We start from the raw sequence: 144,179 nt of genomic DNA, 5'->3' as shown, positions 1-144,179 counted from the left end.
CTAACCTTGCAGAGGTGGCTGAGAGGACTAAACCAGATAACACATGTGTGGGTATTACATTTCCCAGGTTACAACCTTGGGTATCTAAACAGGAAAATTTAATTTTCGTTTTCTGTAATTTAACTCTAAACACTATCTTGAGCTTCCATTTTGCCTCCTGGTTAAACACAAACAAATAACAATAACAACTTTATTGTTATTACCAGTTTTTTATGTGTTCTTTCAAAATTAAATTATGCAGTTACAAGCATATTTATAGGAGCATATAGAAGATGATCATATAGTATATATATATATAATCATTTATCTCTCACTGATCTAAGTATACCTCGTATATACACACGCACACAAATATACATATATCATATATACATATACGCAAATATATATATATACCTCATACATACACACAAAAAAGTCTCATATATATACATACATACAAATATATATATATTTGTATATACACAATGTGTGTGTGTATACACTCTGCTGTCTGAGATAGACTGAAAAGATTTTGTATATACAGGTTAGAAAAGTGCTAGGAACAAGTTGGGAGGAGTAGGTTGAGGCCAGGTTAAGGAGTTTGAAACATATCCTGCAGGCAAGTAGTTGTTAACCTTGACTGTGCCTCTGAACTATCTGTAAGTTTTTAAAAACACATAGCCTGGGTCCAAGGTCAGTTCTACAGAATCAGATTCCATGCGGGTTGGTGATGTGCCTTTGAATGAAAACTGCACGTCATTCAGATGCCTCAGAGGGTTGAAATTCTTGCTGTAGGCAGTGAGCCGGCATGGAAGGAAGAAAGCAACACCACCATGTTAGGAACATTAATTTGGCAATTGTGGGAGGGAGAGGAAGAAGATTGTAGGCAAGGGAACTAGTTTGAGGGCTGTGGAAATGGTCCAGGGAGGAGCGTGCTAAGGCCTGAACCGGCTGGTGAAGTGGAACAGAATGAACCGGGTGGATGTGGAAGACGTTTCAAGGCTTTGTAACATTTGGGTGGGGGGAGGGGCCGGGAGTGAGAGGGAAAAGACTGGAAGTTAATGGTTTCTAGCAAAACCCACTGCAGCAAACCCTTTCCTTTACTCTTTCTCTAGTCATCAGTCCTTTATTCGAGAGAGGGAGTCCTAACAGGAAACATTCAGTGTTTCTGTTATTGACTCTGAGATTCAATGATAGATTCCCAGCTTTTCAAACAGGGCTAGTTAATTTTTAAAGGTACTCAGCAGTGAGCCAACAGGTGAGCAAAAGCCACAGGAGATACATGGCATCTCTCTCTAGAGCAGGGTTCAGCCAACATTTTCTGTAAAAGGCCAGATAGTAAATAGGCTTTGTGGGCTATGTGGTTTCTGTAGCAACCACTCAACTTTGCTGTTGGAACATGAAAGCAGCCTGACAATCTCTAACTGATGAGCGTGGCTGTATTCCAATAAAAATTCATTTACAAAAGCAGGCGTGAAGCTAGTCCGCGGCCCATGGCTTGCTGACTCCTAATCTAGAGCACCGATTTTGCTGGAAAATTTGGGGGAAATGTTATTTTTGCTACCCAGGTGCTTAGACGGTCCCCTATTTCTAGGGTCACCTTCTCTTGAACATCCAGCCAGTGCCATTCTTTAAGTGCAGGCTGTGTAATGCACAAAGGCACCTAAGCAAGGTGACAAGTGGGGTTGGTACCAGCCTTTCTATCATTCATTGCTCAGAGGGGCCCTTGGTTTGTAGTTGGCATGAAGGTACCATACATGCCCATGACAGCCTTGAAACACTCTCACTCCCTTCTAATCTGGCCCCAGGAGCTGTCTTCCTCTCCAGTACTTCTCAAGGTCCTGGGGACAGTTTTTGCTTGCCAGGTGATGTTTAGCTTGTTTGCCAGGTGATGGCTTGCTGTCTCTCCATTGGTCACCACTGGTTGCCTTGGAACTCCTTCTCTGGGATGCTCCCCTGGTCCACAAGGGTGGAGTCAGGCCTCTCTCTTGATGCCAAGGTGCCACTCAGACAAGGCCAGCAGGTGTACTAGACCTGGCTGAGGCTTGAGGCCAACAAGAGAAACACAGCTCAGAAACGGAAAGCTTACATCAGCCATCACTGGTCCCATGTGCCTTGGCTGAAGTCAGCCTTTTCTGTTATTAATCGGTCTCAACATTAGGTCAGAAACACTTGGATTTGGATCACTTGCCTGTTTCTGATCTCCTTTCAGAAGCAGAAGCCTCACACCTGCAGCCCTGAAGAACTGAAAATCCTTAGAGCTTTCCATTAAATGAATCAGGATTTTAATGGAAGCGAATGTACCATTTTAACACATTTCAAACGCATAAAGCTTGGAAGAAAATTTGCCTTTGCCCCAAGTAGCTTTGGGCCATGGTCTCCGGTTCCTGGGTACAAGGCCACTGGCTTCTGTCATTAGAGAAAATATTCTGTCAGAAGAAAACACTGAGAAGCCCTGAATTCAGTTCTTTTTTCTGATTTAGCATGGATGCCCAGACTTCTTAGAAAGTGCATATCTAGTGTCAAACATGGTTGCCTGTGGCCAATTTAAATGAGTTCTCACCCTCTTTTTGAAACCCCATCCTCATTTTTCCCAACTGATGTGAAGCTTGAGGCTTCTCCACTTGGAAAACTCTAGCTTGCTGCCATGTCCACACACGGGTTCTCCTTAAAAGAGTAAGGGCTTATTTTCTCTTGGAAATTCCGGTCCTTATACACCCCAGATCTGCTTTGTTCATTCAGGTCTTAGGTATTCCAGACACAGAGCTCACCATGCACCTACACACTGAAGTTACTGTTCAACCTTTCCCAGGGAGTGAGGCCTCATCAGAGGCTGAAAAGAGGGACATCTAGCCTCACGGCCACCTGTCCCTCTCCCCAACCTCTGAACTTGGAGAGCCTCTCTTGTAACTGATTTGTCTGTTTATGAAATTGTTCCTAGTTGCTTTGAGATTTTGCAACTTAATTGCCTTGTGAATGTAAAGCAAGAGCCATGGAATTTCAGACATAAAAAATCATTCTGAAAGGGAACCCTCCTACACTGTTGGTGGGAATGTAGCTTGGTGCAGCCACTGTGGAAAACAGTATGGCGGCTCCTCAGAAAACTAAAAATAGAATTACCATATGATCCAGCAATCCCACTCCTGGGCATACATCCAAACAAAACTATAATTCAAAAAGATACACGCACCCCTATGTCCGTAGCAGAACTATTCACAATAGCCAAGACATGAAAACAACCTAAATGTTCATCAACAGATGAATGGATAAAGACGATGTGGTACATATATACAATGGAGTATTACTCGGCCATAAAAAAGAATGAAATAAACACTTCGCTGTACAGCAGAAACTGACCCAGCAGTATAAATCAACTACACTCCAATTTTTTAAAAAAGAGGAAGAAGACAGAGGTGTCTCTCCTTCCACATGCACACAAAGAAGAAGTTGTGTAAGCGTACAGTGAGATGGTGGCTGTCTGCAAGCAAGGAAGTAGTCCATCACCAAGAACAGAATCTGTTGCACCTTGATCTTAGAATTCCAATCTCCAGAACTGTGAGAAATAAAGGTTAAGCCATGCCCCCCAAAAAGAACGAAATGATGTCATTTGCAGCAACATGAATGCAACTAGAGATTACCACATCAATACTAAGTGAAGTAAGTCAGGAAGAGAAAGACAAATACCATATGATATCACTTATATGTGGAATCTAAACTATGACACAAATGAACCTATCTATGAAACAGAAACAGACCCACAGACACAGAGAACAGGCTTGGGGTGGCCAAGGGGGAGGGTGTTGGGGGAGGGATGGAGTGGGAGGTTGGGGTTAGCGGATGTGAGCTTTTATATATAGGACGGATAAACAACAAGGTCCTACTGTATAGCACAGGGAACCATATTCAATATCCTGTGATAAACCATAATAGAAAAGAATACAGAAAAAAAGAATGTTTTATATATATAAGTATATATATGTATAACTGAATCACTTTGCTATACAGCAGAAATTAACACAACATTGTAAATAAATCAACTATACTTCAATAAAAAAATTATTTTGGCAAAAAAAAATCATTTTGAAAACAAAATGTAGAACAAAGTTTTGGCAACAGAGGAAGAATTTTTAGGTGGAGAGGGCATCCAGTCCCTCTGAGTTCCACTTTGAGGCCTGTCATTGGGTCCAGGGATATGCTTTTTGGTCCTCTGGGCCCAGGGCAGCCACAGCTTCTTGGCTTCCCAGTTGACATGGCTGGCACTGGCACCCAGCACTAAATACAAAGGCAGTTATTATCCCTAGATCTGGGCGGTCAGGGTGCCTGTCCTATACCTTCTGCTTTTAGGACCATCTGCTCAGGCCTTCCTGTGGCTGGGCCCCTCCCCACGGAGTGAGAATAAGGAGCCAGGCAGAGCCAAGGACAAGGAGGACCTGCCAGGTCAGCTCTGGATACCTAGGCCCTGGAATTCTCTGCTGAAATGACCCCAAGCCCTCTTCTAGGGCCATTAATGAACTCTTCCCCAGACCCATCCTTCCAAAGGTGGGCCCAACAGATGGCCAAGGGGGCTCTGGTGGGGGCATGCCAATGAAACTTGGACAGGGATGTTTGCACCCATGTCCGCAAGGCCCTCTGTCGTGAGGAACAGAACCAGAGGTGTGGAGAGAAGCATTATGAACTGTGGGCCAGGGAGCCCTCATTTAAGTTCTTGCCTTGGTCTCTGCGAATGTTAGTAGTGCGCCTGCCCAAAGAAGAACGGATGGGAAACAACCAGAGAAAGTATAAGAATCATGAAACCAATACATTTACTAGAACTCCTGTTTTGGTGTAGGGAGAAAAGCGTTCCCAAAGTCACTGCACTGATAAACCTGGACTTAAAGCTTAATTTATTTTTCATGTTAAAAGTCGGAAAAGGGACTTTCCTGGTGGCATAGTGGTTAAGAATCCGCCTGCCAGTGCAGGGGACACGGGTTTGAGCCCTGGTCCAGGAAGATCCCACATGCCGTGAGCCACAACTACTGAGACTGCGTGCCACAGCTTCTGAAGCCTGTGCGCCTAGAGCCCGTGCTCCACAATAAGAGAAGCCACCACAATGAGAAGCCCACACACCGCAATGAAGAGTAGCCCCCCGCTCGCCGCAACTAGAGAAAGCCCACGCTTAGCAACGAAGACCCAACGCAGCCAAAAATAAATAAATAAATAGAAGACATTAAAAAAAGTATAAAAAAAGTCAGAAAAAAATAAATTATTCCAATAACTGAGATTCATTTGTTGAAAATAATGGCAAAAATGGGTCCCTGTGTTAGTGTGAGGATAAGATGAGAAGGCAGGCAGTATCTAGTGGCAGGAAGCACTTAGCACATGCTGATATGATTGTTCTGTTTCTATTTTCCTCCAGCTAGTCCCTAAGATAATATTCAAAGCTTTACCTTTTCCTTCATTTGGCTTATACTGTCTGGTCAAATATAGTTAATAAAAAACAGACACTAAGATGTTTTTAAACGTCAAGTTAGCCAAGTTAGTAATTGCTTGCCCACAATATGAGAGCAAACTGTATTCCAGGATCAAAAGCAATTGATTTTCTACTTTTCAGAGCAGCCAGAATTCCTGAGACTTCACTCTACCAGGTGAGTGTGCGGACAACCTTAGAAACTGAATGATCTCATCATCAGAGCTCATGCCAGACACTAGCTGGGGGCATCTCTCCAGCTTGACGAGGGTGTGATTTAACTTGTCTTGTCTGAAAAGAAAGGAAGAGCTGAAACCCATGCTGAGGAGCCACGCAATCTGCTAAAATATCAAACCACGCCACCCGTGGAGAGTCTTCAAAGGCTGGTGAGGTTTAGGGGATGTGACTCATGCCAGAAATCACGGTTATCACGCCTTACACTCTTGTAGCATTTCATGGTTTCCACAGGGTTGCGGTAGACAGGATTTCCCATCATCCTCGTATGGAGACAGAGTGGTGCTCGCCACACGGAGCACCTAGGGATGGAACCCTCGGCATTCCCCAAACTCCCATTGGGAGAGCATTTGGAGACAATGACGCCGGCTACCGGGGCTGGACAGAGGACAGTGCTCGGTAAGTGCCCACCAGATGCTGCTGGGACTCAGCTGTGCCATTCTCTGCAAGACCCCTAAGCAGTGGGGAAGTCATGATGCCTCCGGGGAAACCCTGGAGCCCTGAGTGCAGCCCCTCCCATCAAGGCCTAGGTAACGGGGAAGCTATTGCGCTTGTGCCCATGGATATGGGGTTTTGTCTCTCCTCTGCCTGCCCTGGAGGAACAGACGCTCCTCACACATGTGGGCATCTGGAGACCCACGTTTTGAGCCACAGATGTCTGAAAGGGAGCACGGGGCTGCAGATCTAGAAGGAGGAAATGGTCCCGGACGTGTGGTACCTCTCAGGGCTTGGGGCCAGATGCTCTACAACCTCTGATGCACTCAGAAGAGGTGCAAAGGCAGGCAGCTGGCCAAAGTAATCCAAAAGATCACACTACCATTTATGGAGGGCCTCCACACGCTAATCACTCCATATACATTATCTCATTTCATCCTCGGGAACACCTTGCATTGGTTTCATTATTCCCATTTCACAGATAAGGAATATGAGGCTTAGTGGGGTGAAGAAATCTTCCAAAGGTATGCAGCTGGAAGTGGTGGAGCCAAGAGCTTTCTGTCAAAAAGTCTGCTTACAGAAAGTCAGAAGTGCAGCACTTGGGTCGAGGGTGCTCCCAGGGCGTTGTCTAGGGAAACTTATTTTCCCATCGGAGACTTTCATACTTCCAAGCAATATCACTTAAGATTCCACTGAACTCACTTTGAGGCAACTGTCCTGCAACACAGCCTAACCTGGCGTGGCTTACTTCCAGTCTGGGGCTCCTGGTCCAGGGCCTTCTCCACATCTTCTGGAAGCTTCCCTGTGGTTACCAAGACTGAGCCTGGGGAAGGGCCTGGTGCTGTCAGCTTTTGCCTCTTTCAGCAGCACGTGGGACTCCAGCTGGGAATGTGCCAGGAGAAATATGATTCTTGGCTATCAGCTCTGTGGGGCAGAAACACTCCCCTGGGACTTCGCAGCTCTCGGGAAGCAAGGCCTAGGGGTTTTCCCAAAGGACCACATCCATCTCCTCTATAGTTCTACTGTGGGCTGCCTCGCTTTTTCCTGGTAGAGGAGGAAAGACACTGTGGATGCCTCCCTCCCAGTCCTGTGGTTTTTAACCCTCTGGGTCAACAGAGAGAACACATCCCTGAGCGGGCCAAGGTGGGGAGTGCAGAACTGGGGGTCCAGTGCCCGGGGCTGATGCTGGGTCCTGGGCTGGTTCAGAAGAACAGAGGGCAAATTGGAAGTAGGCTGAGCCGTGCCGACAGCGAGGGTCGGATGGCACCTGAGGAGGGGAGGGGCCCCGGTTGCGGGAGTGTGAAACGGGAGGTGGAGGGGAGGCAGGTGGGCAGGAGCCGTGGGAACCAGCAGGCGCCAGGTGGACAAAAAGCGAGGGGGCAAGACTTAGAGGCAACAGGGGCACGTGGAGCTGGTAGTTCTTGTTGCTGGGCCTGTGGACTCATCACAGGTAAAGGAGAGAGAGAGCCTGTCCCAACTGTTCGCTCCTATGAGGCACATTGTCCAAGTTAAACTAAAAATCCTATAGGACTCAAAACAAGCTTTTGCACACGCTGGCCTCCACTTTCCTTTCTGGCCTCACCTCCACCACTTCTCTTTTTGGTCCACCCTATGCCTCAGTCAAAAAGTCTGTGTTCCTTGGCATGAGGCTCTCTCCTACCTCAACACCTGAGTAAGCCGTTTGCTGCCCTCAAAGTGCCTGCTCACCAGTGCTCTGCCTGTAGAACTCCTGATCATCTCACCTGAACAGGCAAGTCATGTAAGAGTTACAGCCAGGAAGGATAGGGAAACATAGTTAACAGAGAAATGAGAATTAAAATTTATTACAAGGGGCACCCCTGGTGGCGCAGTGGTTGAGAATCTGCCTGCTAATGCAGGGGACACAGGTTCGAGCCCTGGTCTGGGAAGATCCCACATGCCGCGGAGCAACTAAGCCCGTGAGCCACAACTACTAAGCCTGCGCGTCAGGAGCCTGTGCTCCGCAACAAGAGCGGCCGCGATAGTGAGAGGCCCGCGCATCGCGACGAAGAGTGGCCCCCAGTCGCCGCAACTAGAGAAAGCCCTCGCACGGAAACAAAGGCCCAACAGAGCAAAAATGAATAAATAAATTAATAAACTCCTACCCCCAACATCAAAAAAAAAATTTATTACGAGGCATCATGGCATAGCTATAACATTAGCAGATTACAAAAAACAAAAACAAAACAAAACGAGAAATCACCCAACATTGTCACGCTTTTGATGAAACAAGTACATCTACTGCTGGTGACGGTGTAAATGGGTCCAAACTTTTTTGGGGGGGAGAACAATGGAGCAATATATTTCAAAGGAGATAGAAATGTTCATGCCCGTTTACCCCCATCAATCCTACCTTGCAGAGCTAAACTAAAGAAAATGATACCAAAAAAGAAAAAAAGCTACATGCATAATAAAGATTCCCCTTACACCATAACTGTTAACTGTGAAGAAACTGGAGAAATAACACAACTATCCCACACCAGGGGACTGTAAAGGAAATTACATTCACCACCAGATGGAAAGTATGATGAAAACTATTAGCAAAAGGAAATGCTTATCACATAATGCTTATGAGAGCACAAAATGGTACTGTGAAGATACTATAAAAATCACATAAAGGTATGAATAAGGATGTGTAAAGGAACACAGAGAAAGGAAAATCACTACTCATTAGGGTATTATTTTTATTGGAATGTTGTTGATGTAATAAAAATCTCCTATAGAAAATGCTGGGACTTCCCTGGTGGCACAGTGGTTAAGAATCCACCTGCCAATGCAGGGGACACGGGTTCGAGCCCTAGTCCCAGAAGATCCCACATGCTGCAGAGCAACTAAGCCCGTGCACCACAACTACTGAGCCTGCGCTCTAGAGCTCGCAAGCCACAACTACTGAGCCCACGCACCACAACTACTGAAGCCCACACACCTAGAGCCTGTGCTCCACGACAAGAGAGGCCACCGCAATGAGAAGCCTGTGCACCGCAAGGAAGAGTAGCCCTCGCTCGCTACAACTAGAGGAAGCCCTCACGCAGCAAAGAAAACCTAATGCAGTCAAAAAGAAATTTAAAAAAATAAATTTATGGAAAACAAAGAGTGTGATGTTTAAAAAAAAAAAGAGAAAGAAAATGCTACCCTTCCTTCAAAATCCCTGATTCACCTTGTCCCTACCTGGTTTGTGATCCTTACTACATTATACCCTGAATGTAATTATTACAGTGTACTAGTTTTAGCCCCCTTTGGACCATAAACTCTTAAGGGGCAAGGACTATGATTTACTTTTTTGTCTCACCTGAGCACTTGTATTTGCCTGGCATGTACTAAACGTTCAATAAATATTAAGTGAATTCAACCACTGCTAAAGATTATATTTGTTTAAAATTAAAATGCAGCAGATCATTCCTCCACTCTCTTGTCTCCTGGCAAAAAACACTCAGATGAATAGATATCTATATTATTTTTAAAGGCTTCCTGGGAAGGAAAATGCACATTTGAAAAGTTAGCATTTTACATTTGGAGTGAAACATAGATGCAGCAATAGAGGCAACAGTTGAAAATCTACTGAGGCTCTTAAGGCAACAAGATGTTTAAAAATTGAAGCCATACTGAGGTTTGCCACTTGGGGCCAGGTGGATCCTGGCCAGGAGGACAATTCACCACTCCCACTGGGAGCCCCAAAGTTGCTGTGCTTAAATCAGGTCCAGTCTCATATGAGCTTAAATGTTAGGAGTGGCCAGGAGACAGCAAATGGGACAAACTAGCCGGAGCTTATCCCTCCCAAAGAGAATAACAGGAATTTACTGAGGAAGTATTTTTATAAGTACCCAGGCTTTATTGAGTGCCAGGCACGCTGTATGCAATACCTTAGGCTCCCATTTTACAGATAAAAACTTGAAGTTCAGAGACATTATTTGACTCATCCAAGGTCAAATAGCTAGTGAGGGCAAGACCCCAAAGCAGCCACAGGCTCTTAACCTTCCCTACCCAGCATGCCTTGCAACTCACTCTGAACAGCCCCGTTTTTGTGTGTGTCTGTGTGTTTAATTTTTTTTTAACATCTCTATTGGAGTATAATTGCTTTACAATGGTGTGTTACTTTCTGCTTTATAACAAAGTGAATCAGTTATACAAATACATATGTTTTCATATCTCTTGCATCTCCCTCCCTCCCACCCTCCCTATCCCACCCCTCTAGGTGGTCACAGAGCACCGAGCTGATCTCCCTGTGCTATGCGGCCGCTTCCCACTAGCTATCTATTTTACATTTGGTAGTGTATATATGTCCATGCCACTCTCTCGCTTCGTCCCAGCTTCCCCTTCCCCTTCCCTGTGTCCTCAAGTCCATTCTCTACGTCTGTGTCTTTATTCCTGTCCTGCCCCTAGGTTCTTCAGAACCATTTTTTTTTTAGATTCCATATATATGTGTTAGCATATGGTATTTGTTTTTCTCTTTCTTACTTCACTCTGTATGACAGACTCTAGTCCATCCACCTCACTACAAATAACTCAATTTCATTTCTTTTTATGGCTGAGTAATATTCCATTGTATATATGTGCCACATCTTCTTTATCCATTCATCCGATGATGGACACTTAGGTTGCTTCCATGTCCTGGCTATTGTAAATAGAGCTGCAATGAACATTGTGGTACATGACTCCTTTTGAATTATGGTTTTCTCAGGGTATATGCCCAGTAGTGGGATTGCTGGATCATATGGTAATTCTAGTTTTAGTTTTTTAATGAACCTCCATACTGTTCTCCATAGTGGCTGTATCAATTTACATTCCCACCAACAGTGCAAGAGGGTTCCCTTTTCTCCACACCCTCTCCAGCATTTGTTATTTGTAGATTTTTTGATGATGGCCATTCTGACTGGTGTGAGGTGATACCTCATTGTAGTTTTGATTTGCATTTCTCTAACGATTAATGATGTTGAGCATTCTTTCATGTGTTTGTTGGCAGTCTGTATATCTTCTTTGGAGAAATGTCTATTTAGGTCTTCTGCCCATTTTTGGATTGGGTTGTTTGCTTTTTTTGATATTGAGCTGCATGAGCTGCTTGTAAATTTTGGAGATTAATCCTTTGTCAGTTGCTTCATTTGCAAATATTTTCTCCCATTCTGAGGGTTGTCTCTTCATCTTTTTTATGGTTTCCTTTGTGAACAGCCCCATTTTGGCTGTTTGTCCAGGTCAGTGAAGTCTCAGGGTTTTCCTTTTTCTTTTCTTTTTTTTCTCATTTTTAGAAAGCCGGTTTCCAGGATTGTGGTGAGGAGGGAGTGGGTAGATTCTTGCACAGTGGGTAGATATCTTACAGATATCTCCCTTTCTTGCAGCCTGCAAATCAGACTATTTTTACCTCACTTACGTTTTTTCTCGTTTTCATCCTGACTCACTGAGCCCTTGATTTTACTCCATGCTCTCTGAATTGAGGTGGTCATCAGTCATTTTCTCCTTAAGAAAATCACATACTACCTGTTATCAGATGACTTTCCTGATGCCTGAGTGTATAAATCGTTTCTGGGACATGTTTCTTTAGCCGGCTGCAGTCTCACATATTGAGGACAGGGTTTGGGGATTAAAACAGCAGTTGTTCCAGGACAGTTTCTTCCAAAATTATATGAATATTCTTTTTTCTTGGAAGTAAAGCTTTTTCACAAATTGCACTCCTTAGCATTTACTATCCTCCTACTCTGTGTTCCCTTTCCTCTTTTTCTTCCATGCATTTTGTTTGTGGTGCAAAACTGCCATTTTTTTTCAGTCTCTCTTAATGCGAGTAACAGTAACATCTGATGTAATATCCCGCTAACCTCGGGCAGAGGCAGAACCCCCTCCACCTGCTTTCCTGTTAGAACTGCCTCCTGTTTTGCTCACTTCTTTTCTTCTTTGCTTTATTTTGTGCCCTTCAAATTGTCTTCCTAAAACACAAAATTCCACATCAACTAAAAATTAATTGAGAAATAGATGGTACTTAGTAAGTCCCAAACTACAGAATCTCACCCATTCTCGTCGTCTGGGGCTTATACGGTTAAACATTAAGTGGTAACAGATGTTCCCTGCTGGAGACTCAATTTCCAGGACTGTGTTTTATCATTCCCTCTAAAAGACAGTCAGGTTTTCCCCTTTTATTCTTGCATTTAAAAAAGAGCATTATCTAGGTTTAAAAAGAGTGAAAAGTCTGCATTTGGAAGAACAGTTTAGTGATAGATGCTTTTTCTTTCAACCAGTTAAGGGAAATTGTGGAAATTTAGGCTGTGTTTTCTAGGTTTGCTGTATATTATGTATATTTCAATATTAAATGAATATCTTAATATATGTGTGTGGTGGATGCAATCTGACCACAGATTCTTTGCACCTCCTCCCACCAAGAAGCGGAATCTATTTTCCTACCCTTTGAATGTAGGCTGGACTTATGACTTGCTCTGACCAATAACAGCTGGCTGAACTGGCATCCTGTGAGTTCAGGGGCAAGGAACTAAAGAGGACTTGCAGCTTCTGCCTTTGTCACTTGGAATGCTGTCCTGAGACTGTCATATAAAGAAGCCAGTCGACCCTGCTGCAGGGTGAGAAGGAGAACCCAACACCAACTTTGTCTTCCCAACATAGAGCTCCAGAGAGCCTTTCATTAGAAACTGACTCCTGCAGGCCCCACGGAGCTAAAGTGTAAACCTTTGCTCTTTTAGGGGAACCATGATTCCGCCCGAGGTCAGGCTGGCACCATAGAAGTCCACAGTGGGAAAGAACCACAAACCAACTCCCCTGGGTGGCATGGTCCAGGCGGCGCTTTATTTAGATGAATGCACACAGAGATGCTACAGTTCGGTCTAGGCATATGATTATACGGTTTGGATGCCATGTGGTCTTACGGGAAGTCAAGAATGCTGTGAATCCCAGCTCGCACCAATGTGCCCTGCCTCAATTTTCCTTTTTCTCAAATTGGCAGCACAGCTGTCACTTATCTTGTAGGTATGATCGTTCTATCCTTGTCCTCAAATCCCTTTCCAAAGAACCCCGAGTCTCTACTGTAAATGCTACATAAGTCCAAGTTTTGAAGTACCTTTGGGCTGAAACCAATTTTCAAGTCAGGCAAGATCTCAGGCTCCACCCTCTTTTCTTCCTTGAAGATCCCTTGGTGCGAAGGAGGTCGTGCAACCATGATTAGCCCGGGAGAGCCAAGGAAAAGGAAGAGAAAGGGTAACTTTCATTTTGTTCATCAAGACCTTATTGAAGAGAGGTGGGCGAGTGGACCCTGGAAAGGAGACTCAAAGGCTGTTAGCGTCTTCCATCCCTTTGGAGGTGGGCACCAAAGGGACAGGCTCTCAGTGATGGGTGGGAAGGAAAAGGATGGCTCTCTTTCTGATATAAATCTCTATCAACGGTCAGGAGGGGACACTTGTCAGGGCATTCTGATTCTTGGCAAATTATCACTGGACATAAATCTAAATTTAACACGGGGCTCTGCCCCCTGCATTATCTCTTTAAAGAGACACATCACCACCCAAACCCTGCAGGCTCATTCAGAAACTACCTTCTCTAAGATCTCATTTTCCTGGACTATTTTGGTTTGATCCTCTTGGTGTCGTGACATTTTCAGACATTATTTTTAATTTCAAAAGTAATTTAGAATTCAATTTAATAAGTTCTGAACACACACTTACAAATCTTGTAAAAAATCAAATACTATAAAAGGGCATTCAACAAAAAGTAAATGTCCATTCCATCCCAGCCAAACGCCAATCTGTAACTAGATTCCTGTGTATTTCAAAGCCATTTTATACTTAAAATGTATATTTTTTTCAGGCATTAAAAAACTGTACTTTTTACTTTTAAAGCTACTTGAACTCAAGACAAGGCAGAAAGGTAGACACCTGTGGATTAAAAAAGAAGAAAAAAAGGTCTGAGGTATAATTGTTTTAAATACTGTGTTGATGTGTTGAGTTTAAAAATATTTTGATGTGTCCCAATGCATGGAAAACAAGATGCTGTGAATCACTCACTGCCCCAAATAAACTGTCCAATGTGATTATATATTTTTGTGTTTACTTGGCAAGGTCACCTCGACAAGTTTATATAATAATATACAGAAAACAGAAAGTCACCAAATAAAGTGGAGTGAGCAGGAAGGACGGGAGAGGAGAAGAACGCAGACTGTTCTTCTACTTAGAGAAGAGGTGCTGAGAAGGAAAAGAGACGAGAGACTGGAGAGGTAGGTCAGCCAAGCCCTGGGCCAGTGCTTTCCTAGAGGATTTTCTGCAATGCTGGACATGATCATGTTCTGCAATGTCCAATAGGGCAGCCACTGGTGCCTCTGAGCACTTGAAATGTGACTAGCATGACTGGGAGATTGGATTTTTCATTTCATTTAGTTCATTTGAATTTAAATAGCCACATGGGTTAGTGGTCACCAGAGTAGACACTGCAACATCCTTGGGAGGCATCAAATGAACACAGAGAAAAGAGAATGAAAAAGAGGTAGAGAATAAAGGAGGGGAAACTAAAAGCAGATGAGAAAAGAAGGCAGGGAAAGAGAGAGGAGGAGTCTTGCCAGAGGAGAAGGAGAAGGAAAGAGCAAAAAAGAAAAGGACAAGTAGAAGAAGCAGGGGAAGATGGAAAAAAGAGTAAGATGTCATGGAAAGGTAGACAGCTCAGAACAACTGTCTTAAGTGACAATAAGTAACCCTGTACTACTGGAAGGACCCCCCTGCTACCACCACCTCTGGCATTTATTCTGAGGTCTCTGCAACAGCACCACTGGAACGGCCTCTGGAGAGTTAAATTCTGCAGCAACATCCTACCCGCACTGACCTTGGGAGGCCTGGGGGCCTCAACTACCTAATCTGTGAAGGGTGCAGGGGTCCAAGGGCTCCTTCACCCTAACTTGTAAAATAAAATACTTTACTCCAAGGAAAACCCACAGTTTTGATACACCGCTAGGTGTCACCATTAACCAAAATGAGTTTTTATTTTATTTTTTTGCCCTGCAAAATTTGGTGAAAGTTTCTTCTTTGAATCTATATCTGATCTACACAATTTATTTGGCTATTTTCTCACTCTGTCACACCAAAAGCAAAATGGTTTGTGCTCTGGGAGCCCACTAAAGAGGGATACTCATTCTAATTTGTTATATATATACATTTTTTCTTTCCAGCTAAAACTCTGCTAAATGCCACAAACATGATGTGTATGCACACATGCATGCTCAGTTGCTTGCTTGCTCATTCATTCATTCAACATTTACTATGTGCCAAGTAGGGGGTCTCATGTACAGCTGCGTAAGTGGTATACTGCACAACTCTGGTGGGGCGCTGCTCACATAGATGTCAATGTGATTGCCTGAAGAGTTCAGCCCAGAGGCTCTGCAAGATTTTGGTCTGGGTTCGGGGACAAAAGGATGGTCCATGCTGTTCCCTTCCTCTCTGTTTTCTCTCTTAGGAAAGAATGTTAGTCTAAAATCTTCTTTGTAACTAGAAGTATCTGTGCCCCATATACATTTTGAGAGTTAAACATACCACATATAGCTCTTTATCTTCCAGCCTTATAAAAACTAAACTTTCATTCCTTTTCAGAAAAGTTATACCCCTCACAGAGCATATTTTACGACTAAAGAAATGTACTGGGAAAATCAAGGCACGACTTTGCCCTTGAGAAATTCAAGAAGAGGTTTGATCACACCTAAGATACAAAATCATATCCTTAAGATCTGTATATCTCAACCTGACCTTCGACTAGAAGAGGGGTGGCAGCAACTGAACATGAACCTAGATTAGGCAGGCGTTCTAGGGAAATAGGCCTCTTAGGTTTTGCTGTGTCACAAACCACCTGGAACCTAAGTGGCTTAAAATAGCAAACACCTATTATTTCTCATGATTCCATAAGCCATTTGGACAGTTAATCTGATCTACGTTGGTGTGGTAGATCTCTGAGGTCTGTAGGTGGCTTATCTGGAGTTGGCTGGCCTCACTCACATATCAGGAGATTGATAGGCTGGTTGGTCAAGGGGGAGTCAGCTGGGATCACCCAACTCTGCTCTGTATGATTGCTCATCCTCCAGCAGGCTAACCCAGGCTTCGCATGGTGGTCGCACCATGGTGGTCTCAGGGTACCCAAGGGCAGTAAGAGAGGGCAAACTCCAATATGCAAGCACTTAAAATTTTCTGCTTGTGTCATATTTGCTCTTGTTTCATTGGCCAAAGCAAGTTACATGGCCAAGCCTGAGTCAGTGGGAAAGGTGTGACTCAAGAGGGTGGATCCAGGGAGGTATGAACAAATTGAGGGCCAGTGCTGCAAAAATCTACTGAAGAAAATTAATTTAATTTCTCTTTATCTCAGTTTTCACCAAAATGATAATAATACCTCCTTTACCCATTGCCCAGGGATGCAAAATGAATAAACACACAAAAGAAACTGCTATATATCATTCAAAGAAAAGGAACAAAATAAACATTATTAATTTTACTTCAGTTTCTTCATTTACCTTTCTTATGTCTCCTCTATAACATGACTAATCTATCCCACTTATTGGAAATTCCTATTGAAAGTAAAGGTACTATTTTAAAAATAAATTTCCATTTGTGTCATAACCTTCCCCTGTAAATAGGTACATTTCAAGGGCTGTGTGTAAGGATACCTACCTAACAGTGTAAGTAGGAGTATTATTCAGGAACAGAGACCCAGGAATGTCTGTCCTCATGCTAACTTCCACAATTGCCCCTATATGTTAGACTTTGCAGGTACATTTTATTCTAAATAGTTGCTCAGTGCTGCGCAGGTTGAACACCTGTTAGTATAGCACTCAAATGATTTATTAGGTAATAAATAAGTCATTAGAGAATGACTAAGAGTTTACAGTGTCTGTTCTCATTCCTATTTGCATGTTGCTGAGTATTACTGAAGGTAACAACACCTCTGCAAATTCACATTGAATCCTACTGGTGCCAAGACTGGGCAAGAGCATTACTTCACCCTTACAAATGACTTTTTCCTATAATTTGTGGCCTCTATAATTTAATTTGATGAATAAAAATTTATTGAGCATCTACCACGTGTAAAGAACTGCTGCAGAGATAGAGAGGAATAAAACACAGTCCTTGCCCTCCTGGAGGTCACTATCTAATGGGACAGTTAGATAACTAACAACAAACTATAAGGCAAGTCTGACACAGAAGTGCTATGGGGGGCGCTAGGGAAGAAATGATGCACCCTCATGGGATGAACTTGAGAAGACTTCATAAGAATGATGAGCCTTGATCAATGAGTAGGATTTCTCAACGTGGAGAAAGGATAAGAAAACTCTATGTATGGTAAACAGATTAGGTTTAAAGTACACCTGTTCAGGAAAAAGAGATCACCCAGAGTGGTTTGAATGTGGGATAAGTTGTGTAAGTGGAAAAGGAGGTAAGGCCAGCTTGTCAAGACCTTTGAATGCTCTTATTAAAGAGCTTACAGTGAGGGTCTTCAACGGCTTCTGATTAAAGCATTCTCATGATCATAGTTATTTTAGAAGTATCACTCTGGCTTCTGGATCCTGACAAAATGGCAACCCATTTTAGGCTACTGGCTACTTCCTTCAACCCAGCTACGGAGTACCTCAGAAATGGGGCAGTTGTTGGATCTGAGTATCTAATGCAATAACTGTGAGAAGCCTCTAGAAGGACAGCAAATAGTTGGGTTCCAATATGTGTGTCTGTGACAGCAGTTTACAGAGGAAGGGGAAAGATGCCACAGGTGGGGAAGCTTTTATCTTGGGATCTTTTTTTTTCCCTCATATTTTCATGGGCAGATTATTGTCTACCCCAATTCCACTACAAGACAAAACAGAATGATTAGTCCTGTGTGCCAACAGAAGATGAAGCCTGTGGCTACATTAGGGCAGGCTTAACCCATGGGGATAGGGAGGAGATAATAGTGCAGACAGCCCCATGTTCCCTCTAAGAACAGGAGCTGCTACAACTCAACAGAGTACTGGAGGTCTTGGCCAATGTGATAAGACATGAAGAAGAAGCGATATGTGTAAGGATTTGAAAGGAAGTGACAAAACTGTCATTATTTATAGCTTATCTGATTACCTATGTGGAAAACCTCACAGAATTAATAGAAAAACTTTTAGAACTACTACTTATTGTCTGCAAGGATGTCAGGAACAAGATCTCCTTACAAAAATCAGTAGCATTCTTCTACATCAGCAATACTCAACCAGAAAATATAATAGAAAATAAGACACCTTTCACAAGAGCAACAAACCTATAAAGTACCTAAAAATGTACTATATCTGGAGAAAACCATACTTCAAAAAGACACATGTGCCCCTATGTTCATTGCAGCACTCTGTACAAGAGCCAAGACACGGAAGCAACCTAAATGCCCATCAACAGATGAATGGATAAAGAAGATGGGGTACATATATACAATGGAATATTACTCAGCCATAAAAAATAATGAAATAATGCCATTTGCTGCAACATGGATGGACCTAGAGATTATCATACTAAGTGAAGTAAATCAGAGAAAGACAAATATCATATGATATCACTTACATGTGCAATCTAAAAAATGACACAAATGAACTTATTTATAAAACAGAAACAGACACAGACTTAGGAAACAAACTTCTGGTTACCAAAGGGGAAAGGTGGTGGGGGCAGGGATAAATTAGAAGGTTGAGATTAACATATACACACTACTATATGTAAAATAAACAACAGGGACCTACTGTATAGCACAGGGAACTCTACTCAATACTCTGTAATAACCTACATGGGAAAAGAATCTGAAAAAATATGTATAACTGAATCACTTTGCTGTACACCTGAAACTAACACAACACTGTAAATCAACTATACTCCAATATAAAATAAAAATTTAATAAAACTACAAAGTACCTAAAAATTAACTTAAAAGGCTCAAAATAAGTTTTTAGAGAGAAATATAAAACTATTAAAGGACATAATATAAGACTTGAATAAGCAAAGAGGTGGTGCCATGGTGGTGGGCAAGACCCCTTAACATGTAAAGATATCAATTTTCCCAAAGTTAATATAAAAATTCAAGGCAATTTCAATACACTTCCAACAAATATTTTGAGGGAATGAAAAAGCATATTCCAAAATTTATGTGGAAGAATAAAACCAAAGTCCACAATTAGTTGAGTCTATATTGAGAAAAGAGCAAAGAGAAAGGACTTGTCCCACTCTGCTCCAATGCCGCGTAACAAAATGCTATGGTCCTGGTGCAAAAACATGCAAATAGACCAAGGGCCAGAAAGTGCTCAGAAATGTATACGTGTGTGTTTATGCATTTGGCTGAGTGTACCTGATGTATGGAAAAGAACACACCACAAATCAGTGGGGTCAGGATACGTTGCTTAGTAGATAGTGCAGGGAAAACTGGTTCACTAGATGGAGAAGAACTAAGCTGAATCCCTAACACCATAAACAAAGGTGAATTTCAGAGGCATTAAAGATATGAATGTGAAAGGCAACCCTACAAAACAAATAAATAGAAATATATATATATATTTTTTTTTTGCGGTACGCGGGCCTGTCACTGCTGTAGCTTCTCCCGTTGCGGAGCACAGGCTCCGGACGTGCAGGCTCGGCGGCCATGGCTCATGGGCCCAGCTGCTCCGTGGCATGTGGGATCTTCCCGGACCAGGGCATGAACCCGTGTCCCCTGCATCGGCAGGCGGACTCTCAACCACTGCGCCACCAGGGAAGCCCAAATAGAAATATTTATAGGAGAATATATTTATGATCTTTAAAGTGGGGAAGGATTAAAAAAAAAAAGAAAGACCTAAAAAGTACAACCATAGGCCAAAGAAAAAATTGAGGATTTCACTATTTTAAAATTAATGATAGCATATATGTGAAACCTAGAAAACTGGTACAGATGAACCGGTTTGCAGGGCAGAAAGTGAGACACAGATGTAGAGAACAAACCTATGGACACCAAGGGGGGAAAGCAGCGACGGGTGGGGTTGGTGGTGTGATGAATTGGGAGATTGGGATTGACATGTATACACTGATGTGTATAAAATGGATGACTAATAAAAGCCTGCTGTATAAAAAAATAAAATAAAATTCAAAAGAAAAAAACCACCAAACATAGCTTTTTCTCCTTTCACAGATTATCTATAGCTAACATAATTTATTTTTTTATTTAGTATGTTCAGATATACCATAGTATCTTTATTAAATTCTTCCTAATATTTTCTAACTTTTCATGTGAAATAATATTGATATGTGGGATATTATATAGATTACAGTATCTTTGCATATGTATACACATTATTATTTGTAAAAATAAAAGCATGTGTACATGTAAAAAAATTAATGATAATGATAAGGATGGGTATCATTATCAAAATCAACTGACGGGTGAAAAAGTGGGAAAAAAATTGACACTTCTAAAACCAGCAAGGGATTCTTACCTAGAACATATAAGAAAGTTCTACAATCAATCAGAAAAAGACAGAGAACCCAGTAGAAAAATGGGCAAAGGCTATGAATATGTGACTCACACAAGAAAATCCACTAGCTTTGCTCAACCCCACTAGTTATTAGATAAATGCTCAACCCCGCTAGTTGTTAGATAAATGCTCAATCTCACTAGCTAACAGATAAATGAAAATTAAAACAATAGAAAGAGGACTTCCCTGGTGGCGCAGTGGTTAAGAATCCGCATGCCAATGCAGGGAACATGGGTTCGAGCCCTGCTCTGGTAAGATCCCACATGCCGTGGAGCAACTAAGCCCGTGCGCCACAACTACTGAGCCTGCACTCTAGAGCCCACGAGCCACAAGTACTGAGCCCACGCGCCACAACTACTGAAGCCCACACACCTAGAGCCCATGCTACACAACAAGAGAAGCCACCGCAATGAGAAGCCTGCACACCGCAAGGAAGAGTAGCCCCCGCTCGCCACAACTAGAGAAAGCCCGTGTGCAGCAAAAAAGACCCAATGCAGCCAAAAATAAATGAATAAAATAAATTTAAAATAATAATTGGTGTTTTCAGAACAACAAAAAATGTGAGTGCTTATTGCATATTGGATGCTATGCTTAAGATGTTTATACCCATTAGCTCATTCACAACTCTATAAAAGAGACGATTATGCTCCATTTTATTGATTAGGAAACTGAAGCTTAGAGAAGTTAAGTTCTTGCCCAAGGTCACAAAGCTTCTACAAACTCAAATCTTCTGATTCCATAGCCCTACTATGTATTAGATACCATGCCACAGCCTTCATTTTCATATAATTCTCACAAGTTTCCTCCATGAGATAGGCTTATTATCTTCTTACAAATGTAGAAAGTGAGGCTCAGAGCACTTAGATGACAGGTCCAACCTCTCTTAGCTAGTAAGTGGTAGAGTGCGATGCAGACCCAAAGTCTGTGCTCTTTTCACAATACACACCTGCACATCTCTGCTACTGCTCAAATGATTCTTCAGGCTACCAATTCAAATTATACCTATAGATCAAAAGAATCTAAAGAGATGTCTTAACCTACTGCAGTGTATGGACCTTGTTTAGAGCCCATTTCAAACAAATGGATAGTAAAACCACCAGGAAGACAATAAGAAAAATGTGATACTGAGAAACTATTATTGATTTTTGTGAGTGATGGTAACATCATGATTACCTTTTAAAGAAGGGAGTCCTGGGGGAGGGGGGTGGGAACTATGTATGCACACAGAACATGGATAAATCTCAAGAGGATTAGGCTAAGTAAAAGCCACCACACATAAAAGATACATATCGTATGACTCCATAGATAAAATCCTAAAAAAGTTTAAAAATCTATAGTGACAGAAAACAGCTCACTGGTTCTTGGGGTGTTTGGAGTGGGTCGGTACTACAGCCTGAGGGATTAAAAAGGGGCACAAGAAATCTTTGGGGCTATCAGAAATGTTCTTTATCTTGATTGTGATGATGGTTTCATGGATATACACATGTGTCAAAACTCCAAATTAAGACATTTTAAATATGTATTGTTTACCGTATGTCAAGTATATCTCAATAAAGCTGCTGAAAAATTTAAAAATTATTTTAAAAAAAGAAGTCCTTTTTAAAAGCAAAATACGTACAGTTAAAATAATACCATTGTTCTCGAAGTGTGGTCCCTGGATCTGCAGCATCAGTATCACCTGGAAACTTGTTAGAAATACAAATTCTCAACCCCACCCTAGAACTGCTGAATCAGAAACTCTGGGGGTGGGGCTCAGCAATCTGTTTTAACAAGTCCCCCAGGGGACTCTGACGCTCGCTCAAGTTTGACAACCACTTAAATAATGTGATGTCTTGGATTTGTCTCAAAATAACCCGGGGAAGGGGGTGATGGGTTGGTGGGGGTAGAGATGAAACAAAGCGGGTCATGAGTTGATCATTGTTGGAGCTGGGTGATAGCTACATGGGGACTCATTATAACTATACTCTCTACCTTTTGTTTTTTCAACTCTTTTTTAAAAAAAAATTTATTTACTTATTTGGTTGCACTGGGTCTTTAGTTGCGGCTCGAGGGCTCATTAGTTGCGGCATGCATGTGGGATCCAGTTCCCTGACCAGGGATTGAACCCTGGCACCCTGCATGGGGAGTGTGGAGTCTTAACCACTGCACCACCAGGGAAGTCCCTCTCTACTTTTATATATATTTGTAAGTTTGCCATAATAAAAAGTTTTCAAAAATCCAAAGTGTTGGGCTTCCCTGGTGGCGCAGTGGTTGAGAGTCCGCCTGCCGATGCAGGGGACGTGGGTTCGTGCCCCTGTCCGGGAAGATCCCACGTGCCACGGAGTGGCCGGCCCATGAGCCATGGCTGCTGAGCCTGTGCGTCTGGAGCCTGTGCTCCGCAACAGGAGAGGCCACAGCAGTGAGAGGCCCACGTACCGAAAAAAAAAAAAAAATCCAAAGTGTTTTCCACAGTGTCTCTTCACTGCTCTCCCCTTGCTCCTCTTGGTCCCTTCTTTTCCAGCTCTCGTCCATCTGGAACATTCCCTCCGCCTGGTCTCCTTGTTGTCCTCGTAAGCCTCAAGATGTTGTTGATGTTAAAAAAAATTTTAAGACCATGCAGGAATGTGGAAAAATCCTTATGACCTACTGTTAGTTTCCAAAAACGTAGTATACAAAATACAGTATATTTACTTGGTAGTAACTTGGTAAATATTTTTTGTTGACACGGACGAGAACAAAAGGGGAACGTACAAGAATGAAGTTATTGTCAGGTCGGATGGAGTAGTGGGCAATTCTTTTCCTTTACGAATTCCCCCTAAATAGCTTTGTATATAAAAATCACTTGGCTGAGATGTTTCCAGGTTCTAGTTCAATGTTTAAAGTTCCGTTTCCAGGAACTTTAAAGTGAAGGGAGGAGGGGCAAGACAGGGGTAGGGAATTAAGAGGCACAAACGTAGTAATGCATAAAATAAATAAGCTACAAGGATATATTGTACAGCACAGGGAATACTGCCAGTATTTTATAACAAATTTAAATGGAGTACTGAATTACTCTGTTATACACCTGAAACTAATATAATATTGTAACTCAATACTTCAATTAAAAAAAAAATGTTCCATTTCCAGTCTTGCCTGGCATGCTTTGTGCAGCATCAGACTCTGTATTGAGTCTCCACAAGACCACCCTGTTGCTCAGCCCCCGGTGGAAGCCCATGCACCTTCTTTCACTTCCCTGCATCTCCCCTTTTGTCTGGACAATGGCTACGAGTTAGAACTCTTCCTTCTATAAATTTCTCTGCTCTCTTCCCCACTTCTTACCACTTCTCTTCTGCTGACAGCTAGTTACGTGAGCCCTATTATGATGGGATTTCTCTTATTCACCATCTCTGAATTGATTTCTTTCCTATGAGGTGGGCCTGTGTCAACTTGTTTGTTCTCTCAGAGGGTAGAATAAGCCCAGGGATCCTTCTTATAACAGACACATCTGTTGCCTGCACTAAAAACAAACAGCCAACTCAACAGTTACAGGCAAAGTACACTTTATAATCTTGGAGTTTAGTGTTCTTCTCAAACATCTCAAAAGAATTTTACAGATTCTCATTGGAATTAAGTACCACTTCATTTTATCATCAAGCCTCTGTGATAAAAATGGAATGACTGAGGTATTGGAGGGATTTTCCCTTCCCATGCCCCCCAGAGGAAACCGAATTTGAAGAGTGAGCCCAAGTTTGTGAGTTTTCATTTTCTGATTCTTTGAACACCCTTTAAGGACTCTCTCTGTATCTTGTCATCATTTCTAACCGCCACAAAACCCTGTCGAGACGAGAAAACAGGTATGTAATATCAAAGAGAAGTTTTGCGTATCTGTGTTAAAAAACTAGGATGCAGACAGAAGTAACCTAGTTATAATTTATTCCACTGCAAAGTGAGCCCCAAACTCTTATTTCAAGGATAAGAGACCAGGGGAGACCAATGCAAACTGAAACGCAAGCATCTGGGGGTTGTTTGCTAGTTGGGTTTGAAAGGAACTGAAAGGAGGGATAAGCTCATGCATTCCTGCAATTGCACGGAAATAGAGCATCCAAGCAAGCGGAAATTGGCAGCTTATTCCAATAGTACGTGGCATCTCTGAGCTCAGGAATACCTCCCAGCCCCAAGAGTCCAGTGATTGGGCATTTCCTGTGGCAGAGTGGTTCTGAGTCTACTGATTTAGAAAGCATCACTGCTTCAGTAGGGAGGTTGGCTTGTTATGACAAAAACTACATTCTTTGAGAGGCCAATGTGTAGAATTGCGGGGGACAGTATTACTTGGAAATCACTTATTCTTTTCTTAGGGTTCACGGAATTTGGTGTGATTGCTCAAACCAGGGGGGCTGGTGGGGTTGCCCAAACTAGGAGCTATGGGGTGAAATAGTCCCCCTTCAGCCAATCAAGACCTTTCTACAGCAGAGAACTACATTTACATAGTGCTTATTATGAGCCACTGCGCTAAGTTCTTCACATGCCTAGCTCATTACATTTATTCCTCCCCTCTCCTCTTTGCAGTATACTTCCTCTATGGCTTTCATATCTTTAAAAAGTAGGAAACTGAGACTCAGAGAGGTTAAGTGACTTGCTCAAGGTCACATAGGAAGTGAGTGGTGGAGCTGAGTTGCGAAGTCCAGTTTCATATGATGCCAAAGCTCTTTCCCCTCTACTCTTTGGCCTCCCTAACCATTGGTGGAAGTTGTCAGAATCGATATGAAGAATATTTGCTTTAGGTTGGCACCTGTGAGCTTGCTGCAATGTGGTCTGTGACCCCACTATGGTTTAAAACACAGGGTTGAGAGAGGACAGTGCTTCAGACTGAGAACAAGGAGAACAGGATCTGGACCAAACCTCTGAGGTTAGAGGAGAGTGGATCCAACCAGCAGGTGTGAAAGGATAGATGGATATGAGAAACCTTAAGCTATTATAGTCTAATGATATCTCCTAAGCAGTCTTGGTGTCAGCTAACCATGGTTTTCAGAATAATTTACCTGGAAAGAGGTAACACATATGGCACCAAGGTTTATTTTCACTTAAAATGCTAACTTTCCCCGTGCATAGGATTTTGATTTATTGTCATTTTTAATCAATCATGAAGAGGGCTTTATAAAAGTCCCGGTGACAAGCCATCATTCCCTACTCGACAGAAGAAGCAGTTGGAGTCTGTGGACAAGTAATTAGACCAGAGTCACAAGTTACCATGGAAACTGGTAGCAGGGGCTGGGTAAGAACTTACAGTCCCTGGTTGGAATCCAGATTTCATTTTCTTAAGTTAGTAAACCAAGACTGAGATCAAGACATCGTTCTTTTGTTTCAAGCCCACTCTCAGGAACATCTTGTGTATGTCAAGTGCTTTTGTTTTCCAAAGTACTTTCCCATATATGGTCTCATCCTACACTCACAACCCCCGGTGGGGTTAGACATTCTTATTTCAACGTACAGATCAGAACACTGAGGCATACACTGGGCCAGGGACTTGCTAAGGACCCAGAGCTGGTTCCTGGCAGAGCCACAAGTCTGGCCTTCTTTCCTGTGGGTCACATTGCCCTCCACCTGATCCTGTCTGAAATTGAGCACGGTAGCTAGGGTTCACACAGAGGTTATGACTCTGAGCCACAGCTGCAGAAGTGAAGAAGCAGATGTGAAGAAAGAGACAAAAGTGACTGTATTTTTTCAAAGACCTAGACTTTCACACGGGGATCAAGGGGTCCATGCACGTCTTGGCCTAGGGGTTCCCTCAGTCACCGCCCAGGCAAAGGAAACCCCTTGGTCTTTTCCTTCCTTCTTCCTTCCCTCTCCCCCACCTTCCCTCCATACGCCACCCTCCACCCCACACCGGTCAAAGCAGAGCTCATGAATATAACAAAGAACTCCGTGGTTGGGCTCATATTCTCCTTTGCTGGAGAACATATCAAATCAAAGCTCTGTGGTGTCAGGTTCTTCGTATCCCATTTGGGCAGATGCTCTGCGCAGTGAGCGGAGTGCAGGGGCCCTCAGCACCCCCTCCCCGTGGCATTCTGGGAGAAGGACACAGCCATGTCCCATGTGGAGCATTATGTGATTGCCAGAAGTGGTACACTGTGCCCCGGATCAACAAAAACAATCACAGCATCTGGAAAACTGGAGAATCCACATCTCAGAGGGCTCCGGAAACACAACGTCCCCGTTTGACGCATTTGTTAGGGCGGCCATGGAAAGAGCTTGCCTGGGCCTTGGAGACAGAGAATTATCTAGTTGACAATTCAGTCTCTGCTACTCAAGCCTCGTGAACCTGTGCAAGGAAGGTATTTCTCTTTTCCAAGCCTCAGGTGCCTCATCCGTAAAGTGGCAAATGTAACACTCATCCCCACAGATTGTTGTAAGAATAAAGTGCCAAGTTCAGTGTCTGGCAAATAGCAGGCACTCAATACATGTTAGTTCTCTTCCCGCCAGCCCTTTCCTTTGCCCCATCAAAAGCTGCATTCCCGGGCTTCCCTGGCGGTGTAGTGGTTGGGAGTCCCCCTGCCGATGCAGGGGACACGGGTTCGTGCTCCGGTCTGGGAAGATCCCACATGCCGCGGAGCGGCTGGGCCCGTGAGCCATGGCCGCTGAGCCCGCGCGTCCGGAGCCTGCGCTCCGCAACGGGAGAGGCCACAACAGCGAGAGGCCCGCGTACCGCAAAAAAAAAAAAGCTGCATTTCCAATTGAGTGATACTATCTGAAGAGTTAATTCTTACCTTAAGAAATAAAAATCTCTATACTCTAACCCTTATGCCTGAAAGGCCAATGATTAGCTTGTGTAAAGGGCAAATACTGCCAGACGGCACCAGCTTTGAGAAAGGAGAGCCTGGTATTAGGTGTGCATTTCAAAGGTTTTAGGAAGTCATAAAATCTAATCCTTACACTGATGATGTCTTCCCTCAAAGCCCCAGGACAGAGTGCGCCCCTTCTGGTTATACATCAACCTTCCATCAAGCTTATAACAATCATAATTACATGGTTATTTATGAGATTATTTGTTTTATGTTTACACACTCTCCAAGAGCAAGCACTATGCCTAGCACAGTTCCTAGGACATAGAGGGTGAATGAATGAATGAAAAGTTTCCACCCACCTTATCTCGTTCCAGCCATATATCAATTCTCTCAATGCCCCAGCGGCCGGGACGACAATCTACATTTTAGAGACGACGAGGATACCGAAGTTCAGAGAGGTTGCATCACTGTCAAGGCCATCCAGTAAGTGGTGGGGCAGGCACTTCAGTCTAGACCTCCTGACACCAAATCCGGTGTTCCTTTCCTCTGCCCTTTGACTCATCAGCCTCACCCCCCAGTTGATCCAGATGGCAACATTTTAGAGAAGCTCTCCTCCCTGGGGCCTTCCATCTGGGCGTGTCATTTGTTGGCCTGGTGCCATCTTTTGAGCGCTGAAGGTCCACTTTCTACCTTAATCCATTGAGTAATGAGCTATTTATTAGCTGACAACAGCCCCACCTGCTGATGGCAAGGCAAATCCAAACATGTTCAGTTACACAGGCCTCAGGAAGCCTCTGGCAGGGAGGGTTCTCAGAGTCGGGGGTCTTAAGCTGGTGAGGTCTGTGCTGCTTGCTGGGGAGTGGGACGGGGAGGCTTGATATTCAGCTTCAATGTTTTAGAAGTTTGGTCATTCCATTCATTTCTGTGGGATTTTCCCCCCCCTGACACCCTAGGATTAAAAAAAAAATCACTCTTGTAGGTCAATTATACTTCAAACAGACAAACTCACAGAAAAAGAGATCAGATTTCTGCTTATCAGAGGTGGGGGCAGTGGGGGAATTGGATGCAGGCAGTCAAAAGGTACAAACTTCCAGTTATAAGACAAATAAATACTAGGGATGTAACGTACAACGTGATAAATACGATTAACACCGCTGGAAATTATACAGGAAAGTTGCTGTAGCAAATCTTAAGAGTTCTCATCACAAGGGAAAACCAATTTCTTCTTTTTCTTTTATTTTGTATGTATACCAGATAATGGGTGTTCACTGAACTTACTGTGGAAATCATTTCATGAGGTGTGTAAGTCAAATCATTATGCTGTACACCTTAAACTTATACGGTGCTATGTTATCAATCATATCTCAATAAAACTAGAAGAAAACAACTTAAAGCACTTAGGACAATTGGGTCTCCATTTACATTCTCAATTCTCTTTTAATTGCTATCCATTCTTTACTAATTAACCGGGTCTTTGATCTAGTTATGCAGTAAAAAACCCAACCCTCTCCTTTCTCTCCATCAAACCCAGTTCACAAAATTCTATTAAATCCATCCCCTTTTTAGACTTCTCTGTCTCTGGGGAATCGTTGGGGAACGCTTAGAGGTTCATGCTCGAGGAGAAATTGGACTTACTGTTTAGCCAGACAGAACAGAGTGGGAGTAACAAAATGTGTGCCCAGCCCAGTTTCCCTTGAACCGGTGGTGAAATGTGGGGTGAGTGATTTCACCTCCATGGTGTACATTTCTGAACCTGCAGTGGCTCCTCCCCAACCTCTGTGTTCCTCTAGTGCATTTCATCTTCTAAAGACCTTGATGACCAATCAGAGACGTGGATGTTTCAAGAACCACAGTGAAATGCTCACTCACCACCCCGAGGTGTGGCTCTTGATCAAGAGTTACAGGCAGAAAAGGTCATCCTTAAGTCTACCATCCTCTGAAAGCGCTTGTAACAAGATTGTCTTTGTAACTACTTCCTTAAAAAGCCTTCAAAGCCCTTTATTAACCCAAACAATAGCTGAGAGGATAGGGACAGCACAGTAGCACCCCTTGGAATGTGGGTGGCATGTGCTTCCTGGAGGCTTTCAGCAGACAAGCTGCTCTATCCCTCCAAAACTACCACGGACAAGCAGCTTCTCTGGTCACTGAGGCCAGCCTGAGAGTCCACTTAGGCTGAGGGTCAGCAGAGACCAGAGAGGTGTGGGCTGGTCAGGCTGCTGTGGTCAAGAGAAGAAGGCAGGCTGGTCCAGGTAACAAAACCAAAGGTCATATACCAGGGCTGGGGGTGGGCACCCTTCAGCAGACCATGTGATCTGAGCCATATCTGTAGGCAGCAGGTAGCCAGGAGAATAGGCAGGGTCACAGAGCAGGAAGGAGACAGAGCCCAGCATGGGGAGCAGGGCAGACACGTTCAGAGGACCCAGGGAAGCCAGAAGCACAAATGACAAGGGTAGTGGTGGGAACAGTGTGCGGCAGTAACAGCAGCAGGAAGACGTCGTGAGCATTGGGGGCAGCAAGTTAGTAAGACCTTTGACTTAACAACTGAACATGGACTAAATACGAAGAGGGTCAGAACCGCAAGTATATGACTAGATGTATGCATATATTTAAAAGAATACGGACACGTGAGGAAAGCGGGCAGAAACGAGCAACAGGTGATGACAATCTGCACTGAAAACAGAACTCAGACACCGATCTAAGCCAAGATGCAAAACACCTGGTACAGAGCCTTACACTGAGTAGGTCCTCAGTAAATAACGTTAAGTCCCTTTCTTTCACCGCTACCCCAGAGAAGGGACGCCCCCCTCCCAGCTTCCTAAAGAACTACTGATATTATGAACTAGTATGAGCCTTGCCTACTTACCTGTTATGAGAGCAAAGTCTAATTGCTTAGTAAAGCTGTTTAGTCTATTTATCTGTATATCTGCTTCTATTTCACATTGTATCCCCACTGTGCTATTTACCTGTTAATTTCTTGGCGTCTAAATTTCAAAGGTAAGACCTTATCAGGACCCACTGTACCGTCCACAGAAATTCGTAATTTGAATGCAGCCCTGGCCAAACCCCACCTGTGTCGTCCAGTCCCTAAAGTGTGCCCAGTCCAGGCAGGCACACGATTGGGGCCCAGAGGAGGCTCCTGCCCAAATGGCATTGTACTACGGGGGCTTCTCAGTAAGGGCAATGACAGACCAAGGGCGTGGCCACTGAAGCGAGTCCCTAGACGCACCCCCTCCCGACCGGGCCAAGGCAGGCGGATCTCCCCCACGCCTGCCCGCGGCTCCCACGGAGAAGTGGGTTCCCAGGCCAGCCCCGGCTCCGGGGAGCGCCCGAGCCGCTGTCCCGCGGAGAGCTGCTGAAGTCAGGGTTACAACTCACCTTGGAACTGGGGCGCCAGACCTCCCGTAGGCAGGGCGTTCTCCCGCCACCCTCCACCCGGTGACATCACGTGTTTAGGACTGAGTCTCTCCATAAAAGCAGCCCGCGGGGAGCCAGGTGCCCAAAGAACTGACGTGCTCGCCCTTGGCGCCCCGGCTGCACGCACGAGCTCCCGGTGCGCGCCCCGCCGGCCCCAGCGCCGGAGCCAGAGAGAGAGAAGCCCAGTTGCCGGCAGCCCGCGCCCTCCTCCTGTCCGCAGAAGCCGCCAGAAGATGCCCCTCCGCAGCCTGCACGCGGCTGCCGTCCTCCTACTCGTGGTCTTAAAGGAACAGCCTTCTAACCCAACCCCACACAACGGTAAAGTTTCTTCTTTCCTAACAATCCCGAGCGATCAGCCACACCTGGGCAGAAGGATTTCCACGGGGCTCGTTAATGATAAAAATCATTTGCGGGGAGCGGGGAAGGACCTGCATGGTCTCAAAATAGCACATTTTTACAAAGGATGCTTCGTTTTCCTGTGGAATGCAGGATCGGCTCCGGTTGCCAGGGCGCACGTCGTCTTCGCACTAAAATATGTTTGTGTGTTCTCGGAGCACTCCCGCTCTGGAGAGGTGGTTTGGGAATTTGCTAACCGGGGAGGAGAAACAGAACCGGGATTTCAAATATTGTGCCTCGATCCACGTGCACATGGTGGAGTGACCGGGGTGTTCTGGGCAGCCTCTTTACCAGGGAGGGTTTGCTCAGTGGTGGGTGCTTTTCTTTGGAGGAGAGGCTCTTTACCACTGTTTCACCTCCAAGTCAAAGGAATGAGGCATCCCATCCTTAATCATTATTTTTCTCCAGAAGGGCTCTACTTCTGGTACGCGTGTGTGTGTACGTGCCCTCAGACGAGCATACACAGCTTATTTCTGAGTGTAATTAGGGCTTTGAACCCTGAAGGGCTGGAGGCTGGTGGTGCCCAGCCAGTAGCAGAAGGAGATGGAGGGGCCTCATCTGTAGGCTCAGGTCTGGGCAGTGAGTTGCAGAGAGCAGCCAAGGTCAGGGCTTTTGCCTGCCTCTCCACAGCTGGGTGAGTGCTTTTCTGGGGGAGTAGATGGTGACTTATGGAAACTTCCCGAGTAACGGATGGTGGCTCCTGCCCTTGACAGTTTGTCCCAAGTTGTACGGACATTTGTAGCTGTGACCATTCCTGGACCCAGGCTTGGCTGAAACACTTATAGAAGGGCCCAAAGTGACTAGAATGGCTGACAATCCATCCTCCCTGGCTGGCTGGTGGCAGTGGGAAATTGGTCCTGCTCAGCGGCATGAAAGCTGGAGCCCCCTCCCCTCAGAGGTCACGGTGCCCATGGGGCAGGGCAAGGGGAGGCAGGGGGAGCCTGGCTGTCAGCAGCTTTGCCATTCTTCTTAATTCAGTTCGAGTCCACTAGCTGGCATGAAATGCTGGGTAGTATCTTCCTCATCTGGTGGGGCAGAAGGTGGGTGGAAGAAAGTAGTTACAAGAAAGTGGAAATTAATTTATAAAACTGCGAACTTTGACACAGATTCCCTTCTGAAGAAAGCTGCCCTGAGACCCAAAGTTTGATTGACTTGAAAGAGCTCCAAGCTGCTCCAGGACGAGAGAGAAGCCCTTTACTGGCCCTCTTTCCTGAAAGCCTGTTACTCCCCTCACTCTGGGGGCAGCTCATCCTCCCCCCTCTGCTTCTCTGACCTCCCATACCCTCCTCTCCCCCTCACTCTTCTCCCTTCCCCCTTCTCCCAGTTGGGCTGGGGAAAGTTTTCAGTAAAAAATTTACTTTCACCCCACACTGAGGAGGCAGCCTGCTTACCCCTTGATTCTAAGAACACAGCTTTTAAAATTCTGTTATGCCTCAGGCAGGTTTCTTGGCTTTTTAATTGCCTCCAGGGACAAGGTCAAAGCAAAACTCACTGAGGTGTAAAGTGTCAGTATTAAACCCAAGGTTTCAGGGTGGAGCGGGGTTAAGCTGGGCAACAGGGTGAGAGTGTGGTCCGCCCTCCGCCTGGGGCACTTAAACTCCCAGCTGTTGGCACTGGGGAACATCAGGGTTAGGGAGGGAAGGGGCATAATAAGGCGAAGCCTTGCATCTATCTTCCAGACATAACCTAGGAATTCTCCGCTGCTGTAGGGGAACATTTCAATGAACTCTGCAGAGCCTGCTTTGCCTGAGCCTGGTGTGGAGAGCTGCGCAGCCTTCGGCTGCGTGGACGTGGGTTCTAGCACCCAGGACAGGAAGCAGGCAGGGCCCTGAACCCCTGACCCGAATCTCTGTAAACATCATTTTCTCCGAAGGCACCCAGGACATTCTCCTTGCCCAGTATAAGCTGGGTCTGCAGGTTCTAACAGGCATCCAGCTGGGCCTCCCAAGGCTCCGGATAGAACAGATAACCTTCTTGGAAAGGGAACAGCGCTCTCAGGAAGCTACTGAGGTGTAACCGCAGGGGCCTTTGCCTGGCCTGCCTGTGGGGTCAGTTTAATTCTGTGAAGACCCTTGCCCCTAAAGCTAAAGGTGGGAAACCAGGAGGGGACATTTCCAAAAAGCAAAGGGGCACACTTCCTTTATAAACTCTTCCTGCCTTCAGTTCTGGCTCAACTGAATGAACCAGGCTGGGCCCTGACCTTCATCCAATGAGAACCCCTGACTCAGCCCACCCTCCCCTTCATTTTACCGTGCTTCTCCTCCCCAGACTACAGCTTCTGAGCCCCTCCAGGCACAGCCCTTTATACCCAAAGCACCAAGTCCTGAGGGCCAAGCAGGTCCGTTCAGAGAAAGGAGGGCAGGAAAGATTGCTCTGATGCTGCTGCTTTTTAAGAACAACTCCCCAGTCCTGTGTCACCACCTGAGCCCTTACACTCCCTGATGCACTCGATCACACTGGGCCCTGAGCCTGCCAGAGTATTATGCTGATACCTCATCTGAGGATGAGGGCTGCAACAACATGGAAACCGCAGCTTAGCAAGCTTTGGGGAAAGTAGCAGAAGATGTAGGTTATTAAGGCCATGATTTGATTTTGGTGCAGGTGCAATTAAAATTTCTGGCCAAGGCAGGGCTGCTCAGAGGTAGCAGATGTTTTTCCTGGTGGCCTCCAGGATCACCGAGTGGCCTATGTCTCTCAGGGAGGCAGTGAGGACAAACTTCCCCGTTCTTTGTGAGGTTCTACAACCTGGGCCTCCAAGTGCTCTGCCTGGCTAAGTGGCAACCGCCTGGCTTCCTTTGCCTCTGAAATCCATGATTCTATTTTAACAGAAGCCCTCAAACAGAACACTGAGGGGAAATGTTCAGAAAAGAGGTTTGAAGTCTTCTGTAGCTTGGTTCCAAAGCCAGGCTGTTTTGTTCCTTTTCACTACTGTTTCAGTAAAAGGCTAGCAGTAAACTTGGGGGTCACATACAAGTTTGGGTTTCCCACAGTTCTGGATGTCTTCATCCAATTGCTAATTCAGAGGAGGTTAATTTGGGGACTATTAACTCCCATCCGGTCCATAGCAAGTTTCAGGGGGTCTGTGGGGCCCTGTGTACTTTCGCCTGTAAGCACCTTTGCCGCAAGCACTTTCGCTGCGTAACTAATTGACCCATAAGGCAATTTTGCTGTAGAAAATAAAATAAAAGTAAAAGAGGGATATCAAGAGGGACATAATGAACAGAAACAGAGTCACAGATGTAGAAAACAAACTTATGGTTACTGGGGGTAAAGGAGAGGGGAGGGATAAATTGGGAGATTGTGATTAACATAATACACACTACTATATATAAAATAGATAACTAATAAGGACCTGCTGTATAACACAGGGAACTCTACTCAATACTCTGTAATGACCTATATGGGAAAAGAATCTAAAAAAGAGTGCATATATGTATGTATAACTGATTCGCTTTGCTGTATACTGGAAACTAACACATTGTAAATCAACTAAACTCCAATAAAAATTTTTTTAAAAAAGGACACAGTGAAACATAAGAAATAACAATTTAAGAGACTTTATTGCAAAATACAAAATATTTGAATACATTTAAAACGTGTGTAGATTCATGGCACTACTGTGCAAATAACTGATTTTATTTTGTGGGTTGTACCTAAGTATTTGTCTTCCAAGTCTTTCATTCATAGTATTTTATACCTTTTTCTTTCTTTCTTTCTTTCTTTTTTGGTTTGTTGATTCATCTCCTCATTCGGCAGTGCACTTTTTCGTTCTCGCTAACATTTCTTCCTTCATTAAGAGAGGTATCAGTTTCCAAATACAGGGATGCATGTTTGTACCTGAGCTTTGTGTTGCACTGTGAAAGCCTCTACCCTGTGGTGTATTCTTGGCATCTTGTCACATCTCTAGTGACAGATGTTTCAAAGTTCTGTGGGAAATGTTGGCTCAACTCTGCACCTTCGAGGCCTTCTGCCTCTTTCTCCTCCAATGTAGTGTGTTTCAAAATAAGAAACCAACTCTTGGGGCAAATGATCGTCATCGGTCAGCTGGATAAAGACATCAGTAACATCACTGACTGGAAGAAATGCTAATGCATTTCAACCAGTGGAAACCAAACTGTCAAACCAAAACTTTCAACTAGTTATTTGATCTTTCACAGAAAAATTGTCTTAATGCCCATTAATTATGCAGCAGGGAAGGTGTTTATGGCAAAGAAGCTTACAGTAAACAAAACAAACAAAAAAACACCTAACATGGTTCTATGGACCTCCTTAACTGTACATGAAATTTTGTGTCCAAGCTTATGGGCATTTTAAAAATTAATTTTTATTGGCGTATGGTTGCTTTACAATGTTGTGTTAGTGGGCATTTTTAGTGAGGAAAGGTCCATAGTGCTGATCGAATACTCTAAGGGGTCTGGACTCCCCCCTCTACCCCAAAGATTGGGAAGGAGACTCAAAGATTCTCTAAGTTCGTGGGAAGTGATGGGAAATGTGGAGATATGCTTCTTAGCAGGCACTGATCTTCCACTTCTCCTTGTGGACTTTCATTTTCTCATCTATAAAACGAGGTGTCCGGTTGCAGGTATGTGAAAGAGCCCTCAATCTATCTCTTCCAAAGTGGGATGTCAACAAATAATGCCTAAACCAAAGCAAATCATGAAGGCACAACATGGGCATGTTTTATAGAGATGAGATAATGCCAAGAGAATCATTTTAAAAGAATTCACAGTGGTTGCCATAGGGAGCAGGAAAGTGACTAGGGAATGTCGGGGGACCAATATTTTTATTAAAAGCCTTATAGAACCATCTGACTCTTTAAACCATGTACAAGTGTAATTTGAAAAATTGCCAATTGAATTTGAAAATTAAAAAGACCGAGGCAAAGAAATGAAACAGAACAACAAAAAAAATAGGACATTAAACCAGCTTACAAAGAAAAAACAAACAAAATCCCCTTTTCGCTTTTCAAAACCACCATTGGCTTGAGTAGGAAATGCCCAGTTGTGATAAGTGACTACCAGATGGTTGGTCAGGTAAGTTTTACTGCAAATCATTCCCAAGAGAGAAAGGAGATGTGAGTCTTCCTCTTGCGTCAGTACCCTGGTGGGCCGAGAATCTCAGAGGCACTGGGAGAAGCTGGGAGAGAGGGACATAGGAGTTGAACAGTCCCCTCGTTGTGATGTGTCCCGAGACACCCTCTCAGTTTGGGGTCTCAGGCTCCTCCTGGAGATGAAGAGGGAGGTGTGCCAGCAGGGTAATGAGAGAGCACAGCTCTGCAACGACGTTTTAAAAACTGAAGTATAGTTAATGTACAATATTGTCAGTTTCAGGTATACAGCAAAGTGATTCAGTTATACATATATCTATATATTCTTTTTCAGATTCTTTTCCCTTATAGGTTATTACAAGATAGTTCCCTGCATATAGTTCCCTGTGCTATACAGTAGGTCCTTGTTGGTTATTTATGCAACGACTTTTAAAAAAATTTTATTTTATATTGGAGCATAGTTCATTAAACAATGTTGTGTTAGTTTCAGGTGCACTATGCAATGACTTTTTAAAACTATGTTTTGCTGTCAGCACAAAGGACTTTTATGAGTGAAGGGTGTGGAGTGGGAAGTGATAGGTGACTTTCATTATATTCCTGGCAGGACCTCTCCTCCACATTGCCACTGCCCCTGGAATTCTAATTCAGATGAGGGTGGCAGCTTCCTCAAAGAAAAACTTTCCTTTGGGGATTAGTTTTCTCCTCTTTATGTACTGAGGTGAAACCTTCTCCAGGCTGTGTTGTTAAGCGGGAAAAAGCAAGATGCAAAACAGGGTTTCCCGTATGTCAACATTTGTGTGCAAAAAGGCAGGGGGGACAGAATACAGAGACCTGTGTGTGCAGTCACACTGTGCAAGTGTTCCCATCAGCTGGTGAAACTAAGTCTAATGAAGCAGGGAGTTCGGGTGGCAGGAATCACTTTCACTGTGTACCTCTTGGTGGCTTTTGAGTTTTCAGCCTTGTGACTTTATTACCCATTCAGGTGATGAAATTTGGCTTCTCTAAGATATATGGGAGGCTTCTGATCAAGAAGCGCCCTCCCTAACCCCTGGGCCCCTGCACAAAATCACTGCCTTGTGCTTTGTCTCCCCTGGGAGCACAGTTGCTCTGAGAAGCAGTTGTTCTGACACAGACTCTGAAAAAGGTTTTTTTTTTTCTAATTAAAAAAATTTTTTTTCTTACAGTTTCATTGAGATATACTTGACACACAGCACTGTATAAATTTAATATGTACGGTATAATGATGTGACTTACATATATCATGAAATGATTATCACAATAAGTTTAGTGAACACCCATCATCTCATATAGGTACAAAATTAAATAGAAAAGAAATTTTTCCTTCTGATGAGAACTCTTAGGACTCTTTTTTTTTTTTTTTTTGTGGTACGCGGGCCTCTCACCGTTGTGGCCTCTCCCGTTGCAGAGCACAGGCTCCGGACGCGCAGGCTCAACGGCCATGGCTCTCGCGCCCAGCCGCTCCGCGTCATGTGGGATCTTCCCGGACCGGGGCACGAACCCGCGTCCCCTGCATCGGCAGGCGGACTCTCAACCACTGCGCCACGAGGGAAGCCCCTCTTAGGACTCTCTTAACAATTTTCATATGTAACGTCCAGCCGTGTTAATTATATTTAGCATGTTGTACATCACATCCCTAGTACTTATTTATGACTGGAAGTTAGTACCTTTTGGTCATCTTCATCCAACTCCCCCTGCCCTCACCCACTGCCTCTGGTAGCCACAAATAAGATCTCTTTTTCTATGAGTAAGTTTGTTTGTTTTTGAAGTATATTGACCTACAACACTATGTTAGCTCCTATTATACAACATAGTGATTTTTTTCTATACAATTAAAATGTCCATCCAAGGATATTAGTTATTGACTATATTCCCCACACTGTACATTTCATATCAGTGACTCATTTATTTTGCAACTGGAAGCTTGTACCTCTTAATCTCCATCACCTATTTCTATCCTCCCTCCATGCACCTCTCCTCTGGAAACCACCTATTCTCTGTATCTCTGTTTCTTTTGTTAGGTTTGCTCATTTGGTTGGATTTTTAGATTCCACATATACGTGAAATCATACAGTATTTGTCTTTCTCTACTTATTTCACTTAGCATAATACTCTCTAGGTCCAGCCAGGTAATCACAAATGGCAAGATTTAATTCTTTTTTATGGCGGGGTAATATTGCATATATATATCTATGGAATATATATATATATATATATCTCAGTTCTTTATCCATTCACCTATTAATGGTCACTTGGGTTGCTTCCATATCTTGACTATTGTAAATAATGCTGCAATGAACATAGGGGTGCATATATCTTTCCTAATTAGTGTTTTTGTTTTCTTTGGATAAATATCCAGAAGTGGAATTGCTGGATCATATGGCAGTTCTGTTCTTAATTTTTTTGAGCAACCTATATAGATCAATACTGTTTTCCATAGTGGCTGCACCAATTTACATTCCCACCAGCAGTGCATAAGGATTCCCTTTTCTCCATATTGAAAAAGTCTGAAGTTCTGGGCATCCACCTCCTTTTAATTTCACCCATTTAAAAATAAAATCTGCCATGTTTTCTCTAACTTGTTCAAGCTCAGTTGTACTTACTTGCTTTTTTTCTTTTTCTTCTTTGCAGGATCCAAGTGGACCTATATAGGTAAGTAGAGATCTTAAATACTTTTCTGAGGAGATGACTATTTAATGAGAAAGTCAGAAACTTCTTGATCTGTAGAGGTTATTTTGGGGGGTTGGGGAGAGCAGTTCTGGTATTGTTAAAAGAGGGCACAACGTCCTCTCTAAAGACTTGCTCCACACAGGTCTCAGACAGCTCTTTCTCCAAGCAGCTGAGCCTGCTTTGTGCATTTGAACTGCGAGTCACAGTGTAAGGCTTTCAGATTCCTGCAAACCGCCCAGGTGAGGATGCCCAGGTTACCTTCAGACTGCAAGGACCCTAGGCAGGAGAGTGCCCTTCTCCTCTGTAGGACATTTATTCTACAGTAAACAAAGAATAAAGGGCTCCTTTCTGAAAGTTAGGCTCAGGCCCGAGAACTTAAGCTGCCAGTGTGTCTAGAATTAACTTCTCGTTGCCGTGTTTGTAAGCAAGCAGTGGACCAAGCAAGCAGTGATGGTCAGTCCTTAGTGAAAGAGGAATGCTTGTCTTAAATGGAGAGACAGGGACATCAAGTGTGCAAAGAGGTTTCGAGATAAGCAGCTTGAAATCGGCTTAGCTCATGTATTGCAATGAATGGGAAATTTGATCATCAGCTGGAGTGGGGATGGGGGTCAAGCTCTAGGGTCCACTGGCAAGCGCAGGGATGTTAATAATGACCTGTTTGGGACTGAGTGACGAGGGATGTGCAAGGGACATTGTTATGGGGAGCAGGAGGGTGGAACTGGCCTCACTGGCACAGGAGGGGTGGTGACAGACAGGGAAGTTGATTACTACAGAGGAAGCAGAATCCAGAGAAAGATCTGCCTTGGATTTGCTAGTTAGGCTTTGGATGTTTGTTAGCCCGAGAGGCAGAGAAAAGTCCCTGAGCTAATCAACCAGCTACCTCCAGGCCGAGGTCTCCTTGGCTCTAGCATTGCATGGCTCCACTGCTACTAACATCCCTTACGTACTTATTATGGGCAAGGCACGTTGCTAAGTGGGTGGGTAATTAGAAGCATAGGCTGTGGTCTGTAGATGGGAATTACTTAAAGCTCACAATTCCAAGCAGAATATAATAGGTAATAATAGCAGATAACAAGTAAACGATTCAGTGCTCTGATGGTTCAGAGGAGGACGAGAGGACTAGGGCTAGATGGTCAAGGAAGGCTTCCTGGAGGGAGAGGGTTTTCAACCGGACCTTGGAGGATGGGGAGGATTCAGTACGATGGGAAGGAAGTGCTATTGGCCAAGTTGATGATGGTATCACATGAATGGAGGCAAGAAAGAGCAAGACGGCATTTGAGGGAAAACATGTAGAGAAGTCGTTACAGGGGAGGGATGGACTCTAAGGTCAGAAAGATAGGTTGGGTCATGTATTAAAAGACTGCAGCAGGTCTGTAAGTAAGGATGTTGGCCCATCTCCCATCTCCAAGCTATGTTGTTAAATGAAAAAAGCCAGGTATAGTGTGTATATGTGGCACCATGTGTGTACACTGTAACTTTGTGTTTGCACAGAATTTTTCTAGAAGGATTCAGGAGAAACTGAAACAGTAATGGCCCCTGGAAAGGAGTACTGAGGGACTAGGGGTCAGCTCTGGGAGGGAAGAGTTACTTTTCACTGTCCGTAAAGTTTGAATGTTTACCCTGTGCTTGCCTTACCAAAAAATGCAAAACGAAACAAAATACTAAAAAAAATTTTTTTCAACAATATTTAGCTAATGCTTTAAATTATCCCAAAATACAGAGAGAAAAACATGAGACACCAGCAGCCCTTTTTTTCCCCCAAAAAACACTAACATTGTGCAACAGGAAGGCATTGTTGCTGTTCTAAAGGCCTATATTAGACTTTCTACTAATGGCACCAACCACAGGGTTACTGTGAGGATCGAATGGTGAGATCCATGTGAAATGGGCTGGCATAGTATTGATACTTGTTCTACAGCAAGCACCCAATAAAAGTAGACTATGACTATTATTATCAAGATACATTGTTTTCTTGGAATAGATTTTTACTTCTCTCAAAAATAATAATAGTTTTGTGTCTACACGTTTTCTTAATATGAGAAGGCAATTTGACACCTGTGTATCTCATCATTATTTTTTGGAGTTGAATGTTATTTCCCTCACTACCACAAATAAAAGCTTCATGTATGTCCATCTTTTGGTAACATGTTGTTAAAGCTATAATGATTGCATTGTGTCAACAGTATTCTATTATATTGAGAGTGTTGTATGGACTTCTCTAAGGTGAATATATTTCATTAATAAATATTGTTCTAAATTAAAAAAAAGAATCAGGGGTAGCATGGAGGGGGAGGCCAGGCTCTTCCCACTTTGTCCCATGGATGGAGGGGCGGGGCAGGGGGTAATTTGCATTTTAAGGAGAGTAGGGGATGGTAGGTGGTGGAAGAGGAAGGATGGGAGGGAAGCCGGAAGGTGTTTGGCCTTTGAAGAAACCCGATTCTGTGTCTTAACGTCCAGTTTACAGTGGCGGCAGTAAGAGGGAAGGGTAGGGCAAGAGACCTGACAAAGGAGGAATCGGTGCAGTCTGGGGATCAGGGCCCCTTGGGCAGGTTCAGTGTGTGGGAGGAGACAGGAGCAGTATAGGCACGGAACGAAGGTGGGGCTCAAGTTCTGGACCTTATTCCATATGGTCTGGAGGAAGCATGTGAGCCCTCGGGGTCTTGCTTTCTCCCCCTCTGTGACCTGGGGAAGGGGTTATCCAGATCAGTGTTCCTCAAGCTATGGCTTGGGCTCACCTGCATCAGAATCACCTGGAATGCCTTCCAGATATACAGATTTCTGAGCCGCAGCCTGGATCTGGGGGAGGGAGGGAACCTGAAAAACCTGTCTATTTCAGGTGATTCTTAGGCACTCTGTTAGAGAACCTCTGACCAGATGGTTCCCAAGACCTTTCTAGCCTGAGTCAGAGGTAACTTGCCCCACACCTCTTCTACTGGCTTCCCAGGTGGAGTGGAGACACAAGTCACGTCTCCCCAGGGCTCCCTGCGTCTGCGGGACAGCGCCCCTGGGCAGGGCAAGGAAGTTACGGAGAACAGAGAGACACGGTGTCAAGAAGGTGTAGGAGGAAAATCTTACTGCCACTTAGGCATGACATGGTGCTCCCCAAGGGAGGGCCTTTCTGTCCAGCCGTACCGACCAATCCAGAAGCACTTCTTCCTGACCATTAGCGCTGGCCAGCCCTCTGCCCCTCCTGCGCACAGTTAGAGCAGCTCTTTGCTGAGGAAGCAGAGGGCAGAGTCTAAAGATGCATGGCATGCATGTGGGCGAGCACAGAGGCAAACCTGGTTTTTTATTAGTGAAATGAGCACACGTGATGTGGAGTCAGGTCAGTGGGGGCCAGTGAAGGAGGCAAACAGGTCCAGGCTGGCAGCTGGCACTTGTGCTTGGAGTCACACAAGTAAACAGAGAGCCTGGCATAGGTGCCGGGGGTAGCGGGGGAGGGAAGAATGGTTTCCAAACAATACAGGCTGCATCGAATGGGGCAAGTCCAACCCAAGGCCACATGCTGGTTTTCCCAGGGCGCAGACCTCAGCTACTTTTCACATAGATGCCGCTGAGTCATCCTACTCTGTGGGCCTCTCGCTTCCAGGAACACATGATAGGACTTCTAGAAGCACTCAGAAAGAGAACTCGAGCCCCATCCCCTCTCCACACTGAGTCACCAGGCTAACCTCCCGGATGGCCCCCTGCAGACAGGAGGACCGTCTGGCAGCCAGGATGGAGCCAGCCCTGCCCCTGAGTGCTCCTCCCGGGTGGCTGGAGCAGCAGCTGGGTACGCGTTGGCATGTGCTGGATCAGAGCCCTACCCCCTGCAATCAGCCCGAATTCAATCCTGCTGAGCCACCAACTCTGAAATGGAGGGCAACTGCAAGTCAGGCTGACACGTGAGAGAAGGCTGAACTCCAGTCTGCTCAAGTGCATCTATGCTATTAGAAGGCAGGGTAGCGGTTGCCCTTGGGGTGCGGAGGTGACTGGAAGGAGGGCATATTGGTCACGTTTCGTCCCTTGACACGGGTGCTGTGTTCAGTTTGTGAAAATCCATCAAGCTGTTCACTTACGATACGTGCACTTTTCTGTATGTATATTATATTCAATAAAAGAGTTAAGAAATTCCAGCTGGCTGGGAGAGTCATCCTTACCCCAACAGATTTTTCAGCCCTCCCACAAGGAACAACCAAAAAACCCTCAGCGTGTTCAAAATAACAGAGCAACCAAAAGGAGTGACTGTACTGAAGCTAACGACCCAAGAACGCATCACGTGAGCAGAGAACAGACATGGGGCTCCATCCCAGAGGATGCCAGACACTGCTCTGGTGCTCCTCCAATGTGAGCTAGTTCAGAAACAGACAAATACCACTGTTCATCATTTGGGAGAAATAAGACAAACCGTCATGGGAGATGAGATGTAAGGGGAAGAGGAAGCCAAGCCCCTCCTGGCAGGTGAACGAGTCCCACTTCTCCCCAAGTCAGGGTCTCGCAAGGCATCCACCCCTCCATCCCAGATCGGGGATGCTGGAAAGATGGCAGCTTAGCCTGGTGGTGCCGGGCACCGGGCTCATAGGCCCTCCTGCCCAGCTTCTCGGTCCCGGGCTCTGTCAGGACTCCCTGTGACCAGGCACTGCCACCTCATTCCTTAACTGCTCTCCTTTCTCCCAGACAACAGACGCTCTGTCTTAAAGAATTTCCTTTGGGAATTAGGAAGGGATCCTCCACCATTGGAGCGAACCTCATTGGTTCTCCAGGCTCCCACCTCCACCCCCTTCTGTCCAGAATCTGCTGGAATATTAAGTTACTATAAACAAACTATCTCTGGGGTTCGGGACATCCTTCCCAAGCTAGAACAAGACATGGAACACATGCAAGGAAGCTAGGAAGCTTTACTTTTGTAGTAGGCAAAGGCACCGTGTGACCTTCACGCTCAAAGGCAGTATAAAAAACAGATTAAATTAGAGCTAAAGGGAGAACTTAAGACAGCAGTTAGGGAGCATGTGCAATTAATAGGCTGATTTTATTACGGAGAACTGGCGTCTTTACCAAAGGTAGAGGCCTGGACAACTCACAATACCCCAGTGACTTCTCCCCCGTTCCCACTGCCATCCTGAGGATGAAGGACAAGAGGCACAAAGGACTCTTATGGGAAAGAGGGAGAGAGAACAAAAAAGGCCAAAACATGTTTTTCATACCGGGGAACTGAATCCCTAACCCCTATGTCTTGGGGATTTCCCTTGAGGCTTAGCAATCCAACCCGCTGTGATTTATTAAATCTGTGCTATGGTTCCAGTTACTTCTAATTGAAGTTGTGACATCCAGGGTCTGCCTGGATGTGGTGTGGTCTACCCACTCGTCATTATTTCTCATCTTTCCTGAGTTGCAGAATTGAGGTTTGTGTGTTCTGGAGGATCTTGGCCTGTAGCTGCCCAAATGCCTGCATTTTCATATTCACAGCTGGCCTTACCAGCTGGGTGAAAAACTGGGGAAGCTAGCATTTGTTCCTAAAGACGGGTGTAGTGTCATGGGGGGCGAGGAACGGGTGAGACAGAAAACCAGGAGGAAGAAGTGGAGAGTGTACAAAGCCCAGAACCAGGCAGACCTCCTGGAAATAGCAGCTAGGCCACTTTCTGGATAAATGGTCTTAGGAAAGTAACAACCTCTCTGGAGCTCGGTTTTCTCAACTACAGAATGGGAGCAGTAATAGCATCTACCTCAGTGGCACCTGGATGGGCAGCACCAACATCGCCTGGGGCTTGGGATGCCCTTCCCAAACACTCAGAACTACAAGCGAAACTCATGGGAGGAGCCTGGGAGGAAAAACCCAAACCCTTCACCTCCCGTTCTTTTAGCAGCAAGAAAAGCACCATATATGACTCTGTTAGAAACGCAAATTCTCGGGCCCTGCCCAGATTTACCTCCAAATCAAAAACTCTGGGGCTGGGCCCAGCAGTCTGTTTTAACAAGCCCATCAGGTGATTCTGATACACACTCAAGTTTGAGAAACTCTGCTTTGCTTCAGAGTCATGGCGAGGATTAAATAATACACAGAAGCAGGCTCGCAGTGCCTGGCGAACAGTGAGCACGTGTAGCTAATCGTCTTCTTTCCCTTCACTTTACAGAGTTATGGTGGAATTCTATTAGCTAATAGATGGGGAAATGCCTGGTAAACTCCACAATACCAAACAAACCTGAGTTTTGTTAGAAAGGATCTACTTCTTCGTGCTTTTCTGAACTGCCTGAGTTTTTAACAGTGAGGAGGTATTCTTTTTATATTCTGAACAAACAAAAGGAGTTTCCCTTGTGAGAAAAAAAGTGATTGAGCAAAAAACCCCAAGGGCGCCAAGACCTTGTCCCACGGGCGTCACAGGCCAGAAAGTTCTTCCCAGCCTTGTCCTTCAGACCAGGAGTCGAGCAGGAGCTCATCACCCGGGCACTTTCCTGGCATCTAGGCACCAGATATCTGGTTCCATAGCCGTGGTCACCTCAGCCACGCAGCTGAAGTCACTGGAGCATGCCCTGCCTCCCTGCCCAGCCCACGGGGGCAGGGTGCTACTCCCCGCTGAGCCTCTGGGCTGAGCCTTGATTTAGGGTTCAGGAGTGGAGCTGGGAAGAAATCTGGGGCTGGGCTACTAGGGCTCTGAGCTACGTAAGTCCAGCCCCGTGCAGGGACTGTCACCCACCTGGGGCAGAGACAAGCCTTGGAACTGTGGGCTGAGAGTTGGCTGGCGAGAGCTGGGAGCGGGTCCTGCCAGGGGCTCCGTCAAGCCTCTGGCTGTGCTCAAACTTGCCCTCTCTGCTTCATGCTGGTCTCAAGCCCCAGGCATTCAGAAGCCAGTTAAAGCCCTTGGCAGCCCATCCCCAGCAGGGGGAGAGAGAGGGAGCCCGTGGGGTAAACCAGCTTAGAAGAAAGATTGAAAGCAAAAAGGCTGAATTCAGAGCAGGTGTGTGATGGCGCCCCGGGCAGAGGCTAGAAGGTCTCCTTTTCAATGGAGAATGGACCAGAGATTGTCTCAGCAGGCTCCACGTCTCCTTGAAGGGAGCAGGGGCCCTCTCTCCTGGTCTGTTACTGTCTTCCTCTGCAGGGGCGGCCACAGGGGTGAAGGGTGCAGGCACGACGGCGGAGCCCAAGAGCACAGCCAGACTCTTCCCAGGGTCACACCGCATGGCCAAGAAAGAGAGCCAGGGAGTGTTCTAATTTCATACTTTTACATGTAGCTGTCCAGTTTTCCCAGCACCACTTATTGAAGAGGCTGTCTTTTCTCCACTGTATATTCTTGCCTCCTACCAAACGTAAAACAGATAGCTAGTGGGAAGCAGTCGCATAGCACAGGGAGATCAACTCGGTGCTTTGTGACCACCTAGAGGGGTGGGAAAGGGAGGGTGGGAGGGAGGGAGACGCAAGAGGGAAGAGATATGGGAACATATGTATATGTATAACTGATTCACTTTGTTATAAAGCAGAAACTAACACACCACTGTAAAGCAATTATACTCCAATAAAGATGTTAAAAAAAAAAAAAGAGAGCCAGGACCTGCTGTGGACAAAGACGGTATTTCATTGATTCTCAGATGCAATTTTATTTTAGCATCTCTGTAAGTGGGATATATCTTATAATCCATGGCATCTAGAAGCAATGAAATATGGTAGCTGTTCCACAAATACTCACCAAGAAACACCCTGTTCGATGCTAAGAGCACAGAGAAAGGAGCTGAAATGATTTAACTGATCAACAATTAAATAGTGAAACAGTAGGGGCAAGAAAATGTAAAAATAATGGCTAGTATGCATGCTGTCCAACACAACATATAGGAATGATGGGGAATCATATTAGATTTTGAACTGTAACTTCTTTCAATTTTCAGTCAAGCCACAGTTCACTTACACTTTTTAGTGGTGTTGGACCAGTATGACAAGTATTTGTAAACAAAATAAATTAGGTGGTTTTTTTTTTTTTTTTTTTTTTTTTGGCTGAGCCACATGGCTTGTGGGATCTTAGTTCCCTGACCAGGGATTGAACTGGGCCACGGCAGTGAGAGCACCGAGGCCTAACCACTGGACCGCCAGGGAATTCCCATAGATGGGCTCTTTTTCTTCTTCTTTTTTTTTTAACTCACAAAAGTATTCCTTTAAGGAACAAGCTTTCCAATGACCTGGCAAGCATTTAATTTTTGCCAACCAGGAAGGAACAAATACGAGTGTGAACAAATACCACCTCCTCATGTCCATAAAGGTTGACTCAGAACTGACGTAACTGTCCTATGTGACAGTTTTGTCATTGTTAGAGATTTCAGTAATTAAGAGGGGAAGCAGAAGCTTAGGTTATTTCCCTTATCAAAACTATGTTCCTTGGAGCCACAATATTATGATGGTTTCCGTGCTCTTGTACACCGGATGTCTTAAGCTGAGTGCAGATTAGGGGATCCTTTCTAATTACAGGAAGGTACTTCTTTCCTTCAACACTGTGATCTGACCTGTGACAAATCTGTACTATACACTGTGTAAATGGCTAACAAGTCAATTGCAAACCAACTGAATGTACAAATCTTAGTGCTGGTGCTGAAATCTCTTCAGAATAGTCATCATGATCTCAAAGTTTGTTTCAAAATTTGCAAGCATCAAGTGTCAATCAAAACAGAAGATGAAACACTAATGAATGTTGAATTCTCATGCTTTAGGTGGACTTCCTTATTAGAGTTTTTGGTTCTCTGCTATTTTTACCGTACTGTTTCATTTAAATTTCCTACATGCTAACTTCATTTGTGCGATTGAAATAAAATTGCAGTATATAAAAAAAAAAAGAACTGGCATGACTCTAAATAAAATGGCTCATTTAGCTCATCTTAACTTTTTAAATGAGTTTGTAATCATTAACTTGTGACTAGATCAGCTGTATGACTTCTGGGTGAATAGGAGACCCGTGTAGATCTCGTAAGGATGCCCGTGCTTAGCTTCAGGGCAGATGGTCATGCTGCCCCCACCTTTTGGGACAGTTGGCTCAGAAAGGGCTCCTTGGTTATGATGAGGGTGTGATTTGCTTATAGCAGGGAATGGTGACGCTGGCAAATGGCGCCTGGTGCTTTTGTAGGGAGGCCCCTCCTTGGTACTCCATCTTCTGGGAACTGCACGAGAAGTGGAGAAAGGAGAAAAGGTGACTGTGAAGGTTGTGGAACAAAGAGGTTTTGTAGCAGGTCTGAGGCAGTCATGCAAATGACTGTTTCCCCTTTTGGCTTTGGCCACCAGGAAGCCCAGAGGCAAACTGGTGATTCTAACTTGAGTGACTGTCTATTCTCCTATGACCTGCAAATCTAAAGGTTCTTCATTGATAGTGCCCTTCTAGTTTATAGGTATTTTTCATGATCCTGAGCCAAAATGTTATACAAGTAAATTTCTGGAATTATTACCTAGAAGGAACCTGAGAGTAATGGTACCCTACACATGCATCACTCTTTTCTTCTGCCCTCCTCCATGGATACCATTGTTTAAAAGGTTTAACAAATTATTAATGAAATAGTTAGTTCTCCCATTTGTTATTAATCAAAGACAGATCTGAAAACCAATCAAAGTTTTTAGTTGGCCCAAGATAAGGATTCACATTTATTCCCTAAACATTTATAGAGTAAATACAAAGTGCCAAGTATTAGGCTAGGTGCTGAGGAAATGATGAATAAGGCATGAATAAGACTGAGAATCTGGGAGGAGACAGTGAATTAGGCCTTACAAAGCAGAGAGATGAAGCACAGAAAAGAGTGCCCTCACTTGGGAAAGGATTAGAGAAGGCTTCCTGGAGGAGGTGATATCTAAGCTGAGACCTGGAGGACATGTAAGAGCTAGCCAGGCAAAGGGCAGGGGTTGAAAGAGCCTTTGGGGTTAAGGGACAGACTGTGCAATGATCACCTAGGCTGGCAGGTTCTGGGCACTACCAGGGACCTCAGTGAGGAGCGCAGGGGCTGGGGAGATGGACCAGGGCCAGAGTGAGGGGCCCGTGAGCTGGCTGAGGAGTTGGGACCTCATTCTGGAGACAGCAGGGGGACAGCTGGAGCGTTCTAGGTGGAAAGCTGAGATAAGCCTTTTAGAAGGATCATTGTGGCTACAAAGTAAAGAGTGAATTGAGTGTGAAACATGGAAGGAAGGAGGCCAGATGCAGGAGAGGGGGATAGGGGTCTGAACCACGGGAGGGGCAATGGGGGTCCTGACCTGTTGATATAACTCAGCCAGAAACGTAAGACATCTAATGTTGCAACTGGCAGGAGCAGCCTGATTGTAGATGAGAGCCCATCTCTGTTGGGCTTCGTAAAGTATTCAAATCAGCATCCAGGCTGCCACTGCTGCCTAGGTGGGACCCTAGTGGGGAGCACTGACGTGGCCAAGCCCCACACTCATTTACAGATGAGGCGAGGAAAGCTCAGAGCTGTCAAGTGGCCCAAGCATGAGAAGCTGAGCCAAGACTGGAATTTGTGTCTCCTGATTTCCGTCTCGTGTATTTTCCCAGTCATTTGGTGGATGCTCATTTTATGCCAGGCATTGTGTACCCTACACGACACATCACAACACGGCGCAAGAGCCACTGAGGAAATGCAGTGATTTTTTTGAAAAAGTAAATAATATAGATTTGTCAGAAACAAATTATGCCAAGTTAACTTGCTTTTCTTCCCTACATCAGAGTAAAAGGCTTAGTGGTTAAAGAAAACACAACAGACTTAATACCTGTTGACAAAATAAACATTTGATATGGTTCCTTGTGACACACTCAAGGGAAATGTAGATCAAAGACCAGTGTGGTTGCTAGGGAAAAAAATCAATACAGTCAAGTCATCGTTACTGTAGGCAGCACACGGCTGGGAGAGATGTCAGAGGTCCTACAGGGACAGTAATGAATCAACACCGTTTTCGGATTCTTGGGAGTAGGATGGACAGCTGAAGGAGTGTGGTGGTTGGAATCAGAAAGATGAGAGTTGGAAGGAAGAACTGGGAATAGACGACACACGTAAGTGAAGAAAAAAAGCAGATCAAAGAGAGCGGGTGGACCTGGGGGTGGGGAGAGGGGCAGGAAGTAGCTCCTGGTGAGGAACACGGTGCGAGCGCAGCAAGACAGGAGCCCCAGCAGAGACTGAATGAGGAGAGCTGCCTGCCCCGTGCTCGGTCCTGGTGATTCAGGAAAGAGGTGTATGCACGCATTTACACATGCACACATATGTGTGCTCGCATGCATCCACGTTCACGTGTATCTACATTCTTAGATGTGTCCACACCCCCAACACTCACACCTCCATCTCCTACACCATGAACTTGGAGTGAGCCTCTCCGCCGGTTTCTGAGCTACGGGAATGTGTGTTGACCTCTCACTGCTTGGAGCGGTGCTTGGGTGAGAACTTACAGCCACCCCTCAGTGCTTCCTTTTGGCAGTTTCCCAAGAGCCTCCCAGCTCTTGAGGAACCTTTTGGTGTAATGCTTAAACGTCTCTATCAGCAAGGATGGAGCAGGGAGTGCCCCAGTGCTGAGAAAAACTGAGCATGGGAGGTCTGCAGGGAAGACTGGGAGTGCAAAGATGTCTGGTCAGAAACCTTGTTACGCCGTGGGGAAAAAAATGGAGAACTGCAGGACTTTAATACTCTTCCTTCACTTAATTGCCTTGAGAAGCATAGGTACCTCTGGGGTTAATAACCAAGTGCTCGCTCTCCAGCTAAGGCTAATGTGCTAAATGATCACTGGAGAATGTTTTCCTCCCTGGTGGTTTTTGAGCACAAGCCTGCTGCAAGCAAGGCAGTATTCGAGGGGTACGGGATTGAGCAGGAGCCCTTTCTAGCCCCAAGGGGGGTTATCTAGAAGGAGAACATATGCACACCATGTGGGGAGTGACAGCCTCCCCTAAGGGGCTGCTCGGGCAGAGGCAGAGAGCCCAGTCCAGGAGAGGTGCTGAGGAAACATTTGTTGAGTGAACGAGGAAAGAATGGTTTGTTTCTCTGTTTACTTTTGGCTCTGGGAGTGAGGGAAGGCACCAGGGAGAAGGTGGCACTTGATCTGGGATGGCAGGATTTCAGAGGTGAAACCAGTCCGAAACGAAATGCCACATCACCATGCATATCTCATTAGAAGTAAAAGGAGCCAGGCAGGGAGCCCTAGATTTGTTTTCCGGAGAGGTGAAAAGGAGAACTTGCTCTAAAAGGTTGGAAAACAGCCCCTAAGGGCGGGGGGGGGGGGGGGGGGAAAGGAGGAATTGAGACAATTCCATTCAGAAGAGCCAGGGAACCAGCATGTCTTGTAAGTCCATCACAAATAGACACTACGCTACCATGTTTATTCCTCCCAACAGCCCTGGGATCCTGCCGGGTGGGTACTGCCACTTTCATTTTGTAAGCAAGGCTCAGGGAATCTAAGAGATATGTTCAAGGTCACACAGCCAGTAGGTGGTGGAGCTGTGATTGGCAGCTTGGCCAATGGCTCCAAAGCCCTTGACCTTCCCACTGCACTTCACACCCCTCTGGAAGGGAGACAGAAGTAGCCTGGATGGGGACTTCCTTGGTGGCGCAGTGGTTAAGAACCCACCTGCCAGTGCAGGGGACACGGGTTCGATCCCTGGTCCGCGAAGATCCCACAGGCCGCGGAGCAACTAAGCCCGTGCGCCACAACTACTGAGCCTGCGCTGTAGAGCCCACGTGCCACAACTACTGAGCCTGTGTGCCACAACTACTGAAGCCTGTGTGCCTAGAGCCCGTGCTCCACAACAAGAGAAGCCACCGCAATGAGAAGCCCGCGCACCGCAATGAAGAGTAGACCCCGCTCTCCACAACTAGAGAAAGCCCGCGTGCAGCAACGAAGACGCAACACAGCCAAAAATAAATAAATTAATTAAAAAAAAAAAGTAGCCTGGATGAACTGGATGAAGGCTTTCAGGTGTGAGAAGAACCATCAAACAGCAAGTTTTCCCCCTAAAAGGGAAAACTGAGGGAGCAGCTTTAAATAACACCAAAAGCGCTATAGGTTAGATATCAGAAAGGACTTCCTCTTTGTGAAAGCTGGTAAGTGAAGGACGGGCTCAACAGCAGGCCAATGTTTAGAGACTAGCCAGCCTCCCTTAGGTCAGGTTCCCCCGTGGGTAGCTGCAGAAAGCTCACGTCTTTTACCAGATCCCCTCTTTCTGTTATTTCCAGACCCCCCAGGAATGTTTACAAGGTCACAAATCTCTCCATTGCTGCTTCTCCCCTCTAGCTCTGGACCATCGCCAGGGCTTGTCTGCTGGTCCCCTCTCACCACCTCATAACTGCTGCTGCCGCCCAGGCTCTGGACCCCCCAAAGGCTGCCGCTGGGGAGAACGTGAGGGTCAGGGTCAGCGGCAGCCTGGCTGCTTACTGGCGCTGTGACTTTGGGCATATTACTCAACCTCTGCCTCAGTCACCTCATCTGCTAAATGAGAACATAGTGCCTCCGTCGTAGGGTTGTTATGCAGATTAATTAATACCTGTTAAGCATATAGAATGGGGGTTGGTGAACTATGGCCCATGGGCCAAATCCAGTCCACCACCTGTTTTTGTGAATAAAATCTTCTTGGAACACGGCTACACTCACCTGTTTACATATTCTCTATGGCTGCCTTTTTTTTTTTTTTTTTGACAAAAGCAGAGTTGGGTAGTAGTGACAGAGATCATACAGCTCACAAAGCCTAAAATATTTGCTATCTGGCCTTTTGTAGAAAATGTTAGCCAACCTTTGATATAGAATGATGCCTGGCACGTAGTAAGTGCTCATTAAATGGTAGCTTTAAGAAAAACAACAACTCACTAGGCTTTGGAGTTTAACAAAATTTGACTGAGGTCCCAGGGTGATGCAGGCAACTACAGCCTAAGAGGAAAGTCAGATGTCTCTGTCATCAGTACTCCCCGAAGGCAATGATCGTCCCTGTCCCTGGGAGTTTCCTACCATCAGGTCGTAGGCGCCAGTCTTGCTCTCCTGGCCTGGAGCCCTGACTGTGTTTCCCCTCCCCTGAGGTTAGGCCTCCGTTCCTCTTTCCTGCCCCAGGATGACTGACAGCAAGAGCACCTCATTCTTTCTAGAAGAACATCCTCTGCAATGCGTGATCTGCTCTTTCCTTCTGCGTGGCCCAGCCGAGACAATCACAATAGTCCAGGGCTTCTCAGCCTCTGCACTGTTGACATTTGGGGCAGGATAATTCTTTGTCTGGGGGCTGTCCGGTGCCCTGTGCAATGTTTAGCAGCATCCCTGGCCAGCCATCTACCCACTGAATGTCAGCAGCATTCCCCCTTATGACACCAAAAATGTCTCCACAGACGTTGCCAAACATCCCGAGGGGACAAAAATCACTCCTGAGAACCACTGGCTTAGTCTGAAATAACATCACAGGTGAGGCAACAACCTTCCAGTCCAGAACAGCTAAATCCATTATTTTAGAAAGGCAGTGCTCTTTGCAAGGGCACAGACCAGTTAAAGATGCACCCTATTTGGATCACTGGATCACTAGACAGAACGCTTGGCACCTCAGCCTGAAACGCCAGCACTTGGACTGTTACAGCTGGGGCTGAGCTTTCACAGAAACGCTGGGTAGTTACCTGCCTCAAGTCTGGGTCACTAAGAGGGCTTATCCAAGTGCTCTGTCCTGCAACAGGGGGAGTGGGACAAAGTTCTGGTCCCTCCCCCAGAATGCAGAAAATGCTTATGGACCTCCCCAGCTGCCCTGCCCCTTCCCACATGAAGATTTTCCATCCTCATCCATTTTTTACATTCTACTCCCCCTCAAGTGACAGGAAGAAACTGCTAGCAGCTTTAAAATAACAGTCTATTCACTGATCCACTTATTCTTTTGACCAATCCTTAATGATTCCCTTTGTGGGCTGGTCACTGGGGATCAGAGACAAGCAGGACACAGCCCCTGCCTTCCATGCACTGAGGGTTGAGCGGCAAGCAGGCGTGTAAACAGGTAATGACAACGGAGCAGATTAAGTCTTGTGATAATGTACACTGACCCTGGGGACACAAAGGTGGGGCAGAATTCCTACATTTGGGGGTGACGGTGGCTGTCAGGCTTCCCTGAGGAGCTGATTCTTGAAAGATAAAGGAGTTAGCAGGGCAAGGAGAGTGCGTGCATGTTTACGTGCATGGTGGTGTGCGTTTTAGGGATGAAAATGGCATTCCGCTGCAGGCAGCAGAGCTCCGAAACCAGACGAGAGTGTGGGGTGCGATCAGAGAATCAGGATGGCAGCAGCTCAGTGTCTGAGAAGTGGTAGGGAAAAGATTCTCCCTGCGTCTGTGAGCAGAGGCTCCGACAGCTTTCGTTCCAGACTATCTTTTCAAAGATGTTTATGTAGCAAGTCATCTTGTATAGATAAGGCAGTGTCTCCTTCCAGGGCAGAGAGCAGATCTGTTTGCTGCCCAGTAAAATAATGTCTCTCTTGGAGGCAAAGGTTGGGCAAGTTTGCTAACCACCCCCCTTTACGTGCTGGGGTTTCCTAAGCTGAGAGGGATGCTCCTTATGCAGAGCAGCTTGCAAGTGGAGGCGTTACAAGGCCCTGGTTACATCACCCTATGGAACTGGGGCTTGAGAAACAGCTGCAAATGTGACTCTGCTACCCCTGTGAGTATTAAACTGTCCTTCGTCTCTGACTCAGCAGTCTCGTGTCTTTACCAGCATCCGTGAAACTGTGGCAGGCTAACTTGTTAGTCGGGGTGAAGTCTTAAAAGACTCTCACCCCCACTTTGTGACACACGGTAGTAGGGGAAACAAAGCCTAGACAGGGGCGTGGCATCATGACGGGCTTGTGGGCTGCACTCCAGACCTTGGGATTAAGCCTGAAGGCTTGAGAAGCCACTGAAGAACTTTCAGCAGAGAAATGTCTGGATCTGGATCTAGCGTAGGGAGTGGAGGGCTGGAGAAACAAGGCCAGTGAGGCCTACAGGTTCGGAGCTATGCATCTGAACAGGGTTATGCCAGTAGGGGCAGATGAAGGCCAAGTTTAAAAGAAACTTAATTTGGTCCTTGATAGCTTTTTTTCCTGAACTGGGAGTCAATCCGGATAATTCACTAAATTTATTTGTGGCATCTCTTTAGACCTTTCCTGCCCTTGACATTTCTGAAGCATACAGACTAGATATCACATAGCATGTCCTTCCATTTGGGTTTGTCTGAGGGTTTCTCATGAGATTCAGGTTGTCCATTTTGGCGCAAAGAGTACAGTATATACAGAAGTATATACTGTTATTATATATTATATATGTATACACACATATCTCTATACACACATATATTCACAATGGAATATTACTCAGCCATAAAAAAGAATGAAATAATGCCATTTGCAGCAACATGGATGGACCTAGAGATTATCATACTAAATGAAGTAAGTCAGACAGAAAGACATGTATCATATGATATCACTTATATGTGGAATCTTCAAAAAAATGATACAAATGAACTTATTTACAAAATAGAAATGGACTCAGAGACATAGAAAACAAACTTATGGTTACCAAAGGGGAAAGAGGGGGAGGGAGGGATAAATTAGGAATTTGGGATTAACAGAAACACACTGCTGTATATAAAATAAACAACAAAGTCCTACTGTACAAAACAGGGAACTATACTCAATATCTTGTAATAACCTATAATGGGAAAGAATCTGAAAAAGAATATATATGTATATACACACGTATACATATATGCACACACGTATACATATACACACACGTATACATACACCCACCCACACATATACACATACACAGCCACATATACGTATACACACACACGTCTACACGTCTATGTACACACACACGTCTCCGTACACACCCACGTCTACATATACACACACACATCTATGTATACACACACACACGTCTATGTATACACACACGTATACGTATATACACACACGTATACATATACACACACACACATATATAACTGAATCCTTCTGCTGTACACCTGACTCTAACACAACACTGTAAATCAACTATACTTCAATTTTTAAAAAAAGATTAAAAATAAAGAAAAAATATTGTCCTAAAAAAAGACTCCTAAAAGTAAAATTGTTACATCTCTGTGCCTAAAAATGGGGCCAAAGGAAAGGAAGGAGTGGAGTGTGATTCCCAGCCTTTGGGGGTTGGGCGGTTCTATCAGCTGAGATAGAGAACCTCGAAGGAGGTGGAGGAGGTTTTGGAAGGACGAGGGTGACAGAGGAAAGGATGGTAGGTTTGGTTATTTTTCAAATTATTTGTTTGCTCATCTGCCTCCCCCTCCAGCCACGTCTGATTTCAGGAACCCATGGAGCGTCCAATGGGGGTGGCCAGTAGGCAATGGGTCTGGAGCTCAGGAGGAAACCCCGACAGGGCAGAGGTGGTGCTGAAGCCATGGGAGGGGATAAGGTCACCCCAGGGGAGTGTAAGTGAGTAAGAGAAGAGCCAAAAGGACAAAACCACAGGGAGAGCTGACATTAAGGGCAGGTAGCTACAGAGAGCTGAGAAGGGGCAGGAGAAACGGGAAGATAACTCAGACAAAGCAGTATCCCCCAGAAACCCAGAGAGGACAGGTTCAGAAATGGGGTGGGGTAGAGGGGGAGGCACCAGGGCCAAGGGCTGCAAGACAAATGAGGGCTGAAGAGTCTATTTGAATCCAGTGGGATGTGGGCCTGGAAGCAGTGAGATCTGAGCAGGAAGTGGAGATGCAGAAGTGACCGGACGATGTTTGGTTGCAAAGAGGGGATGAGGAATCAGAGTAGGAGGGAAGGGGAGGTTCTCGTCCTAGTAAACAGATATCGAAGTCCACAACTAAATAGCTTGTTCAGGGCCGCATCCAACTTAGATATGCAGGACGGCCCCTGACCTGCTGTCTAGCCACCCCACCCAGTCTTGGGTCCTCACTCACAGCCTCACACTTTTCACAAAGATGAGTGCTGAGAAGGTGGATGGGGGAGCAAGGGAGAGAAGAGCAGCTTTTTGGCAGCAGAGGCTCTCTCTCTCTCTCTCTCTCTCTCTCTCTCTCTGCCAGGGAAGGAGCGGGTCACTAATCACATTATTTGCTCTCCCATCAGTTTCCTTTTGCTGCCAGGGAACATTGCTTCATTACCTTGCATGGAACACGCCTTTATTATCATGATTATTTGAAGTTTTCTCTCTTCATTCAGAAGCTTATTACAAATAATAGCCTCATTGGCCCCCAGACCCTCGTCTCCAGGAAACCAGGCTGTATTATCTCCAGCTTCCTTTCGTGCCAGCTCTGTTCACAGTTTACCTTCTAAAACTCAGACAAGAGGAACGTGAATGCTTTATTTCAGTCAACAGCTATTTTATAGCAGAGAATAGCAAGTTAACTGCAGTCAAATATTTAAACTACAGCAAAAAGCAACCCTATGAAATGAGAAACACGTGTGATACATCCATACAATGGGATACTCTTCAGCCATAAAAAAGGAATGAAGTACTGATACATGCTACATCATGGATGAACCTTGAAAACATTATGTGTGAAAGAAGCCAGACACAAATTGTATGATTCCATTTATCAGAAATATCCAGAAGAGACAAACCTATAGAGACAGCAGGTAGATTAGTGGTTGCCAAGGGCTGCGGGGAGGAGGGGAAATGACTGCTTAGTGAGTGTGGCGTTTCCTTTGGGATGATGCAAATGTCCTGGAACTAAACAGTGGTGACAGTTGTACAACATTGTGAATATACTAAATGTAATTAATGGTAAATTTATGTTATATATATTCTGCCACAATAAAAAATTAATTACTTTGGAAAAAAGAAACCCTACCTTGACACCAGAGAGCAAAAAGCCCTGGCTCCAGCCCCAACGGTGTCGATGTAATGAAGGCTTTCTATCAGCTCTTCTTAACTTCGGCCGCACATCAGAATCACCTGAGCAGCTTCTTAAAGCCTCCTGTCTCTGGACACCACCCAAGACCCATTAAACCTGATCTCTGGGGCGGGGGCCAGGGGCAAACTTAGAAGCTCTAGGAAGCTCCAATGTGCAGTTAGGGTTGAGAAATGCTGAGCTAGACCAGTGGTCCTCAGAGTGTGGTCCCCAGACCAGCAGTACCAGCATCACCTGGGAATTTGGTTAGAAAGGCACATTCTGGGACTGCACCCCAAACCTTCTGAATTAGAAACCCTGAGAGTGTTTTAACAATCTGTGTTTTAACAAGAAATTTGTGTTTTAACAAGTCCTCCAGGGGATCCTGATACACACCAAAGTCTGACACACCAACTGTTCTGAGTCTAGACCAAGTAAGATACAGAGAGCTTTCCTCAACCAATGAGTGTTTACTGAGCGTCTACTGTAAGTTTGCTTCTGTGATAGATGTGAAAATACAGAAAGTCACCTCAGGTCTCCTCAGACATCTAGTTGGTTAGATTCCTGGAAAAGAAGTTGTATGTTAAAATGAACTGAGCTTTTTTATGGCTGAACAGTATTCCACTGTAGGTGTATACCACATTTTATTTATCCCTTCATGTCTTGATGGGCACATGAGTTATTTCCACCTTTCGGCTATTACGAATAATTCTGCTACGAACATTGGTGTACACGTATCTGTTTGAGTCTCTGCTTTCAATTCCTTTGAGTATATGCCTCAAAATTCTACTCTAGGGGTAGACTTGTCAGGTCATACGACAATGCTATGTTTAACTCTTTAAGGAATCACCAAAGTGTTTTCCACAGCAGCTGCACCACCAGGCACGTTCGTTTGGGGTGATGGAAAGAGTTCTGGAAAGGGCTAGTGATGATGTTTGCACAACAGTGTGACTGTAATTAACACCACCGAATGCACTTTAAAATGGTTAAAAATGGTAAATTTTATGCTATGTATATTTTACCACACACACACACACAACATTAAAGACATGAAATGAGCCACGAAAACAGATTTAGAAAAGGAAGTTATGTTCCTAATGGTCAACACTGAAGAAAAATGACCTCAAACACCATAATTATGTTTCCATAATTACACATATAACAGTGCATTAAAAAGATGGTGTCTGCAGTTCGTACTACTCAGAGGCGGCCTTTGCCTGAGCATGGAGAAAGAATATTTTTAATATTCTTTTTTTAGGAGGGTAGGGCAGGATGTCGGGTTCTTCTGGGGACTTCGTGTGTTTACATCGACCAAAATTCCTTTGTGAACAAGTCAAAGAAGATCAAAGAGAATAACATGTACTGAGCACTGACAGGTGATGGGCCTGGCTTGGTTTCCCTACTGGGGTTAGGCCGTTACCACCTTAGCAACTTGTCTAGCTTATTAGTGGCCTGTTGTTGTTCAGGAACCCTTTGCTGAGCACGCTGACGGACATGCAGGCTCAGGGGGAGGAGTCAGGGAGACAGGAATGAATGGGACGAGCTGAGAGCCCAGTGTGGTGCTTCCCAACCGTCAGCGTCAGCGAGCGCTGAGCCACCCACTGGGCTCGTTCAGTGACAGATGCCGGGCACCACCCCCAGAGTGTCTGGGTCAGGGTGTCTGGAGGTGGGGTGGAGGCCCAAGAATCTGCATTTCTAACAGGCTCCTAGGTGATGATGGTGGTGGTGATGCTTGTCCAGGGACCATGCTTTGAGAACCACTGGCCTACTGGGTAGAAAAGTATAAAATGTTATTTTGATAAGTGTAGGTGCCTCTAGGAAAGAGAAGTGAAAAGGGCTCCACAGGAGCATCGAGGGTGGGGAAACACTTGGTCCTGCCTTTTGGGGGGTGAGAGGGGCAGGGAGAGGGTGTTTCTGGGAGCTGGGATGCAGCTTGGTGTGTCTCAGCATTGCTGCAATAAAAAGGGGAGGGGAGAGCAGGCTCAGAGGAGTCCGAAGAGGTGGGCAGAGCTTCGCCACAATGAACGCTCTCTAAGGCAACAGGACCTAAGAGGGTGCCAGAGATGCAGGAGCAAAAGCAAACAGTCGTCACCATTTATCTTTGGCATCCTGGAAACCTCACCCTCCTCCCTATAAAAGCCTTCCCTCCAGAAAGGACCTGACAAATGCCTGGAAGCCAAAGGGTAAATGACCGCAAAGCCTTTTCTTCTAGCTACACCCATACCTCCCCCCTCTCCTCTCCACCCCAGCAATACTGGAAGGGGATTACTGGAGGGGGAGGGGCCCTCTACGTATGGCAAGATGGAGGGGAAGGACTTCGCAAGGTTTAGCAGAGAGCTGAGCTGGCGGCCCCAGTCCTGCAGCTCACCTCTTCTCGCTCCCCAGCCTGCACTACAGGCCCCACTGCCATGGCTAAAGCAGAAAGGATGCCAAAGAGTGGCTTGGGAGGAATTTACCCTTTCCCAGTCTCCTCCCTCTCAAGCTGACCCAAACAAAAATTGAAATAATAAAGAGAAAAGTTCGATATAAAGTATGGCTTAACAGCATCTTTAGAAAACATTCCTATTTTTCTTGATCTGTAACAGTAAAAACCAAGGAAGCAGAATGGGCCTGCTATGGCAGTCCAGCTTTAAGCTTTGTAAATAGTAAGTAACGCTGACTCTCCAGCCCTTGCTCTGCCCTGTCTCTGATTCACTTGTAATATTAACAAAGAAAAGGCTTCAACGCCAGTTTGGTTCCTTGACCCCTGTTTGTTTATAATAAAACCATAAGACATCACCTGTCAATCATCAACCCACCCCTCTGCTAGCCTCCTCTCCTTCTGGGCAGGATCTCGGGCTTTACGGCCATGCCTCTCCACTTGACTGTCAGGGAAACAGGCAGAGTCAGCACAACATGGCCCTGGGCTCAGGGGGCAAGAATCCAGCCAAGGCAGGTGCTGTGGGAACCCCACACTACTGATCAGCTGAACCCACTGGACTTTTACGGGAAGCCCTGTGTCTTTCAATCAACTTCAGAAGTGAACTGCAGGAGCTGTCAAATACATATAAAACATATTTCAACAGTGTGACTTCTGCATCCTAACAACATCCTCAGAATGTGTGGCATTGAGATGGATTTAGAGAGGACACAGAGGCTGCCTTCCCTTCTGAATGGGGTCCTGTGGCTTAGCTGTGTTCTCTATGGCTCCAGCCACAGGACCGCGAAGGATGGGTGACCCCCAGAGAGAGCTGGGTCCCAGCCCTCTGAAAGGAGGACCTTTCTAACAGACGGAGTAGTGTACCTGAGCGGGTGCTGAATGACTCCCACTCAGCCTTGTCGTAGGGCAGCACCCAGCCTGGCCAGGGGGAAGCCAGATGAACCCTAGGTTCATTCTGAGTCTTTACGTCACATACACATAAAATATACAAGCTCTCTGTTGCAGCAGGGTCTCTGAGTGCTCTGTGCACTCCCTTTGGAATGCCATTCCCCAGGTTTGACTCGTGGTGGGCTCAGTCCCATCCTTTAAGTCTCAACTTTAATGGTGCCTCCTCTGAGAAGCCTGCCTGCACCACCTGGTCCACAGTGGTCCCTCCATTTTTCTCCATCATAGCCCTTGCTTATTTCCTTCATAGCATTGACTGCAGACTGGAATTATTTTACTTATGTATTGGTTTTCTTATCTGTAATTTATTATCAGGCTTTTCCACTGGAATGTAAGTTCCATGAGGACAGAGACCAGATCTGTTGTGTTCTCCATTGTATCTTCAATACTAAATACAGTGCCTGGCCCACAGAAGGCACATATGATGAAGAAATGAACGAATGAACTTCAAAACTAAATAGCACTCCAAGGAGGGTATTTAGCAATTTTCTCTTTTATTCAACATTTGAATATTCATTTTTAAATTGCAGATATAATCTATTTAATTGTGTATTCAAATTTGATACACAATCTGTGATCATTTTCATATAAATATACATGCCCAGACTGGGGGCATTTTTATTAGAGTCAGATCCCCTTACAAAACAAACCTTGGGGACTGACCAAAAGCTTTTATTATACGAAAATTTTGACTGTTGGTTAAAAAAAAGGTGTGTCAACATCTAGAATGTGTAAAACCTTGCCACTGTAGTTTTATCCATTGGGGCAAGTTTTGATCTGACTGCGTTTCGGTAGCCAGTTTAAAGAGACAGGCCCTGGGGATGGTGGCCCAGGATGGGCTGCCCAGGCGTTCACATAGACACTGAGGGCTCTACCCCAAGAGTGTGGCTACCACAAATGTCAGGGGCGCCAGGTAGGTCTGAGGGACAGACTTAGGCCCAAAAAGGTAAACGTCATAATAAGATAATAATGAATACTGTTTTTTTGTCCAGACTTGTCGGATATAGTCACTAGTCTATTTTCACTACAATTTTTGTTATTCTTAAGCACATAGGATGCAGTCAGTGAGAAAGAGTAATCACTGAGAAACAGCAATCAAACTGTACCAGTAATTACATAGTTCTGATCTTCTAAGGAGCCCTATATGCTTTTATTATTGCAATACATGCTGTAACGTATATGTTGTAAATGTATAAATATAAGAAATTACTCAACCCATAAAGTGTTTTACTTACCCCATACCATGTCTGCAAACAGATTATAAAATAATAAAATTATCCTTCATTTACTTGCATGAATTGTTATTTGCCCAAGGCAGTAGTGAATCTCTACATACGTATGTACAGAGCAAATACACCCATGTTGGAGAAAAATCAAAGGAGGACCTATAGATTAAAAGAAACTCAAGGGACATATTAACCAGTCATGATACATGGACCTTATTTGGACCCTGATCCAAACAAACTATTTATTTCATAAATATATGAGACTATAGCACAGGGAAGTACATTCAATATCTTATAATAACCTACAATGGAAAAGAATATGAAAAAGGGTGTGTGTATATATATATATATATATATATATATATATATATATATATATAAAACTGAATCACTTTGCTATATACCTGACACGTTGTAAATCAACTATACTTCAATTAAAAAATAGGAAAAAAAACCAAAAAAGATTTATGAGACAACTGGGAAAATTTGAATTTGCACTGGATATTTGATGACATTAAGAAACCATTGGGGGCTTCCCTGATGGCACAGTGGTTGAGAATCTGCCTGCTAATGTGGGGGACACGGGTTCGAGCCCTGGTCTGGGAAGATCCCACATGCCACGGAGCAACTAGGCCCGTGGGCCACAACTACTGAGCCTGCGCGTCTGGAGCCTGTGCTCTGCAACAAGAGAGGCCGCAACAGTGAGAGGCCCGCGCACCGCGATGAAGAGGGGCCCCCGCTCCCCGCAACTAGAGAAAGCCCTCACACAGAAACAAAGACCCAATACAGCAAAAATAAATAAAATAAATTAATAAACTCCTACCCCCAACAACAACAACAAAAAGAAACCACTGGGAGACACAAGAGGGAGGAGATATAGGGATATATGTATATGTATAGTTGATTCACTCTGTTATAAAGCAGAAACTAACACACCATTGTAAAGAAATTATACTCCAATAAAGATTTTTTTTAAAATTAAAAAAAAATCATCGTTAACAGTTTTTAGATGTGAAGATGATATTGTGGTTATTTTTTACAGAGTTCTTACCTATAGTTATATATAAGCATCCATAGATTTTCTTCAAAGGAATCCAGCGGAGGGGGAATGGATAGGGCGGGGGGTATGGATGAAACTAGATTAGTCATGGAGAGATGGGTACACAGGGCAATGCTACTGTGCTCTTTACTGTTGTACCTGCTTTGAAATTGTATTAAATTTTAAAACAAGACATAAGGTGTAGTAAGAAAATAGCCAAATATAGGTTCACTTTAAAAATCACATTGACTCTTTTAGGCTCATGGGTGTACTTGGGCTGCATGCATCTCAGAACGTGAGAAACTGAGACTGTCTGTCATCCCACGGCCCATCCTCTTCTCTGATCATCTCTGCAGGCCTGCTAAGTTCTAGGATTTCTGACTGGGTTTTTACTCTATGGGCTTCCTTTCCAGGAAGGTTTCAGTGTTCCGGTCTGATACATTCAGCAAACACTTACTGAGTACCTCCTTCAGCCCAGAGGTAATTTCTACCTCTGCTGGCTGGGTCCACCCCTCCCCCACTGTCTTCTAAGGGCCACACTCCATGAATCAGCCCCTCCTTCTCCCGGAACCATCCTTCCTTCTCTATTCCCCTTTCCTTCTACGTGGAAGCGTGCTCAAGTCTCTTCATTAAAAAAAAAAAAAAAAATGCTTCTTGTCACCCTCATCTTCCTATAAACACCACACACACACACACCCACACACCCTTCTCCCATCCCTTTATGGCTAGATTTCTGAAATGAGCTTAAGAAGCCCTCCAAATCAATTCGTTAAGTGTCTAGGAAATGCCACTATACGCTCGGACACGGGGGAGGGACGTGACAGAGTTCTAGGCTTCCAAAGGTCTTCAAAACTTACAGACAGAGTTCTAGTCTGGAACGGGTTTAGAGTAACAGTCACAGGTGAGATGGCTAAATGACAATTCAAGGCACTGTACCATTGTAGGAAGCCGGGTAATCTGGCCTAGGAGTTCAAGGCAGGAAGAAAGTGCTGGAGTAGCTTGCTCAGGACTTGAGCTGGATTTTGGAGATGGACAAGATTTGGAAAGGTAGAGAGGAAAAAAGGCAGCATTGTAAGCAGATTTTTAGCATAAGAACATTTGTGAAGGTTGGTCTGAGGATGGGGAGCTGGCCTGACCATGGGGGCGAACTGCGGTGGGTATGGCTGCGGTTCTGCTTTGTTTTATTGGGGGCGGGGGCAGGGCAGGGCAGGGCGTGCTATGGAGAAAGGGAGTGGAAGGATGGGTGGTACCATGGGAGCAGGGCTACACCTGGTTCTGGCTGCAACAGCAAAGGCTGGGGCGGGGACCCTGCGTGGAGCCTCTACAGTGTGACCTGGTAAGGGCCTAACCGGGGGGGTGGTGGTGGTGATGGTGGAATCTTGGGACCCCATGACCCACCCTGAGGGCAAAGGATGGGCTGAGCCAGCCTGGCTCTGAGATTTTGAGCCTTGGAAGAGCGGGGCCACTTGTCCTCTGACAAGGCTTAGTGCCATCAAATTGAGATCTAGGCCATAACACATCAACCAGCTTCACTATGTGGACCTTCTCCAAATCCTGAATTTTACAAACAACCATTAAAAAGATATGAAAACAACAAGGTCCTACTGTAAAGCACAGGGAACTATATTCAATATCCTGCGATAAACCATAACAGAAAAGAATACGAAAAAGAATGTATAGATATGTGCATAACTGAATCACTTTGCTGTACAGCAGGAATTAATCCAACATTGTATATCAACTATACTTCAATAAAAGAAATGTTTTTTTAACTCTGAAATTCCTATTTTATTTTTTTAACATCTTTATTGGAGTATAATTGCTTTACAATGGTGCGTTAGTTTCTGCTTTGTAACAAAGTGAGTCAGTTATACATATGTCCCCATATCTCTTCCCTCTTGTATCTCCCTCCCTCCCACCCTCCCCATCCCACCCCTCTACGTGGTCACAAAGCACCGAGCTGATCTCCCTGTGCTATGTGGCTGCTTCCCACTAGCTATCTATTTTACATTTGCTAGTGTATATATGTCCGTGCCACTCTCTCACTTCATCCCAGCTTACCCTTCCCCCTTCCCTTGTCCTCAAGCCCATTCTCTAGTAGGTCTGCATCTTTATTCCCATCTTGCCCCTAGGTTCTTCTGACCATTTTTTTTCCTTTTTTTAGATTCCATATATATGTGTTACCATACAGTATTTGTTTTTCTCTTTCTGACTTACTTCACTCTGTATGACAGTCTCTACGTCCATCCACCTCATTACAAATAACTCAGTTTCATTCCTTTTTATGGCTGAGTAATATTCCATTGTATATATGTGCCACATCTTCTTTATCCATTCATCTGTCAGTGGACACTTAGGTTGCTTCCATGTCCTGGCTATTGTAAATAGAACTGCAGTGAACATTGTGGTACATGACTCTTTTTGAATTATGGTTTTCTCAGGGTATATGCCCAGCAGTGGGATTGCTGGGTCATATGCTAGTTCTATTTTTAGTTTTTTAAGGAACCTCCATACTGTTCTCCATAGTGGCTGTATCAGTTTACATTCCCACCAGCAGTGCAAGAGGGTTCCCTTTTCTCCACACCCTCTCCAGCATTTATTGTTTGTAAAAAGAAATGTTTTGAAAAGATATGAGATAATTGGAAAATTTTGAATTCTGACTGGATTTAATAATATTAAGGAACTGTTAACCTTTTAAGTGTGGTAATGGTATTGTGCTTTCTTTCTAAGAGCCCTTATGTTTTAGAGACATACTGAAATATGCACAGATGAAATATATTTGGATTTGTTTCAAAATTATCCAGGGATAGGGGAGAGCAGGTGTGGTAGAGATGAAGGTGGATAGGCTGTGGATTGTTAGTTGTTGAAGCTCGGGGATATAGGGTTCATTTTGCTCCTCCCTCTACGGTTGCACGCATTTGACATTTTCCCTGAAAGAAATTCTGGTCCTCGGGTAATGCAAGTCTTGTACTCTGGGCCTCAATAATGCCCAGCTGGAAAGCATGAGAGGCATTTTGAGCCGTGCCACGTTCATCTCTTGTTACAATTCAAAACAGAAATTTGGTCCACTCCTGTTTCGCCTCAAACGGAAAAATTCATGAACTGGAAAGAAATAATGCCTTGATTTTAGTTGGAAAAACAAACTGGGAGATACACATGATCTCCTTTGTCATGATCACGCGAGGAATCTAATCCCCGGAAGAAGCAAAGTCAGAGCCCGAGAGAAAAGTCACATTTTGACGGTAGCTGGAAATAAATGCTTCTTTTGGAAGAGTCAGTCCCAGGAGAGGTTTTCTGGCAGCAGAGCGCTTGGCGTGAGTGTGAAAGCTGAGAACAAGTTGAAAAATTACAGCCTGGGCAGTAGCTGCCAGCGAAAGAAAGTGCAGTGTTAGATCAGCAATGACGTTGCTCACACAGAGGCTGCAGGGCAGAAGGGAGCCTGCTGCCTACGTGCCTGATACTGGGTGTCCTGGTGCCCAGCCACATGGCACCTCTCTCTCTCACTCACAAGCCACAGAGATCAGAGGCTGCTCTGACAACGTCTCTAGCCATGTAAGAAGGGGACACAGCCATCACACGCTGGCGGAGAGTCCCGTGAAATGCAGTGAAACCCCATACTCAGCAGATCGTCTCCCAGGCTACCAGCCAGCAACCGGATTTCTTTTTCAATGAGTGGGCCCAAACAGAACAAAACCTCACGCAGGTACACTAGAAAGCTAGGAGGGTAACTTTTGAACCTGAGCAAGTAACATCATTTTTCTTTACTTTTTATAGGAAAAAGAAAATTATGTGGGGGAATAGAGAGAAACTAGGGGGTTTAATATAGGTGCATGCTTCCCTGGAGAGGAACAAGCAGAAAATTAGTAAGAGAATCCAGCTCAGTAAACATGTGAGGGCCTGCTCTATGCCAGGCATTGTGGACAAGGCAGGGGTGAATGAGACACGGTCCTTGCCTTCAAGGAGGTCATGGGAGAAGGAGGATACGAGCGTGCACGAAATCTCCTGGATAAATAATGAAATAGAAGGCATGGAGGTCCTGTGACCCAGGCAAGGTAACTCTGTTACTAAGCCAAAGTCTGTCTTTGGGCAAATCACTTCATCTCAATTTTTCGTCTACAGAATGGGGCAATTCTTGCCTTGTTGACCCCATGGAGTTGTAGAGGTGTAAGGACCAAAACTACTAACATCACCATCATCACCATCACCGTCATGAGGAGGAGGAGGGATAGAAGAGGCTTCCTAGATCCCGCTGCCCAAAGGGCCTGTGATGGGCACTCAGGACGAGTGCTTCCAGTGGTCAGCAGCCCACACCGGCAGCACTGCCCGCTCTCCCGCCAGGCTCAGGAGCAGCAGCACCCTGTGCCCTCGTTCCCACAGCTGGTTCCCACTGGGCACCTCGTCACATGCCCAGGAACTGCCTTTGGATGAGCAATTCTCTCCAACCCGTTCCAACCGGCCTGATACAGAGGTGAAGGTGCTTAGTCCTAGTAATCTTAAGAAGTCTCAGAGCTTGAGAGTCAGAAGGGACCTTCCAGAACATAGTGTCCACCCCTCCCATTTGTACAAAGGGCAAAGGAGACGAAGGCAGGGAAGGTGACTGGCTTGAGGTCACTCATGGAGGTGGAGGGCGGGGGACGGCTGGTGCTGGAATCTGGTTCTCTGGAGTCTCCGGGTCCAATACAGCTGCTTCTCTTTCCTAGGAAGGTTTTGCCACCACTGACTCTGTTGCCCTTTTTTTTTTTTTTAATTTTATTTATGTATTTATTTTTGCTGTGTTGGGTCTACGTTTCTGTGCGAGGGCTTCCTCTAGTTGCGGTGAGTGGGGGCCACTCTTCATCGCGGTGCGCAGGCCTCTCACTGTTGCGGCCTCTCTTGTTGCGGAGCACAGGCTCCAGACGCGCAGGCTCAATAGTTGTGGCTCACGGGCCCAGCTGCTCTGCGGCATGTGGGATCCTCCCGGACCGGGGCTCGAACCCGTGTCCCCTGCGCCGGCAGGCAGACTCTCAACCACTGCGCCACCAGGGAAGCCCTCTGTTTGCCTTTTATATCCTTAGTCTTTTCTGCTCCCAAATACCTAATTTGGCCAACTTCCACGAAAGTATTTAGGGCAAAAGGAAAATTCCTCCTCATAACCTTTCCCCGAGCTCTCTGTTCTTTGGGGGTCTTTCATTCTTTGGGGAAGATGTTTACTCAGTGCCTGTTATGCATGTGATCCTAAGCACAACATGGGTTCACAGAGATGAAATGGGATGGCCCAGTCCCTCCTTCATGAAACCTTCAGGGGAGCTCTGGCTCTGGGAAAAGAAAGTCCTTCTTACTCAGTTCCCTTTAGCTATGTGTTCAAGGGGAGATCTCTTTGCCATGCCTCTTCACGTCCTGAGTTTTTCCATTCATGCCTGTCTGGCACCTTCTGCCACCCTGGCTGTGGGCCCAGATGCTGTTGTGAGCAGAGAAAAGGCTGGCAGCCTCACTCTGGAAGGGCTGCCACCTAGGAGCTGCGCTGCTTCCTGACCCTCAGGGCTGGCATGATACCTCTTGACTGCTTCATCTCTGAACCCTGTGGTCTCTAAGGGATTCGGTTTTGCCCCCAGCTGAGTAACTGCCCTAATCCAGTCTGCCCCCTGGAGTGACTGCCTTGGTGTCCTCCATCCTGCCTCTCCGCCAGTCGCCATCTTGGTGTAGTTTAGTTGCCTTGAGTCCAGGGCTTTGAGGCCGTGGAAAGAAAAACAATACAGTTCAGTGGAAACTCTGACATGTGAGAGTTGGGAAAACTGGTGTCCAGTGAGAGGCTGGGCTGGAGAGTCTGAAATCCCTTCCAGCTCCAACATTTCTGAAAAGGTATACCCGAAGGCTGACAGCCTGAAATATTAGAGGGTTCTCTTGTGTGTGTCCAGACCTAGGACCAACTCGCCATAGCATTTCAAATGAATGTGGGCACCAAGTTTTGCTTCTGACTCTCCCTACTCTCAGGTGAGTTCCCCTAGTTAGAGAACAAGGTATAGGGGGATGGGGATTCTGTGAGGCCGGTGTACACACACGCGCTCCCGTGAAATGGTGCCGTGGTCTATGGCAAGGGTGCCCAGAAGACGTGGTATTCCTTCCCCTTCTGCTCTAGGTGACACCTTTCCGTGTGCTGAAATACTGATGAATGAACTCCAGGTGGCAAACCTTGGTTCCCAACTCCTAGAGAGCCCACAGGGCACCATGGTTCTACTCTAACGAGCCGTGACCTGCCAATTATTTGCTTTTCTGGAGAAACCTCAGCTTGAAAATCCACTTAATTACCATGGGAGATAATCTTTTAAACATAGCCTTACATCCCTGAAAGACTTTTCCCTGTGCGAGTAAGAAAGTGAACATGGGATTGGATTGTTTATTTTCATTTCCAGGGGAAGGACTATTACCTGGTAGTTAGCAAGAAGCCTGAGCCCTGGAGGGTTTATTTGATAAGTCTGCTCCTCCTCACTGCCAGTTTGTCAATTATATTGTAATAATTAGTTTGTAATATTGTCATACTTTTCCCCAGTGTAAACACTGCATTTAGCTCCATGATTCCGGGCTTAAAATTACTTGATATTTTCCAAGCTTCCCTATCAGGTTGGGGGTTTTTACTTGCTCTAGATGTGGGTATTCAGAGTCAAGGTCCTCAAGGGTTTCCTATCAGGAAGATCATACCTGTAAATCACCAACCTCAAAGACCTACCTGGAGTTGGAGACAGACTCCAATTTTTCCAACGTGGGACATCCCAGTGGATTAAATAAATTCTTCCCCACTAGGAGAGGGAAGGGTGGAGGGGCAATATACGGGTAGTGGAGTAAGAGGTACAAACTATTAGGTCTAAAATAAGCTACAAGGATATATTGTACAACATGGGGAATACATTCCATATTTTAAAATAACTCTATGTGGAGTATAACCTTTAGAAATTGTGAATCACTATATTGTACACCTGTAACATATAATATTGTACAGCAACTATACTTCAATTTTTAAAAAGTACCAAAGGAAAGAGAGCCATAGGTTTTAAACTGAACTTGAACAACAACAACAACAAATGTCCTTAGCTTCTAAAAACACACAAAAATTATAAAATTAAAAAAAAAATCTTCCCCACTAGAATGTAAGCTTGGGCAGCCCCAAGACCCAGAGCAATTCCTGCTCATAGGAGGCGTTCAATGCACAGATGCTAAGTTGCTGAGAGTCACAAGGTCTTCAAGTGGAATGGATGTGCATCAGGTCGAAATATGAACAACGGACAGAATAATGCAGAGTCCCTGCCACGGGGCTGCTCTGGTCCCTCTTTCCCCACATCACTTCAAAAGCAAATGGTCTGGATGCATTTGCATGACCTGGTTCTGTAGGCTGGGGTCTCTGGGCCTTAAGAGTATACCTCTAGGGATTAAGAAAAGAATAGAAAAGGAGTAATTGTATTGCACACAGAATTAGAAGGTGAGGAAAAATCTTTAGTGGAAAACGGATTAAGTCATGGACCTGAATCTCTCCTTCCAGGTCCCGACGGGGAGGAGAGCTGGTCCAAGAGCTACCCATCATGTGGGGGCCTGATGCAGTCCCCAATAGACCTGCAGGATGACATCCTCCAGTACAACGCCAGCCTTGTGCCCCTTGACTTCCAAGGCTACAGTGAGTCTGCCAACCAGCAATTTGTCCTGACCAACAATGGCCATTCAGGTGAGGGAGCGACCTCCAAGACCTGAAGGGGTGTCTGAGCTTTCCTCAGCTCCCTGGACTCTTCTGTCTGCCGGGGCAGGGGGTAGGGTGGGTTCTACTGAGGCACCCAGGAAGGAGGGCAAAGGGGAGCCTTGAGGGATGCTTGGGCCACTCTCTCCAGGGGACGCTGCAGGTCCTGGGCTCTGCTGGTTCTGCCGGGGTGGTACCTCTCAGAAGCGGCACATCTCTTGGGATGGGAGAGGGGACAGGCCTGAGCCTCTTGGCCTATTGGATATGGTGCGGGAGTGAATTCTGGGGCACCATGAACAACTCAAGGGGCCACGCAGTTTACTGGGGGGCTTGCCCAGTCTTTGGAGTCAGACCAACCCGAATTTGAATCATGGCTTGACTACTTATGAGTCATGAGACTCTGGATAAGAATTTTAAAACTCCTTGAGGTTTCATCTGGAAAATGGGCATATTGATGGGTACTGTAAAGACTAGAGATTATGTACGTTAATATCCAGAATAGAGAGGTGCTTAATAAAGAGCGATTATTATTGTTGTTGTTGTTATATAATTCTACAGCTTGGCAGATACTTCATGACAGGTTCTATCTTCATAGCCAAGTGTGTAATACATGGATATATAAACAAACGTTCATCCATTGGTCTAAATTAGTTCCTGCCATCATTTTCCAAGGGGAACCAAGAAGGTGCTTGTGCCACTGGAATAGCTTTAGTGAAAGGGGGACATTCTCAGAGAAAGAGGCCAGGTTTCTGACCGGTCCCCACCTTGCTGTATCCACTCGCCCCTGTCTAGGCCCCGGGCAGGTGATGTCTACCTGCTCTCAGGCAGTACTCAGCTGGCCAGGGCTCTGAAGACTGCCCCTCCTCTCCCTGCAGTGAAGCTGAAACTGCCCAAGGACATGCACATCCAGGGCCTTGGGGCCCGCTACAATGCCTCGCAGCTGCACCTGCACTGGGGGGACGAGAATGAACCTCACGGCTCGGAGCACACTGTGGGTGGGAAGCAATTTGCTGCCGAGGTGAGTGGGGCGGCCCGGCTGGCAGAGGATTCCCGGCGGTGGGTGGTCTGGCACCCTTCCACTTGGCTGGTGTGCAGACGAGATCAGAGCACGGGGGGTGAGGTGGAGGGGGCCGTCTCGCTCTACACACCCACCCCAGCCCTGCTGGCAGCACCGGAAGGTACGGCCACTCCGGCCACGCTGCAGCTCATCCCCGGTGTCCCACTTCCCTTCCTCTCCTGAACTTGCGGAGTTTGTTTCCATGTCTTTTACTGAGTGATGCTGCTCAGAAAGCAGTGAGTGCTCCCGGGGGACACAGTGGGACACACATACCCCTTTTCTAGACATCGCCCTTCTGTCTGCACAGATTAAGATCCCACCAGCTTGTGTGGCTGACCATCCCACTGCCAAATCATACAAGGCTAAGTGCTCCCTCAACTTTTCGGTTTTCTTCATATGCCATGCTGCTTGCATAAGTTTTTCCCATCCCATCTTTCCTTTCGGGCATGGGTTGTGCTTGGAGCTTGGGGACCAGGGTCCAGGGTCACTCTTCTATTTGGCCACAAATCAAGGGATGACTGGCATTATAACGCGTAGGGCATTGTGGCCATCAGAGACTCACTGAGGATAGCCTGGGACATCATCACGGCGTTGCGTTACGTTGCTCTGAGGTGCTACCCCAAATGCCAAAGAAAACGGGAAGAGGAGCAGAGCTTCGTTCCTGCACTACAAGTGTTCAGCGGAGGCTGGGGGACTGAGCTGCTCCTTTTCAGCGTTCCCGTGGGATTGCACTTGGGGGTGTGGTTCTGAATGTTTAAAGGGCAATAAATACAAAGGGATAAATGCTACTGATCAGCTAACGGAGCCCATGGTAAACAATGACACGACCATTCCCCTCTGTTCTTAAAGGCCAAACTGCTTAATGTCTTAGGCTAATTAGAGGTCGAGTTACAAGAGGTGGAGGAGCTATAATTCTGGCCCAGTAGGATGGCCCTACTGGAGGTACACATATTCCAGACCAGGCCCCTCTCTGAACCTCCAGGACAGCCATTTCTTTCAGCCTAACTGCAATAAGGAGGCTTCTATTTTCCCATGGGGGGTAAAGGAGTTAGGGTGTAGGCTGAGAGGGTTTGGGCATTTAAAAATAGTTATTGAATTTTCTGCTATTAAGCCACATCATCAGACCAAGAACCTGGTGAAGATGGACCATAAATGTCAATAACAGAGAAAAAACATCAAGGTGACCCTAAAGTGGCAGATTCTCTATGGAGGGTCCTTGAAAGTGTAGCAGTTCTTCTGGCTTGAGTCTATACAAGAAGACTCTCTTAATCCTCTCAGCAGGGAATTCCCTTCTGTTTGTATTAGTCTTCACCTCCTCTTGATTTCATCTGAACAAGTGAGAAAAGTGCTAAAACAGAACACAAGCTCAAAGGTCAGCTGTAAAAAGAAATAAGGATCAGGACTTCCCTGGTGGTACAGTGGTTAAGAATCTCCCTGCTAATGCAGGGGACACGGGTTCTATCCCTGGTCTGGGATGATCCCATATGCTGCGGAGCAGCTAAGCCCGTGAGCCACAACTGCTGAGCCCATGTGCCACAACTACTGAAGCCCACACGCCTAGAGCCTGTGTTCCGCAACAAGAGAAGCCACCGCAATGAGAAGCCTGCACACCTCAACGAAGAGTAGCTCCTGCTCGCTGCAACTAGAGAAAGCCTGTGCGCAGCAATGAAGACCCAACGCAGCCAAAAATAGACAATAAATAAATAAATAAAAAGAAATAAGGATCTAGGACCTTCAGGGTTTTAGCCACATAGAGTTCTGCACTGTTTCCCAAAGCAATGCCAGGCCAAGATGGTGTGGAGGCTACATCCTTTGGGGGGGAAAGATGGTAAAGTAGGAGCCCCTAAGAAATCCTTAATAGAGGACCATTAAAAAGAAGAAATAACTTGATATAACTTTTTTTTAATTAGAAAGGGCCACTTGAAAAGTGGGGAACATTGAGCTGTATTCATTAAAATATGCTTGAATTCTATTTATAATCACATAAGATGGGAAAAGAGGTTAACGAAGAAAAAGGAAAAGAGAGGTAAAATCTCAGTGTGTCAGAGTCTCAAGAGGCAACGAATCAACTAAAATACATGTGATCATATATAATATAGTTTTTTGGAGGACAGGTGATACTACCTTTAGGATTAAAAATCAGGTTAAACAAAGTAGGAGGATGACACTCCTGCACGTCTAAGGGGCTTTATCAGAATGAAGTCATGTCTATAAGCTCTTAATGTCCAGAAGGAGAATGTAGAATAGACATAATATATTTAAACTACCCAAAAATTAAAGGAATTTTTCTGTGAAGAATGATAAAGATTTCCAACAACATGCTTTATTGTTTAAAGCTTTAATACCTGAAGAAAATATAACATTGATCATAGAAAAATCAATCCAAGGCATGACATAAGGGAGTTTGTGATACAAATATTACCTTAACTATGAGGTATTCAAAGGTGATGGAAAAAACCAGATATGTTCTTAGGCGCCTTGAGTGAGTAAGTGTGAGAAGGAGTTATTTAGAAGTAAGTGAAGATGTGAAGATGCCCAGATAGGGGTTCAACCAAGGAAAGTGTGTTAGGTATCTATTGCTACATAACAAATTACCCTAAAAATTAGCAGTTTAAGACAACAAACATTTATTATCTTGCAGTTTCTGTGGGTAAAAAACTTGGGAGCAACTTAGGGGACTGGCTCTGGTTCAGAGTCTCTCATGAGACTGCAGTCATGGTATTGGCTGGGCTACAGTTATCTGAAAGCTTGACTGGGGCTGAAGGATCTGCTTCCAAAATGGCTCATATGGTGGACAAGTTGATGCTGGCTATTGGCAGGAGGCTTCAGTCCCTTGCTACGTGAACCTGTTCATAGAGTTGCTTGGGTGTCCTTATGACATGACAGCTGGCTTTCTCTACCGTGAGTGATCCAAGTGTGAGCAAGGCGAAAGCCACAATGCCTTTTATGACGTGGTCTCAGAAGTCATATATTATCACTTCCACCTTACATGATTTATTAGAAGCAAGACATTTAGTCAATGCCACACCTGAGGGGAGAGGAATTAGGCTCTACTTTCTGAAGAACGAGTCAAATAATTTGTGGATATATTTTAACACATCACATAAGGCAAGAGAGAACAGACAAAGAGCAGAGCAGGCTTGCTGGTAGACCTAAGACAAACTTCATTTCCTGTATAAAGCTGATGACAAGCAATACAAACTATTCCCCTTTTGCCAACTGCCAAGAGGTCCAGCTATAACCCTTTAGAATGGGCTAGAGCAGCCTCTGGCAGGAAACGAGGGATTATCTGAGATTTTTAGGAACACTTTCACTCTACAAATATCTATCCACCTGTTTTCTGAAGGCTGGAATTGTTTTAATATTGAGGCAAAAGCCACATCTGGAGAGAAGAGACAACAAAGAAAATGACAATTGAAACAAACACCAATGCAGCTGAAAATGGAAATATTTACTAACCAATTGGTGGGGAGTCTCAGATCACAGACTTAACCTTGTCATGTAGGGGGAGGATGACAGATTCCAAGAGAATCAGGAGAAAGGACTGTGAAATAAAATGGAGTCACTTACGTCAAGGGGTTTTAAAATGGAGCTAGGAGGCCATTAAGGAGGTGAACCTTATGCACGTCCTCACCAGCGGGAACCATGAACTTCTGAACTGGGCCAAACCACCAATACTCCATGGACTCTGCAAGAGCACCTGCAACTTGTCACATTAACGAACTTTTCCCTCCCTCTAGTAACAGCCTTAGTATTCAACCATGTTTAGCCAAGACTAGCTTCTGCCTCCAACTTGAAAATTACAAAATTCTTTGTAATGCAAACCTCCCTTCTTTGCCTTTAAAAGCCCCTTTTACTCCCTAGCAGGACACTGTTTGGGAAGCTACCCAAATCTGTGTGCCCCAAATCGCATTCTTTGATCCAAATGAACATTTTTTTTTGCTTAAGAAAAAAAAAAATCAGGTTAAACATTGTCAGAGCTTGTCATAATAATGTCTTAATGCTTACCTAGTCTGTTTCTTTTTAATTTTTTAAGACTTTTTTTTTTTTAAGAGCATTTTAGGTTCACAGCAAAATGCAGAGGAAGATACAGAGATTTCTCATATACTCTTTGCCCTCACACGTGCATAGCCTCCCTCATTATCAACATCACTCATCAGAGTTTACCTAGACTTTTTTTTTTTGCGCTACGCGGGCCTCTCACTGTTGTGGCCTCTCCTGTTGCGAAGCACAGGCTCCGGATGCGCAGGCTCAGCGGCCACGGCTCACGGGCCCAGCCGCTCCATGGCATGTGGGATCTTCCCGGACTGGGGCACGAACCCGTGTCCCCTGCATCGGCAGGCGGACTCTCAACCACTGCGCCACCAGGGAAGCCCTACCTAGACCTTTTAAACCCAACATTTCTCAAAAACTTCTCTTTTCCTCACTTTAATAATGATAAGCAATTTCTGCTTTGAAAAAAAATGAGTTTAGAATGGTATTTTGGGGTCTACATTCATGGAGTAGCATTTTTGTTTCATGGTCTCTTAAAATATAGTTGATAAAACCTGTATAAAAGTCATGTTGTGATTGTCTCCACCTGAGAGATAAATGCATGTCCTGCTCTGGGTACAAGTATGATTAAGTTACAGTTGGAGGTTTACTGCCCCGGCCCCCAGATTAAATGCAGAGTGGCCGGGCTTAGGCTGGGCAAGCCACATGGGACCATTTTGCCCCAGGCTCCAGAATAAGTAGGAAAAATCAGAAGGGAGAAGTGCTCCAAAGTATCCAAGCTTTTTCACAGCTAGTATAAAAGCCAATTTGTTCATTCATTCATTCAAAATCTATTGTGTACCTGGTACTTTTCAAGCACCGTTATCAGACACTGGGATACCATGAGTGAATAAGATGGACAGACTGGCCTGGTGGAGTTTGCAGTCTAGAGGACTGAGAGAAAAGGGAACACTGGGGTGGCCATGAGGCAAGGGTCTGGGAGGCCGAATCTAGCTGGGGATGGGGGTGGTCTGTCCCTCCCATTGGATTCCAGTCTCCTGCAAAACTGAAAGCTTCCCATGGGACCCTATCCCCTGATAGACAGCAACTCATCTCCCCTCTCCCACTGCAGCTGCATATGGTCTATTATAACTCGGACCTGTACCCCAATGCCAGCATCGCCAGTGACAAGCCAGAAGGCCTCGCGGTCCTAGCTGTTCTCATAGAGGTAAGAGATGTTGAGACGTATTTTACATGAAATTTGATGTCAGGATGACTTCAGACTTGGCATTTGGTTCCATGCACACCTGTCTGTTCCGTTTCGGCTGTGTCTTGACTCTAGAGCAGGGGCTATTTCCCCACAGGGTTCCTGCTCTCTTGGCCTGGAGGCAGCCCTTTCTGTGGCTGGACAGCAGGAATGGGCATGTCCTAGGTGACACTGGAAAGATGAGTCCTAGTCTCCAGCCCTACTGCATAATCAAGGAATTGCCAAGTTGGACAGGGCCTGTCGGGGGTGGGGAATCATTCACTGCTGCCCCATCACATGCCTGATACAATTTCCAGCATCCAAGCTCCATCCTTTATAGGAACCCCAGCATAAGTTCTTTCCTTAATCCCAGAACATGGGAACATCTCCTGATTTGCTTGCATTTTCCCCCCTAAGGAGACAGCACGTATGTCGTTTCTCAACATACTTACTTGCCTGACTTGGCTTGCATGAACTCAAGCTCCCTTCAGTTCTGGTTAGAGAACATGCTATTTGTGGCCGTTAAGCTCGCAGCCAGATAATCAGGAGCACAAGCTCTACCTGTTGCTCTGGGACACCCCAGCCCCAGTGCCTTGAGCTGGAAATAGGATGTCCTGAGATGCAAGAGGGCAGGACCATTCCGCCAACCCCCTAACAGCCTAGTGATGCATCATGACTGTCCTAGTAAAGTGCATCCTTTGGGGAGGATCTCAGCAGTGGTGATTACACACCCTCAGCAGAGCCCTTCCATTACAATTGTCAAGCCAAGCTCAGCCTATTGAATTCTGTCCCTGTTCAACCTGCCCCATCTCTATTGCAGATGGGCTCCTTCAATCCATCATATGACAAGATCTTCAGTCACCTTAAAGATGTAAAGTACAAAGGTGAGAGGTCCTTGGATGCGTATTCACCCTCTGTTGGAGAAGAGTGTATTCACCCTTGTGTGATCTGAAGAAGAACCCATGCAGGGGGCCGGGTACTGTCTGTGACCAAGTCCTAGGATCAGGTGGCTCAGAATGGGGCTAGTTCACCTTCCTAGTCTCTCATATGCTCAGCTGCACCTCTGCCTTGGGGAGCAAGTTGACATCATCCCCCAACACGTCTCTCCAGGCCAAGAAGTGTCCATTCCGGGTTTCAGCATCGAAGAGCTGCTGCCGAAGAGGCCTGAGGAGTACTACCGCTACCGAGGGTCCCTGACCACACCTCCCTGCTACCCGACCGTGCTCTGGACGGTTTTCCGGAACCCTGTGGAAATTTCCCAGCAGCAGGTAACTGTCGTGCTCTTTCTTGTCAGAGAGCACGTAGTACCTCGGACCCTACCACCACCCATATCATAATCAACGACTTAATTTCCTCACTTAGAGTTTCACTGGCAGCTATTCAAAACCTCTCCAAATATCACAGGGGCTTGGAAGCACTTCAGAAATTACAGGCTGAGCTTCAAAAGTGGAGCTATCAAGTCAAGTGGGGAAAATGAATCTGTCTCCACAGTTCTTTAAATAAGAGCTGTTAAGCTGCGTTTCCTAATATATCCTTCAGTGGATAGTGTCTACCTCCCAGGCAGGAAAGAGCATGGCTACTTTACAGGGGCAGAATAAAGACAGGATCAGGTTAGACTGTTTAACAAAGCCGAGGGGATGGGGATTACAGCAATGAGGATCTCTGCCCTCAAGAAGTTCACAGTCTAGTGTAAAACTGGGGGACGGAGTCCTTGGGAATCATCTCTAACCCTCTCATTTCTTAGGTGATGAAAGCAAGGGTTAGAGAGTTGAGGAAACTTGGGGATCACCAGCTGGTTAGTGACAGAGCTAAGACCCAAAGATAGAGCTGAGTTCCAGGTCACTGCCGGTGTCTCTACCCTGCAGCTGAGTTTCATCAGTCGGAAGTATGGCTGCCCAGGAGACGGGGCCAGGGGGCCGCTGCACACTGGCTCACGGCCCCCACCCGCTTCATGAGCCAGCACAGCTCTCACTGCTGCTCCTTCCTTTCTACTATGAGCTATTGATCTGAGTAACCTCAATAAATGGCAGCAAGTAGGCTGACGGGAATAAAGACGTGATGAATCAAGAGATAAAATGCTCAGAAAGGCAGTAATATGTCCTAACCCAGAAACTGCCTTGGAAACAGTTACATGATCTATATGGGTGTATGAAAATACCATGGAACTAGAAGTCAGATGACCTGTGAGACTCTTGCCTCCCTCTTTTGGTTCCTCTTGATGGGACCATCAGACTAAGGCCCAGGCCCCTCTGATTCAGAGCTGGGTCCTGAATGAGGCTCAGGAGAGGAATGCAGTCTCCGTGGGAGGCTGAGGAACCCCTCACCACCCCAGGTTTCCCTCCCTGCAGGGCAGATTTCAGGCTCAATCAGGAGCTGACAGCATGAACCCTTCCGGCAGCCCCGGGAGGTGGGAAGACAGTGGGAAGACACACGGGCTCGCCGAGCCCCATCACTCAGACACGCGCAGGGGAGGGGCAGCTTCTGGCTTCCCCACTGCTTTCTCAAGGGTCTCCTGCCAGGCCTCGGAGGTGAGATCTGGTGGTCCTTTCCCTCGAGGTCAGGCAAGGGGGCGTCACTCTGCCCGTGGGGTGTGTTTCTGCTCTTCCCCCGTAGCTGACGGATTTGGAGACAGCCCTGTACTGCACACGGGTGGAGGACCCGTCCCCTAGAGAGATGATCCACAACTTCCGGCAGGTCCAGAAATTTGATGAGAGGCTGGTGTACGTCTCCTTCCGACATGAAGGTGAGGAGATGCAGTGTGTGGCGGGTGTGGTGCCGAGATGTCTGTTTTGTATGAAATCGGGTGCCTGCTCTTGGGCACTGTCACTGATACCCTTAGGAGATGGGTTAAGAGCACCCTGGCTGCCAAGGGAACCAGATGCGTGAGGAGCTACCGTGTGTGGGTTTACTGAGGTCTCCCTCCACTGACCTTGACTTCCCTGAGCCTTGGTAGAGAAGCGCGAGCCAGACCCTCCAGGCGCGTGGACCGGAACAATCATTAAGTCTGGGAGTCTCCCACAGATGGGGAAGAGAGGATGTTCTGGGGGCCTCTCTGCCCTGAAGAACTACCTACCCCTTCTCCTAAGATACATGATAGGGCCCTTTTCATGAGATCAAACCTTCTAACTTCTTACAGGCTTTCTTGGCATCAAGGCCCATCTTTGGCCTTGCCAGGTGATTCCTGGCACCACCAGCACCACCAAGGTCCAGGGATGCTCCTTTGTAAGGTTTTAGAAAATGGGCATAACCCAAATCCGAGCCACAGGCAGCTCATGGTCCAATGTAGCAGGGCCCGTTAGACAAGAAAGTAGCTTCAGAACTGCCTTTTGTCTCATCTCCTTGAAGCTTGCACAGGCATCCGAGATCTATACGGAATGAAGCTTAGTAGTTCGGTTTCTTCCTGAGCTATGGAAGCTCAGTTCTTCCTTTTAAATCCGTAACCATAACCTCCCAGATGGACAGTTAACATCTTGACTTGCACGGTATCTACATCAAGACAGCTGGAAGCTGGGGGCCCGGGGAAAGGGGTGAGGGGCCCACACTCTTCAAATCGCTAAGTTCACTTTCTCACATCGCCTGTGGCCAAGCTGGGCCAAGGGTTCATATTTAAGGAGGACCATTAACCCACCTGTCAGAGAATCAGCTCTCCTCGTCTCACATGGGGCACCTTGTTCTGTTGTTGCTCCTTTCGTAGTGTGTGAGATTGTAACTGTCACCTGCTAAGCTTGGTGGACCACAGGAAGATTGGATTTCAAGGCCCTTGCCAGAAAGCTTTAGAAACATGCCCTTCTGCCCTGACCCACACATATGGTCAGAATTACGTCCTTCTCTGTCAGTTACTTAATCAAGAACTGCCCAAGAATTTATCTTTTGTGCTCTCCTCTCCAGATGTCACTAGTTAAGGTCATCTCCCTCTTTCCACCAGTTTCTTGGTCTGCAAACTGAATCTATAAACAATGGCCCCTCCTGAAAATTGAGGGTGTCCATGATGGTAACTATACCAACTCCTTTTCCAGGAAATACCTCAAATGCATAGAATTATCCCCTGGTGTTCCATTCTGGATATAACATTCTCTTTTCCTATTTTTCTAAATGAAGTATATAGTAGTCAAGGGTTAAACGGAAATACTTCAACTCTTAAATAAAATAAAACTCCTCCTGGAGATAAGGGACTCTGCCCACATAGATCAGGTAGAATTTGCCTTGTGATTCAAGGATAATAGTCAGCTCTGTTCTCTGTGCTAAGTCTCTACAAGTCACCAGGGATGGTGTGACAGATACTCCTCAACAGTCAGTAGACCCAGGTTCAAGGCCTCACCTTGTTTCCTCCTGGCTATATGACGCAGGCAAATCATGTCCCTTCTTTGGCCTTGGTTTCCTCAGCCATAAAATGATGGGTTGGACTAGGTGAGTTAACGTCCTTTCGGTGCTAACATGTTCTGATTCTAAGTGGACACTAACAACTGTCCATCCTGACTTTACGTTGCAGGGACAGTGTGTGAGGGCAGTTACAGAGAAACAGAAGAAAGCATGCAGGAACTTGACATCCAAAAGTAACCCCCACGTGTACAATGAACTGTAGCCTCGGGGATAATTAGCCATCTTCTTAGACCAGTTCAGGTCTAAGCTGGCGCCTGTAGAGCAGGCAGTGCAGTCAGGCTGGTAACAGAGCGCTTCAGTAGACCCTCCCAGTCTGGCTGGGGGAGCTTGAGGGGCCTCTAAGCAGAAGCCCCCAGACCGGCTCCAGCTCAGGACGTGGAGATCACAGCCCAAATGCAGCTCTGCCGCTGCCCCTCCAGCATGGCTTACCCAGAGCTGCTGCTTCCAAAGGCTGGGCTGGGCTTTCTCCCTCAAGTAAGAATCCGTGGCAGTCTAAGGCAAACCTGTTCATTTGAAGGCTGATTATAGAAACTTGGCCAGAATTCTCCCTTTCCCCTCATTTCCCAAAGACTCGGGCAGCAAATGGGGCTGTCCCCTAAGAAACAAGGATAAGGCAGCCCCAAAGGAGTGAAGCCCCAAACCTCATCCTCCCAGGGGCGCCTGCAATTCACAAGGGCCTTCTCACACCAACGTGGCGCGGGTCTCAGACTGTAACATGTCCTTTCAGGTTGATGGGGTAAGCTTGTTTGTCAGTGGGAACCTTGAGCAATTTGGACTCAATTGTTTGCAGGCTCTTCCACTGAGGCATGTCTGTAATTAGGGGCTGGTTTAATTCAGGGTCTTCTCTGAAAGTTAACAGGAACTATGGGGTTGGAAAATGAAAACTCTGGAGTTTTCTGCCAGGAAAAAAGTAATGTTAAGGAAATCCTTTATGAAAGAAAGTGCACGGACCTGGAGAGGGGGATCTGAGGTTTAACCAAATTGGAACAACTGGGACTGAATCACTTAACCGGACGCTGTATTTTCTTCAACTGTTTTAGAAAAGGAACACAGAGCTTGGTTTCTGTCCTTAGGAGGTGTAGAGTCTATGACGGCCCTAGGGCAGGGTTTCTCAGCCTTGGCATCAGCACGTCAACGCTGACACGTGGGGCTGGATAATTCTCACTGTGAGGGCTGGCCTTTGCACTGCAGGATGTTTAGCAGTGTCCTTGAACTCTACCCTCTAGATGCCAGCAGCATCCCCACCTTGTGACAGCCAAAACATCTCTAGACATTGTCAAGTGTCTCTGGGGGAGGAGGGGCAAAGTTGCCCCTGATTGAGAACCGCTGCCCTATGGATTGTACAATGACTCTCCTAGGCCCAGAACTTTTTTTCCCACTCCTATCACAGGATTCTAGGGTTTTATTTCACATGCCCTGGTCTTTATTCTATTCTATCCCTGTTTCCCATCTTCCTTTAGGATTTGAGTAGGTACTCTTCTGGTATAATTGGGTAGGGCCAAGGCTAACAGAAGTAGACGAGAGAGAACTATTCACCCTTCAAAGAAGCATACCAATTCCTTCACCAGGGGTCCAGGTGCCTCTGAGGTAGCAACTTTCTTCAGAATGCCCTCATCATTCTGTTCCTTCCCTTTCATATGATTTTTTTTTTTTTCTCTCGTGTATGTTGTTTCTTGTTGCCTTTGGTTAAAATGCCCTGTCCTTGTGGAGAGATGAAAGTCACGCCAGGCACTTTTTTTCAGCTCTTAAAAAGTGCCTCTTCCAAGTGGCACAAATGGAAGTCTTGAGCTGAAGAGAGGAAACAAGACTCACGTCCTCCAGGTGGGGTCTTGGAGAGGAGGAACACATCCTGGGAGCAGTCCAGATCTCGTAGGAGTCAGCTGCCCGATGTGAGGAAGGAGAAAGACAGTAGAGGCACATCTATATAGTTCAGGGGCCCGATTCTCGGTTCCCTAAAGTTGACCTCTTCCCAGCCAAAGACACCCACACTGGGTCCAGATGAAAAAGGGTAATAAAGCCCAAATGCCAATGTTATCAAGTTCTATTTTCAACATGTCAGGGCAAGGAAAACTTGAAGGCCAAGAGGAAGCCAGAAAGTTTCTATAATCGTGTCTTCAGTGCGCTTGCTCTGAGCGAGTGCATGTCACATGCCTCAGAGCCTGGAGCCAGCTGAGGCGACACTTAGACAAGGACGCTGGGCAGTCGAGGGGTAGGGCTTTCCCCCTCAGCAGAGCTGTGGAGTAGCCTGATTAGTATCTGCTTGACCCTGAGGGACCTGGGTAGTTTCATAAAATGTTTAAAAAAGAGAGAGAAAAAACCTTACAAAGCTAAGATGCCTAATTATCTAATTTTTTGAGACTAGAATGTATGCTTTGTGGTTATTGACCTTGTCAACTTTCTAAAAGTCCCTATTTATAAATAAACTCTATTAGATGGAAAAAGATTAATTCTTCCAAAGGATCCAAGTGAAAGACCAGAGGAGTACCCCTTAAAATCGCCTACCCTGGATACAGGGTCTGAATAGTCAGGAATGATCGTCAAATGTGCTAAGAAGTGGAGTCCTAGTCACACCTAATGCAGTTCAACACACCGCGTGTTACTGAGCACGCCCCACGTTAGCCACTGCGGGGAACAGAAAAGCCCACCAGGGATGTTCTCTTGCTCCCAGCAATAAGCCTCTGGGCCGAACAGCGGGAGAAGGGGTCAGGCGGAAAGCTGATCCTTCCAGCATGTCTCCCCTGCTCCCATCCTGCCCTGCGGGGCCTCCTTCAACATGGCAGGTGCTTTCATGTGTGCACGCTATTGACTTTTGCACACACGAGTCCCTTTGTCTGGGATGCCCCTCACCTCTTCCACCAGGAAAAATTTTCAAGACCCAACTCCAACCATATCCTGCCAAAGTCTTCCCCATGCCCCTGAGGGTGACTTACAGTCTCCTACTTCAGTGCAGCTGAACTTGTTCATCTGTGTTATAGTTTTTAGCACACCACAGGGTAATTATGTATTACCACGCAGAAAAAAAAAAAAGAAAAAACATGGCTGTTACCCACACACCACGAGTCCCTTAAAGCAGGGGCTGTGGGCGTCTTACTAGCCTTTTGTGCCTGGCACCGTGCCTGGTGCTCATTACAAGTCTGAAGGAATAGAGCCGACCCGTCTCCCTTCCCCTCTCCCCACCAGTGTCTTCTCTGCAGAACGATCTAAACAGAAGCCTGACTGGTTGTCAAGTTTTAGTTTTATGAAGTTTTATTTTGCTTTGTTATCAATTTGCCAACAGCATTCAAATCAATCTATTTGTTGAGGAAAACGTAAAGATCAGAACATAGCTGTCAAGTGTTAAAGGTCCGGGATGGGATGGGGGTGCTGAGGGAGGCCGTCAGGCCTTCTGTCATCTGGCCTGACAGGGGTAAGAGCCCCGGTCCCACCACCTGTCATTCCTGCAGCACAAACAGCCTGGCCCCCAAAGGGAACTGAGAGCATGAAGCACCAGGGCTGCATAATAACCCTCGCCCACCGTTCCAGGGTTTAGGCCCCCTCAGAGCAGCACGGCTCTCTCTTCTGGGCCTGCATTCCTGCAATCTGGAAGGCAAAGCCCTCAGGCCCTAGCACGGTCATAGAAAACCAGTTCCCACATGTAATCTGGCGGCATCTTTTGGGCAGACTTATTTGTAGAAATTATTTCTTCAACAGGGTTCCACAGTGTTAAGAAAAACTCCAGTAAAATATGTCCTCTTAAGGTAGTTACGCTCTGTGGTTACGGAGGGCATCTTCCTTGCTTTTCTTACCAAAGCATCATCCAAAGAGAGGACCAGCATTTCAGTTACTTGAGTCTGTGACTTGTATTAAGCATAGTAACAAGAGTTTTACCATCTGAAACTGGATTTTATATATTTAAACTCTCAAATCCCTGCTAAACCAAAACTCTCCCTGCCTCTTTTATAAGACTGGAGGCTGCTAAAGATATACACCTATATGTATACGTGTCTAATCACTGTGGAACATGTCACCTACTAAAACAGTCCATACTTTAAAATAATACACTGAAAGGAAAAGGATTGTATTCCTTTTTTTCAAAACTCTGTTTGAATAAACAGAACTGCAAATCAACCTAGAAAATGCTAGACTTGTTTCAGGAACTGCAAGCTGTGTAAATAAGGTGCTTGTTCCTCCTGCTGGACTTTTCTGGGTGTGCACCTGAGGCTTCAGAAGACCTCAGACGCAGTTAGCCAGCATCCCTCGGGTCCAGCAAGACGCCCGTGGAAGACGCAGCACCTGAGCCAGCCAGACAGGTAGCAGTGCCCCGTGGCGAGCAGCTTGCTCATCTTCTCAGGGGCCTGTACCTTCCCGGGTGAGGCATGTGGTACTGGCGTTCTTCTCTATCTGTGTGATTTCCTTCTGTGCGTCGTACTGCCCACCTTCTGCTGACCCTGACTTGCACCGGAGCCTTGTATGGAGAGCAGGCAGCTCTCCCACGTCTGTGTGGCACGTGCCCTCGTACCTGCCAGCTCAGGGGCCCCGGCGTTGCGTTCTCACCCCGTGCCTCTCGTGGGCCGTCTCTGTCAACCAGCCTGTCTCGTTTCTCCTGTCTGGCCCACTGTGCTTCCGTGGGAACTCCCTGTCTCATCTGCCATTCAGAAACCATTTCTGTGTTTAACCTGCAAGTGAATCTTTGCCCCTCCCTGCACCATCTTTGATGCCTGTTCTCTGCAACAGCCCAGAGGCGCTGCGGGGATGCAGGCTTCGGCTTCTCTCTCTGGGCACTAATTCTCTAGTCGCCCCAACAGGTCTCCTGATGCCTTTTGTGACCTCCCCTCTCCCTTTAGTTAGCAGATGCTCTGGCATCTGCCTCCAGTGGGACCCAAGCCCTGCGCTTTATCCAGCTCAGCAGAGGAGCTCTGCTCCTTGATGCTTGGTGCTGTCTCACCTGGCAGGAGATAGCATCCCAACGTCATCTTCCTGCCCTGGGGCTCCTGGCGGGTAGAATCCCCACGAGGTGCCGCCCTCGCTGCCATTCCTCTTCCCAAGGGGCTTGTGCTCTTCGCTTGCCCAGTCAAGCCGCTTTGTTTTTTGCTGCATCAAACACTGGTCCGTAAAGCATCTGTTCCAGTCTCTGGGGACTTCCTTGTCTTCATACCTGCTTGGTCTTGTTTCATTGTTTCCAAGGAGAGGCAACTTAGGCCCTAAGAAGTCGTCATCCAGGAGCAAGGAACCCACATTAGAGCCCTGGATTAAATTAGGCTGTTGTTTATAGGGCCTAATACAGCCAAGGACACTGCTCAGTGACACAGGAAAGCCAGACTCTCCCTCCAGATCAGCCACCCAGCTGCGCCACGTGCGCATGAGGAAAGTCTCAAGCCTGGGGCCTTGCTTCCAAGCCTTCACTCCGCCCCCTAAGCCCATGGCCTGAGGGCACCTCCTCCAGCCCCAGAGCGGGGCTGTCAGTTGTCTGGGGGCCTGTGTGGCTCTCAGGATGTTTGAGGTGACTGTGAAAGCGACGACTTTAGAAACCTGGACGGCTTAACCAAGTGGTTAGGCTTACTAGTAATAGTCTTATGTGGCAAGAACTAGTTTAGTACAAGCATCTGGAGCTTTAGGAACAAAAAAAAAAAAGTGTATTTCATCAAAAAGGCTTGGAAAAGAAATCACGACTAGTTGGGTTTTTCTTCAGTGGTTGTTGTTTTTAAGATCCTAGAGGCCTTGGTTACCTCTAGGTACCTTAAAAAACAAAACAAAACAAAACAAATTATAGTGTGCAGAGGCCACAGGCCATGCAGGGAACAGAACATTTGCTGTACAAACACTTGATGCTTTCCCCAGGGGGAGACTCACGTCCTGAGAATCTCCCCAAGCCACAGACTGGTCCCTGTGTTCAGGGCAGGGAATCAAGCGAGGGGAGCCACGCTCTCTGCCACCTGGGAGGCCGTGGGCTGCCAGTGGTGGCCGGCAACAGCCAAGAGAACAGGCCACCCTGCCCTTTGTGGACGGCTTCTATCCATACCTGCCCTGCTTATCCTTTCAACAGTCTGGGGCCACCCGGGAAGCCAGACCAGGGACAAATAGGGCCCAGCCGTGGACCAGGGAGGCTACTGGCTCAATATTAGACTGTGAAGGAAGACAGTAGGGAAAGAACTTGGGGCTGATGGCCCCAGGGGAATCAGCCAGACTGGGCCCAGATGGCAGGAGAAGGGGCTGAGCAAAACCTCACCCTGCAGTCTCAGGTCTGGTTCCCCAGGGTATCAAGTGCCCCAAAGGGAGGTGGTCCCTGGCCCTCTGCCTGCATCTCACACTTGATCGGGACTCTCCCAGGGTCTCCGTCGCCATGGTGGGCTCTATGGGTACAGGCTCTCCTGAGTGTCTGGCTGGGTGGCCACCATCTGCACAACTCTGGCTTCCAGTGTGAACTGGAACAACCCCCCATCCTCTCCCCCGCACCACAAGCTAGAAGTTTCTACTGAGATCAGAAAACCACCAGACAGGCAGGTGTGTGTAAGCAGAGACTTTCTTTAGATGGAGAATCTGACTGGAAGAATGAGTAGTTCTGAGAACCTGGAAGCAGCTGGGCTCACCTGGGGGCTCTGTGACTGGGCTCCTCTGTGTTACTCGAGAGGACAGGCTCACTCAGGGCCCTCTCCAGAGAGGTTCCTAGCAGGCTGACCATGGGATTTCACCTTAGATCACTGGGCACTATTTCAGCCCCACTGAGGACCCCACTAACTCACCCCATTCATCTCCAACAATAACTTGCTGAAGAAGCCACGCTCCTCTGTCTCCATGTAGCAGGGAAGAGAGGCTGGTATGGTGGAGGGGCTTCTCCAGTTTGTCCACCGGGGCCAAAGCAAAAATAGAACCAAACCATGACAACAGTACTGGACGGGGATGGGTGGACAAGGCTGGTGACAGGTTCCAACCAAGCTCTGCTGGCCCCAGCCAGCTAGAACCTGGCAGCTTCCTTGCTGAGGAAGAGAGGTAGGTGCCAGAGAAGCAGATGACAGCCCACCAAGGTAGACTCTGATTCTTACCCTTCCTCACCTTCCAAGTTGGCCATATTGTATCAAAAACTGAAGTCTTAGCCACACAAAGAGACTGCTGTGATTAAAGGAGCATCAGAGGGAGGGATCACGGTGCGAATTCCCTGGGTGGGCAATTCCCTCTACCCCATCAGGCACCTCAGCCAAGAGTGAACATCCCCAGGAGGGCTGCATCAGCCCGGTACCTCCACCCAAACAAAAGGTAGAGCTTTGCTCAACACACTGGTCAAATATGCCAGGGTTTGACTCGGTTAATTTCTGGTCTTTTCCTCTCCCCTTTGAAGGGCCAGACCCTACCTACACAGGACCGAGTCTGGGTATGTGGCCAACCGGCCGTGCATGCTGCAGCTGGGTGATCACTGTGATTCTCGGTGTGATCTGGGCCTGTGATTCTTCAAGCCCATCCTCTCTGCTTCTCTGTGCTATCACTCTGACTCCTGACCCCCTCCTCAGCGTGTGTCTTACCCTCAAGTCACTCTCTGATTCAAAGATGAGCTGCCAATCAAATGCTCCCCTAATGAACGACCTAATCACTTTACAGCACGTGTACATTCAAAAAGCCTATCCAAGACCTTCTGTTTGCCAGGATGGGAAGCCATTGCCTAAAAACTAGGCCTAAGCCCAGTATGGAGGTTGGGTGACCAGCCAGTTGACCTTGGCAATGGGCCCTGGTTGTTTTGGACTGCTTAGCACTGTGTAATGGAACTTGGGGCCAAAGCTGATAAAGAGGCATCTCAAGGGGCCTTAAATCCAGCAAGCAAAAACGGAATAAGTTCTTATTCTGTAGCCCAGGGTTTCTCAAAGTGTGGTTCATGGACCACATACATCAGCAACAGCTAGAGGTGTTTGGTTAAAATGCAGATTCCTGGGCCTAACTCTAGATTGAATCAGTCTCTGAGGGTTGGGCTCAAAAAAAGTCTACATTAGACACAAGCTCTTCAGGTGATGCTGGTGCAAGTTTGAGAACCCCTGCTGGAGAATCGCTACAATTTGCAAATGGCCCCCTGTGAGTACTCCAGCCAACCCTGCTAGGCCAAAGACCAGAACCTAAGAACAGAGATGGGGAAATTACACCTTTCTGTGGGTGATTCTGCAGCTGTCACTTGACTGCGCACACATGTGCTACGGGGATGACATGAAGGGGAAGGGAGGATTGTAATGAGTGTGCACTACCCCTCAACAGGCATCGCCCTTTTCGTGGCCCTGGCTGGCGTTCTGGGCATCTGTATTGTCCTGGCAGTATCCATTTGGCTTTTCAGAAGGAAGAAGAGGTGAGCTGATTTGGGCCCAAGATGGGAGTGGGTGGCTTTGTGTCCATGAGGATTGATCTGTTCGGGAAGGCAGCCTGCAGAACAAAGAGCCCTGTCACCTGTACCAACACTTATCCTTGGTTGGTTTGGGAGTGCCATTTCCCAAACACCACTGATCCAGTGAGACACTGGATGCTGGTGGTTCAAGAGTCATTGCGCTCAGAGTTGGAGGTGGTTCTGCCAGCTTTGCTGCCCCTGCTAAGACCTTGGACAAGCCTCTTGATTTGGAAGGGAGGTCCCATTTACCTACACACAAGCACCAAGACTGTCTTCTTTCTAAGATCTTGACATCCGGTTTTTCTTCCCTGAACCCAGAAGGAAACTGAGGGAAATTGTTTGATTTCTTACTCACGTTGATGCCCTTTGCTTGTGTTTTTATTGTCATGGTTAGTTTTTCCTAAAACCTAATTTATTTTTCCTGCTATGAAAAAAAGAGGTTGTCAGAAACCCTGTAGGAATCAGAGATTTGAAGCAGGGTGGTAATGAGACCTTCATCAAAACGCAGGTCTAAGTATTGTCAAGCGTTAAAAGAGAACAGTTGAACAATGAACAGGTTCCCTTTTGGTTAATGCTTTATTGGGGGGCGTTTCCTCCCAAGACCAACAGAACTGGAGAAAGGTCTCCAAGGGAGGAATCTGACTTGCCTCATTCCATAGCTGAGTTAGGCTGCTCTTGCCTCTCTTTCCACTTTGACTAACAACACTCATGTGTCCTTGCTGTTCCAGCAGCAAAAAAGTTGCCAACAAAGGAGTCATCTACAAACCGGCCGTCAAGCAGGATGCTGAGGCCCATGCCTGAGGCCCTGGCATGCCCAGGCATGTCCAAGGAAGGACCTGGCTTTGGACACAACCTGCTGTGGCTCCCTGGACACTTGAAATACCTGGGGGTTCTCTGGAGTTCCACCCACAAGCACCCCAGACCCTTGGGGGACCCCACCATCCTGATGCCATGCCACCCCCAGTGGGAGCGTGGATGGGGAGAGCTTGCCTAGGAGGTAGGAAATCTGAGCTGTCTGCTTCGTGAGTGTGAGACCATGAAGTGGTCCGGATTCGGGGAGCACAAACCACGTCGCCCGCTGCAGGCTGTTAATGGTTAGAAAACACTCTCATCCAGGGCTTCACTTGAATGTGGTTTCCAGTGTCCTGGGAATTCTGCTTTTTGTCCATGCTTTCAGACCAGAACACGGACTCTCTCTGCACTCAGACTTAGGCTCTGCTCTTGAGACTGTTTCCTTCCTCAGGGAAGGGCTTGTTGTCTGCTTTCCTTCTGCTATGACAAAACCTTTAGTCTGACCTTACAGCTGGGGGGACGGGGGTAACAGGAAGGGTCAAGGTGTCCGAGACAAAAAGAAAACAAGAGATATTCTTTGTAATATAGTAGAGGCATTTTCCAAGTCCTGCCCTTTGTTTGCTTGTTTTTTTCTTTGTCTATTTAACTTCTTTATTGGAGTATAATTGCTTTACAATTGAATCAGACGCACTGAATGGACCTCAGAGAGAGAGAAGACACGTAAGATCTGGAAGAGTCTCACTTTGGAACGAGAACTGGAATCAGAAGTTGCTTGTCAAGCCCTAAGTGTGAGGACAGAATATTAAGCCCGACCCAACCTCCTGTCAGGGGTGTCGTTATGTTTCATACTTTACGGATTTTATAAATAATTGGGCTATTCCTTGAAAATGTGTTGTTGCCTTCTCTCTCCTTGAGGAGACGTGAACTCTGAGATGACCTAAGCTGCTTTTGTGTCTAAAGGAAACAGAAGCAAAATGGTTGAAGGGCTTTGTCTCTCCTGCCCAAATTTTATCTCTACCACCTTTGCGGTCTGTGTCCCTACTGTCAACCTGGAATTGGGACCTACCAACTTCTCTGACTTGGAAGAAGATATCGAGCCATGGCTGAGTTAAAGGATATTTTCAAACTATGAAAGCAGGAAGTTATCTGTGCAGGGGCTGGCAGCATGGTATTCAGGGACCAGAAATAATGGAATGTTACAGAGATCCTTCATGGTCTTCCCTCCAAGTGACAAAGACAGTTTCTGGGATGACGTAACTCCTTTATTCTCCGCCCTCCGATGTAAGAGCCCAGCAGAGACCAGTTAGTTCCATGCCTGAGAAGGAGGCCCCCACCACCAACCTCTCCTGGCTGACACCTTGCAGTTCACAGAGAATCTTCTGATTCCCACTCTCATTTTGACAGCATGAGATGTCCTCCTGAAGCATAGGTTTCTTTAGATCGCCTTTTTCCCTCTCCTCCTCCCTTGACTGAGAAGTCTTCTCTCTTCTCTACTGTCTTAACTTTTTGTAGTGATGGCAAGCCCTATGTCTTTGTAGCTTGTTTGCTAGGCGGAGTTACACGTGGAGACTCGGGTGTGTGTGTGTGTGTGTGTGTGTGTGTGTGTGTGTGAGCGCGTGCACACGTGTGCATGAGACCTCTGACCGCCCTGGAGCCAGGGGTGGCATCCGGCCTTGCCATTAGCACACCAGCCTGATGCTGATCAAATGACAGCAGCGACAGCCCTCAGGGCTGAGCAGTGGGAATCAGACGATGCTTTCTTGGCCTCGTCCCAAAGTTGCCAATCAGAAACCAATAAAAACCACTCCACAACTGTGAGGCTGTCTTTCAAAGAGCTCTCTACAGCTTTTAGGGACAGATTTTGTGAGAGCACAGAGAGAGCATCGTACCTGGCACAATGGCTGTTCATAAAAAGGGAGTTATCGGGGAGGTGAAAACAGTGACAGTTTTCCTGCCCTCTCCCTCCTCAGCACAGCCTGGGCTCTTGGCCCTCTTGGCTCAGACGAAACAAAGCCAGGGAGAGGGCTCCTAGGATCAACACTGTCACCCTCCTCGCTACTCCGTGTGGGACTCCTGAGGACCCAGCCCTGCAGCTGGGAAAGCTTTCCTCAGGTTCTCACTCATTCCCTGACACTGGCTGCCTCTACAGGAAAGCGCTGCTGAAGCTTCTCTGCTTCCCACTGACCCCTGGGAGGGCCCAGGTGCTGTGCTGGGTGCATGGTAGGTGAAGGTAACAAAGACGAGGCCCCGGCTGGGGCAGGGACACAGGGAAGGCCCTGGCTTCTTTGCCCCTCACGAAGGGGAGGTCTTCAGTCTCTTTGCTCTATTTTGTTAGTGTCAAATGGTAAAAACCTATACTTAGTTCCTTAATAAACATTCTAGGACTTTGCTGCATTGACTATTAATCCCATTTTAGGTTCCACCTTAAATTCTTTTCCCCTTCACTCAACTCTCTAAATTTTCATTGAAAATATTTGATCTATATTTAGATTTCATAAAAATTTACCTTTGAAAGAGCATATTCACGTACCCAAGTTGCTCCAAACACAAAGTTTTCCAAATAACTGAATTATCAGCCTTTAAATTTATTAAAATAAAATAAAATAAATGGAGTTTCTCAGATTCAGTAGCCACATTCAAAGTACTCAGCACCTACGCGTGGCCAGTGGCCAGTGTAGCCACTGTGCAGATGTGGAACCCTAACCTCCTTTGACATATCCTTTGGAAGGGTTAAACCTAGATGACTTTCACACAAAATAAACCCTAGAAGAAAGCTCTGGAAGGTGAGGATGGGGGACAGGATACAGAGATGGGGGAATCCAGAGAGGGTGGATATGGAGGATGGGAGAAAAGAGGGCATACGGAAAATCAGGCCCAAGGGAGGCAGGCCAGCAGCCCTTAGGCGTGGCTCCCCTTATCCTTGCACCCCTTCCCCTCGCCCCTTCCAGGGGTCCCCAGCCCTCCCTGCCCTGGCCACACACCCTTCAGCCACGCCCTGGGGTCCAGGTGCTCAGCAGCGACCCGGTCTAGGGCGTCCTTGCCTTTGTGGGAGCTCCCGCTGCGGGCATGAGGGTGCCTGGTTAACTTCCGGGGACCTCGCTGCAGGACCCTGGCCAGGTGCCAGGTGCCACCTGCCCCCTGTGCCCCCAACACCCCCCCCAATCTCCTCGGAGTCTGAACATTCCTGCGCCGGACAATGCGGTGCGAACACATTCTCTACTGGAACCTGCCATCCTGAAGGGGGCGAACGCCTGAAACCCGAGTCTCTTGACTTGTTAGCTGTGCTCTGTCCCTCACGTTAGAAGGAGTCACCATCCTTCGAGATGTGGGGAGAAGCTCGAGACCCACTTACAGGAGGAAATGAGACCTCCCGGGCCACCTGCCGGGCAGCAGAGGTGCCTCCTGGGCAGCGGGTACCATTTTGGCGTCACCATGCATATCCACATTGGACACGGCGGGCAGGCACGCCTGGCCCTACGTGGTCCTCTGGCTGGGATTCAACTGCCGCAGGGTGTAGGGGAAAGGTGCGAGGCCGAGACAACACTGCAGGGGAGGGTCCCTCTGCCCCACCCATATGCCCTTTCACTATAGAATGGCGGCAGAAACAAGGGCCAAAGTGCTCTGTGGTATGGAATTATTCACCAAAAAAAAATTATTGCAGGTCAGCATATCATCATGACTGCAGGTCAACCGAGGATTCAGTAACGCCTCCCGCTTGTAATACCCTTGACTGTTTCGATGCACCTTCACACCTTTATGCGACAACCCAGGGAAAGAGGGAGCACTGCCCCTATATCTTATAAGTGGAAAACGAAACAAGGGCTGGAGCTCTGGGCTGAGCCAAGGCCACACAGCTCCCGCAGTGCTCTGATCTCCAGCGGCAGTGCAGGGTCCGCCCTCCACAGCTCTGGTGCCACGGAAACACCTTCTTGTAATAGAATTTGCCATACGCTTATCATAATCACGCCACAACGTCATAAAACCCCACAGGATAAAGGCCCTAAAGGCATTTGTGCCAACAATTTCTGGAAAATCAACGACAACCTCCCGCCTCCAATCTGCTTCATAACATTAAACTCTGCCATCTGCTCAGGAAAAGTCTGAGCAAGTTCTGCCAACTACCAGCAGACAAAGGAGTCAGCTTAACTCCTGGGATGTTACCCTCACCTCTAATTCAGCGAACCAAATTCCCAGGGACACGTGCACTTAACTTTCTCTCTTCCTGAAGCTGAACTGGAGACAAGGAATAAATACACAAATATAAACACACACATAAAAATTCCATTTGTATAAAATTCTTAAAAATGCCAACTAAACTACAGTGACAGAAAGCAGATCAGCGGTTGCCTGGGGATGAGGCGGTGGCTGAAGAGATTACAAAGGGGTATGGAAAATTGTTGAGGTGACGGATTTGTACATTATCTTGCTTGTGGTGATGGTTTCTCTACATATGTCAAAACGGCTGAAATTTTATACTTTAAATAGGTGTCATTTATCTTACATTAATTATACCTCAATAAAGAAGAAGATGACACACTGTTGAAGAGGGGGAAGATGGCAGAAGAGTAAGACGCAGAGATCACCTTCCTCCCCACAGATACACCAGAAATACATCTACACGTGGAACAACTCCTACAGAACACCTACTGAACGCTGGCAGAAGACCTCAGACCTCCCAAAAGGCAAGAAACCCCCCACGTACCTGGGTAGGGCAAAAGAAAAAAGAATAAACAGAGACAAAAGAATAGGGACGGGACCTGCACCAATGGGAGGGAGCCGTGAAGGAGGAAAGGTTTCCACACATTAGAAGCCCCTTCGCGGGCGGAGACTGTGGGTGACGGAGGGGGGAAGCTTCGGAGAAAAGAGAAGAGTGCAGCAACAGGGGTGCAGCGGGCAAAGCAGAGAGATTTCCGCACAGAGGATCGGTGCCGACCGGCACTCACCAGCCTGAGAGGCTTGTCTGCTCACCCGCCGGGGCGGGCGGGGTGGGGAGCTGAGGCCCGGGCTTCGGTCAGAGCGCAGGGAGACGGCTGGTGGCATGAACACAGCCTGAAGGGGTTAGTGCACCACGGCTAGCCCGGAGGGAGTCCGGGGAAAAGTCTGGACCTGCCGAAGAGGCAAGAGACTTCTTCTTCCCTCTTTGTATCCTGGTGCGTGAGGAGAGGGGATTAAGAGCGCTGCTTAAAGGAGCTCCAGAGACGGGCGCGAGCTGCGGCTAACAGCGCGGACCCCAGAGACAGGCATGAGATGCTAAGGCTGCTGCTGCCGCGACCAAGAAGCCTGTGTGCGAGCACAGGTCACTATCCACACCTCCCTTCCGGGGAGGCTGTGCAGCCCGCCACTGCCAGGGTCCCGGGATCCAGGGACAACTCCCCCGGGAGAACGCACGACGCGGCTCATGCTGGTGAAACGTCACGCCGGCCTCTGCCACCACAGGCTCGCCCCGCACTCCGTGCCCCTCCCTCCCCCTGGCCTGAGTGAGCCAGAGCCCCCGAATCAGCGGCTCCTTTAACCCCGTCCTGTCTGAGCGAAGAACAGACGCCCTCCGGCGACCTACACGCAGAGACTGGGCCAGATCCAAAGCTGAACCCTGGGAGCTGTGCAAACAAAGAAGAGAAAGGGAAATCTCTCCCAGCAGCCTCAGGAGCCTCAGGACGGATAGGGTTCTATCCGTCCGTTTTTTGTTTGTTTGTTTGTTTTTACAAGGCTCTTGGTGCTGTAGCCAGGAGTCAGTGCTGTGCCTCTGAGGTGGAAGAGCCAACTTCAGGACACTGGTCCACAAGAGACCTCCCAGCTCCATGTAATATCAAACGGTGAAAATCTCCCAGAGATCTCCATCTCAACACCAGCACCCAGCTTCACTCAACGACCAGCAAGCTACAGTGCTGGACACCCTATGCCAAACAACTAGCAAGACAGGAACACAGCCCCACCCATTAGCAGAGAGGCTGCCTAAAATCATAATAAGGCCACAGACACCCCAAAACACACCACCAGATGTGGACCTGCCCACCAGAAACACAAGATCCAGCCTCATCCACCAGAACACAGGCACTAGTCCCCTCCACCAGGAAGCCTACACAACCCACTGAAACAACTTTAGCCACTGGGGACAGACACCAAAAACAACAGGAACTACGAACCTGCAGCCTGCAAAAAGGAGACCCCAAACACAGTAAGATAAGCAAAATGAGAAGACAGAAAAACACACCGCAGGTGAAGGAGCAAGATAAAAACCCACCAGACCTAACAAATGAAGAGGAAACAGGCAGTCTACCTGGAAAAGAATTCAGAATAATGCTAATAAAGATGATCCAAAATCTTGGAAATAGAATAGAGAAAATACAAGAAACATTTAACAAGGACCTAGAAGAACTAAAGATGAAACAAGCAATGATGAACAACACAATAAATGAAATTAAAAGCACTCTAGAAGGGATCAATAGCAGAATAACTAAGGCAGAAGAACGGATAAGTGACCTGGAAGATAAAAGAGTGGAAATAACTACTGCAGAGCAGAATAAAGAAAAATGAATGAAAAGAACTGAGGACAGTCTCAGAGACCTCTGGGACAACATTAAACGCACCAACATTCGAATTACAGGGGTTCCAGAAGAAAATGAGAAAAAGAAAGGGACTGAGAAAATATTTGAAGAGATTACAGTTGAAAACTTCCCTAATATGGGAAAGAAAATAGTTAATCAAGCCCAGGAAGGACAGAGAGTCCCATACAGGATAAATCCAAGGAGAAACATGCCAAGACACATATTAATCAAACTGTCAAAAATTAAATACAAAGAAAACATATTAAAAGCAGCAAGGGAAAAACAACAAATAACACACAAGGGAATCCCCATAAGGTTAACAGCTGATCTTTCAGCAGAAACTCTGCAAGCCAAAAGGGACTGGCAGGACATATTTAAAGTGATGAAGGAGAAAAACCTACAACCAAGATTACTCTACCCAGCAAGGATCTCATTCAGATTTGATGGAGAAATTAAAACCTTTACAGACAAGCAAAAGCTGAGAGAGTTCAGCACCACCAAACCAGCTTTACAACAAATGCTAAAGGATCTTCTCTAGGCAAGAAACACAAGAGAAGGAAAAGACCTATAATAACAAAACCCAAAACAATTAAGAAAATGGGAATAGGAACATACATATCAATAATCACCTTAAATGTAAATGGATTAAATGCTCCCACCAAAAGACACAGACTGGCTGAATGGATACAAAAACAAGACCCATATATATGCTGTCTACAAGAGACCCACTTCAGACCTAGGGACACATACAGACTGAAAGTGAGGGGATGGAAAAAGATATTCCATGCAAATGGAAACCAAAAGAAAGCTGGAGTAGCAATTCTCATATCAGACAAAACAGACTTTAAAATAAAGACTATTAGAAGAGACAAAGAAGGACACTACATAATGATCAAGGGATCGATCCAAGAAGAAGATATAACAATTGTAAATATTTATGCACCCAACATAGGAGCACCTCAATACATAAGGCAAATACTAAAAGCCATAAAAGGGGAAATTGACAGTAACACATTCATAGTAGGGGACTTTAACACCCCACTTTCACCAATGGACAGATCATCCAAAGTGAAAATAAATAAGGAAACACAAGCTTTAAATGATACATTAAACAAGAGGGACTTAATTGATATTTATAGGACATTCCATCCAAAAACAACAGAATACACATTTTTCTCAAGTGCTCATGGAACATTCTCCAGGATAGTTCATATCTTGGGTTACAGATCAAGCCTTGGTAAATTTAAGAGAATTGAAATTGTATCAAGTATCTTTTCCGACCACAACACTATGAAACTAGATATCAATTACAGGAAAAGATCTGTAAAAAATACAAACACATGGAGGCTAAACAATACACTACTTAATAACGAAGTGATCACTGAGGAAGTCAAAGAGAAAATCAAAAAATACCTAAAAACAAATGACAATGGAGACATGACAACCAAAAACCTACGGGATGCAGCAAAAGCAGTTCTAAGAGGAAAGTTTATAGCAATACAATCCTACCTTAAGAAACAGGAAACATCTCGAATAAACAACCTAACCTTGCACCTAAAGCAATTAGAGAAAGAAGAACAAAAAAACCCCAAAGTTAGCAGAAGGAAAGAAATCATAAAGATCAGATCAGAAATAAATGAAAAAGAAAAGAAGGAAACGATAGCAAAGCTCAATAAAACTAAAAGCTGGTTCTTTGAGAAGATAAACAAAATTGATAAACCATTAGTCAGACTCATCAAGAAAAAAAGGGAGAAGACTCAAATCAATAGAATTAGAAATGAAAAAGGAGAAGTAACAACTGACACTGCAGAAATACAAAAGATCATGAGAGATTACTACAATCAACTCTATGCCAATAAAATGGACACCCTGGAAGAAATGGACAAATTCTTAGAAATGCACAACCTGCCAAGACTGAATCAGGAAGAAATAGAAAATATGAACAGACCAATCACAAGCACTGAAAATGAAACTGTGGTTAAAAATCTTCCAACAAACAAAAGCCCAGGACCAGATGGCTTCACAGGTGAATTCTATCAAACATTTAGAGAAGAGCTAACACCTATCCTTCTCAAACTCTTCCAAAATATAGCAGAGGGAGGAACACTCCCAAACTCATTCTACGAGGCCACCATCACCTTGATACCAAAACCAGACAAGGATGTCACAAAGAAAGAAAACTACAGGCCAATATCACTGATGAACATAGATGCAAAAATTCTCAACAAAATACTAGCAAACAGAATCCAACAACACATTAAAAGGATCATATACCATGATCAAGTGGGGTTTATTCCAGGAATGCAAGGATTCTTCAATATATGCAAATCAATCAACGTGATACACCATATTAACAAATTGAAGGAGAAAAACCATACGGTCATCTCAATAGATGCAGAGAAAGCTTTTGACAAAATTCAACACCCATTTATGATAAAAACCCTCCAGAAAGTAGGCATAGAGGGAACTTTCCTCAACATAATAAAGGCCATATATGACAAACCCACGGCCAACATCGTCCTCAATAGTGAAAAACTGAAAGCATTCCCACTAAGATCAGAAGCAAGACAAGGTTGCCCCACTCTCACCACTCTTATTCAACATAGTTTTGGAAGTTATAGCCACAGCAATCAGAGAAGAAAAGGAAATAAAAGGAATCCAAATTGGAAATGAAGAAGTAAAGCTGTCACTGTTTGCAGATGACATGATACTATACATAGAGAATCCTAAAGATGCTACCAGAAAACTACTAGAGCTAATCAATAAATTTGGTAAAGTAGCAGGATACAAAATTAATGTAGAGAAATCTCTGGCATTCCTATATACTAATGATGAAAAATTTGAAAGTGAAATCAAGAAAACACTCCCATTTACCACTGCAACAAAAAGAATAAAGTATCTAGGAATAAACCTACCTAAGGAGACAAAAGACCTGTATGCAGAAAATTATAAGACACTGATGAAAGAAATTAAAGATGATACAAATAGATGGAGAGATATACCATGTTCTTGGATTGGAAGACTCAACATTGTGAAAATGACTCTACTACCCAAAGCAATCTACAGATTCAATGCAATCCCTATCAAACTACCACTGGCAATTTTCACAGAACTAGAACAAAAAATTTCACAATTTGTATGGGAACACAAAAGACCCCGAATAGCCAAAGCAATCTTGAGAACGAAAAACGGAGCTGGAGGAATCAGGCTCCCTGAATTCAGACTATACTACAAAGCTACAGTAATCAAGACAGTATGGTACTGGCACAAAAACAGAAATATAGATCAATGGAACAGGATAGAAAGCCCAGAGATAAACCCACGCACATATGGTCACCTTATCTTTGATAAAGGAGGCAGGAATGTACAGTGGAGAAAGGACAGCCTCTTCAATAAGTGGTGCTGGGAAAACTGGACAGCTACATGTAAAAGTATGAGATTAGATCACTCCGTAACACCATACACAAAAATAAGCTCAAAATGGACCAAAGACCTAAATGTAAGGCCAGAAACTATCAAACTCTTAGAGGAAAACACAGGCAGGACACTCGATGACATAAATCACAGCAAGATCCTTTTTGACGCACCTCCTAGAGAAATGGAAATAAAAACAAAAATAAACAAATGGGACCTAATGAAACTTCAAAGCTTTTGCACAGCAAAGGAAACCATAAACAAGACCAAAAGACAACCCTCAGAATGGGAGAAAATATTTGCAAATGAAGCAACTGACAAAGGATTAATCTCCAAAATTTACAAGCAGCTCATGCAGCTCAATATCAAAAAAACAAACAACCCAATCCAAAAATGGGCAGAAGACCTAAGCAGACATTTCTCCAACGAAGATATACAGATTGCCAACAAACGTATGAAAGAATGCTCAGGGCTTCCCTGGTGGCGCAGTGGTTGAGAGTCTGCCTGCCAATGCAGGGGACACGGGTTTGAGCCCTGGTCTGGGAAGATCCCACATGCCGCGGAGCAACTGGGCCCATGAGTCACAACTACTGAGACTGCGCTTCTGGAGCCTGTGCTCTGCAACAAGAGAGGCCGCGATAGTGAGAGGTGCGCATCGCGATGAAGAGTGGCCCCTGCTTGCCACAACTAGAGAAAGCCCTCGCACAGAAACAAAAACCCAACACAGCCAAAAATAAATTAATTAATTAACTCCTACCCCCAACATCTAAAAAAAAAAAAAAATGCTCAACATCACTAATCACTAGAGAAATGCAAATCAAAACTACAATGAGATATCATCTCACACCAGTCAGAATGGCCATCACCAAAAAATCTAGAAACAATAAATGCTGGAGAGGGTGTGGAGAAAAGGGAACACTCTTGCACTGCTGGAGGGAATGTGAATTGGTACAGCCACTATGGAGAACAGTATGGAGGTTCCTTAAAAAACTACAAATAGAACTACCATATGACCCAGCAATCCCACTACTGGGCCTATACCCTGAGAAAACCATAATTCAAAAAGAGTCATGTACCAAAATGTTCATTGCAGCTCTATTTACAATAGCCAGGACATGGAAACAACCTAAGTGTCCAACATCAGATGAATGGATAAAGAAGATGTGGCACATATATACAATGGAATATTACTCAGCCATAAAAAGAAACAAAATTGAGCTATTTGTAATGAGGTAGATGGACCTAGAGTCTGTCATACAGAGTGAAGTAAGTCAGAAAGAGAAAGACAACTACCGTATACTAACACATATATATGGAATCTAAGAAAAAAAAAACGTCATGAAGAACCTAGGGGTAAGATGGGAATAAAGGCACAGACCTACTAGACAATGGACTTGAGGATATGGGGAGGGGGAAGGGTAAGCTGTGACAAAGTGAGAGAGTGGCATGGATATATATACACTATCAAACGTAAGGTAGATAGCTAGTGGGAAGCAGCCGCATAGCACAGGGAGATCAGCTTGGTGCTTTGTGACCACCTGGAGGGGTGGGGTAGGGAGGGTGGGAGGGAGGGAGACACAAGAGGGAAGAGATACGGGAACATATGTATATGTATAACTGATTCACTTTGTTATAAAGCAGAAACTAACACACCATTGTAAAGCAATTATACCCCAATATAGATGTAAAAACAAATAAATTACACAGTTATACATCAATTAATCTCAGTAAAGCTCGAAAAAATAAAGGAAAAAATAAAAAAGAGGACTTCTTTAGAGAGTCATCCAAGCAGTGGATTTGTTGAGTAAGAATAAAATTTAATGTGATATGTTTCTGATAAATAAAAAAGAAAAAAAAAAAAAAAGAAGAAAGGGAGGAAGGGGAGGGGGAGGGGGAGGGGGAGAAGAAGGAGAAGAAGAAGAAGAACTACACAGCCAAATAACATCCTGCCCCATCCTGGCATTTCCATTCAGAGCTTATCCCCTTGGTCGATCAAGAAAGAGAAGCCTGGCCAGGCCTGGCACACTTCTCTGGGACTTGTCCTGTGGGTAGGAGCCCAAGAAGGAGCATGATCTCTACTCACATGGCCACTATGACCTCTCCACACTGTAAGTCAAAGTCATTATTTCTGCTCGAGTTCACTTGTTTCAAATATTAACTTTTAATCACCCACTATGAAGACAATAAACACAGGGCCTACGGGTTCAAGGGCACACTGAGACCTCTATAGCAACTCTGTGCTGGTGATGACAGAGTTGACCAGCTTCTCTGAAAGAAGCAAAGACTCTTCTGGTGAGGCAGGTAACATAACCCATTAGTTCATCTGCTGAAACTAGTTTCCCAAGCTACCTAGACATCCAACAACAGGTCTCATGCATCTTAGTTTCTCTCCTTCCCAACCACTCGACACATAACCATTTGAAAAGCTTTCCTGAATATGGTACATCCTTTCAATGGAGAACAAGCATGGTCAGGAGTTCATCACTCCCTCTTAGCCACTGGGTGAAATCTGGATTAATCTCCTGTGATACTGGGATATAATACAAAATATGTACTTGGTCTTTGTCTTTGGTTCCTGGCACAAAGCTCCTAAATGTTATTCATAAGAAGCCCTTTTAAGCCACACCTCAGCTGATGCTAAAGAGGTGATGAAGCTTGGAGGATGGGGGCTGAGAAACCAACCATGTGACAAGACGGTTAGAATTTTCAGCCCCACCCCCAGCCTCCAGGGAGGGGAGAGAGGCTGGGAATTGAGCTCAATCGCCAGTGTGTGTTGGGGGCGGGGGGGACTTCCCTGGTGGCACAGTGGTTAAGAATCTACCTGCCAATGCAGGGAACACGGGTTCGAGCCCTGGTCTGGGAAGATCCCACATGTCGTGGAGCAACTAAGCCCGTGCGCCACAACTACTGAGCCTGCGCTCTAGAGCCTGCAAGCCACAACTACTGAGCCCGCATGCCACAACTACTGAAGCCCGCGTGCCTAGAGCCTGTGCTTCGCAACAAAGAGAAGCCACCGCAATGAGAAGCCCGCGCACCACAACAAAAAGTAGCCCCTGCTCGCCGCAACTAGAGAAAGCCCGCAAGCAGCAACAAAGACCCAACACAGCCAATAAATAAATAAATCTATTAAAAAAAGAAAAAAACACCAATGGGGAATGATTTAATCAATCACATCTGCACAGTGGGACCTCCATAAAAACCCTAAACAATGGGATTCAGAATGCTCCCATCACACAAGTGCTGGGATAGTGGTGCACCCAGAGCTAGGGCATGGAAGCCTTGTGCCCTTTCTTCATACCTTGACCTATGGACCTCTTTATCTGGCTGTTAATATCCTTTGTTAATATCCTTTATAATATCCTTTATAATAATCCCTTGTTAATATATCCCTTGTTAATATCCTTTATAATAAACTGGCAAATGTAAGTAAATGTTTACCTGAGTTTTCTAGCAAATTATCAGACCTGAGGAGGGAGTCATGGGAACCTGTAATTTACAGTCAGAAGTACAAGTGACAATCTGGGACTTGCAATTGTCTAAAGTGGGGGCAGGCTTGTGGGATTGAGTCCCTAACCTGTGGGGTCTGCAATATTTCTGGACAGTTAGTGTCAGAATTGAGTTAAATTGTAGAACAGCCAGTTGGTGTCCACTGAGGACTGGAGAATTGCTTGGTGTGGAGAAACCCACACTTCTGGTGTCAGAAGTGTTATAAGGAAACAGCGTTTTCCTTTATCTCTCTTCTATCATTCAAAGTAATTTCCAATTGACTTTCTTTCTCATACCTCCTTATTCAAAAGCAAAGATTTAATGAGCAACCACTGTTTGCTAAGCACAAATTAAGTGCAACCATGATACAGATAGATAATTGGTATCACAATCTCATTTAGGGAGACAGACAGAAAACATTAACCATAATATATAGAAGAGTGGTATGAAAAGATGCTATGTGTCTATTAACAGGAGAAGGACTAAACAAACTGTACATCCATAAGATGGAATACCATTCAGCAAAAAGTTACAACTTATTGATATACCCCAAGACATGAATCTCAGAAAATTATGCGGAGGAAAGAAGTCAGATACAAAAGAGTACACTTTGTGTTATTCCATTTTTATGAAGTTCAAAAGTGAAACTAATCCACGGTGATAGAAGTTGGAACCAGCAGCTGCCTCTGTGGAAGGTACGTGGATTGACTAGGAAGGAAGCAAGGGAACCACCTGGGGAACAGGAAACGTTCTATAGCTTGCTGGGGTGGTGGTTACACAGGTGTACACATTTGTCAAGACTCATCCAATTGTATGCTTCAGATCAGTGCATTTTACTGTATGTAAATTATTCCTTGATTTAAAAATATATACGTGTTAGGGAATCACAGTGGAAAAAGCCACTTGTTTTTCTAAGTCTAATCAGGAAAGACTTCACAAAGACTGACACTTGAGCAGGACCTTGAAGGAGGAATACGATGCTTTCTACCTGGAGCGAAAAACAAGAACAAAGATGTGGAGGTTTGAGAGCTCATGGTGCATCATAAACAGGCCTCAGGGATGTGTTTGAAAATGTCTGGGAAGGGAGGACAGGGAATGGTGGGGGGCAGGAAAGTGGTTGGGATCAGAGTGTGAAAGGCCTTTTATGACATACACTTTCTAATAAGGACAATAAGAAATCCTAGAAGTGGTTAGATTATGGTTTTGTCTGACTACATAAATAATATATGCTCTGTATGTGGAACCTAGAAAAATGGTACAGATGAACCAGTTTGCAGGGCAGAAGCTGAGACACAGATGTAGAGAACTAACGTATGGACGCCAAGGGGGGAAAACCGCGGTGGGGTGGTGGTGGTGGTATGCCGAATTGTGCGATTGGGATTGACATGTATACACTGATGTGTATAAAATAGATGACTAATAAGAACCTGCAGTATAAAAAAACAAACAAACCAACCAACAAAACAACTAATACTAAACTTTCTTTGGGTTATTTGTATGGAAATATGTTAATCTAAATGTTTCAGACATTACATGAAATTTCTAAATATCTTATATGTTCTGGTATAATGTTATAAGTCATAATTCTAGTTATTACTTTAAAATGTATATCTCTAAATTTTCTTGTCAATTGCATTATAATGAACTTTCATCAAATCTTTAACTGTGGTCATTTTTAAGTCTTTTGTCATTTGCAGACAGTTCTGGGTGTATTCTAATGCTTTTGCAAAATTGTTCCTACAAAAGGGTTTCATCTTCAAGGAATTCATGGAAAAGACTCTGACAGGTACAGGTTTCTGGTAACTGACTATACTGCTGAACTGAATGAATAAGCCTTTTCAGAACTCTAATGGAAAAGTGATGAATTCATAAAAGTGCTAACAAAAGATCAAGATGAGAAAAAAAATTAATTACATGGGACTGAGTGAACTGATGAGGATGATTATAATTTTTGTGACTTTGTTTGAATATAAAAAAAAAATCCCACAAGGACTCAGAGGCAAAAAATATACAAATCAATTTTCACTGCAAAGTAAAGGAGCTGTTACAGTGGAGGATTACTGGACTGAATGTCAATATTATGACATAGCATGAGTGTGTTTCGTATTGGGTAATTGCAATCATTGTTGCTTTTGTTGTGGTCATCCATTTACAATGCTTGGTGTCAGTTTATTTATCTCTTGTAAAAATAAAATACAGTGTGTGTGTGAAAAAAAAAAAGGAAACTCAGAAATGCAGAGAAATGGAAAGTGTATTTAAAGTCACCTCTTCTCTAATGCAGATGCTACTAATGTTTTTGTGTTTTTCTCTCAGATATTTTTTCTATGTATTGATACTTTTAAATAGTCCTTAAGTAATTAACATGATAGCATATTGTTATTTAATATTTATAAACCGAATTTTTATTTGCTGGATAATGTTTCTTTGGATGGATTTGTTGGTCTAAACTTTTCCTTAGTGTTAAACATTAATACTTTTCTTCTAGCTTTTTGCTACTATAAATAATGCTGTGACCAATATTTTATTTAAATAAGAGGTTTTCCATATTAAAACAAATAATATACGCTCATTAAAAAATACAAATATTTAATTATGAATAAAGCCAAAAGTCCCCCATAATCCTAACTCCCAAAATAGTCATAGTTTTGTATGTTTGTGTGTTAACATTCACTATTAAATATTTAATAAACAGATCTTACCTACTTTCACTATTGTATTCTTGGTATCTAGCACAATGTCTGGCATAAAAAATATTTATTGAATGGAAGAATGGTCTATACCTTGCTTTTGTTTTCTAACATATTCCAAATATCCTCATTCTTTCTAATGGCTGTAAAGTGTTCTGCAATTGGACGCCAAGCTCTGTTGAAAGACATTCATTGCAAATTCCTTACAGTTACAAGACTATTACAAGATCCTATGTATTCAGATGTATTTCTGGAAGATAAATTCCTAGAAAAGCAACTGCTGGTTCAGAAAACGCACATCTCAAAATCTTATAGATATTTTATAAATTTTGCTAAATTACCACCCAAAAGGATTGTACTGAGTTGTCTGCTTACAACATGCTAAACATGACAAACAGCAACGTGCTGTTTCTATCATATGCTAAACAGTTTTTTTTTCATTTTATTGAGATTGACATACAGCACTGTATAAATTTAATATGTATGGTATAATGATGTGACTTACATACATCATGAAAATGATTATCACAGTAAGTTTAGTGAACATCCATCATCTCATATAGACACAAAATTACAGAAACAGAAAAAAATTTGTGTGTGTGATGAGAACTCTTAGGATTTACTCTCTTAACTTTCATATATAACGTACAGCAATGTTAATTATATTTATCCTGTTGTACATTATATCCCTAGCACTTATTTATCTTAAAACTGCAACTCTGTAGTACTTTTTGACTGCTTTCATCCAATTCCCCCTCCCCCCACTGCCCACCTCTGATAACCATATATCTGATCTTTTTCCATTTGTTTGTATGTTTGTTTGCTTGTTTTTGAAGTATAGCTGGCCTATAACACTATGTTAGTTCCTGTTACACAATGTAGTGATTTGTTATTTCTATACACTTCAAAATAATCACCACAATAAATCTAGTTACAGTGTGCCACCACCCAAAGATATTACATAGCTATTGACTATGTTCCTCACACTGTACATTTCATATCCATGACTCATTTATTTTGAAACTGGAAGTTTATACCTCTTACTCTCCCTCACCTATTTCCTTCCTCTCCCCACCCCCCTCTCCTCTAACCACCTGTTTTTTGTTCTCTGTATCTATAACTCTGTTATGGCAAGATTTCATTCTTTTTATGGCTGAGTAATATTCCATGGTGTGTGTGTGTGTGTGTGTGTGTGTGTGTGTGTGTATGTATCACATCTTCTTCACCCATTCATCTACTGATAGGCACTTGGGTTGCTTCCATATCTTGGCTATTGTAAATGCTGCAATGAACACAGGGGTGCATATATCTTTTCTAATTAGTGTTTTTGTTTTCTATGGATAAATACCAAGGAGTAGAACTGCTGGATCATATGGTAGTTCTATTTTTAATTTTTTGAGGAACCTCCATCCTGTTTTCCATAGTGGCTGCACCAATTTACACTCACCAACCATGCAGAAGGGCTCCCTTTTCTCCACATCCTTGCCAACACTAGTTATTTGAGGTCTTTTTGATGACAGCCATTCTGACAGGTGTAAGGTGATATATCACTGTGGTTTTGATTTGCATTTCCCTGGTGATTAGTGATGTTGAGCATCTTTTCATGTGCCTGTTGGCCAGCTGAATGCCTTCTTTGGAAAAATGTCTTTTCAGATCCTCTGCCTGCTTTTTTAATTGGATTGTTTGTGTGTGTGGGGGTTCTTTTTTCTTTTTTCATTGCAGCATTTATAATAGCCCAGATATGGAAGCAACCCAAGTGCCTATCAGTAGATGAATGGGCAAAGAAGATGTGATACATACATATACACACACACACACACACATACACACACACATATACATATGTTGATGTTGACTTTTATGAGTTCTTTATATATTTTGGATATTAACCCTTTATCAGATATATTATTTGCAAATATCTTCTCCCATTCAGTAAGTGGCCTTTTCATTTTGTTGATAGTTTCCTTTGCTGTGCAAAAGCTTTTTAGTTTGATGTGGTCCTGTTTATTTTTGCTTTTGTCTCCCTTGAGACATATCCAAAAAAAATACTACTAAAACTGATGTCAAAGAGAGTACTGCCTATGTTTTCTTCTAGAAGTTTTATGGTTCTATGTGTCTGTTTTTATGCCAATACCATACTGTTTTGATTACTACAGTTTTATAACATATCTCCTTTCTGTTTGTTTTATTAAAGTTTGGTAGAATTCTTCAGTGAAGCCTTCTAGGAATTCCTTTACATAAACTGCAAATTCAATGTCTTTAATAGATTTTGGGGATTTCTGGTTAGCTCAAACATGTAAAGAGCTTGAAAGCTGTCACTCTCACACTTACAATAAGAAAACACTAAACACATTGTAAAGCAATTATACTCCAATAAAGATGTTAAAAAAAAAAGAAAAAGAAAACACTAAACAAACTGAAAATCAGTAATATTTCTCACCCCCATTAGAGAACTGAGGTCTCAAGACAAGCCATCATCCTGAAATCTGGAGAGACAGGTGAATCCAGAGTGCTACAGCTGAGATTTTCTTACCTAGAGCAGAAGTTGGTGGAGCCATAAACAGGTAGGGACACCTAAATGCTAATTTTGACAAATTGCTAGAGCCTAAGTATGGAATAGCTTAAAAGTGAGAAATTCCTAAGACTAGAACAGAGTCTTAAGAGCCCCACACTTTTGAGGGTTTTACCTCCAGGAGCCCTGCCAAATTCTCAGTGAAGAGCTCCCTGTGGCTCTGGCAGGGAGAGGGTAAGGATAATCATTGTAAAATATGCCCAGAGGGACTTCCCTGGTGGCGCAGTGGTTAAGAATCCTGCTGCAAATGCAGAGCACACGGGTTCAATACCTGCTGGTCTGGGAAGCTCCCACATGCCATGGAGCAAATAAGCCCGTGTGCCACAACTACTGAGCCCGCGTGCTACAACTACTGAAGCCCGCACGCTTAGAGCCCGTGCTCCACAAGAGAAGCCACCGCAATGAGAAGCCCGCGTACCGCAATGAAGAGTAGCCCCCGCTCGCCGCAACTAGAGAAAGCCCACGTGCAGCAACGAAGACCCAACACAGCCAAAATTAAATAAGTAAATTTATTTTTTAAAAAAGGAAAAAAAAAGTAAAATATGCCCAGAGCGTTCTCCATAACAAAGGCCTACTTTCTAGGAGAAAAGACAGTACAAGAGCCTTATCCCACCTAGAAGAAGGGCACTTCTCCCACTCCAGCCCCCGTTAGCCTTCCTCTCTCACCTAAGGGGAGGAAAAGAACTAAGAGATACTTAGTTAAGAGATGTAGCCCCACCAAAAAACTGAAATTTAGTCTTAAGATTATAGGACATGGCCCCTCTCCCACACCAACCTTACTGCCACCTCAGTAGGGCTCCAATATAAAAACTGTGGGTTACAGTTCAAAGATCTGCAAGACGTAGACTTTCTTTGAGAAGGAGCACAGGGGAAGCCCAAAGTCAAGAGGGGAGACAACAACAAGGACACTAGAGGAACTTGAAGCCTCTGGTACTTAGAGCTGCAGCAAACATTAAATACAGTCCAGCTTTTGCCCAGACTGACACAAAACTTACACTAAAGGCCTATTTACTTCAGTTCCTGTTACCTAATACACGATGTACAGCTTTCAATAAATAATCACAAGGCACATTACAAGGCAAGAAAAAACACTCTGAAGCAATATAGCGATAGTCAGATTTTTTAGTTCTTCTTGAGTGAGCTTTTTTTTACAAAGGAATCTGTCTACTTCATTTAAATTTTTAATTTACTGCCTTTAAGCTATTAATAATATTCCCTTTTTACTTAATAATGTAGAGGCTGTATTGATGTCTCCATTTATTCCTGATACTCATCATTTGTGCCCTCTTTTTTTTCCTTATCTATCTGGACACCGCTTTACCAATTGTACTGATTTTCTCAAAGAACCAGTTTCCTTTTATTGATTGCTCCATTGTTTTTTCTGCCTTCTATCTGACTTCTGCTATTCTCTTCGCTACTTCCTTTCTTCGGCTTATTCTAGCTTTAGTTTGCTCTTCTGTTTCTAGTTTCTTAAGTAGAAGTTTAAGCTCTTGCTTTTAAACATTTTAACTTATCTAATGTAAGCATTTAATGCTAAAAAACTTCCCACTCTATTCTCTCCTTAGGGACTTTGCTTTGGCAACTATCCCCTCTCTTGCATCAATGTTTCCCTTTCCACTGAATCATCGCCATCTTCATATAAACATGCTGTTACAGTACAATGTTAGAGAGAAAAAAGAAAAGAAAAGAAGAATGCCGTCTCTTGCCCTCACATCCTCCTCAGGCTATCATCCCATTCCCCTACTATAATTATACGGTTATCTGTACTCTACGTGCTGTGGCTACTTCCTTATCTCCCAATCTCTATAACCCACTCCATTTAGATGTTCACCCCTACACTAAAATTGCTTTTATCAAAGTCACCAGAAAATTCCATCTCTCCATGTGCAGCAATCAGGTCCTACTCCTCACATCTTACTCGTTGCTCAGCAGCAGGTGACATACTTCCCCCTGGCTCTCAGGCCACCACACTCCCCTGTTTTTCCTTCTTTCCTCAGTGATGACCCCACCTGCCCTTTCCTACCTGTCAAGTGGAGTGCCTCAGGATTCAGCCCTCAGTCCCCACCTTTTCCTTTTGACATAACCCCATGATCCACCTGCCCTTCATCCACTCCAAAAATTTTAAGTATCATCTTATGTATTCGAGCTGTTCTATATTATTTCCTAATTTGTAGTGCATTTGTAGCTGCCTTATATATTTCCTAAAAACAAAGATCTCCACCATCTTGTTCCTTTCCATCCTTTTAAAGTATCTCTCTCTCTCTCTCTCAAACACACACACACACACACACAAGATAAAGTATCTAACACAATGTTCTGTGCATGGCAAGCCCTGATTAAACACTGTAGACTCCACCTCTGATTTTGCTCAAGCACAGAAAATATGTATGGATATACTATTAGGTATAAGCAGGATTTACAGTGACCCACACTTAAGCAACAAGTACCACCTACTAATTATTGAACCTTAAAGCCAGGACCCACTCAGGGCTCATAATCTACTGTCGTCCCCTTAGAATGTATCAAAATCCCCAATTCTTTTACTAAGGCTGAGACCATAAGCCAGGTGAGTGGTTCCTTCTATTCAGCATTTTCAATAAGGCGAAGGTAAAATATGTAGTTCTTTCCATTGGGGGTTTCTCATATGTTGAGGCTGGTCACAGGGAAATCCCTTTTCCAACTAAATATCAAACAAATAACAATTAAACTAGAGCCACGATTTCAGTGTGGAACGGCCAAAGAAATTGTACGTGAATCTGGGCTGTTACCTGAGGAATGTGCACCTTTTCCATTACAAGTTAGACCAACGAGTCCTTGATTCCTGAGGATATTTCATCTAATAATACAATTAACATAAACCTGGAGCAGCCTCATTTCAAACCAGAGTGAAAAGGCATCACATGGTTTTGCGTTTCAGGCCCTAACAATTCTCTGTGTAGTGTGTCTGATGGTGAAGGCCATGCTCAGCCCCTTAGCTGCACTGACTCCTCACCAAGGGAAGAAAAAACAAAACGACTCTACAGGCTGCTCGGGGTCACTGGGTAGAAACTAAATTGTACTCTCCTAGTCAACCAACTCCCACCTTTAGCCAGTATTCCATGATGGTTTATACATTCACTATTTTACAGTTACTTAGGAGACTTTTCAAGGGCTTTCAGGACCTTTGAGGATTCTCCTCCATTTGGTTTATGACACCTCAAGGAACTTCTCTGCACCAAACTGCTTCTGAACACACAGAAACGAAACGGGCCTTATAAATTTTAAATCAGAAAACAAAGATTTCTCTTTGAAAAGAGTCTCCGAGCTGACCAGTGACAAATAACATAATGTACAGCCAAGTTTTATAAGAGACAAAAATTGTAAAACAAATACTGCAGGATACACTATTCCAAAGAAGAGGAAACATGAGAAACAAGTAGTGACAAACAATCTTTTTATTGTTTACTGAAAAATACAGCTCTGGAAAGAGTCTATTGCATTGTGTATGGAACACAAGGTCTGACATTGCAAGTATACATGACATAACAGTATAACTTATATAAAACGATACATATTGTACATAGAGACGGTACCCACCCCTCTAAACACTAAAATATAACGGAATGCAGTAAAGTCTTTTATTAAATGAGAAATGTAAACATCGCAATCATAAACAAAGTGCTCTAAGCAAAGAACTTTGAGATTGTTTTGTTGTGACATCTATCTACCTGGAGTTAGGAATGGTGCAGCCTAGGAAAAACTTAGCCAAATAGAAAGCTAGCACTCTCAAGGAGCTCGTCCCAGGGAGTGGGCTGCTGATGCCTGAGACAGGCTGCCACCCTGGCTTCCACGGAGCCCTCAGGTCCACTCTGACCATTAATCCACGTCTTGGGGCTAGTTTGAGGCGAGCAGGAAGAGGACCAGGTAAGAGGAAGCTTCTGTCATGACTCCTTATCCTGTACCAACTCTACAGGATAAGGACACCTAGCATTTTTGACGTGTACCTGCCACTCTCAGCAAACAATGAAATGTGCTTGAGAAGAAAAATATTAACATTGGGAACAAAAGCCATCTTCTATACAGTCTTCAGATACCATTTATTCCTTTCAGCCATGTTTTCACTAAGCTGCTCGAAAAGAGGCTGCTACTATATTGCCAGTCACACAGGCTAGGATCAAGGGTAACGAAACTCCTTCCATTACAACTGCTAATTCAGATGAGTTAAAAATAAACACAAATTTATTAGAGAACCAAAATTGATCTCAATTCTTCACATGGCAACAGAGTCAGGTGCTGCAACAGCATTCACATTCCAAGGTCAGCTTTAACTATAGCCACACTTCCCTCCAAACTGAGAAAGCCCCGTGTGGAGGAGAACATACAAACAAGATTACGACCAACAGCTCCTCTCCAAATACTATCAGGGCTCAGAAAGCTCAGTAGAGATAACAAACGCAAAAATTAAAAATTAAAAAAATAAAGCACACCTCAATATATACACACAACAGAGGAAGACTACTCTCCCCCTGGGCTTCCTTGGCATTAGGCAAACAAGGCTACTTGCAATAACAGTGCCTAAGCTGACTATGGCAATGCTCACAAGAGAAATAAGGAATTACAAAGTTCCTTTATTCATAGGTAATCAAGGATTATTAAATAAACTATTAAATAAAGCTAAGACAACAGTCTCACCATCAAAGAAAATTTTCTTCCTGCCCGAGATGCTTTTATAAATGAGATGTCACAATACCCCAGATTCCTTACTTAATATTAAACTATTAATGCACACAGGACATCCTCAGAGCTCAAGCATGAGTAATATTAATATTCTCAGATATTTCTATACTTTACAGATCAGCAAATATTTAACCAGACTATCCGTTTAAGAGATGTGTATGTCAACAGTAATAACCAACTCTATATTTTTCTTATCCTGTTCATCAAAGAACACCATGCTCCAACAGGAATGAAGCCCAGTTCAGTGGGTATCTTGTTCCCCTCAACTCTGCACAATAGATTTCACTATTCAGTCTCTATGTCCTTGACTCTCCTACGACTCACCTAGTTTAAAGAAAATCTTGTAAAAAGGTGGAAAATTGTAAACCCCAGCAGAAACATTGGTATTAGTGCTGAAGTAAGCTTTAGAGGAATAACTATAATTGCTTATGGGACTGTTTACAGCCTTGCTAGAAACCCTATTCCTCCTGAATCCCTAGATTGAAAAATTCAAATAATTTAAACATGAGAGGGGATTTCTCTGATAAAGGTCTAGTTCACATGTAAGGTTCTGGTCCCTGGAATGATGTGTGGCTAACCCAAAATATTGGCTGCGTTTCCATTTTAAACATGTCTGTTATTCTTCCCCACAACAGTATTGTCAAATTCTCCCATCTGTCACGTCACTGGTGAGCCCTCTCATTTGCTGCTTCTATTTATTTTGGCTGTTGTACTGCACATAAGGGATTCACTGAGCTTCTCACTTAAATGTGTAGGAAATTTACATTTCACACCATCAGCTTCCTAAAAGCCATCAACTGGGAACAATTGCTCTTTACAAAGGAAACCAAAAGCATTGTTTGGAAGCTGAACCAACATCTTCGATATTCCTATAAAGGGAATGCTGTATCTGTCAGCAAAACCCAGAGACATTTACAAGATCTAAAGATTATATGGGCTATGTTAAAAGCGTGAATTTGGCAGTTTTAGTCGTATTTCCAATTTTTCACTACACCATCTGGGGAGAAGTACTAGTTAATATCACAGGAGCAAATTATAAGCGTCAACACCACCCTACTAGCTTGTTTTCCTCCTGCTTTTCGTAAACTTCTGCCAGCTCCAGTGAAGCCTGTTCCAGGGTACATCACTCAGCAACCTGCAGAGCTGCTCAGAGATAGAACAGGCTTCACCTCAACTAGTCCAGCAGCAAGCACTCAGCTGGTAAACACTGCCTTGGGGCAGAGCCCATGGAAAGCCTTGACCCCAGGAAAGACTTACAGAAGTTGCACAAAAATTCTTGGTTTTATATCATCTTCCCAGGAAGTTGGAAAATAATTGGTTTTTAGTTAAAGAAACATAATCTATGCTCAAAAATGTAATGTCATGTAATGCTTCAAACAAGCAAAATCGAGAATGAGAAAACTAGAGGAAAATATAGTCTATTAATCAATAGCTTACTTTGGTTAAATGATCATAGTTAGTCAGTGCAATGTATTATTATAGTTAGAAGCACGGCCTACCATGTTCTCATAAAACAGGGTACCAGTGAAGGATGTGAAAACAGTTCACAGAGATAATAGCCCTTTAGCCTTCTGTGACTTCAAAACTCGAAAAGACAAAGGCTAACCAGGATTTGACCTTCAGATACTCACTTGCCCAAAGCAGGCTGACTTAAAAGACAGCTAAACATCTGATTCTTATTCACTTACGACGTTCTCAGGAAGTTCCTGTTTGGACACCAATGGTTCTCAACCTGGCTGCACATCGGAGTCATCTGGGAAGCTTTAAAAAATCACCAAATGCCCAGACCAATTAAATCTGGAGGGTGCAGTCCAGAAATCAGTATTCTTTATGCTTCCCCAGGTAGTTCTTTCTAATGTGCAGCCTGGCTGCACACCACTGATGAATCCCTTTCAGAAAGCTGTTGCATGAAAGCCATGCTGTACCTAGATAGTTTGGTTTTTTCTAATTCCACCAGGAAAAGGGATTTTTAGAAAAAGGCACCATTGCGCTTCCTGTAAAGAGGCAGCTTACTGTTTGAGAAGCGCTGGTCCTTGGAGGTTATCTGGAGCGCTGGTTGAAGAGGAGGGAGTCCTTGTCTTGGCAAAGCAGGCAGAGTTTCAGGCTTCGGCAGCTGCCTCCAGAAACAAAGAAGGCCCAGATGCCCGTGAGCACCAGGATGATGTATGCCAACACCAGATTTAATCCAGAATAAGGACTTATGAAGGTCTGCAAGGGGAAAATAACAGCAAGCTTATTAAACATGTGGATTAACCAAAGGAAAAGGAAAATATGAAATACTTGAAATAGCTGAGGTGTGTTCCACCAAACATACGATGTATGTCATGCACCCACAAAGACACACAGGACTAACCTAGTCAACAGACACTAGCCCGTAAGTCTGTTTCTGTGTAAGTGAAATGGGACTGAGGTGAAGCTAAAATAACACCAGTAAGGCGCTCATGACAGGTTCTGGCACAGGGTATCTGAGAATAGTCCTGATAACAATCATTGCCACATGGGGCAGAGTTAGTGTTGTCCCAGCTTCCCCAAGTCTTCCGTGTTGGTCTCCATGGCACACGCGGCACGTTGAGGGCAGCAGCAGGAAGGGCCATCGAGCGTGCCCGACGTGCTGTGCTGTGTACTTATCACCTGGGTCACACATTCCAGTTCCACGATGATAACCTGTGAGCTAAGGGCCCATTTCATAGAAGAAGAATCTCAGATTTAAGAACCTGACAGGCTAGGCAGCTAGGAAAAGTGAAGCCAGATCTGGCTCCCAAAGTGCAAAGATGCTGGGTGTAGGAGAGCTTTTGACTAGAGTGAGGCAGGGGGCATCTCTGTCTAGCTGAGGATGGGCAGGGAAGTGCCCAGGGCTGGTGAAGATGCAGGAAGGCTGAGACGTAGAGTTTATTTGCCTTGAGCAAAAGGACAGCTTTTTAGAGGTGGGAACTGTAACCTGGCCTCCAAGTTTCTCTTTGGGTCTGTGGAGAGAAAATATTGGGTTGGCCAAAGGTTCACTCGTATTTTTTCCCGTAAGATGGCTCTAGTAGCACTTAGTTGTCTTTAACTTCATTCAAAACAATTTTGTTAGACTGTATGTGACAGCTGTCATATCAGCGTGCGTTTAAAAAAAGACATCAAAATTGGTGACTTTTTGTGTAGCCATCTTAATATTGAAGATGGAAGAAAAAAAGCAACATTTTCAGCATATTTATGCTTTATTATTTCAAGAAAGGTAAAAACGCAACCGAAATGCAAAAAAAGATTTGTGCAGTGTATGGAAAAGGTGCTGTGACTGATCGAACGTGTCAAAAGTGGTGGGCAAAGTTTCTTTTTGGAGATTTCTCGCTGGACCATGCCCCACAGTTGGGTAGACCAGTTGAAGTCGAAAGCAATGAAATCAAGACATTAACTGAGAACAATCAATTTTATACCACGCAGCAGATAGCTGACATACTCAAAATACCCAAATCAAGCACTGAAAATCATTTGCACCAGCTTGGTCATGTTAATCGCTTTTATGTTTGGGCTCCACATAAGTGAAAAAAATCTTCTTGACCGTATTTCCGCAAGCGATTCTCTACTTAAACGTAATGAAAACGTTCCGTTTTTAAAACCAATTGTGATGGGCAGTGAAAAGTGGATACTGTACGACAGTGTGGAACGGAAGAGATCGTGGGGCAAGCAAAATGAACCACCACCAACCACACCAAAGGCTGGTCTTCATCCAAAGAAGGTGATGTGTAGATGGTGGGACTGGAAGGGAGTCCTTTATTACGAGCTCCTTCCGGAAAACCAAACGATTAATTCCAACAAGTACTGCTCCCAATTAGACCAAATGAAAGCAGCACTCAAAGAAAAGTGTCCAGAATTAGTCAACAGGAAACGCATAATGTTCCATCAGGATAATGCAAGACAACATGTTTCTTTGATGACCAGGCAAAAAACTGTTACAGCTTGGCTGGGAAGTTCTGATTCTTCCACTGTATTCACCACACATTGCAGCTTTGGATTTCCATTTATTTAGGTCTTCACAAAATTCTCTTAATGGAAAAAATTTCAATTCCCTGGAAGACTATAAAAGGCACCTGGAACAGTTCTTTGCTCAAAAAGATAATCAGTTTTAGGAAGACAAAATTATGAAGTTGCCTGAAAAATAGCAAAAGGTAGTGGAACAAAACAGTGAATACGCTGTTCAATAAAGTTCCTGGTGAAAACGAAATACGTATCTTTTATTTTGACGTAAAAACCGAAGGAACTTTTTGGCCAACCCAATATATTCAAATGGCAACCGTAGAAGGTAATCAGAAGCCAGACCTAATGAAATACCCAACAGAAGATAGGTGTTACATAACCAGGGCCCAGTTTTTAACCATTTCTGTGTTAACTGGCTCTTAGAGTTAGCAAGAAAGTGAGACAAGTCCAACTTACTTTAGTAAAAATCCTTAGTATTAAGGGAACGTGAGGGAACAGCATCTTTTTCAGCTGCACAACTGCTGAGGGTTCCAAAAGTTCATTTAAAAACTGCTGCTGAGATGCTGCGAGGTACTAGTGAAGACCACAGTGACTATCCTAATGGAGCTTATATACCAGTAAGGGAGACAAGTAATGAATGAAGAAACAAATAATTCCAAATTGTGATGAATGCTAGGACAGAATAACTACAACTGAGATGGTGCTAGCATAGGTAAGAACAAGGCAATCTACCTGGGGTGGGGGTGGGGGTCAAGGAAGGCACTGAGGAAGCAGCACTTAATCTGAGACTTACAGGAGGAGGAGGGAGCCAGCCTGGTGTAGACCAAGGGAGGGAACCAAAGGAGGGCAAAGAGTTCATTGCAGCTGAGAACCTGAGAGTTGATATAAATGATGTGTAGGGGGCTTCCCTGGTGGTGCAGTGGTTGAGAGTCCGCCTGCCGATGCAGGGGACACGGGTTCGTGCCTCGGTCCGGGAAGATCCCACATGCTGCGGAGCGGCTGGGCCCGTGAAGCCATGGCCGCTGAGCCTGCGCGTCCGGAGCCTGTGCTCCGCAACGGGAGAGGCCACAGCAGTGAGAGGCCCGCGTACCGCAAAAAAAATAAAATAAAAAAATTTTTAAAAATGATGTGTAGGGATGGAAGGGCAAGCACTTAGACAGGAGAGGAAGGCAGGGGCCAGCTACACAGCATGTTGGTGAGGAGTGTGAATTTTATCCTCAGTGCAATGGAGGTGCACAGAAGGGTTTTAGGTTGGGGAGCTAATGATTTCAGATTATTTATTTATTTTGGGGGCACCCTGCACTTGCGGGATCTTAGTTCCCCGACCAGGGATTGAACCCGGGCCACGGAAGTGAAAGCGCCGAGTCCTAACCACTGGACCAGCAAGGAATTCCCATGATTTTAGATTTTTTAAACTGCAGATAACGGATTCAAGGAGGCTACGGTGAAAGCAGGGAGACTAGTTAGGAAGACTGCACTGAATGAGGAGAGTACAGGTTGGTGACTTAGTCCAGGGTGATGGTGGTATGAGGAGAGTACAGGTTGGTGACTTAGTCCAGGGTGATGGTGGTAGAGATGGAGAGGGCAGATGATAGGAACTGATGGGAGTTGCTGGTGGATGGAATGTGAGGGAAAGGGAGAGGCCAAGAATGACTTCCATGTTTCTGGCTTTAGGTAAATGGTGGTGCTATATTTAATGAGATACAAAAAGACTTGTGGAAGACCAAGCTTAAAAGACTTGGAGTTAATAAGAACCTGCTGTATAAAAAAATAAAGCAGTCTTAGAAGGGTGGTTGAACAGAAGGCAAAATGTGCTAGAAGCATGAGAGAAGAAGCAGAGACAGAGTTTGCGGAGATAACTCTTTGAGAAATTTTGCTGCAATGGGAACCAGAAAAAGAAGTCATAGCTCGAAGGAGAATAGGCAACAATGAAGAGTTTTATTTAAGATATGTCTATATGCTGGTGAAGAGAGGGACAGGCTGGTGATGTAGGAGAGAGGGCACAGTCAAAGGAGTAAAGTCCTTAAGTAGGAAGGAATTAGGTCTGAAGCCCAAGTGGAGGGACTGGCCTTTGATAGAAGAAAGGATACTTCCTGTGCTGGGCCAGGGTAAGGTGGGGAGATGGGTTCTTCTTAACAAACAAGAGGCTCTGACTGGGTCAGTTTGTCACCTCTGCCCAGCAGCGGCAGCAGGGGGAGTGCCTCCAAGGCACCTCACTGTCCTCACCCTCACCCTGCCTGCACATGCCCTTGGATTCAGGATACCTAGAGTGACAAGATAAGGTCCCATCACTGATGATCAAACTCTAATTAGAGAGGTAGATGTAAAAACTGTATCAAATAAAATAATGCTGGCCAGGGAGGGGGCTTATAACACAGCTATAAATAAGGGCTGGTGATAGTGCTGAGTCAGAAATGTGCAACTTTTCCAGGGAGGCCTCACATGAAATGCTCAGGAGTTTTCCAAACTGACCTAGGTTAGCAGTCATTGCAGATAAAACAGTGCGAACAAAGGCACTCCCTGCTGGGGAGCCACACTGGATCAATTTAGATGGAGGGTATGGTGTGAACTATGGGGAGCAGCAAGAGGTACATTGTGCACCAGTAAAATCAGTAAGAGGCTTATGCCAAACAAAGAAGTCTGGGTTTTACTCCACTGGCCTCTGCTACAGCTCATCGCCCTCTCCTCCCCAATACACCTGGCTTCAGGACACCTGCTCTTCTACTTCACTAAGTTGCTCCTTCTCAGTCTCCTTTGCTGGCTCCTCTTCTTGCCCCAACCTCAAGGCTGAAATGCCCCAGGCCTTAGTCCTTGGGCCTCTTCTCTTGTCTGCTTATACTCACTTCTTGTAATCATCTCTTCGAGCCTGGATTTCTCTCCCAAACTCCAGACTTTTTCATCCAACTGCCTAACTGCCTTCTCCACTTGAATGTCCAATAGGCGCCCCCACGGTAACGTGCCCAAGGAGAACTCCTGATCTCCCTCACAAGCTTCTCCATCCCAGCTGATGGCAACTCCATCCTTCTAGCTATCCAGGCCCAAAACTTTGAAGACATCCTTGGCTCCTCTTCTTTCTCTCCCTTGCCTTATCCAGTCTGTCAGGAAATACTGTTGGCTCTACTTTCAGAAATATGTCCTGAATCTGAACATTTCTCATTATTTCCACTACTATCTCACCCAAGTTGTCACCATCCTTCTCTTGATGACTGTAATCTCTTCCCCCATTACAGTCTACTCTGAACACAGCAGTCACAATGATCCTTTCAAAACGTGATTCAAGTCATGTCCCTGTACTCAACACCCTACAATGACTCCCATTTCACTGAGAGTAGAAAGCGCAAGTCTTGCATTATCTAGATGTGCTTCTCATTTCCAACCTCTACTTCCATCCCCAACTTCAAATCTGTGACAGTATCTGCTACTAACTTCCCCAGGCTTACTGGTTCTGGCCACCCTCACTTCCATAAACATGCCAAGCATGTTCTTTAGTCTTAGGACTTTGCCACTGGCTGTTTTAGTCTTGGATGCTCTTTCTCCAGACAGCCACATGGCCAACTTGACTTTTTTGTTCAAATGTCACCTTCACAATGAAGCCTACTTTTGACTACATCGTTCCAAAATTCAACATCCCCAGCCCACACAATCTGGAACCCTTTTAACCTGCTCTACTTTCCCTTTTTTCCCACAGCACCTATCAATTTTAATATACTATAAAACTTCTTATTATGTCTATTGCTTACTGCCTCTCTCTCCACTAGATGGTAAAGGCAGGGTCTTTGTTTTTTTCACTAAATTGTTTTGTTCGCCTAGAACAGTGCCTGGAACATAGAAGGCTATTTGTCAAATGAATGGATGGCCAATTGGATCCATAAAAAGGAGATTTCCTTTTTCTTGCAACTTCCTTTCTGTTTATTAAAGTGTACATAGTAGAAAATTTGGAACATGCCAAAAACCATAAAGAATAAAAGAATTCACCCAAAAATGAAAGCTGTTAATATTTTAACGCACACTCTCGCCAGCGGTTTTTCCATTAAGATTTGACTTTATGGTCCTGAACCAAGATGGCGGAGTAGAAGGACGTGCTCTCACGCCCTCTTGCGAGAACACCAGAATCACAACTAGCTGCTGGACAATCATCGACAGGAAGACACTGGAACTCACCAAAAAAGATACCCCCCTTCCAAAGACAAAGGAGAAGCCACAATGAGACAGTAGGCGGGGTGCAATCACAGTAAAATCAAATCCCATAACTGCTGGGTGGGTGACTCACAGACTGCAGAACACTTACACCACAGAAGTCCACCCACTGGAGTGAAGGTTCTGAGCCCCAAGTCAGGCTTCCCAACCTGGGGGTCTGGCAACGGAAGGAGGAATTCCTAGAGAATCAGACTTTGAAAGCTAGTGGGATTTGACTGCAGGACTTCAACGGGACTGGGGGAAACAGAGACTCCACTCTTGGAGGGCACACACAAAGTAGTGTGCATATCGGGACCCAGGGGGAAGGAGCAGTGACCCCATAGGAGACTGAACCAGACCTACCTGCTAGTGTTGGAGGGTCTCCTGCAAGGTGGTGGGTGGCTGTGGCTCACCATGGGGACAAGGACACTGGCAAGCATAAGTTCCAGGAAGTACTCCTTGGCGTGAGCTCTCCTAGAGTCCGACATTAGCCCCACCAAACAGCCCAGGTAGGCTCCAGTGTTGGGTTGCCTCAGGCCAAACAACCAACAGGGAGGGAACCCAGCCCCACCCATCAGCAGTCAAGCCAACTTAAGTTTTACTGAGCTCTGCCCACCAGAGCAACAGTCAGCTCTACCCACCACCAGTCCCTCCCATCAGGAAACTTGCACAAGCCTCTTAGACAGCCACATCCACCAGAGGACAGACAGTAGAAGCAAGAAGAACTACAATCCTGCAGCCTGTGGAACAAAAACCACATTCACAGAAAGACAGACAAGATGAAAAGGCAGAGGGCTATGTACCAGATGAAGGAACAAGACAAAACGCCAGAAAAACAACTAAATGAGGTGGAGATAGGCAACCTTCCAGAAAAAGAATTCAGAATAATGATAGTGAAGATAATCCAGGACCTCGGAAAAAGAAGATGCAAGAAATGTTTAACCAAGACCTAGAAGAATTAAAGAACAAACAAACAGCTATGAACAATACAATAACTGACATGAAAAATACACTAGAAGGAATCAATACCAGAATAACTGAGGCAGAAGAACAGATAAGTGACCTGGAAGACAGAATGGTGGAATTCACTGCCACAGAACAGAATAAAGAAAAAGAATGAAAAGGAATGAAAACAGCCTAAGAGACCTCTGGGACAACATTAAACACAACAACATTCGCATTAGAGGGGTCCCAGAAGGAGAAGACAGAGAGAAAGGACCAGAGTAAATATTTGAAGAGATTATAGTCGAAAACTTAACTAACATGGGAAAGGAAATAGTCACCCAAGTCCAGGAGGCGCAGAGAGTCCCATACAGGATAAACCCAAGGAGAAACACGCCGAGACACATAGTAATCAAATTGGCAAAAATTAAAGACAAATAAAAAGCAGCAAGGGAAAAACAACAAATAACATACAAGGGAACTCCAATAAGGTTAACAGCTGATTTCTCAGCAGAAACTCTACAAACCAGAAGGGAGTGGCATGATATACTTAAAGTGATGAAAGGGAAGAACGTACAACCAAGATTACTCTACCCAGCAAGGATCTCATTCAGATTTGATGAACAAATCAAAAGCTTTGCAGACAAGCAAAAGCTAAGAGAATTGAGCACCACCAAACCAGCTCTACAACAAATGCTAAAGGAACTTCTCTAAGTGGGAAACACAAGAGAAGAAAGGACCTACAAAAACAAACCCAAAACAATTAAGAAAATGGTCATAGGAACATACATATCGATAATTACCTTAAACATGAATGGATTAAATGCTCCAACCAAAAGACAGAGACTGGCTGAATGGATACAAAAACAAGACCCATACATATGCCGCCTACAAGAGACCCACTTCAGACCTAGGGACACATACAGACTGAAAGTGAGGGGATGGAAAAAGACATTCCATGCAAATAGAAGTCAAAAGAAAGCTGGAGTAGCAATACTCATATCAGATAAAATAGAATTTAAAACAAAGAATGTTACAAGAGACAAGGAAGGACACTACATAATGATCAAGGGATCAATCCAAGAAGAAGATAAAACAATTATCAATACATATGCACCCAACATAGAAGCACCTCAATACATAAGGCAACTGCTAACAGCTATAAAAGAGGAAATCGACAGTAACACAATAATAGTGGGGGACTTTAACACCTCACTTACACCAATGGACAGATCATCCACAACGAAAATAAATAAACAGAAGCTTTAAATGACACAATAGACCAGATAGATTTAATTGATATTTATAGGACATTCCATCCAAAAACAGCAGGTTACACTTTCTCCTCAAGTACACACAGAACATTCTCCAGGATAGATCACATCTTGGGTCACAAATCAAGGCTCAGTAAATTTAAGAAAACTGAAATCATATCAAGCATCTTTTCTGATCATAATGCTATGAGATTAGAAATCAATTACAGGGGAAAAAACGTAAAAAACACAAACACATGGAGGCTAAACAATACGTTACTAAATAACCAAGAGATCACTGAAGAAATCAAAGAGGAAATCAAAAAATACCTAGAGAGAAATGACAATGAAAACACAACGATCCAAAACCTATGGGATGCAGCAAAAGCAGTTCTAAGAGGGAAGTTTACAGCTACACAAGCCTACCTCCAGAAACAAGAAACATCTCAAACAATCTAACCTTACACCTAAAGGAACTAGAGAAAGAAGAACAAACAAAACCCCAAGTTAGCAGAAGGAAAGAAATCATAAAGATCAGAGCAGAAATACATGAAATAGAAACAAAAAATAGCAAAGATCAATAAAACTAAAAGCTGGTTCTTTGAGAAGATAAACAAAATTGATAAACCATTAAACAGACTCATCAAGAGGGAGAGGATTCAAATCAATAAAATTAGAAATGAAAAAGGAGACGTTACAACAGACACCACAGAAATACAAAGCATCCTAAGAGACTACTACAAGCAACTCTATGCCAATAAAATAGACAACCTGGAAGAAATGGACAAATTCTTAGAAAGGTATAACCTTCCAAGACTGAACCAGGAAGAAATAGAACATATGAACAAACCAGTCACAAATAATGAAATTGAAACTGTGATTAAAAATCTTCCAACAGGGCTTCCCTGGTGGTGCAGTGGTTGAGAGTTCGCCTGCCGATGCAGGGGACACGGGTTCGTGCCCCGGTCTGGGAAGATCCCACATGCCGCGGAGCGGCTGGGCCCGTGAGCCATGGCCGCTGAGCCTGTGCATCCGGAACCTGTGCTCCACAATGGGAGAGGCCACAACAGTGAGAGGCCCGCGTACTGCAAAAAACAAAAACAAAACCAAAAATCTTCCAACAAACAAAAGTCCAGGACCAGATGGCTTCACAGGTGAATTCTATCAAAGATTTAGAGAAGAGCTAACACCCATCCTTCTCAAACTCTTCCAAAAAATTACGGAGGAAGGAATACTTCCAAACTCATTCTATGAGGCCACCATGACCCTGATACCAAAACCAGAGAAGGATACTACAAAAAAAGAAAATTACATACCAATATCACTGATGAATATAGATGCAAAAATCCTCAACAAAATACTAGCAAACAGGGCTTCCCTGGTGGCGCAGTGGTTGAGAGTCCGCCTGCCGATGCAGGGGATGCGGGTTCATGCCCCAGTCCGGGAAGATCCCACATACTGCAGAGCGGCTGGGCCCGTGAGCCATGGCTGCTAAGCCTGCGCATCCAGAGCCTGTGCTCCGCAATGGGAGAGGCCACAACAGTGAGAGGCCCGCGTACCGCAAAAAAAAAAAAAAAAAAAATACTAGCAAACAGAATCCAACATCACATTAAAAGGATCATACACCATGATCAAGTGGGATTTATCCCAGGGATGCAAGAATTCTTCAATATACGCAAATCAATCAATATGATACACCATATTAACAAATTGAAGAATAAAACCCATATGATCATCTCAATAGATGCAGAAAAAGCTTTTGACAAAATTCAACACCCATTTATGATAAAAACTCTCCAGAAAGTGGGCAGAGAGAGAACCTACCTCAACATAATAAAGGCCATATACAAGAAACCCACAGCAAACATCATTCTCAATGATGAAAAACTGAAAGCATTTCCTCTAAGGTCAGGAGCAAGACAAGGATGTCCACTCTCACCAAAATTATTCAACACAGTTTTGGAAGTCCTAGCCACGGCAATCAGAGAAGAAAAAGAAATAAAATGAATACAAATTGGAAAAGAAGAAGGAAAACTGTCACTGTTTGCAGATGACATGATACTATACATAGAGAATCCTAAAGATGCCACCAGAAAACTACTAGAGCTAATCAGTGAATCTGGTAAAGTTGCAGGATACAAAATTAATGCACAGAAATCTCTTGCATTCCTATACACTAATGATGAAAAATCTGAAAGAGAAATTAAGGAAACACTCCCATTTACCACTGCAACAAAAAGAATAAAATACCCAGGAATAAACCTACCTAGGGAAACAAAAGACCTGTATGCAGAAAACTACAAGACACTGATGAAAGAAATTAAAGATGATACCAACAGATGGAGAGATATACCATATTCTTGGATTGGAAGAATCAATACTGTGAAAATGACTATACTACCCAAAGCAATCTACAGATTCCATGCAATCCCTATCAAATTACCAATGGCATTTTTTATGGAACTAGAACAAAAAAATCATAAAATTTGTATGGAGACACAAAAGACCCCGAACAGCCAAAGCAGTCTTGAGGGAAAAAACGGAGCTGGAGGAATCAGACTCCCTGACTTCAGACTATACTACAAAGCTACAGTAATCAAGGCAATATTGTACTGGCACAAAAACAGAAACACAGATCAATGGAACAAGATAGAAAGCCCAGAGATAAACCCACGTACCTATGGTCCACTAATCTATGACAAAGGAGGCAAGGATACACAATGGAGACAAGACAGTCTCTTCAATAAGCGGTGCTGGAAAAACTGGACAGCTACACATAAAAGAATGAAACTGGAACACTCCCTAACACCATACACAAAAATAAACTCAAAATGGATTAGAGACCTAAATGTAAGACCAGACACTATAAAACCCTTAGAGGAAAACATAGGAAGAACACTCTTTGACATAAATCACAGCAAGGTCTTTTTTGATCCACCTCCTGGAGTAATGGAAATAAAAAGAAAAATAAACAAATGGGACCTAATGAAACTTCAAAGCTTTTGCACAGCAAAGGAAACCATAAGCAAGACGAAAAGACAATGCTCAAAATGGGAGAAAATATTTGCAAACGAATCAACAAAGGATTAATCTCCAAAATATATAAACAGCTCATGCAGCTCAATATTAAAAAAACAAACAACCCAATCCAAAAATGGGCAGAAGACCTAAATAGACATTTCTCCAAAGAAGACATACAGATGGACAAGAAGCACATGAAAAGCTGCTCAACATTACTAATTATTAGAGAAATGCAAGTCAAAACTACAATGAGGTACCACCTCACACCAGTTAGAATGGGCGTCATCAGAAAATCTATAAATAACAAATGCTGGAGAGGGTGTGGAGAAAAGGGAACCCTCTTGCACTGTTGGTGGGAATGTAAATTGATACAGCCACTATGGAGAACAGTATGGAGGTTCCTGAGAAAACTAAAAATAGGGCTTCCCTGGTGGTGCAGTGGTTGAGAGTCCGCCTGCCGATGCAGGGGACATGGGTTCGTGCCCCGGTCCGGGAGGATCCCACATGCCACGGAGCAGCTGGGCCTGTGAGCCATGGCCGCTGAGCCTGAGCATCCGGAGCCTGTGCTCTGCAATGGGAGAGGCCACAACAGTGAAAGGCCCGTGTACCGCAAAAAAAAAAAAAAATACTAAAAATAGAATTACCTTATGATCCAGCAATCTCACTACTGGACATATACCCTGAGAAAACCATAATTCAAAAAGACACATGCACCCCAATGTTCACTGCAGCACTATTTACAATAGCTAGGTCATGGAAGCAACCTAAATGCCCATCGACAGACGAATGGATAAAGAAGATGTGGTACATATATACAATGGAATATTAGCCACAAAACGGAACGAAATTGGGTCATTTGTTGAGACGTGGATGGAACTAGAGACTGTCATACAGAGTGAAGTAAGTCAGAAAGAGAACAACAAATATAGTATATTAACACATATACGTAGAACCTAGAAAAATGGTACAGATGAACCAGTTTGCAGGGCAGAAATTGAGACACATGTAGAGAACAAACGTATGCACACCAAGGGGGGAAAGCAGCGGCGGGTGGGGGTGGTGGTGATGAACTGGGAGATTGGAGTTCACATGTACACACTGATGTGTATAAAATGGATGACTTATAAGAACCTGCTGTATAAAAAATATATAAAACAAAATTTAAAAATTAAAAAAAAAAAAGATTTGACTTTACATAGCTGCCATCATATTAAGGGTAACTTTAGTATCCTGTATGACTGAAAGGTTTTAGGTAAGAAAGGCAATGAGATTGTTTTTTAGATGGAACAGAGAACAAGAAGCCCAGTATAAGAAAACCTGATATGAACTCTAAATGGATGGAGAGGAGAGAAACATGAGGCAGGACACCATCAGAAGGAAGCTTTTCAATACTGTAGGTAAGAAATGATAAACGTCTGGACAAAGCAGTGGCTGGGATAATTCTGATGTAAGTATATGACACATTACAATTAAACTAAGACCAAAGCATTAAACAGTGCTTAAACAATACATCTAGTCAAGTATTCTTTTTAAATTACTTTTGAACACTGGCATTATAATGTCAGTGAGGAGAGAGTAAGATGGGCACTCTTGACATTCATCAGAATGCGTAAAAATAGTACAACCCTTGTACAGAGTATTTTAGCAATTTGCATCAAGGGCTTTAAAAATATTCACATCATTTGACTTCAAAAATCAATTCCTTGGAATGTAAACAATGAATTGAAAAAGTTTCACATACAAAGTTGTTCCAGACAGCATTATAATAACCAAAAGTAGAAAAACAAGTTATCAATCAGTTAAGCAAACTGTAACTTTATGTAATGATCTAAAGCCACTAAAACTTAAATATTAAAAGGATTTATAATAACATGGAAATTTTTTAAGATGTGTTACATAACATAAGCATAATGCAAGCCTATTTCAGTTTGACTCTACCCATTAAAAGAAAGACACATACCAAAAAAGGACACCAAAAAACTTTTATGAGATCAACCAACAAATTGTTATCTTTCTATGGTAAGAAAGATGATTTATCTATCATTCATTCATTCATTCTTTTAACTGACTTTTCTGAATTTCCTCATTTTCCTATGAGCATGTATTTCATTCAAAGTGGAATCTACCACTTTAGATATGCAGACTTGAGCTCCAAAAACCAGTTTGAGCACGGTAGCAATACTCACCAGGGCTGACACCAGTAGATGGGTCAGAAGAACTACAAGCAGGGTGTACCACTTTTTCTTCTCACAGCCATCAAAAAACACAATGCCCCAGAACATGTGCAGCAATATGATCACCAGCGTCATGAAAGCTGAAAGACAGGCAACCATTAGTGCCCAGTCACAGGTCAACAAACCCCAAAGCCCACTAAACACCTAGTCCTGGGACAACGCTCTTGGGGTACACCGCACTACTGTGAGGGTTCAACCCTGTCTGACAGAAGTGGGACCCTGACACATATTTGCTTGAATAGTAACTCTGAGAGCAACATTCGTGAACCAGGGGGCCAACTCTGAAACAGCTTCTCATCTAGAACGTGAATTTGTGAAACAAAAAGTCAACTTGGATCTGGCTTTCAAGGAGTTTCTCTTAGGAATGCAATAAGACTACTGTGATATCTAATCAACTTTTCTCCAAATTAGCCTTCTGCACTAATTGCAAAACTCCCACCCTCCCCCGACACCGCGCCACACAGCATGTAGGATCTTAGTTGCCTGACCAGGGATCAAACCAGCACACCCCCAACCCCACATTGGATACTTGAAGTCTTAACCATTGGACTGCCAGGGAGGTCCCTGAGAAACTTTTCTCAATTAAAAGAAGTGTCTTCGGGCTTCCCTGGTGGCACAGTGGTTGAGAATCTGCCTGCCAATGCAGGGGACAGGGGTTCGAGCCCTGGTCTGGGAAGATCCCACATGCCGTGCAACAACTGGGCCCGTGAGCCACAATTACTGAGTCTGCGCGTCTGGAGCCTGTGCTCCGCAACAAGAGAGGCCGCGATAGTGAGAGGCCCGCGCACCGCGATTTAGAGTGGCCCCCGCTTGCCACAACTAGAGAAAGCCCTCGCACAGAAACGAAGACCCAACACAGCCATAAATATATAAATTAATTAATTAAAAAAAAAAAGGAGTGTCTTCAATTTAAACAAGTCTTCTCATTAAAGTGAAATTTCTCCTTGGATTTTTTTTTAAGGACAATGGAAGATAAAAATATAAGAAATTGCAGTAATTATCCAAGATTCTTTCTTTTTTTAACATCTTTATTGGAGTATAATTGCTTTACAATTGTGTGTTTCTGCTTTATAACAAAGTGAATCAGGTATACATATACATATGTCCCCATATCTCCTCCCTCTTGCGTCTCCCTCCCACCCTCCCTATCCCACCCCTCTAGGTGGTCACAAAGCACCGAGCTGATCTCCCTGTGCTATGTGGCTGCTTCCCACTAGCTATCTATTCTACATTTGGTAATGTATATATGTCCATGACACTCTCTCACTTCATCCCAGCTTACCCTTCCCCCTCCCCGTGTCCTCAAGTGCATTCTTTACGTCTGCGTCTTTATTCCTGTCCTGCCCTTAGGTTCTTCAGAACCATTTTTTTTTAACTCACTATGCATAATTCAATTTCGTTTCTTTTTTTAAATTAATTAATTTTACTTTTGGCTGTGTTGGGTCTTCGTTTCTGTGCTAGGGCTTTCTCTAATTGTGGCAAGCGGGGGCCACTCTTCATCGCGGTGCGTGGGCGTCTCACTATCGCGGCCTCTCTTGTTGCGGAGCACAGGCTCCAGATGCACAGGCTCAGTAATTGTGGCTCACGGGCCTAGTTGCTCCGCAGCATGTGGGATCTTCCCAAACCAGGGCTCAAACCCGTGTCCCCTGCATTGGCAGGCAGACTTTCAACCACTGCACCACCAGGGAAACCCCCTCGATTTCGTTTCTTTTTATGGCTGAGTAATATTCCATTGTATGTATGTGCCACATCTCCTTTATCCATTCATCTGCTGATGGACACTTAGGTTGCTTCCATGTCCTGGCTATTGTAAATACACCTGCAATGAACATTTTGGTACATGACTCTTTTTGAATTATGGTTTTCTCAGGGTATATGCCCAGTAGTGGGATTGCTGGGTCATGCAGTAGTTCTATTTTTAGTTTATTAAAGAACCTCCATACTGTTCTCCATAGTGGCTGTATCAATTTACGTTCCCACCAACAGTGCAGGAGGGTTCCCTTTTCTCCACACCCTCTCCAGCATTTTTTGTTTGTAGATTTTTTTTTTTTTTTTTTTTTTTTGCATTAAGCAGGCCTCTCACTGTTGTGGCCTCTCCCGTTGCAGAGCACAGGCTCCGGACGCGCAGGCTCAGCGGCCATGGCTCACGGGCCCAGCCGCTCTGCAGTATGTGGGATCTTCCCGGACTGGGGCATGAACCCGCGTCCCCTAAATCGGCAGGCGGACTCTCAACCACTGCACCACCAGGGAAGCCCTGTTTGTAGATTTTTTGATGATGGCCATTGTGACTGGTGTGAGGTGATACCTCATTGTAGTTTTGATTTGCATTTCTCTAATGATTAGTGATGTTGAGCATCCTTTCATGTGTTTGTTGGCAATCTGTATATCTTCTTTGAAGGAATGTCTGTTTAGGTCTTCTGCCCATTTTTTATCCAAGATTCTTAAGCAACTGAAACTGAACTTGATCGGCACACACAGGTTTTTCTATGGAATACTGCATGTGTGCATGCATGGTCAATTAATTCCAAATGTGGTAAGTACTACAAAGGAGAAGTACAATACCACCTGAGGGGGTTACAGCTTTTTTGTGCACTCATGGCTCTTCCTCATCATAGTATTTATCACACTTTGTTGTAATCAGCTGTTTGTCTTTATTCCCTGCTATGAGTGGAACATATAAACATTAACTGGGCTGTTAAATATAAATACTTAATTATTTGTGGAATGAGTGATTAAATGATCAAATGGACTTACCCAAAATACTAAATTAATGAGCCAGGGTAAGACTTGAAATTAAGACTCCAATTCCTATACCTTGCCTGTATACAGAATAACCAAGATACGGTAATGATTCTAATAAAAGTTAATGCTAGCCTACTACACAACTACAAACAAAAAGAATTAACTTATGATACATTTAGTTTGTAAACTATGCTGACTTGTCACATGAAAACCTATGTACATACAGGTATCATATATTGTACATCTTGTACTAACATAGACATACTAATTATACCCCATATTCCTGATTATTACTTAGGCATTTATAATGGAGTATGTTAAACTATTTAACTGAAAAATTAAAAAGGAGCTCATGCCTAAATACATGGTAACAGCAGCAGTTACAAATAATATATGCAATAAACGCAAATACATGCAAATTTGGGGTTATTATTTTTAAATGCAATAAGTAGTTTCTTAAATGTTTAATTCAAAGGTTATGCTCCAAAGAATGATGTTATAACAAATGAACTCTAGCACATGATAAAGTAACAGCTATTCTTGACTCTATAGGTATACATCCACAGCATGGTCAGCCTGCCGTCCTAACTCAGCTAAAGATATTAAAACACTTTATTTTCTTTGAATTTATAGAAATCACAAATACAATCCCCAAATTGCCAGCACAGTTTTTACTTTCTTCCAAAAGAATCATTTTAAGCCAATCTTATGAAAACAGCCTAGTTCACAAAAGGGAATTAGCGCCATCTAGTGACAGAATCTGGTAGAAAAATAAGTTCCATTAGGAAACTGCTACTTGAGAGCCAAAAAAAAAAAATGCTTATGTAGCAGTCTAATAGACTGATTTAAGAAAATATAGAAAACTGCAGCAATAACACCTCTTCCTGGGTATGTTTTATTAACTTATATTGGATGCTAACAGATTTTAGCATTAATACTCCAGTTGTTCTAAAAATGTAATACTCATTATTATGTTAATTTTTTAAGACTGTCAGAAATATTCTAATTATGGAATGTTTAAAAGGAAGATAATTTGCTATATTGGGGGCGCAACTAAATAAGTAGGACCCATTCCATTGACATACTTTCCTGTCCTCTAACTTGCCGCCGGACGTGAAGGGCCCTGAGTAACTTGTAGGCCTTGAAAAGCCCTTATACATTTTTGTACAGGGACGAGTCATTTGGGGGGCTGTATACAGGATGGATTCCCATGGAAAACGTGTTGAGGAAAGACTAACCGGGTGGGAGTTAATGGTAGTAATCTAGACAGGAGAGACCAAGGTCTGAACTGAAATGATGAACAAGGGTCCACTGGGTTTGGGGACCACTATAACGTGCAACATGTCTCTCAATTCTTTACTGCAGCAATTTGCCTTTTTAATTTGGTCATACCTCCTTATATCTTTTCTATTATTATGTTAAACTGCACTGAAACGCTTAATCACTTTTTTGGTCTTATTCCCTCTACAAGATGATAAGCTCCTTGAAGGCAGAAATTACTTTAGTAAAGATGATAAATTTTTTTTTGAAAGGATTCTATTTATTCTTAATAAGATGATAAATTAATAATGATTTAATTAAAAGAATCTGTGCATAGGGTCACTTACTTTAACGATACAACTTGTGAAGACAAAAAAATACAGTGGGGTTTTTAAAAACTATTTTTTAAAAGATTCTTCTTGTGTAATTTAGGAGAGAGCTTATATTAATTATGTATATTACCAACTCTCAAATGTGTGACCACTGCATCATGGGGACAATTTTCATCTGGTGGATGAAAAGTGGTTTGAAATGGGTTGGTCCTTTTACCTGCATCTTTGGATAAAGGTCAACTCATCTATTATTTTTTTCCTCTCAATTTCTTTTTTTTAAAGAATATAGTACAATTTATTTTTAAATGTTCAAAAGGAAGAAAACTAAATTTTTTTTTTTTTTCAGATACACACATGAAGGTAAAACTTACAGGTTTTACCTTCAAAGTAAAACATCAATACATGTTAAAAACCTAACTTTCAGACCTGGCTAACCCAGGGACTTAATAACACAAAATCAGGGCAACAGTCACCTGTAGGGGAGGAATGAGAAGAAACAAGGGACTCTAAGTTCCTGCTGGTGTCCCAGTTCTTAAGGAACAGGGAATATGGATTGTTACAGTTAAAATTAAATATATATATATATATGTTTAAATATGTTTTTAGATATATGACATTACCTCACATTAACATTTTTTTTTTTTTTTTTTTTTTTTTGCAGTACGCGGGCCTCTCACTGTTGTGGCCTCTCCCATTGCGGAGCACAGGCTCTGGACACACAGGCTCAGAGGCCATGGCTCACGGGCCCAGCTGCTCCGCGGCATGTGGGATCTTCCCTGACCGGGGCACAAACCCGTGTCCCCTGCATCGGCAGGCGGACTCCCAACTACTGCACCACCAGGGAAGCCCATACCTCACATTAAATAAGAACTATTTTCTCTCCTCTCAATTTCAAGATTAAATTATACTTCCCACTCCAAAAAGCGGCCAAGATGACAAATGAACTAAAGATTAGGGCTACAGTGAAGAGAAATATAAACTAATAAAAACAAAAACAAAAAAAGCATATAGCCTATAAAAATTCACTTACAATATATCAGCTATACAGCAACACTGTTAGTATAGTAACAGAAAAATAAATTTTATGCAAGCTTAGTTACACTCTAAAATTCTACAATACTCTAACTGTAATTTTTATTTTCCTAGGTCCTTTCCATCACAGTGTCTAACAGTATCTTGCCTTTAGAAGATATAACATGAATTTCTATTCACTTCATTTCCTAAGCCAGGGAACTCCACTAAGCATGATCATTTAGATCATAAATCTGAACATTCACAGCTACCAGACACATACCTGAATTCAGGAAGAACTGGGGAGGGTCTCCATGAATGCCCACTGTGCCCGGTCCCAAGGAGTCAGACAGGGTATTTACAAAGGAAAATACTCCACTCATGATTCCAAAGCCCAAGCCAGAAACTAAAGAGGAAGGAAAACACTGTTAAACCTTACTCATGCTGTGATTTCTCTTCAAATCAAATTCCCAGGGACTAGGGAACACTATTTTGTTGAAGGAAAAACGGTGTGCATGCTGTTAGAGAAGCAGTAGAAAGCTGGCTCAGAAAAGGCAAGCGCTTGGCTAAATGATGAACCGAGAGAGAAGTGGGGAGGAAAGAGGAAAAGAAATGGTCAGTGAAATGTAGCAGAGAAATGAAAAAAGAAAGAAAGAGATCCAGAAAGGCTCCAAAGGGATAGGCGAGACAGAAGGATACGATACTGTAGCTCTGACTTTAATTCATGACAACAGAATCTGTAGAATTAAGTTTGATGGAACTGAGCTTGAGGGGTGACTGTATTGTAAAGAGGGATCCCTGGGTCAATCTGGGTGACTCAATTTAGGGACCCGGATCCAACCTTTAAACCATAATTCTGAAAGAAAAATACAAAGAGGTATAACTGTATTAATATGAAGAGTCCTCTCAGTACAGACAAAGTCATGGAAACAACCCAAAGAAGGTAACAATAACATCACTTAGAAATTGTTAACTAGAGTGTATACATGTTAAAAAAACCTAACTGTCAAATCTGGTTAGTATTTAATGGAGACACAGATAAGGGTCACCTGCAATCACTTTTCTATACATAAGGGCCCTGGAAAGCTAGAAAAATAAACAATGTACACCAATAGGCCAATGCGGTAGTAAAATACTACCTGAAACCTACAAAGATTTAAAAGATAAAAATGGCTTTTATGTCAAGTCTGATCTTTTATCTTTACGAGGCTATGCAGTTCTAACTTACCATAAGCCAGCAATCGCATAGAGGGTGCTTTTTCACCTGGGTTTATACTCTTCAAACCCTCACTGGATTTTCTAAAATAAAACCACACAGATAATTTTTTTAAGTAGTATATCAGAAAAACACATAAGATATTTTAAAATCCAGATACTTAATGAGGTTTTTGATCACATTATACTCTAAATCTAAAATCCATTTAAACGAACACAGCTAGTTTTCAATTAACTAAAGTCAACCAAAATTTCCAACCAACTTTTGCCTATATCTGACATTCACAAAGAGGAGGAAAAATAAGAATATAAGTAAACAAGCCATCAGGGATTGAGTTTAATAATACAAAAAAAAGCAATACTTATGACTAAGCTTAGCAAGTATTTAATTCAACATCTTATGGCATCTACCACTCTGAATTTTTCCTCTTCCCAAAGTACTGTATCTTCTATTCCACTTCTTTGGTACTTTGTTGTATTTCTGCCTGGGTTAGACTTATTCTGCCACTCTCCCTTCTACCTTCCACTCCATAGAACGTTAAGTGGTACTCTCTCTTCAAAGTCTAGTTCATGCAACAATTGCTCAAAGAAGCCACCTTTATCAGTGATTGATAATTATTCATCCCATCTCTCCTTACTCTTAAACCCTACAACACTGACAGTGTGAACTCTCATATGGATACCTAATCAAATGGTCTTCTGATTCGAAAACATTATTTGTTTCATAACCTCAGTCAGGCCTCAGGGGAGAAGTAATCAGGGGAGAATAAAATGCTACCCTCAGAAAAGAAGATAAATGAATACCTGAATGAAACATTAGACTACTGCTCAATAAGAAATGATCTTCAGAGTGATCATATCCATGCTTCTGTCGTGGACAATTTGCAAACTGACCATGAGCCCCTGCACCCCACACAAATGCATGAGGACTGCGGCAGGCCGGCTCCACTCTTGTCACTATTGCTACCCCTTGTTGGCTAGAAAGTCTGCAACAACAATCCTGACACAAAGGATATTTAAATTATATTTAAAGTATATTTATTAAAGCAATAAAGGAACCAAACATTTTACAAGAATTTTTCAACAAGTGCTGAAACAAAAATGAGTTCAGTTAACTCTAAGAGTAGAAAATTAACCAGAACATGGAAATTATATTATGGGTATTGTGTTAATTAAATTTTAAGGTATGTATATTCACTACAGTGAGCCTATCTCATGACATAAATATAAATATTGACTACATTAAGGCAACACAGAATTCAACCAAAATAGTAATAAGCATAAAGAAGAAGGTCTCTGGGACTTCCCTGGTGGTCCAGTGGTTAAGACTCCACACTTCCAATGCAGGGGGCACAGATTCAATCCCTGGTAGGGGAACTAAGATACCCGATGCGGCCAAAAAAAAAAAAAAAAGGTCTTTTTCTTTTCTAGACTCAAAAGAAACAATTTGCCATTCCAGTGCTCTCCATTTGGAAGCATCATTTGGTAGCAGGGACATGAGCCAAAATTTAAGTGACTGTCATCTCCTTTCTCTGGAGCAGTAACCACCTGAAATGTGCCATTTTCCTAAATAAACTTACCTGTCACAGGAATGTGGTTAAAGGCTAATGAATGCTTAGAGACCTGTACAATAGCAATAACTTCCACCAACAAACAGATATAATGGTATAATAGAACCAATAAATTTTGGAGGATTTCTGTTTTATATAAATTGCTCAGCAATGAATAAAAGATTTTTGCTATTTAGTATAACAAAGTATTGCTATCACAAATATATTAAAGATATAAATTTAAGGTCTAGGGTCAACATTAGGAAGTGAAAAAGTACAAAACACCATCAGTTTCCGTGTTCCTGACGGATACGTCACACAACTGATGATGTAAGTGACGGTGATTTTTTGTATGTGTGTGTGACGGTGATTTTAATCTGACCATTTTACTGAAGTGGAAAATTCTTTGTTTGCGTTTATTATTGTTTCCAAGAACAAAAAACTCAATTTTTTAAATATAAACTTTGAAAAACAAATGATACATCATACCACCTTTCTTGTTTGTTCTGATTCACTTTATATGTGTGTGTAAGAGAGGGAAAGTACCAAGGAATATGCATATAAAGTAAAAACACCATTTTAGAAAATTTTTAAAATAGACTTATGCCTTTTAAGACATTATAGCAATGATTATCTTATTATTTTTCTATAAATTATTTTCTCAAATTACCAAATATTTATGGTATCAGCATTATAAGACAATTGAACTAAATTACAAAAGCTTTAATCCAAGCCAAAAATTCTTATGTATGTTTTAGGCAATGTGCAGGACCATAACTTGGATTTTTCTTTTTCCTTCTGAATAACGTAGAAAGGGCTATCACGTGTGGCCATATGTCAATTTCTCACAGTGCAATTCTTTGCTAGGCTGAAAGTGACAATTCATTCATTCAAGATGAAGTACTGGTCCTAAGACCTAAGCCATGAAATAAATTTATATTGGACTACAATGATAAATACTTTGATTCAATTCCATATATGTAAAAAGACTGGTGCAAGCTCTCCACATTTTAATCTTGGCACCAAATTCAGATAGCGAAAATTTGATTGAGGCAGTACTTTAAACTTAAAAGTTCAAAACCTACTTTGTCAGTGGAGATAGTTAAAATATTGATTAAACTGAAGTTCCTATATCTGAATGTAGTAAAGCCTAAGACAGCAACTTAAATGCATCTATATAAATGTTAGTCATTAATAAAGTATCATAATAATTCTCATACTTGTTTTAACATGTAACTATATAACATCCAACGTTTCTAAAATGTGCTAGGAAAATACTGTACCATATTCCAAAGGTTTGTAGCAGATGCATTTTGTAAAGGCACCTGTTAATACAGGTTTGTCCTATTATTTGTTTGCAAATCTCCAAAGGTCCTTTCAGAGGAGCAAACATGGTTTCCCCAGAAGGCCAAAGAGGCTTCTGTGAATTTCCTGGCATGAGAGCCTGCAGACTGACAGCCATAATTCCTTCTGCATGTGGCCCTATGCCCTCACTGCCCTATTAAAAATGGCAACTCTGGGACTTCCCTGGCAGTCCAGTGGTTAAGACTCCAAGAGGCACAGGTTCGATCCCTGGTCGGGGGACTAAGATCCCACATGCCTCTCGGCGCAGCCAAAAAAAAAAACAGGCAACCCATGGGGAATTCCCAGGTGGTCCAGTGGTTAGTACTCCGTGTTTTCACTGCCGAAGGCGCAGGTTCAATCCCTGGTGGAGGAACTAAGATCCCACAAGACACACAGCCGTGGCCAAAAAAAAAAAAGGCAACCCATGTTCAGCTTGTAGTCCTTTGGAACCTTAGGTTAGTGCCAATAAAGGGTTGCTTTTCAGGTGGAAACCGTGAAGAAACACAATAGTGAAGAACAGCAGATACCCATTTAGCCACTCCAGGTAAGTGAGGTTTTAGAACCTCAAGTCCTAAGGGGTTATTAAAGTCACGTCCTGATCTATGAAAAACTACTGAAATTAGTAAATGCAAAACCAACATGAGCCAGTGATGCTGGAGACAGGAAAATCCAGTCCAACCCAAGGCTGAGTTAAGAGAACAGTGCCCTGTCAAGGGTGGGAAGGACCCTGCTCTCTACACTGCTTCGACCACAGCAGGGTACTGTGCTGGGTTCCAGGCACAGGTAAATCCCAGGCACCAACAAAAAGGGGTGTCCACTCACATAAAAGAACAGAGATGGGAAAAGGTTTGGAAGCCACATCCATGTCTCCTGAGGGCCAGCTGAAGAAATGAGGAATGTTTAGCCTTGAAAGAGACAAGATGACAACCGTGTGACAGAGATTGCATTTGCCTGTGCAAGGCAGAGGTCAGAAAGAAGGAGATTTTTATTACCTTAATATATTCTACAGTTAAAATTAAATTTTGGAATAGTAGTAACTGCTGCATACCAGAAACATTCAACCACAGCTGAATGTCCATCTGTTAAGGGTATTGGATTCCCATGGAACCTGAAATGTTATGTTTTTTATTTGTTGTTCTTTAATAGTTCCAGGAACTAATGGAAATTTCATTTTTAAACTTTTTCTCAGATATGACTTTTGCTTCTAAGCAACGGCTTCCTGGTTTTCTACTTGGGATTTAAATTGCTTTGTTATTAAATTTCAATATTTGTTATTAAAAGCAACAAGTAAAAATTACAGAAGGCCTGGCATATTGGCAAGAACAAATTATCAGAAGCCTATTATAAGAGATGTTATCGAGGTTCTGTCTTGGTTGCATCCATGAAATTCATAAAGTGCTTTAATTATCCCATTTGCAGAGATGAGAAGACATAGGACATTTATCACTCTACTAACTAAGCCTTACTACATAATCAAAGCCAACCTCATGACTACCTGAAAGAAAATATGGTTCCAAGTTCAAGCTGTGTTTCAAAACAGTGGTTTCATGTGAGATCCTCATGGATCCTACAGATGACATACTTTCTGGCCTAAAAAGGGAACTCATGTCCACGGCTTTTGTTTTTTCTTTTAATGTATTTTTCTATTCTGGACATGAACTCAAACGACATATCACAAAATGAACCCCTGTTCCTCCCTAATACAGTCAGAATAATGGCAGGCATAATCACCATAAGAATTATCTATTTTAGGTGATGTCAAAGAGAAGTGCGTATAAATTCCGATCTGTAACAGTTTTTGTTCTTCTTGTTTCAATGACTATTTCTCTAGCTTATTTTTCTCCATGGCACTTACTATCTTTTAATATACAATGTCTTTTCTTGTTTATTCATTTGTTGTCTATCTCTTCCCACTATAATATTACCACCATGAGACTGTTTTTAATCATGATGTATCCCCAGTACCTAGGATATGCACGGCATTGAGCAAATTCTCAAGACATATTTTTTGAACGAGTGAAGGAAGGAATGAATGTCCACAAGTTAAAATACTCAATATTTTCAGGCTGGAAATGTACAATCCCTTGGCTTGGAACTATGCAGGAAGACATGGACCTTCAAATACAGTAATACATTAATGTTTCAAACTACTAAATCATAATTCAAATAAAACTGGGAAAAAAGGTAAAGCGTTTAACTTACTTTAAAAGTTTATAATATGCAAACCGGAACATTTCTTGGATAAGGACTGAGATTAACACTCCAAAGATCAGCAGATCTCTCTGTCTTGGTTCATCTTTGTTATCAGTAAGGGTTGCTGCCATGAACCAAATGAAGGAAGAAAGCAGCAGAGACACCAGCCAGAAGAAAGCTCTGAAAATTGGGGGGGGGGGGGGTTACAAGTGAACAGGACTAATAATGATTTAAAAGCAGAAAAAACCCTGCTTGAGAAGGAAGAGATTTCCTGACAAAAAAAAGTGTTCATGAAGTGATGCTCTTAACCAACTGGTCCTAATCAATGGTGCAGTTTCCCTGGTGAAATAAACATGCAGGCTAAGAGGAATTTGAGATTTTTCTTAAAAATCACTTTTTTCAGTGACCCTGCTATTTGTAAGTACATCTGCAGACTAATAGCCAAGGACTGTCTGTCTGGAAACTTGGTTATTTGCTAAGCTTCCTAATTAAAGCTTTGCCCATTGATGTGCAAATGTCTTTTCCAGGAAAATGTCTACATCTCTATTAACAGAGTGATTGGTTTAAAATCCAGAGGTTGAAAGCCTGTGCTCTAATCTACATCAGTCTTCCAGGCCTGGTTTTTACAACATTCCTGTGGATTTTAATGATTATAACAAGCTTTACAGACCTCTTGCCCAAATCTCTATTGTTTTTTAAATGACACGTGTGATGCAGCATCTTCAATACAGTTGTGAGAGGTGAGGAAGCTCAGAAAAGGTGGGATTCACTGGTCTCGCCTGGCTGTTTCTCCTGGTGCCAAGTGAGATTCAGTGGCGGAGAAGGTTGTAGGGGAGCTCCAGTAAGAGCTGCCAGACAGGTGAAAACCGGGATTATGATCACATTCGCCACCAGAGTTCGGTATTGATCAAGCTCCTGCAAGGAGACGTACTACAGGTGCTGCGAAGTTTTCACAGGTTTCTACCCTTTGGCCGCACACCTGAATCACCTGGGACGCTTTTAAAAAGTCCGAATTCCACCCCCTAGACATTCCTATTCAGTTGATTCAGGGAGGGGTAAGTGTTGGGCATCGGTATGTTTTAAAGCACCTGATCCCCAGGTGCTTAAGGGCTCTTAACTCGTTTGGGATTACAGATGCCTGTCAGAATCTGAGGGAAACTAGGGACCTCCCCCTCCAAAAAAATAAAAGATAGATATTTGAAGTTATCCACAATTTTTTAAATACAGTTTTAATGTATGACTCACTAACGCCCATCCACGGACCCTAGGCAAAAACTCGGGAGCCAAGCGACAGGGTTTTCTGAGACCCACGATGTGATCTCCTTCCCCAGAGCTCGCACTCTGGGGTCGCGGGGCTCTTGTTCTTTTCTCGCCGACCCTCGGAGGAGGGCGAGGAGTCCCAGGGGAGTGGGGTCTCCGCTCTACCGCCTCCTAACCCTTCTCCGCTCCAAAGCCCAACGAGGACGAGCCGTTTGGTGGGGACGCCAGGTACCGCCGGTACCCCCGGCGGGGGAGGGGAGCCCCAGGTCCGGGTTTCCCGGCACAACCGCCTTACCCGATGATGAGGAAGATGATGCGCAACGGCTCGGTGGCGATGGTGAAGATGTAGAGGGCGAGCGCAGGCCCGAAGGCAACGAAGGCGCAGCCGAAGAACACGGCCGCCGTCATGGCGACCGCAGAAGCCGGCGCGGAGGCGTAGCGCGGCCGCAGGGTCGCAGATTGACCACGGAGAAGAGCGCGCGGCGAGGGCGGGGCAGGCCTAGGGGCTGGAGGCGGGGCGCGGCGGAGGAGGCGGGGGAAGGGCGGGGCGCGGCGCGGCGGAGGAGGCGGGGGCGGGAGGAGGCGGGGGCGGGGCTTACCTCCGGGCTTTCAGCCCGGGAGACTTAGCAGCTTCTGATGCAGAGGCGGCGGTAGCTGAAGACTTTAGGGTAGGAGCTTTGGCGCCGCCCCCCGCCACCACCACTGCTACGCATACATCAGGCCAAGACACCGCCCACGAGGTGGCTAAGAGAAGGGGAGGTCCCCAACCCGCTTTGGAGCCAGAACTGGGAAGAGTCCAGATCGGCTAACGAAAAACTCCGCGCAGGACATAGGCAGGATTCCATTTCTAAACAAAGGAGCCTTTTTTTGAAGCACATTATGCCATTTGTATAGTTGCGGAAACTTCGTGAAACTATGTACAAAACCCTAGCCGGGAGAGCAGTGACCCAGGCGATAACTCACAGTGGAAGCTGTCCACCTCGGGGTTGTTTTGGCGAGCTGGTTTTATTTGTACCCCACTCCCGCCAAGTCTTAAAAAAGTTGTTTTTGAAGGCATTCTTTGATCACCCTGTAATAACAGTCACATCTCCCTGCTCAGTTTTTACTTGCTCATTTGTCTCCCCCATTAAAATGTAAACTTCTGGAGGGCAGCGTCTTTGTTTTGTTCTTTGTTGTTTTTGCAGCAGCAAGAAGGTGCTGAACTAAATATCTGTTCAATGAATGAAATAATTTTAAAAGTGGAACTTACAAACACTTGCTATTTTACATTAACTAAACAATTTCTGAAAGGTTTACAAGTTAAAACCAGAAGGTTAATTTCCGTAAGCATTCACATCTAAGATTTATCTCCATGTCTAACGGGGATAATAATACGTCATGGGTTATTCTGAGGATTGTGCCTGCACAGTAAGCGCTATGTAAGTGTTAGCCATTCCTATTTATACTTTAACGCCTGTCATGAATAAAGCTCTTGGAAATCAACACTGAAAAGACAAAAGTTGGGACCTGA

General features: G+C 44.3%; 2 protein-coding genes across 3 annotated transcripts; one reads left to right on the top strand and one right to left on the bottom strand.

Moving 5' to 3' along the window:
* Positions 1-30,789: 30,789 nt before the first annotated feature.
* CA12 (carbonic anhydrase 12) lies at positions 30,790-91,647 on the top strand. Of its 2 annotated transcripts, none has more exons than XM_029237865.1 (11): positions 30,790-31,045; positions 38,820-38,840; positions 70,789-70,968; positions 71,853-71,995; positions 77,139-77,234; positions 78,073-78,136; positions 78,363-78,520; positions 79,866-79,995; positions 88,945-88,977; positions 89,844-89,931; positions 90,696-91,647. In XM_029237865.1, exons 1-11 carry the CDS (start codon positions 30,961-30,963, stop codon positions 90,766-90,768), a joined length of 1,071 nt encoding a protein of 356 aa, XP_029093698.1. In that variant the 5' UTR covers positions 30,790-30,960; the 3' UTR covers positions 90,769-91,647. The 2 variants fall into 2 exon arrangements, with proteins under 2 accessions (XP_029093698.1, XP_029093697.1); XM_029237864.1 differs by having other exon boundaries at positions 30,811-31,045; positions 90,699-91,647.
* Positions 91,648-116,127: 24,480 nt separating this feature from the next.
* On the bottom strand, positions 116,128-143,188 carry APH1B (aph-1 homolog B, gamma-secretase subunit). Its single transcript, XM_029239738.1, has 6 exons — positions 142,965-143,188; positions 141,419-141,589; positions 136,336-136,406; positions 135,391-135,513; positions 129,715-129,842; positions 116,128-116,387 (listed from the first exon to the last, which is right to left on the bottom strand). Exons 1-6 carry the CDS (start codon positions 143,075-143,077, stop codon positions 116,220-116,222), a joined length of 774 nt encoding a protein of 257 aa, XP_029095571.1. The 5' UTR covers positions 143,078-143,188; the 3' UTR covers positions 116,128-116,219.
* Positions 143,189-144,179: the final 991 nt, after the last annotated feature.

This window comes from Monodon monoceros, unplaced genomic scaffold, assembly GCF_005190385.1.
Source record: "Monodon monoceros isolate NGI ecotype Baffin Bay Population unplaced genomic scaffold, NGI_Narwhal_1 Super_Scaffold_21, whole genome shotgun sequence".
Taxonomy (NCBI): Eukaryota; Metazoa; Chordata; class Mammalia; order Artiodactyla; family Monodontidae; genus Monodon; species Monodon monoceros.
Note: the sequence above shows the minus strand (reverse complement) of the source record. Positions and strands in the feature narration are given on the sequence as shown.

Excerpts from the sequence above, each read along its gene's own strand:
- CA12 (XM_029237865.1), top strand. The coding sequence starts at position 30,961 with ATGCCCCTCCGCAGCCTGCACGCGGCTGCCGTCCTCCTACTCGTGGTC. Across the intron at positions 70,969-71,852 it reads GACCAACAATGGCCATTCAG|TGAAGCTGAAACTGCCCAAG; the intron begins GTGAGGGAGCGA and ends CTCTCCCTGCAG. Across the intron at positions 78,521-79,865 it reads TGGAAATTTCCCAGCAGCAG|CTGACGGATTTGGAGACAGC; the intron begins GTAACTGTCGTG and ends CTTCCCCCGTAG.
- APH1B (XM_029239738.1), bottom strand. The coding sequence starts at position 143,077 with ATGACGGCGGCCGTGTTCTTCGGCTGCGCCTTCGTTGCCTTCGGGCCT. Across the intron at positions 135,514-136,335 it reads TATGCGATTGCTGGCTTATG|TTTCTGGCTTGGGCTTTGGA; the intron begins GTAAGTTAGAAC and ends CTTCCTCTTTAG. Across the intron at positions 116,388-129,714 it reads ATCTACTGGTGTCAGCCCTG|ACCTTCATAAGTCCTTATTC; the intron begins GTGAGTATTGCT and ends TTCCCCTTGCAG.